At 48.2% G+C, this 143,713-nt stretch overlaps 2 protein-coding genes across 2 annotated transcripts; both read right to left on the reverse strand.

Moving 5' to 3' along the window:
• Positions 1 to 9,600: 9,600 nt before the first annotated feature.
• Positions 9,601 to 63,509, reverse strand: LOC147370225 (epididymis-specific alpha-mannosidase-like). Its single transcript, XM_086404700.1, has 19 exons — positions 63,372 to 63,509; positions 61,765 to 61,911; positions 59,157 to 59,262; positions 49,826 to 49,998; positions 49,349 to 49,437; positions 48,400 to 48,577; positions 42,043 to 42,241; positions 38,743 to 38,933; positions 27,422 to 27,560; positions 26,413 to 26,546; positions 22,643 to 22,926; positions 16,999 to 17,190; positions 16,247 to 16,499; positions 15,030 to 15,140; positions 14,760 to 14,952; positions 13,896 to 14,039; positions 11,603 to 11,715; positions 11,143 to 11,263; positions 9,601 to 9,838 (listed from the first exon to the last, which is right to left on the reverse strand). The coding sequence occupies exons 1-19, from the start codon at positions 63,507 to 63,509 to the stop codon at positions 9,741 to 9,743; spliced, it is 3,003 nt and encodes a 1,000-aa protein (XP_086260826.1). The 3' UTR covers positions 9,601 to 9,740.
• A 5,975-nt stretch (positions 63,510 to 69,484) lies between these two features.
• LOC147370226 (epididymis-specific alpha-mannosidase-like) lies at positions 69,485 to 112,811 on the reverse strand. The gene is made up of 19 exons (XM_086407349.1): positions 112,674 to 112,811; positions 111,110 to 111,256; positions 109,566 to 109,671; positions 89,821 to 89,993; positions 89,344 to 89,432; positions 88,570 to 88,747; positions 87,696 to 87,894; positions 86,642 to 86,832; positions 85,152 to 85,290; positions 82,683 to 82,816; positions 80,722 to 80,996; positions 79,831 to 80,022; positions 79,069 to 79,321; positions 77,846 to 77,956; positions 77,576 to 77,768; positions 73,057 to 73,194; positions 71,280 to 71,392; positions 70,816 to 70,936; positions 69,485 to 69,579 (listed from the first exon to the last, which is right to left on the reverse strand). Exons 1-19 carry the CDS (start codon positions 112,809 to 112,811, stop codon positions 69,485 to 69,487), a joined length of 2,985 nt encoding a protein of 994 aa, XP_086263475.1.
• Between the last annotated feature and the right edge of the window lie 30,902 nt (positions 112,812 to 143,713).

Raw genomic sequence — 143,713 nt, forward strand, 5'->3', positions numbered from 1 at the left:
ATTATTGATAAGTATGATCCCGTTGCCATTTACTTTGTTGTTTTGGGTTCTAGTTTATACACCTTTTCTGTGTTTCCTGTCTAGAGAAGATCCTTTAGCATTTGTTGAAGAGCTGGTTTGGTGGTGCTGAATTCTCTCAGCTTTTGCTTGTCTGTAAAGCTTTTGATTTCTCCTTCATATTTGAATGAGATTCTTGCTGGGTACAGTAATCTGGGCTGTAGGTTTTCCTCTTTCATCACTTTAAGTATGTTCTGCCATTCCCTCCTGGCCTGAAGAGTTTCTATTGAAAGATCAGCTGTTATCCTTATGAGAATCCCCTTGTGTATTATTTGTTGTTTTTCCCTTGCTGCTTTTAATATTGTGTGTGTGTGTGTGTGTGTGTGTGTGTTTGATCTTTGTTACTTTGATTAATATGTGTCTTGGGGTGTTTCATCTTGGGTTTATCCCGTTTGGGACTCTCTGAGTTTCTTGGACTTGGGTGGCTATTTCCTTCCCCATTTTAGGGAAGTTTTCAACTATTATCTCCTCAAGTATTTTCTCATGGCCTTTCTTTTGTCTTCTTCTTCTGGGACTCCTATGATTCGAATGTTGGGGCATTTGACATTGTCCCAGAGGTCTCTGAGATTGTTCTCATTTCTTTTAATTCTTTTTTTCTTTTTTCCTCTCTGCTTCATTTATTTCCACCATTCTGTCTTCCACCTCACTTATCCTAAGTTTTGCTTCAGTTATTCTACTGTTGGTTCCCTCCAGAGTATTTTTGATCTCATTTATTGTATTATTCATGATTGATTGACTCTTTTTTATTTCTTCTAGGTCCTTGTTAAACATTTACTGCATCTTCTCAACCCTGGTCTCCAGGGTATTTATCTGTAACTCCATTTCGTTTTCAAGATTTTGGATCATTTTTACTGTCATTATTCTGAATTCTTTTCAGGTAGACTCCCTATCTCCTCCTCTTTTGTTTGGTTTGGTGGGCGTTTATTGTGTTCCTTTACCTGCTGAGTATTTGTCTGCCTTTTCATCTTGTTATATTGCTGTGTATGGGGTGACCTTTCTGTATTCTGGCAGTTGGTGGTTCCTCTTTATTGTGGAGGTTCCTCCCTGTGGATGGGGTTAGACGGGTGGCTTGTCAAAGTTTCCTGGTTAGAGAAGCTTGCGTTGGTGTTCTGGTGGGTGGAGCTGGATTTCTTCTCTCTGGAGTGCAATGAAATGTCCAGTAGTGAGTTTTGAGATGCCTATGGGTTTGGTGTGACTTTGGGCAGCTTGTATATTAAAGCTCAGGGCTGTGTTCCTGTGTTGCTGGAGAATTTGTGTGGTATGTCTTGCTCTGGAACTTGTTGGCTCTTGGGTGGAGCTTCGTTTCAGTTTAGGTATGGAGACTTTCGGATGAGCTCTTATTGATTAATGTTCCCTGGTGTCAGGAGTTCTCTGGTGTTCTCAAGTTTGGGATTTAGGCCTCCGACCTCTGGTTTTCAGTCTTATTCTTACAGTAGCCTCAAGACTTCTCCATCCATACAGAACCAATGATAAAACATCTAGGTTAATGGTGAAAAGATTCTCCACAGTGAAGGAGACCCAGAAAGGTTTGCTGAGTTACATGGAGAAGATAAGAGGGAGGAGGGAGATAGGGATGACCAGGAGGAGAAGGGGGGGGGGGTGGTCAAAAGGAGAGAGACAGATCTAGCCAATAATCAGTTCCCAAAGTGTTCTCCATAGCCTGGAATAGCCGAAGAGATTCACAGAGTTGGGTAGAGAAGAGAAGGGGGAGGGGGGAGATAGAGGTGACCTAGAGGAGAAAAAGGAGAGTCAAAAGGGGGAGAGGGCAATCAAGCCAGTAATCACACTCCTAGGTAAAAATGGGTACTGAAGATTGGATTTTTAAAGGTAGAAAATTGATATCAAATACCAAAAAGCAAAGATTAAAAAGTTAGAGTAGAGGTTAGACTCTCAAAAATACAATATTAAAAAAAATCACAAAAATTATAAAAAATATATATGAAATTTGCTTTAAAAATAGGTTTTTTCTTGCAAGGTAACAGTAGGTTATAAAAATGAAAATTAAAGGAGTAATAAAGGACTTAAAAATAAAAAAATTAAAAATTAAAAAATTTATAATAGTAAAAATATATCTAGGAATTTCTCTGGAGCTGTTGTGGGCAGCGTTCGGTCAGTTCAGTTTCAGATAGTTCCTTGTTGCAGCTTATACTTCTCAAGGTCTATAGGCCCCTTCCAATGTAGTTGGTGCTAACTACAGGGTTTTAATCTGTTGTACCTGTCACTTCCAAAGTGGTTCCCTTTTGTTTATTTTGGCTTCTTCTGTTTGCAAGTCTCTTCAGTGTCTAATTTCTGCCCTGACACAAGGGGGTGAAGGTGGTCACTTATTTGGGCTCATTTGTTCAGTCGTGCTGTGGGGAGGGAGGAACACTGCAAACAAATGTCCCTGGCGTGTGTGGGGAGTGCTCGCAGTGTGCTCGCAGTGTTGGGGCCACACTGGGTTTGCCCCCGCTCACGGTGTGTGTGCTTTCCCAGTCAACACTGCTCAGGCTCCAGGTTGCTCTGCAGGGGAACTGTCTAAAGTGGGCTCTGGGTTGCGTGCACTTCCCAGGTCTAAGCCACTCAGGTTCAGGTTCTCGGGTACTCCACAAAGGCACAGACTTGGTTGGGGCTGCGTTTTGTGCCTTTCCCAGGTCCGAGCAACTCAGGTGACCAGGTACTTGGCGAGCGCACTCTCCCCAGGTGGGGTAGTGTGTCTTATCACCTCCCCGGTCACAGCCGCTCGGTTTCCGGGTGCGCAGCAGGAGCGCTGTCTCAGGTGTGCCATATGTCTCCTCTGGGGAGCTAACCTCTGACTGCGACCCTCCCGGTGGATGTCAACCATCCAGGATCGTAGGAAGACTTGGTTAGCAACTGGGAGCCTGCTCACAGTTTGGTAGAGGATGCCGTTTCTGGGGCCGAGATTGCCCCTTTCTGGCTCTGGCTGTAGGCTGCCTGCCTCTCTGCCTCCAGCGGGGGAAGGGCTGGTCCGCAGCTGGCTAGCTCTCCTCTGGTATTTGCTCAGTCCTTTGTTCTGTGAGCAGGCCCGGCAGTGCCTTAGTTTATAGCTTTTCATGAGAAAGTTCTCTCTCTTCTTTTCTCTCTCTCTGGCTATCCCACAGTTGAGGTTGCCCTGTATACCATCAACTGTAAGTCACAATATAAACTTACTCTGGAACCCTAGGCCCTCAAGGTTTGGGGAGCCTTCTCAAGTTGCATTCATTACTTTGTAGATAAGTGCATTTTGCTATATGAGCCCCCATATTTCATAAGATTTTCAAAGGATTCATGGACTTCCAAAACATATTTTAAAAAGCAATTGGAAGTGAAAATTATTATGAGAAATTTAACAAGTACAGAAAGAGGACAGCAGATCTGGCTAGTGTTGCTGGATGTTGCTGAATTTTTCAAAGCCCTGCCAATGATCAAAATAATGATTATTTGCTCAATAAAACCATATTTTCCTGTTCTCTTCTAAATGATAGTTCCACTGTATGTGAAGTTCAAGGGTAAGAGGGAAACAACATGGGTATATTCAAAATTGGTCCTAGTTCAAGTTTAGCATCTGGTAGGAAGAGCATTTTGTTCCTTTCATAATTTATCCCTTGTAGTTTTCCACTCATGGCTGCCTAGACTCTTAGAACATTAGAGCTGGCTGGATGTGTCCAGATCAGGTCACTTACCTCTTTAATTGTCCTCAGGGCATTCAGGCCCGGTCCTTTCCCTAAGCAGTGCAGCCCACGCCTCCTTGTTCAGCCCCCGCTTGCTGGTGGCAGATGCAAGTGTCTGGGTTACTTCTCCATTGGGAGTTGCCATTAGGCACATAATCTGTGGGGCTTTTTTTTTAAATTTTTCCTCCCAGTTATGTTGCCCTCTGAGATTCCAAAATTCCCTACAGACCCACTGGTGAGAGGATTTCCTGGTATTTGGAAACTTCTCTTCTTTAAAGACTCCCTCCCCGGATGGGTCTTCGTCCCTAACTCTTTTGTCTCTTTATCTTTTATCTTTTGTCCTATCTCCTTTTGAAGACAATGGGCTGCCTTTCTGGGTGCCTGATGTCCTCTGCCTGGTGGCCTTCTGGGTTCAGAAGTTGTTTTGTGGAATTTTCTCAAATGATCTTTGGATGAATTTGTGGGGGAGAAAGTGGTCTCCCCGTCCTATTCCTCTGCCATCTTAGGACCTCCCCCTCGAGGGTCACTCTTTTTTGCAGCACAGACTTCTCATTGCAGTGGCTTATCTTGTTGCCAAGCATGGACTTTAAAGAGGGAGGGCTTCAGGTGTTGTGGTGCACAGGCTTAGTTACTCTGAGGCATGAGGGATCTTCTTGGATCAAGGATTGAACTCATATCCCCTGCACTGGCAGGGGGATTCTCAACCACTGGGCCACCAGGGAAGTCATGAGACATCTCTTCTTAATCCAGCCCTCCCACTCCCCATTAGAGATAACCCCTTTTATGACTTTTGGTTATTTATTTATTTTGGCTTTTCTTTGGTTTATCAGCTATAAATGTAATCATAAATAATATGGTATAGTTTTTCTCCCATTTTTTAACTTTATATAAGTGAAATCATAATTATTTGTTTGTATCTTGCTTCTTTTACCAGTTTTATATATGAGACTCACCTGTGTTGACGTGGGTAGGTATGTGTGTGTGTGCGTGTGTGCTAAGTCGATTCAGTTGTGTCTGACTCTTTGTGACCCTTTGGACTCTAGCCCACAAGGCTCCTCTGTCCACGAGATTCTTCAGACAAGAACACTCGAGTGGGTTGCCATGCCCACCTCCAGGGGATCTTCCTGACTCAGGGATCCAACTCGAGTCTCATGTCTCCTGCACTGACAGAGGAGTTCTTTACCACTAGCGCCACCATGGTAGGGAGTGTTCTCTGGCAGTAGTTCTCAAATTTGATTGTGCATCAGAAAAATCTGTAGAATTTGTTGAAACACATATTTCTGGGCCCAAACCCTAGAGTTTTGGATTTATTTGATCTGGGGTAGGGTCTGATGGCGGAGAAGGCGATGGCACCCCACTCCAGTACTCTTGCCTGGAAAATCATGGACGGAGGAGCTTGGTAGGCTGCAGTCCATGGGGTCGCAAAGAGTTGGACACGACTGAGCGACTTCACTTTCACTTTTCACTTCATGCATTGGAGAAGGAAATGGCAACCCACTCCAGTGTTCTTGTGGAGAATCCCAGGGACGGCGAAGCCTGGTGGGCTGCCGTCTATGGGGTCACACAGAGTCGGACACGACTGAAGCGAGTTAGCAGCAGCAGCAGCAGCAGCAGCAGGGTCTGGTGGTTTGTATTTCTCACAGCTTCCCAGGCAATGCTGGTACTGCTGGTCTTGGGGTCACACTTTGAGACCAACTGAACACTTTCCTCATCTGGCTGTCAAGGGATCTTTGGGTTATTCACAATTTACAGCTGTCACAAACAATACCACAACTTGCTCAAAAGCAAGTGCCATGATCTGTTAGTCCCATCTGTTCCTGAAAAACAGGTCTTGGGCACATCTTGGAAATTTTCACTAGGCTCTCCCAGAACATTTTGGTGCTTGGAAATCTCTCCACACCCACAGCGACACAAACTATACCATGTAGGGTTGCAGTCCGTTGAATTGTATCTCCCCAGAGATTTGATGAAGCTCTAATGCTCTGTGTATGTGAACAGCACCTTATCTGGGAATAGAATCTTTGCAGATGTAATCGAGTTCAAATGAGGCCCTGATGGCACAGGGCGGGGCCCTAATCCGATATGACTGCTTTTATGTCCTTAAAAGAAGGGGGTGGGGCTCACAAAGGGAAGATGGCTATGTGAAAACAGGGGAAGAATGGGAAGTGACGGAAGAATTGCTGGGAGTCACCAGAAGCTGGAATTGGTGAGAAACAACCTTTCCCATGAGCCTCAGAGAATCTGGCCCTGTGGACACCATAATTTCAGACTCCTGGCCTCCAGAACTGTGATAGAATAAATCACCTTTTTTCTTTTTCTTTTCTTTTTTTTTTAAAAACCACCTAGTTTGTAGTACTCTGTCACTGCAGATAGTGATGCAGCCATGAAAACAAAAGACGCTTACTCCTTGGAAGGAAAGTTAGGACCAACACAGATAGCACATTCAAAAGCAGAGACATTACTTTGCCAACAAAGGTCCGTCTAGTCAAGGCTATGGTTTTTCCTGTGGTCATGTATGGATGTGAGAGTTGGACTGTGAAGAAAGCTGAGCGCCGAAGAATTGATGCTTTTGAACTGTGGTGTTGGAGAAGACTCTTGAGAGTCCCTTGGACTGCAAGGAGATCCAACCAGTCCATTCTGAAGGAGATCAGCCCTGGGATTTCTTTAGAAGGAATGATGCTAAAGCTGAAGCTCCAGTACTTTGGCTACGTCATGCGAAGAGTTGACTCATTGGAAAAGACTCTGATGCTGGGAGGGATTGGGGGCAGGAGGAGAAGGGGACGACAGAGGATGAGATGGCTGGATGGCATCACTGACTTGATGGAGGTGAGTCTGACTGAACTCTGGGAGTTGGTGATGGACAGGGAGGCCTGGTGTGCTGTGATTCATGGGGTTGCAAAGAGTCGGACATGACTGAGTGACTGAACTGAACTGAACTGAAGAAAACTAATGTGAGGGTGTTCTTGTCATGGAGCCAGGCCCTGTGGTCCCCCTCCCCACATGTCCTCTGTTTGCCTTTTGTATGTGGAAACAGTTAGCCAAAGTTTAATCACAGAAGTGAGAAAAAGCAGAAACAAATGAAGATAGTCCAATAAGACTAAATAATTATAGTTTTGTCATTAAGCAAAGCCAGGGACCTTTAGTTCCTTCTTAAGGACTTATATTCCAAGCCATATACTGTGAGCTTTCTCGTAGATATTAAAACCCCCATCGGGTGGAAGAAGGTAACTACCTGACCAGACTGTAGCTATGGCATAGGCGGCCACAGTTCCAAGAACTGGCCTCAAAGAAATGGAAACAAACCACTGCAAGAACTGAAGATTAACTGTGCTTAAAACAATCAAGCTGATGCTAATGAATGAATTTCAAGATGATGATCAGAGCTGACTGTGCTGTTTCTTCATGTAGCCCCTTCCCTCTGTCTATAAAAGCTTTTGCCCACTGATTGTCAGTGGCAGGGAGTCAGCCTTTGGACAGGCATCTGTCCTCCCCCTACCCCTCTGGTTGTGGGGCTCCAAAATAAAGCAAATTTTACTTTCCACCATCCTTGCTTCTTTACTGGCTTTTGAGCGTCGAGCAGGTGGACCTTTGCTTTTGGTTACACTCGGATTCACTTTTTCCTTCAACGATGTGTCAAGCACGTTTTTCTAAGCCAATTAGTGGGTCCCTCCCTGCAGGGTCCATCAGAGCCTGATGCTCAGAATACCCTCCCAGCTCTTCCCCTGGAGATTTGTCATGGGTATGAATAAGTTCAAGGCCCCTGTGTCCCTCTGGTGTCTGCCCTTCCTTGGTGATGCTTGGAGGGATTTGTTAACTAAATCCTCTAAAATTTATATAAGTAGAAACTGAGAATTGACTTTAGGTTAATAAGTAAATTTTACGATTTAACAGTTATTCTAAATTGATTATGAATTTACAGTGCTCCACACTTGCTCAGCTGTAGTTCTGAAACCTAAAAAGCTCTGAAAATGAAACATTGCTTTTTAACCTCTTTGCTGGTAAACATGGCCTGACGGATGTGAGGGCATTTGTAGCACTTATTCGTGCTACTTCCTGTGCATATCATATCCTCACTGTGTAAATGTTCATGTGACGTTGCCAGGGTCAACATAACAAAGTAACAGGGACTGGGTGGGCCAGTGAATATAATTTTGTTATCTCACAGTTTTGGAGGCTGGAAGTCCAAGACCAGACAGAGTTGGTTTCCTTCCGAGGCCTCTCTCCTGGATGTGTAGACGACCATCTTCTCACTGTGTCCTCACACGGTCATCCCTCTGTGCATCTGTGTCCCAGCCTCCTCTTCTCACAAGGACACCAGTCAGCCTGGATTGGGACCCACCCTAATATCTCACTGAAAGAGCTGACTCATTGGACAAAACCCTGATGCTGGGAAAGATTGAAGGCAAAAGGAGAAAGGGTGGCAGAGGATGAGATGATTGGACGGCATCACTGATTCAATGGACATGAACTTGGGCAAACTCCGGGAGATCGTGAAGGACAAGGAGACCTGGAGTGCTGCAGTCCATGGGGTCGCAAAGAGTTGGACATAATTTAGCAACTGAACAACAAAACAACAAGATAACTTCTTTTATGTTAATTGCCTCTTTAAAGACCATATCTCCAAGTATAACCACATTCTGAGGTGCTAGGGGTTAGGACTTCAGCATACAAATTTTGGGGAGACACATTTTGTAGCCTGTGATCATGGGTGCTGTCCTAAATCCACTGCTGGGTGCTCTGTGATACAGGACAGGTACTGTTTATCTCTTTCTAAGATCCGAAGAAGCTCTAGGATCTGGGACACCTGGCTGGTCCCAGACTCTGTGTGAGGACCTCTGTTGCACACAGATCCTGACAGCCTGTGGGCTGTGATCTGGTGTCATCCCTAGGTGCTCCTCCAAGGGCCCAGGTGAGGTGTCCTGTTAGAAGTGACCTGGTTAGATATCTCCTGAGAGCCCCCTACAATCCTGACATCCCCTGCACCCAGGAGTCTGGCTCCACCAACAGCCCAGATGGGAGTTTTGCGGGTTTTTTTGGAATGACCCCCAAAGGCTCTGCTTGGCCACCCCACCTCTTGCCATTCCAGGTCAAGGCAGCAAAAGATCAGAGGGCCCCTTGACCTCAGCCAGCTCCATGAGTGCTCATGGACATCACCCTTCCAAACACTTCACAATGCTGGAACTGGTTTAGCATCCATCCCAGCTGCCTGCCTCACCTCCCAGAGGATAGTGCCCAGTGGTCTGTCTTCTCAACCATCCTCCAACTTTTTCAAGACTCCTCTGGAAGAGGAGACTGGACGTACCTTCCTGCATGTAGCTGCTGTGTTTGCCTTGTTCTGTTTAGGGAAAGACATCCAGCCTGAGAGAGCATTGGAGCCACCACAAGAAGCCCTCTGCTGGGTGCCTGCATCACCCCGAATGGACTCCTCAATATGTCTGCCCCAGCTCAATGATAGATTTCCTGTCTGCATTTCTTTTTTGCAGGGAGTGCAGATGAAATTTTCCAGTGCAGGATGCGGGGGACCCTACAGGAAGAGGGGGCCTCAAGCTGTGTCTGTGAGGTGTTTATACAGTTCCAGCCAGGAATAACCTTTCCACAGCTTTCCCAACATAGAAACCATGGGCCATGAAGTCCTCTTGTCCCCACCATGCTGGCTCCTGGCACCTCAGGTCACTAGTCACACAGCAGGGTCACTGTTAACACTGGTGGACTTGCTGAGATCTGGCAAGGCTGCAGACATTTTGGTATCACTGGGGATTATTTCTTTCTGTCTTTGGGAGAACTTCCTGCCTTTGATTCTTGCAGGTGAAGCAGGAGTGTGAGTGTGTGTGAAGCTACTGTCTGTGATAGGAGAGGAGAGAGAGGGCTGGCTCCAGTGGGCAGGGGAAGACACAGGTCCTTAATGCAATTTTATTTAAGAAGTCAGAACACCCCCCATCCGTCCATTTCCTGCTGTTAGCCCTCCAGATTGGCAGCTTTCCCCTCATCCCTGTAGGCTGCTTTCCTGTGTCCTGGGACCAAGAATCTCCCAAGGGCTCACTGCTCTTGAAAGTGAATGAAGAACGTCCGGATCTCCTTCGGGTAGATGGTGACCTTGGGGCCTCTTGGCGGTGGTGAGGGCCGACTGGAGTTTCCTGGGAGCACAAAGAGTCAGTTCAGCATGGCCCCTGGACCACCTGCTTCTCCGGGGCCCCTCCTCTCAGCATCCCCCTTGCAACAGGGCTCCTGCTGTGTCTGTGGCTCCCACTGTGGTTACAGCCCTCAGCTGACCCCTCTCAACAGGACTTCACTGCCAGGGGCACTCTCTCATTTCTGGCCTCCTCTGAGGGACAGCACAGTGAAGGCATGTACAGGGGTCCTGGCCCCACTTGGCCTCATATCTCCATGGGTTGTGGCCCTGTATATGTATATAAGAGCCTTCTCACTGAGGCCACGAGGGGGCCCTGGTCCCTCTTGGCCTCCTATCCCATAGGGTGTGGAACTCAATTCCTAAGAGCTTTATCAGTGAGGTCATTAGTGGGCCCTGTCCTTGATCTCAGCGGACTCCACTGAGGGGTCACAGCCTGGGATTTAGGCTTCCTCCTTGGGTTGAAACACGCTCATCCATCCATCCTTCCATCCATGCATCAATCTATCCATCGAAACATTCACCATTTAATCATCCACCCATTCACCATCTACTCAACAATCCATCTTCTATCTTCTTTCCCTCCTTCCATCATTCCTTTCCTCATCCATCCATCCACCCATCCATTACCCATCCATCTTCTTTTCTTCCTTCATCTTTCCAACCATGTATCATCCAATCACCCACCTGTCCAGCATTCACTTACCTTCCACCCTTCTTTATATCCTTTTTACCCAACTAACCAGCCTTCTATTAATCTGTCAGTCAAGACTGACAAAGTGTCTACCTATGTAGCCAGACTATGCTGTGTGCAGTAGACAAAGAGGAGATAAATGGGTCAGAGCAAACTGAAGGAGAGGGGAGAGCAGAGGAGGCCCCGGATTCAGCCCTGGACCTGGAAGAGCCCCATTAGGAGATGCCCAGATAAAGGGGACAAGGGCCTTGCAGGTAGAGGGAGCAGCGCAGATAGAGTAGTAAGGCAGGCTGTGGTTTGCAGGAGCTGGCTGTGTGGCACAGTGCAACGCACAGCGGGGCAAATGTCAGAACCCGAGGGTATACTTGCAAGACGAGGCTCACCCAAGGCAGGGAGAGGGTGTGTGGTCTCGGACTCATGCACACACAGCCTACATACATAGTCTGTGTGATGACTCTCCTGAAGACTGTGAACCTTCTGTGGCGGATGCAGGCAGACCTAGACTTGGGGCAGGAGGGCACCACTTCAAGGTCACACAGGCCTTAGAGGAAGAGCTGGGGTCTGGCTGGGGGTCAGGCTGGCTACCCGGGGCGGGGTCAGGACCAGGGTGCCCGAACCTCTGTGGCCGTGAGGGTCCCGCGTGCTCCAGGTCCAGCGGTGCATCTCGCTCACGTCCCAGGTCCCTGTGAGTGAGCGCTCCTCCACGGACACCACGGAGCCCAGTCCCCGCAGCACAGACTGCAGGACAGAGCACAGGGAGGGCTGAGCACCCGGACCGCAGATCTGAGCAGAGAACCCGTCGAAGAAGGGCGGCCACACCAGGGCCCAGGGACAGGATCCCCCACATTCATTGTATTGCAAGTCCCTGCGGGAGGAGGGGCAGTCCCATTTTACAGATGAGGAACAGGCTGGAAGGAGCTGCTCCCAAGTGCTGAGATTGATCAGCACTCCCAGCAGGTGGCAGGCAGGTGGGGCCACCCCAGGAAACACACAGTCACCAAGGTTTGTCTCCCGAGGTGCCTCCTCCTGGGGCCTGACTCAGTGATGTCGGAGCGGGACACGGGAGGGGCAGGTGACCTGCAGGTTCACCGTCACAGGCCGAGACAGCACGGGGTCCTGGTCCACCTCATACAGGTGCTGGAGCCGCAGCAGGACACGGCGAAGGTCTGCCTTGGCCTCGTGCTCTCGGTCTTGGGGACAGAAGGAAGGTGGAATGAGGACACAGTCTTGGCCTGGCTCTTCACACTCTCACCTCCCTTTCACATCTTCACCGTCCCTCAGAGGCAGCTAACACAGCCCCACTTCGCAGATGAGCCAAACAAGGCTCAGAGAGGGGCAGGCACTTGCCCAGACACACAGCTGGTGTGCATAAAGAAGGAGGGGGAGGATCCACCCCAGGTGCAGCCAAAGCTACCGCCTCCACCACCCACGCTGAAGCCGGCGCTGATTCTTATTCACTGGTGGGGTCTTCACTGGGCTCGTCCTTTCACCTTCCAGTTCTCTGGAAGATTCTCTCTGGCTTGGCCACTGTGAAGCATGGTATGGCCTCGTAACCCTGAAGATGAGGTGCCATCTTCAGGATTGATGTGTCAGGTCACTGCCACCAAGACCTAGGAAATGTGTTGTAATACAGCTTCCACTTTCTGGGTCCTTGGTGACCAAATGAAAAGACCCATGCTGACAACCCCACAGAGCACAGGGACGAAGTGACCTGTGCTGTGTGAGGAGGACTGAGATCATGTGGGCTCCTTGTTACTGCAGCCTAAGAGGCCTGCAAAGTCTCTTGTTTCCATCAAGTGCTGAGATTAGGGACTGGAGCTCTAGAATCAGGGAAGGACTTCTCAGAGCAGAACACGAAGTTGACCAGGATAATGGTGATGAAGATGGTGATGTTGGTGATGAGGGCAGTGACGGTGATGCTGGTGATGGTCCTGATGCTGTGACGGTGGTGGTGATGGTGATGGTGATAATGTTGGTGATTGTGGTGATGGTAGTGATGGTGGTGATGATGTTGGTGATGGTGTGGTGATTGTGGTGATGGTGATGATGGTGATGATAATGTGGTGATGATGGTGGTGGTGACGCTGAGGTGATGATGGTGGTGATGGTGATTGTGGTCATGGTGGTGATGGTGATGGTCCTGATGGTGCGATGGTGGTGATGGTGATGGTGGTGATGGTGATGATGATGGTGATGGTGATGATGATGGTGATGGTGGTGATGGCGATTGTGGTGATGGTGGTGATGGTCCTGATGGTGATGGTGATGCTGATGGTGATTGTGGTGATGGTGATGATGGTGGTGATGACGGTGATGATGGTGTGGTGATGATGGTGATGGTGATGCTGATGGTGATGATGGCGGCAGTGGTGATTGTGGTGATGGTGGTAATGGTGATGGTCCTGATGGTGTGATGATGGTGATGGTGGTGATGGTGATTGTGGTGATGGCGATTGTGGTGATGGTGGTGATGGTGATGGTGGTGATGGTGATGGTGGTGATGGTGATTATGACTGTGATGGTGATGACAATAATGGTGAAGACAATGATAATGATGGCAATGATCATGCTGGTGGAGATTCCTCGAGGATTCAAGCATCATGAGAGGCAGCAGGCCTCACGCCATCCCCTGTGGCTCCCCTGATGCAGTCTCTACCGACGTCTCTCTAGGAGGGTGGACTTGCCCAGCCCAGCCCCCTTGGCCTCCTCTTTGGCACAAGCTGCCCCTGGAAGATGCGTTTTCAGTGCACTTAGCCTGACACACATAACAGTAGCAGAGGCTCTGTCACCCCAGGTGAGGCTCCCCCATCTCACCTTCTGTGACAAGTGGAGATGCTGTGTGTCAGTGTTAGAATTCTCATGTCTACAGACTTGAGCCACAGTTGGCAATGCCCCTCTATCAGGTACAAAGATGACCTCTGCCTTTTTCCACCTTCTCCTCATTTCACAGACACTTGGAGCGTGCCAGCCTTTGGTGGGTCTCATGGAGCAGGGGAGTGGCTGAGGCACAGCCAGTCCATCCTTTGAAAAGCATGGAGTTAAGGGAGCAGATAAGCTGCAGCAACCCCAATATGAATAATGGGTTCCTGGCAGTTGTTTCCTCCTCCAGGAAGCCCTCCCTGACCCCCTGCTGGGGGCTTCCTCTGTACACAGTCACAGCACCTGACGTCATCCAGACGCACCTTGTTTCTGCTTGCTGAGTGACCCGCCTCCCTGAGGCTTCAGATCCGTCTTTGGCCAGATAAGGGAACCAGGTGACCTCACAGAGCCTGGACGACTCTGAGGAGAGTCCTTTGTACGGTGAAGGGCTGGGGACATGGCTGACATGTGGAGGCAGGAGTGAGTCTGGACACCTGAACACCTGCCTCACCTTTCTGGAGAGTCCGCAGGTGCTTTGTGTGGTTCGAGCTGTACTTCCAGCCGGGGATGCTGAGGATCTGCAGGTGGACACTTGAGGGGAGTGTCACAGCCTCTTGCTTCCAAGAACCATTCCAACTGCCTCTGTGGGCAGTTTCTGCAAGGCAGATGGACAACAAGGAAAGGCTTTGGGCCAAATTCTCCTCTCTGCATTCTTAGCTCTCCACACTAAGGCCCCCATTTAATCTGATCTCTTTCCTTCAACCACACCACAGGCAGCCTGAAGCACCTGCTGGTGCAAATGCCCCAAAATGCCTTGAATCTCTAGTCCAGCCCTTTCAAAACTGCAGATGGGGAGACTGAGACCAGAGAGAAGATGCCATTTCTTCCATAAAATGCAGCGAGTTTACACAGAGACCTGCTCTGTGAACAATTCTGGGAAGCCAGCTTCTGTGCTGTCATCTATCGCTGCCTCTGCCCAGAGGGACCGAGCTCTCCTCTTCCAGGAGATGTTCTGCTCAACTCTGGGCTCCAGCTGGAGCTACCATCCCCTCACAGTTCCCAGGCCATGGGGATTGGTCAGTCTCGGGTCACATGATTTGATCAGGACCAGTCAGAAACTTTCTCTGGGATCTCTGCTCTTGAGAGAGGAGTTTCATTTCCTCATACTAGCCGTATGACCTTGAGCAAGTCATTGAAACCTCTTTAACCTCAGGATGCCCACGTTTACAAGGAGGGGCTTAGATCTGAGGTCCCTGGTCACTTCCTGCCCCACAGTAGCTCAGGTCCCTGCAGGCACCAGCTCAGCGCCAGTGCTAGACAGGTCGGCTCACCCGGGGCAGTGATGACAGGTGCACTGTGGGACCCCCCACCTCACCGTTCATCTCTCTGAGCATCACGACGGGCCGGTGCTGCAGCGCCAGCCCACTCCTCTGGCGCAGGCCACTGGTGAGTGTCCTGGGTCCCAGCAGGAGCCAGAACACTGGGTGGACGACCGAGGAGTCATTCAGTGTGACGTTATTGTCGAGGGCCCACTGGTCATTGTTCCACAGCCGCCGGTGGAGCATGACCTGCAGGGGACAACTGTCTGACCAGGCCTGCCTGGGCCCTGGGGTCCTGGAGAGTGACCAAAGGGGCCTCCTCCTACCTCCACCTGCCCGTTCCCTTGGCTGGAGATGCCGTGTGCCTGCTCAGACAGCAGCACCAGCCTGCTTGGTAAGTCCTCGATGGAAGCCATTTGCACCATGGGGTAGTAATTCTGTGGACACAAACATTGGCAGGCTGGTGGTAAGAGCAGAGGGCCAGGTCAGCCAGCAGGTCTGGGGTCTCCCTCTGGCCCCAGGCGGCCTCCTGCATGGGCACAGCAGCAGCCCAGGTTGGCACAGTAGTGATGGGAGGGGCTCTGACTTGTGAGATGAACACACTGGGATTCAATCCAGCTCCACTGCTTCCTGACCTTATGCCCTGGGGGACTCAGCCCAGCTAAGCCTTGGTTTCCCCATATATGAAATGTGCCCAAAAGGTCCCCCTGGTGGAGGGAGACAATAAGGCATCTGTGCCAGTCCAGCCAGGGATGGCCCCCAGCCAGGGGTTCCAAATAGAAAGGGCCTGGTGTCTGGGCTGGAAAGTGCTCATACAACTTTTTGTTCTGTTTGTTTGTTCTACTGGAGCAAGATGTCCTGGGCTGATTTCCCCAGACTCTCTGGAGCCCAGGTCACAATGGGTGAGGAACAGCTGCAGAGATGAAGGGACAGAGGTTCAAGGAAGACAGAGCAGGGAGGAACCACACCCATTCTCAGGGCTCCAGTGGAAGGAGCGAAAACTAACAGGGATGGAGGCTCAGGAGGTGGTCAGCACGGCACTGCCCCTGGATCATCCCAGGGCTCAGTGCACTTCTCTTCCCAGGAGAGTACCGAGGGCCAGGGACACCCAGGGACTCAGCCAAGGTCACGCTTTTGGAGGGCGAAGCCCTGGGAGCTGACTGATTTTGGAGTTCAGCCCCTGCTCAGCCCTCCCTGGCAGCCAGGCTGTGGCTCAGCTCAGAGCAGCAGAGGAGGGTCACACCCCATTCAGGCCTAGCCAGGTACCACATGCTTAATCCTCAAGCAGCCCCCAGTGGGTCACCCATTGACCGAGTAAGACCCACGGTGGACATAGGAAACCTCAAGGACACACCTCACACACGGCAGCCCCAGACTCTGAGACCACGTCTGAACATGCCTGGGCCACAGCCCCTAGGGGCGGACAAAGGGCAGTTGGGCTCTGGGAGATGCTCTAGACCTAAAGGGGCTCTCCTGCCTTCTGGAGAAAGGTCACCAGGACTGGATCTGTGGCTGCCACACCCCGGGACAGCTCAGGGTGTACCCGAGCGATGGTGTTCCACATGTTCTGCCGGTAGGGCCTGCGCTGCATCTGGTAGCCATTGTTGTCCGAGTGGAGGACCTGCCCCGTGTTCAGATCAGTGCTTGTCCTCAGGATGGCCTCACGGTTCAGCTCCAAGGGGCCCACCCGGTACTCCTGCTCTATGCGATGGCAGAGCAGCTCCCCGTCAGAGCTCTGGGGCCCGCGGGCCAGCCAGGAGTAGATGGCGAATGTGGGCTCATTGTCGTTCACCTCCCTGGAGGAGAAGCAGGAGAGGTAGGTCAAGACTTGGGAGCATTCTGGGTGCCCTGCCCTTCTTCTTTCTTCCTTCCTCTCCTTCCATTTCCCTTCCTCCATCCTTCCTGCCGCCAGGGGTACAGGGAGCCTGCTCAGGCAATAGAACAGGAGCAACCCAGTTCTCTGAAGGTTCTGGTTACCAAGTCATACCTGGGTGGCTCTGTCTGTCCTGCTAATGAAAACACAAGAACTGCTCTCATGTCTAGGTCACTGTCACTGTGGGCTCCTGTCCCGCCTCTAGACTTAGGTACCACCAAGGTGACACAGCACAGGCAAGCAGAGCAGGACTGCAGAGACTGGAGCAGCTCATGACTTCATCGAACTTCCATGGAGGAAGGACCATGTGCCAAGCCCAGGTCCAGGAGCTGGGTGTCTGAAGCATGATGGGCCCTCATTTCCCCATTCACCTGCCTGTGAGCACCTCCATGTGCTGAGCACAACCAGGGGGCCACCTTCACCTGTAGAAGTACTGCCGGATCTCAGTCACCAGCGGCCCCTCCACAATCTCCATCCTCACAGCCTCCCACGCTGGCTCTGCTCTACCACTGGGTGTGAACACATAATTATCTGAAATGGGGTCATGATTGGAATCACTCTTCACATGATACTCCATGAAACTCTGGGTCACCCGTACTGTTCGGTTACTCCGCCTGCACAGAAAGGAAAGAGAAAAGAGTGTCATCATCATGGCCATCTCATCCTCATTCTGGGACCCAGGCTGACAGAGCCTCTGGAGATGCCAGCCTGGGCCAAGGGGGGAACACAAACAACCTCCTAAGTGCACCAGTGACATGTGTGAGCTCACTTAGTGAAGCTCATGCACTTGGTTTGGATAAGAGCGGTATGGACCCACCAGAGCTCACATGACATCAGATCCTTTCCCTTTCCTGGTTGTTGCTGTTGTTCAGTTGCGAAGTCATGTCCGAATCTTCTGACCCCACACACTAAAGCACACAAGGTTTCCCTGTCCTTCACTATCTCCTGGAGTTTGCTCAAATTCATGTCCATTGAGTTGGTGATGCTATCTAACCATCTCACCCTCTGCTGCCCCCTTCTCCTTTTGCCTTCCATCTTTCCCAGCATCAAGATCTTTTCCAATTAATGGGCTCTTCCCATCACATGATCAAAGTATTTGAGCTTCAGCTTAAGCATCAGTCTTTCCAATGAATATCAATGGTTAATTTCCTTTCGGATTGACTAGTTTGATCTCCTTGCAGTCCAGTGAACCCTCAAGAATCTTCTGCAGTACCACACTTCAAAAACATCAATTTTTTGGCACTCAGTTTTCTTTATGGTTCAACTCTCAAACCCTCACATGACTACTGCGAAGACCAAAGCTTTAAGTATATGGATATTTGTTGGTAAAGTGGTATCTCCATTTTTTAATATACTGTGCAGATTTCACATAGCTTTTTTTTGCCATGGAACAAGGATCTTGAATTTCACGTTACGTCATGATCTGCTGCAGTAATTTGTGGAGCCCAAGAGAATAAAATCTGTCATTTTCTCCATTTTTCCTGTTTCTATTTGCCAAGACATGATGGGACCCGATGCCATAATCTTAGTGTTTTGAATGTTGAGTTTTAAGCCAACTTTTTCACTCTCCTTTTTCACCTTCATCAAGAGGCTCTTAGGTTCCTCCTTCACTTTCTGCCTTTAGAGTGGTATCATCTGCATATCTGAGATTGTTGATATTTCTCCTGGCAATCTAGATTCCCCCTTGTGATTCATTCAGCCTGGCATTTCACAGGATGCACTGTGCATATAAGTTAAATAGTCAAAGTGACACTATACAGCCATGAGGAACTCCTTCCCCAATTTTGAACCAGTTGGTTATTCCACATCCAGTTCTAACTCTTGCTTCTTGAGTTGTATACAGTTTTCTCATGAGATAGGTAAGGTGGTCTGCGGTTCCCATTTCTTTAAGAATTTTCCAGTTTCTTTTGATCCAAATCCAAGGCTTTAGTATAATTAGTGAAGCAGAAATAGATATTTTTCTGGAATTCCCTTGCTTTTTCCCTGATCCGACATATGTTGGGAATTTGACCTCTAGTTCCTGGAAGTTCTCAGTTCACATACCACTGAAGCCTAGCTTAAAGGATTTTGAATACATCCTTGCCAGCATGTGAAATGAGAGCAACTGTACATTAGTTGGAACATTTTCTGGCATTGCCCCTCTTTGGGACTGGAATGAAAGCTGATCTTTTACAGTCCTATGGCCACTGCTGAGTTTTTCAAATTTGCTAACATACTGAGTGCAGCACTATCACACATCATCTTTTAGGATTTTAAATCGATCAGCTGGAATTCCATCACCTTCACAAGGTTTGTTTGTAGTAATTCTTCCTAAGTTGAAAGAACTCTTACAACTGCACAATAAAGAACAGCCCAATTTTGAGATGGGCAAAGGATCTAAAAAGACATTTCACCAGAGAAGATGCACAAATGGCCAAGAGGCCCATGAATAGATGCTCAACATCTACAGTCCATAGGGTTGGAAATCAAAGCCACAGTGAGATAGCACATCACGTTCACTAGGGTAGCTATATGGACCAGGCAGTTAATACAAATGCAGGTGGGGTATGGGGAAATCAGACCCTCATAGTTTTGGATAAGATTGAAAAATGGTGCAGCTGGGTGGGACACAGTCCAACAACTTCTCAAAGTGTTAAACATAGAGTTTCCTGTGACCAAACAATTCCACTCCTAGGAAATGACCCAAGAGAAAGGAAAGCTTTTGTCAACACAAAATCTTGTACATGCATGTTCACAGTGGACTTATTCACAAAAGCCCCAGAATGAAAACCACCCACATGTCCATGAGGTGAGAACTGGATAAATGAACCCAGGAATATCTGTCAGTGAAATATAAATCAGCCCCCAAGAGGAACTGGGTCTCACTCCCACTGCAATGTGAATGAAACTTGGAAATATGATGCTGAGTGGAAGAGTCATCATGCAAAATGTCAGGCTGGATGAACCGCAAGCTGGAATCAAGATTGTCAGCAGAACAACAATCTGAGATGTGCAGATGAAAGTGAAAGTGGAAAGCCCTCAGTTGTGTCCGACTCTTGGCAACCTCATGTACTTTACAGTCCATGGGATTCTCCAGGCCAGAATCCTGGAGTGGGTAGTTTTTCCCTTCTCCGGGGGATCTTCCAATACCAGAGATTAAACCCAGGTCTCCTGCACTTCAGGTGGATTCTTTACCTGCTGAGCCACAAGGGAAGCCCAAGAACACTGGAGTGGGTAGCCTATTCCTTCGCCAGGGTATCTTCCCGACCTAGGAATTGAACTTGGGTCTCCTACATTGCAGGTGGATTCTTTACAAACTGACCTATCAGGGAAGCCCTACATGCAGATGATACCACTCTAATGGTGGAGAATGAAGATGAACTAAAGATCCTTTTGATAAGGGTGAAAGATGAGAGTGAAAAAGATGGCTTAAGTCTGAACATTCAAAAAACTAAGGTTATGGCATCTATTCTCATCACATCATGGCAAATATAAGAGAGAAAAATGGAAACAAAGACAGACTTAATTTCTACCTCCAAAATCACTGCAGATGGTGACTGCAGCCAAGAAATTTAAATACACTTGTTCCTTGGAAGGAAAGCTATGACAAACCTAGACAGCACACTAAAAAAGCAGAGATATCACTTTGCAGACAAAGGTCTGTATAGTCAAAGCTATGGTTTTTTCAGTAGTCATGCAAAGATGGGAGAAGTGGACCATAAAGCCATAGATCTGATGCTTTCAAATTGTGGTGCTTGGGAAGACTCTTGAGAGTCCCTTGGACTGCAAGAAGATCAAACCAGTCAATCCTAAGGGAAATCAACCCTGAATATGCATTGGAAGGACTGATGCTAAAGTTGAAGCTTCAATACGTTAGCCATCTGATGAGAAGAGCAGACTCATTGGAAAAGACTCTGATGCTGAGAAAGACTGAGGGCAGGAGGAGAAGGGGGTAACAGAGGATGAGATGGTTGGATGGCATCACTGACACAATGGACATGAATGTGAGTGAACTCCCGGAGGGAGTCGAGGACAGAGGAGCCTGGGGCACTGCAATTGATAGGGTCACAAAGTCAGACACGCTGTAGCGACAGAACAACAACCACCGTGTGAAGGATACCAGGCTCCAAAGGGCCCCGTAGGGTGTGATTCCATTGACTGAAATGTCTAAATTAAGCAAGTCCAGGAGATTCCACTAGCCAGGTAGCCCTGTGTGTGTGCTTAGTTGCTCAGTGGTGTCTGACTCTTTGCAACCCCATGGACTCTAGCCTGCCAGGCTCCTTTGTCCATGGGATTCTCCAGGCAAGATTACTGGCGTGGGTTGCCATGTCCTTCTTCAGGGGATCTTCCCAATCCAGGGACTGAACCCAGGTCTCTTGCATTGCAGCTGGATTCTTTACCACCTGAGCCAGCAGGGAAGCCAGGTCCCTGAGGGAGGTGAAAAGAGGACATGTGAGGATTCTCTCGGGGGTGATGTAACTGTCCTAACCTGAGTGTGGAGATGCCTGTACGACGCTGTGATCACAGGGAACAGCACAGACGTGTACAGTGTAAAGTGATGACCCAGACGGTATGTGCCTTTCAGCAACACCCTTGATGTATATAAAAGAACAAAGGCCCTCCTCCAGCAAAACTGCCCTGGGGTGGTCTGTGCACATGCTGGCTCCCTGCCTTAGGCCTTTGCATGTTCGGGTCCTTCCCAGGAACCACTGCCCCCTCCTCTGACCCACAGACTCCTTCCTGCCCTTCAAGGCCTCACACCTGGCTCCAGGGGCCTCATCCCTGCCACGCCCACTCTGCACCACCCTTTCTCAGTCCCCACAGCCTCCCCTCTCTGACTCTGCAGCAGGCACTGGTGGTTTCCCTACTGGGACGTGAAGTGGCACCATAAGGAACATGCTGTCCTCCCTGAGACAAAAGCACCTGAAGACACACAGGGTGAGGAAGGTGGACAGCAGGACGCGTGCTCTTCCCCTGGGGAGCACCATGTGGGGTCCTGGCTTAGGGATGGGGTACCTGAGGGAGGGAAGAATGGGGTGGCGAGACGGACCTGGCTGTTCAGGGGTGTTCCAGAAGGGGCATGGGGCCTGAGTGATGACAGAGCTCAAGCTGGCCTGCAGACTCCACCTTTCAAAGCATGACCCCTTGGAGGAGGGGGGGCAGTCACTCACAACCTACTGGGGTGACAGCCCATTTCTTCTGTTCCACCAGAGTCTCTGCAGTCAGCCCTGACTACGTGCCTCATGCCCTCTCAAGAAGGACCTGTGGGTTGACTGGAGGAGGGAGCCCTATTGAGGGGGTCCAGGTCTGTGCTTGCAGACTGCTGACAGATGACAGGGCTGAGCTGCAGGTGACACTCACCTCAGACTGATGTGCCCTGTCTTCCTCCCTTTCTCTGGCTGCCTCCTCCTTCTCTTTCCTTACCTCACTTTCTGCCCGGTGCCTGGACCCCCACCCCAGGTTCCTTGACCCTCTCCCTGGCAAACTTCTGTTCCTGTTAGGAGATCACATCAAGAAACAGAAGTGGGTGCGTTGGACAAAGAGCTGAAGAGGTGTCGAAACTGCCTATCGTGTGACCTCACCATGGACAGGGCTCTGGGGGCCTTTCCTGGGGCTCAGCTGCCCTCTCTGCTGCCAACGAATAGCGGGTGGTGAGTGAATAGTTCAGTGGATGGGTGGATGGATGGATGGATGATGCATGGATGGATGGATGATGGATGGAAACCAGGAAGGTTAGATGCATAGATAAGTGGTTGTGTGAGTGCATAGTGGATGGGACTGTGGGTGAATAGACGGATTTCATATGGCTCTCAGTTTTAAAAAGTTGATCTCATGATTAGTATGTTTTCCCGGGGTGTGTTAGGATATACCCCATTTTATGAGGATTAAAATTTTTGGAATGAACAAGTTCAAGAAAGGCTGTATGGACCTGGCTTAGATTCCCACAACTAGACTGGTTTCACTGCAGGGAGCTTCATCACCATCACACCCTCGCCCTGCAGCTGAGGAAATGGAGACCCAGGTGGGGCATCACCTGCCCAGGTCCAGGGTGCTCCTGGCCTCAGAGGCACAATGGCTGCACCTTACCTCTCCCAGATGCTGTGCATCAGGTTGGTGTCTGTGTCCAGGAACACGGTGTAGCAGTCATTCTCCACAAGCACCAGGTGGCAGCCCACTTGTCTGCCACGTCTCCTGAGTCTGGGTCCAAAATGCTGGGTGCTGGCCACAAAGGGTGCAGTCTCCCCAGTGGCCTTCTGGGAACTCCTGCTGGGCCGGATGCTGTAGTGCCGGTAACTGAGTCCTGGGATTGTGGTCAGCATGCGCAGGTCATAGGCAGAGGGCATCTCCTTTGAACTCTGGACCTGAAACGCCTGAGGGAAAAGATGAATGATGGATGTCAGGGATGGAAGATGCCTCAGTCCCCTTGGAAATCCTGGGCTTACACACCTGGTGGATGGGGTGCTTGCTCTGCACAGAGACAGTTGGGTCATTCAAAACTGGGCTGAGCTGGGCTCCCCTCCTGCATCCTCCCTGCTCAACCGGGTCCAAACTCTTCTCCCTCCTTCCTCTTTCTCCATCGGGGCTGCAAACCACCTGCCCTCTTCACACATTCCCTCCTGTTCCTGCCTCTGAGCCGTTGTTCATGCCATTCCCTTGACCTCTTTGAAGGGGGCTCCCTTGTCTCTTAATCCTCCAGTTTTCCCAAGGAGGGAGGTTTCCAGATTATCCTACAAGACTTTCTCCATCTTCATGTCATCTGATTCAGGGAAGGGAGTTGGATGAGGACAAGAGGTCTATGCAGGAGGTCCTTCACTTTCTAGGGAACATGTGTCATTTCTGAGTCCTGTGTGGAGGGTTTGGGGGATCTATGAAGAAACTCATGTTTCACTTCACAGTCTCCAGCACGGCCTTTCTCTGAGCTAAAGAAGACACCTGTTGCCACCTCACATCCCACACTTGTCCTGAAGGATTTCCTCCACCACAATTGTCATCTGTCACTCCTACACTTTCTTATTTTCTTCTTTCCTGCATCCCCCACTAGAATAGAAGCCCCATGAGAGCAGGGATTATTGTCTACATGATTATTAAAGTTTCTCCAGTGCCTAGAGTAACACCTGGCACATATTAGGTGTTCAGTAGGCTGTGGGGGAGGCCTTACAAATAGCTGTGAAAAGAAGAGAAGTGAAAAGCAAAGGAGAAAAGGAAAGATATAAACATCTGAATGCAGAGTTCCAAAGAATAGCAAGAAGAGGTAAGAAAGCCTTCTTCAACGATCAATGCAAAGAAATAGAGGAAAACAACAGAATGGAAAAGACTAGGGATCTCTTCAAGAAAATCAGAGATACCAAGGGAATATTTCATGCAAAGATGGACTCGATAAAGGACAGAAATGGTATGGACCTAACAGAAGCAGAAGATATTAAGAAGAGATGGCAAGAATACACAGAAGAACTGTACAAAAAAGATCTCCATGACCCAGATAATCACGATGGTGTGATCACTGACCTAGAGTCAGACATCCTGGAATGTGAAGTCAAGCGGGCCTTAGAAAGCATCACTACGAACAAAGCTAGTGGAGGTGATGGAATTCCAGTTGAGCTATTCCAAATCCTAAAAGATGATGCTGTCAAAGTGCTGCACTCAATATGCCAGCAAATTTGGAAAACTCAGCAGTGGCCACAGGACTGGGAAAGGTCAGTTTTCATTCCAATCCCAAAGAAAGGCAATGCCAAAGAAGGCTCAAACTACCGCACAATTACATTCATCTCACACACTAGTAAAGTAATGCTCAAAATTCTCCAAGCCAGGCTTCAGCAATATGTGAACCGTGAACTTCCTGATGTTCAAGCTAGTTTTAGAAAACGCAGAGGAACCAGAGATCAAATTGCCAACATCCGCTGGATCATGGAAAAAGCAAGAGAGTTCCAGAAAAACATCTATTTCTGCTTTATTGACTATGCCAAAGCCTTTGACTGTGTGGATCACAATCAACTGTGGAAATTCTGAAAGAAATGGGAATACCAGACCACTTGATCTGCCTCTTGAGAAATTTGTATGAAGGTCAGGAAGCAACAGTTAGAATTGGACACGGAACAACAGACTGGTTCCAAATAGGAAAAGGAGTTCGTCAAGGCTGTATCTTGTCACCCTGTTTATTTAACTTCTATGCAGAGTACATCATGAGAAACGCTGGGCTGGAAGAAACACAAACTGGAATCAAGATTGCCGGGAGAAATATCAATAACCTCAGATATGCAGATGACACCACCCTTATGGCAGAAAGTGAAGAGGAACTCAAAAGCTTCTTGATGAAAGTGAAAGTGGAGAGTGAAAAAGTTGGCTTAAAGCTCAACATTCAGAAAACGAAGATCATGACATCTGGTCCCACCACTTCCTTGGAAATAGATGGGGAAACAGTGGAAACAGTGTCAGACTTTATTTTTCTGGGCTCCAAAATCACTACAGATGGTGACTGCAGCCATGAAATTAAAAGATGCTTACTCCTTGGAGGGAAAGTTATGACCAACCTAGATAGCATATTCAAAAGCAGAGACATTACTTTGCCAACAAAGGTTCGTCTAGTCAAGGCTATGGTTTTTCCAGTGGTCATGTATGGATGTGAGAGTTGGACTGTGAAGAAGGCTGAGCGCCAAAGAATTGATGCTTTTGAACTGTGGTGTTGGAGAAGACTCTTGAGAGTCCCTTGGACTGCAAAGAGATCCAACCTGTCCATTCTGAAGGAGATCAGCCCTGGGATTTCTTTGGAAGGAATTATGCTAAAGCTGAAACTCCAGTACTTTGGCCACCTCATGCAAAGAGTTGACTCATTGGAAAACACTCTGATACTGGGAGGGATTGAGGGCAGGAGGAGAAGGGGACGACAGAGGATCAGATGAGTGGATGGCATCACTGACTCGATGGAGGTGAGTCTGAGTGAACTCCGGGAGGTGGTGATGGACAGGGAGGCCTGGCGTGCTGCGATTCATGGGGTTGCAAAGAATCGGACACGACTGAGCGACTGATCTGATCTGAGTATTTAAGAGCATTTAGACTTAGTGGGTGGTGCCTTTGGGTTGGAGGGGGATGTTATATATTGGATCTACTCATCCCAACACCCTCATGTCTCCCGACCCTGACATAGAGGAATCTTCCTCCTCTGTCTCAGCTAAGGATCACTGCCCTGCCTGCCAGGTCATCACCCCATGCCTTAACTGTCCGTTTCTGTGTCTGTTTCTTGAATCCCAGGATGGTTCCACAGTCCAGGGATGAGCACTCATCTGGGGCCAGGCTCAGAACAGACATTTGGCAGTGTTTCTGGAATGATGGACTGATGAAATTCCCTCTCTCACCTCTTCAAGAAAGGGCTGGCTTGGTAATAGTAGGGTCAGCTCTAGAACCAAGTCTAGCCCCAGGTCTGGGAAGGAGATGAGGAGGGACCACACAGGATGTGGATGTCATAGCTGGGGCCTGCCCCTACGACAGCACCTCCATAAATGCACAAATAGGACTATTTCTGGCTTCCCCATGAGAAGTAGAAATGTACACATATGTGTATATATATATATTCCCAATGAGGGGCTGGACTGTGGGTGGATGCCTCCCATGGAGCTGAAGATACCATGAGACCTTCCAGGGCAGGAAGAGTAGAGCAGACTTCTGGTCAACTCAGATGCCCAAAGCCTAGGGTCAGTCCCCTGGGTGGATCCACTGACCCTGATGGTGACTCACCCATAGGACACTGTCCTCACAGTGAGAGCAGCGTGTCACATGTTCCTTTTAGATGCCTACTTCTGGGGCCCCAGCCCAAAGCAGGGTCAGCAACAGGGCATGCACCATAGATGGGATGTCACCCTTACCTGTGCAGGGACAGGGCGGCCTGACTCGTCTGTGATGCTGACATTGGGGAAGTCCAGAGTCAGGGTGATGATGGTGGTGACTGTCCAGGCCAGCGGGTTGTAGACCACTGCAAAGTGGCCCCCAGGCTCCGGGCCTGCACACAGAGAACAGGCTCTACTGCTGTACCTGACCCACCCCTCACCCCGGTGCCCCTTGGAACAAGAGAAACTGAGGCAGGTGAGATGAGTTCTGCAGAGTCCAGGGGGAGGAACAAGCAGACACGTGGGGTCTGACGTCCAACTCCCTCCTAATCTGTTCAAGCTGGGTCTTGGTTCCCAGGAGGGGTGGGAGAGCATCCACCCAGAGATGAGGGTCCATGAGCTCCTCAGTCATCTCTTCCTGTCAGCCCACTTTACTGGTGCGGACACTGAGCTGCAGAAAGAAGGGTCAGCTGCCCAAGGTGACCCATGTTCTAAGGCAGTGTTCCAAAGCTTAAAAGCTTGGAAATGTACAGAAAATTCTCTGGAGCTTGAAGGGTCAAGGCCAATCACCAAGGTCAGCACTGGAGGTCTCTTTGGTATGAACCTGGATTCTCTTTCCACTCCATCCTCCACCAGATGTGCCCCAGGATAAGGTCGTGTCCGATGACTCCCGGATCCCTGAACACTGCACACACTGTCCAGTCCCTGGCCTCTGCCCAGGCAGCTCCCATGGCTGGATGCCTTTCTGGGGTCTCCACCTACACCTTGCTTGGGGAGTCAGTCGCCCTTCTGAGCTCATTGGAATAGCCAGCCCCACCAGGAACCGGAAGAACCCAGTTCTAAGTCCCTTACTGAGAAAGTCTTCCCCTCCCAACACCAGTCTGCATGGGCAGAGTTCCTGTGTGCTGCACCCCTGGTCTCCAGGGCCCTTCCAGACTCTGAAAGTGGGATGGGACTGCACACAGACACAGAGCAGAGGGCAGAGCTGGGCAGTACAACCGGGCAGACACCTGCCATGGCCCACTGTGCCCCCAGGGGCCTCGCTTACCTGAGTTTGCTGGAGACCTGTCCTGGGTGATGGAGGCCATCAGCTTGTGCACCCCTTGCATCCCGGTGCTCAGGTGCTCCACAAACATGTCACCAACCTTGCCGGCGTGAGTCCCGGTGATGGCATCGTGGTGCTGGACCTGGGCCCCCGCAGGAGCAGGACAGGAGTGGGGTCAGGCCAGCCTCTGCTCAGCACCTGCTGTCCTGACACCCACAGGGCCCTGACACCACTTCCCTCTCAGCAGGTGCTGCTGGAGAATTGGGGGTTCCTCCCACTTTACAGAAGAGGAAACTGAGGTCAGAGAGGTCGATGAACTTTCCCAAGTGTTTTTGACCTTGGGAAAACGCATAACTGTGTCCCTGACTCTGGACAGAAAACTGACTTCTGAAAAGGACCCTCCCCAGCTTCCCTCCATGACCCAGCCATCCCATAATGAGAGGGTAACAAGCAGGAAGGCCAGGGGTCTCCAAATGGAAGAGTGTCAAACATTTTTCTCTCTTAAGAGGCAGGAGGAAACAAACTAGTGTTATTTTTTTTTCCCTTTTCTATACAAATTTAAAAAGAGGTTTCTCTTAAAACTCTGTGTTGCCATAATGACACCTGGTTCCACCTGAACTTTTCTCCAACCTTGAGCTCACCAACGCATTTCCTTATGGAAGTGTTGGTCTTAAGCTGTGCTAACGTACAGTGTATTTCCCCAGACTCTGTCTTCAAGTCGGTTCCCCCTAAAGACTCAGGACCCACTTGACAAGCCAGTATGTTGTACTCATGCATTGCTCTCCTAATCTATGTTACCGAAACTGTGTCTGTGTATGACAGTCTGCCCTTCTTCAAGATTCACGTCAATCATTTCATGGCCCGGGATGACTCCCCTGGTGCTAATGTTATCTCAGTGAATCTTGTGGGTGAGGGGCCTGGTGCCATTCTCTGAGTTTTGAGACATTTCCTTTCTCTAATTAGCAGATTTCTAGTAGCTATGTAACACCCAGCTAAAGACTGGCAGGGGGATACTCTTTCTGCCCCCTTCTGATGTCTATGTCAGAAGCTTTCTCTATCTCTTTTATACTTTAATAAAACTTTATTACACAAAAGCTCTGAGTGATCAAGCCTCGTCTCTGGCCCTGGATTGAATTCTCCTCCAGAGGCCAAGAATCTGGTGTTTTTCATGGTTCAGCAACAACCTTTCAATAAGTGCTGATACCCTGCTCCAGAAAAGCCCCACACATGGCCTATTACTTGCCTGCACCACGTAGGGTTGGATGACCTCCTCTTCACAGAAGGGAAACTTGAGTCCCCGTGAGGTGAAGCCACATGGCCACCCCCTCTGATGGGTGCTAAAGTCAATCCCCTTCACCCCCGCGCAATGACTAGTCCTGCCAACAATTCTTTTTAGTGACTGAATGTCATGAGCAGCGTGGCCCATTTCTGACTACTGAAGAGACAAGTTGTAGGAGATCTTCGGTCTCAGTTTTCCCATCTGTACAGTGGGGACAAGTAAGATGCAGAGTTATGAACAACTTCCTTTGTGGCAGCACAGAGCCCAACAACCTATGTGTGTTTGGATATAGGGTTCTCATTTTCCAAGGAGGACATTAGAGCTCAGAGAGGGCAAGTCAATAGCCTGAGCTCAGAGATCTGGGCTGAGATTTGAGCCCAGCATTGGATTGTTGGACATCAGTGCTACTCCACTTTGCCCTTTTCTCTCTGGGGCAATCTGGCTGTATATCTTCCTTAACCGCAAGCTTGACCCAGGCAGGCCATGGTCCTAGCCTTGGGGCAGCTTCATCATGCATGTGTCTTGTGATCAAAGGCGACCTTTGTGTTCTCATCTATAAAGTGGACGTGTAGTTACCAGGGACTGGGAGTTGTGCTGACCTAGGTGAAGAGGAAAAGTTAAAATTTTACATAACGTCCTGCTCCTTCTGCCTCTGTAACTCAGCGTGCTCCTTGCAACGTCTGGATCATGTAGGTCATGTAGTCTCAGAAAGTGGGGACTCATAGTACTAGGAACTGGATCATATTTCACTCAGCCTTGTCTTGCTCTCTGCAATCGCCCAGCCCCCTGCAAATGCACTGATCATCACTGTCTGTGTATACAAACTGTAAGCCCCGTGCTTGGGGCTCACAGCTTGGAGTGTTAACTCCTCTGGAAAACCTGAGTTTCTCCAACTCTCCGAGTGTGGTGCTTGGTTTCTCGAGTACTGGTTTCTGCAACATTTCTGGAGGCCCCAGCAAGATTGCAACCATGCCACCTGAGCCACCAGACTGGTTGCTCAGCCGGGTCGGAGTGGAGGAGCCCCGAAAGGGACGAGGTGGCACACCACCTGGTGGTGTTCTGGGTTCTCTTTTGGACCAGCGTTCTGACTCTCCAGGTGGCTTAGCCCTGACCGGACTCATTGGAGGAATGGACCAACTCACCAGGAACGGCCACAGGATCAAGTAAGGCCCCGTGGCCAGTCCCCAGTCAGGCCCTACCCTAACGGGTAGAAGAGGAGACTGATCACCTCCTTGGAGATCCCAGGAAGGGAGCATCAGATAGGGAGACCTGGGGACTCAGGAAAAGGGAGGTACTGTGATGACCTCTTGAATTACTGTGTATACATGATTGCTGATTGAAGGAAGTGGAAGTGAGCTACACAGTCCTCGGACTACAGAGCCTGAGAGGATCCAAAACCTGCAGTTCTGTGATGACCTCATAAGGCTGAAAGGCAGGGCCAGTCTGTGGGGGATTTGATCTCTCCCTGCGAAGCTGGTCTGGGTCGGCAGTTTATACCAACCTGCCAATGTTCAGAGGCATCTTAAATCTCCCTCAAGAGAGCAGCCAAGAGGGTGAGACATGAATGTGAACGAGTGTGCAGCCTGATTCGCTTGCGCTTCTGGCTTGATTGTGTGGCTTCACGGCCGTCATGGCTATGGAGTCCGAGTAGGCCCTAACTTGTGGTTCCGTGGTGATCTCATGTGGTTCAAGGCGGTATCTGTTCTGAGGGACCCAGTCCCTCACTGCGAGACAGAACTGGATCAGGGGTATATACTGATCTGCCAATGCTAAGAGGCACCTAAGTTCCCCCCAGGGACGCAGGCAAGCAGTCACCTGAATGGTATTCTCTTTTGACGGGCCAGCCACCCTTGCTTGTCTTTGCACCACTGACTCAAGGCGGGATATACAGTGAGGGAGAAATTATTGGTTACTGGTTATTCTTCTGTTGACTGACTCCTTGAGCTGACAGGTAAGAGATGAGGTTTTCCTCAAAACCCTGCCAGGTAGATTATGCTTGTCAACATGGGTGGCAGTTCCTCTGAAGCAACAGTTTTAGACTGATAAAGAACTTTAAGAAGGGCTTTGCAGGAGATTAGTCAAGATGACCCCCAGGAAACTTAACTTATGTGAGCTCAGTTGGCCATCCTTTGATGTTGGATGGCTGCCAGAGGGCAATCCTGACCTTCCCACTGTCCAAGCAGTGAACCAGGTAGTCACTGGGACTCCAGGCTTCTCTGTCCATGGGATTTTCCAGGCAAGAGTACTGGAGTGGGTTGCCATTTCCTTCTCCAGGGGATCTTCCTGATCCAGGGATCAAACCCAGGTCTCCTGCATTGCAGGCAGACGCTTTACCTTCTGAGCCACCAAGGAAGCCCCCATACATAGACACCTGGCTTCTAATAGCACAGATCCTGCCCCCATGGGCAAGATTTTGCATGAACAGATAGGGACAGAGTAGGGTATTTGTTCCCCAACCAGAACTCAGAAAAAGAAAGAAGAGAAAAAATATATATTCCAGGGAGATCCAGTGGAAGACCCATGACTGCCCCTGCCATACCTTCCCCGGACTCCAGATGCCCCGGCACAGTCAGCGCCAGACCCATTGCCAGACAGTCCACCTCCCTCCACATCCCCCGCAGCACCTCATGAGCAAGACACCAGCCCTGAGCCAGTAGGGAAGCAGCTCCGCTCAGCCAAACAGTCTAACCAGCTGGCCACCGCCCATGAGACGCCACTGCAAGAAACTCAAGGTCCTCAACAAGTGGACGAGGCTCAGTCCAGCCTGGTCGCTCCCTCCTCTATCACCAGCCTTCAGCCCTACTGATCTCCTAAACTGGAAACACCATAACCCAGCGTACTCGGATAAACCACCAGCTATGATTGACCTCCTAGGGTCCATTTCCCACACCCATCAGCCTACATGGGATGACTGTCACCAGCCCCTTACGTCTCTCTTCACCGCTGAAGAAAGGTGATGCATCTCAACAGAAGCCCCCAAATGGCTCCGAGGACAAGTGTCCACAGAGGTCTTAGATGCAGAAGGATGGGCACAAGAAGTGATGCCAGAGATGAGGCCTGGTTGGGATTTCAATTTCAGAGGAGGATAAGAAACCCTGGGTTGCTACTGTGATGCCTTTCTACATGGATTTCAAGCAGGAGCCAAAAAGCCCACCAATATGTTCAAAATTACAACAACAGTCAAAAAAGGGAGATGACATTCCCACCAATTTCTATGAAAAACTGTGTGAAGCATTCCGGACATACAACCTGTTCATCCCTGAGACAATAGAGAATCAACCAATGATTAATGCTTCCTTTGTGGCTCAATCCTGTGCAGACACCCAACGAAAGCTCCAAAAGCCGGAAGGCTTCACTGGGATGAATCCCTCACATTTACTGGAGGTAGCAAATAAAGTCTTCGTGAACCTAGACCATGAAGCCCAATGAGAATCAGATAAATTAATGAAACAGAGAGCAGCCCTGCTAGCAGCATCATTGAGGAGCTCAGATCAAGTGAAACAGAATGTCCCCTTGTGGAAAGGGGAAACTAAGAAGAGACCACCTCTACACCACGACCAGTGCACCTATTGCAAGGACACTAGACACTGGATTGAGTGCCACCGTCACAGAGGGACATCTAAGGGTCAAAGAAGTTCGGTCAACCCAAAAAGAAAGGCACCAGCCTGAGCTGGCCGTCAAAAACCTTGTTGGCCTGGCTGGAGCAAAAGCAGACTAAAGAAGACTGGGCTCACTAATCCTGGGCCCTTGGGAGCCCCTGGTCACAGTGAAAGTAGGAAGCCAATCAATGACTTTTGTGGCAGATACTGGAGCTGAACACTTCATGGAAACCACACCTCTGGCTCCCCTCACAGGCCGAACAGCAACTACTGTTGGGGCCACAGGGACATGGCAGCCTGCTCATTGTGCAAGGCCCATTCGTGTCAGCTAGGGGGCCATCTGGTGACTCATGAATTTCTCTACTTACCTGAATGCCCCATTCCCTGGCTGGGTAGAGACTTACTGACAAACCTGGGGGCACAAATTACCTTTGCTCCTGGAAAGCATACGAGCCTCACTCTGGGGAGCCAATCAGCTCTGATGAAGGCCATGACTATGCCCAGGGAAGATGAATGGCGTCTCTGCTACTCACGGAGGGAAAAAATAAATCCCCCAAGCTTGCTAATAGAATTCTCTGATGTCTGGGCAGAGAAGGAGCCCCCAGGTTTGGCCACAAACCATGCCCCCATTGTAGTGGACCCGAGGCCAGGAGCCACTCCTGTTAGAAACAATATCCAGTACCTACGGGAGGCATGCCTGGGAATTTGGGACCACAGCCAGTGCCCACGAGATGCCGAGATCCTAATGGAATGTCAGTGTCCCCGGAACACCCCACTCTGACCAGTCAAAAAGGAGGGAATGACTACCGCCCCATCCAGGGCCTCTGTGGCATCAACAGTGTGGTGATCACCAACCATCCCGTGGTCCCAAATCTCAACATTCTCCTGAGTCTCTTACTCTCTCATGCAAGCTGGTTCACCTGCTTTGATCACAAGGATACATTCTTCTGGCTCTGGCTCTCACCAGCCTGCCAGCCAGCCCTTCTTTGCCTTTGAAAGGGAAGACCCACACACTGGGACGAAGGCACAGCTGACTTAGACCCGGCTGCCACAAGGCTTCAAAAACTCACCTGTTTGGTGAAGCCCTGGCTGAAGACCTTGCTGCCTTTCGCAGAGAAACTTTGAACTGCACACTACTCCAGTATGTGTATGTCCTGTTGCTAGCCAGTCCCACCCAGGGGATTGCTGGAGAGGCACCAAAGCCCTGTTGGCTTTTCTCTCCACCACAGGGTACAAGGTGTCATGGAAAAGGCTCAGATCTGTACACAGGAGGTCAAGTACCTGGGCTTTGTCATTTGAAAAGGGCATCAGGCACTGGGACAGGAGGGGAAGCAAGCCATCTGCTCACTACCTCGGCAGAACACCAAGAAAGAAGTCTGTGAGTTCCTCGGGGCTGGATTCTGCTGGATATGGATACTGAGTTTCTCTGAAATTGCCAAGCCTTTGTTGAAAGCCACAACAGAGTGGTAAGGATCCCCTGGAGTTGCACCCTTAACAGGAAAAGGCCTTCAAGGAGATAAAGAGACTCTAGACCACTGTTCCTGCATTAGGGCTGCCAAATGTGGCACAGGACTTTAACCTCTTTGTGCATGAGAAAAATCACACTGCAGCAGGGCTCCTCACACAAACAGTTAGGTCATGGCAGCGCCCGGCCATATACCTGTAAAAGCGACTGGATCCAGCGGCTGTGGGATGGCCACCATGCCTCCAGGCATTAGCTGCCACTGTGATTTTGGCCAGAGAAGCAGATAAGCTTACTCTAGGACAAAATATAAAAGCAAAGGTTCCCCAGGTTGTTACTGCCCTGATGAACAGCCAGGGCCATAAGTGGCTGACCAACTCCAGGATGATTTGCTATAAAGGACTGCTCTGGGAAAACAAACAGGTACAACTCGAGACTGTGCGGACGCTGAACTCCGCCACAGTTTTACCTGTGTAAGTGGGAACCCCCGACCATAACTATAAGGAGGTCATAGATGAAATTCGCTTGAGCAGGCTGGACCTGATGGACATCCCCCTCCAGAACCCAGAGCTGGAACTGCTCACTGACAAAGGCAGTTTCATCCAAGACGGGCAGCACAAAGCAGGCTCTGCCGTAACAACAGTTGACGAGAAAGTGCAGGCCGAGGCCTTGCCACAAGGGTGGTCAGCACAACAGGCTGAGCTACGGGCATTCACCCAGGCGCTAAGGCACACCAAAGGGAGACGAGTCAACACCTATACTGATACCAGGCATGCCTTGGATACTCTACGTGTACATGAAGCCATTTATAACGAAAGGGGACTATTGACAGGAGGGGGAAAGGAGATTAAAAACAAAAAAGAAATCCTTTAGTTGTTAGACGCAGTCTGGAAGCCTTTCCAAATAGCAGTCATCCATTGTAAAGGCCATCAGCGAGGAACTGATCCAATCAGCAAAGGAAATTGGTCAGCTGACCAGGCAGTCAGGGAGGCGGCGACCCAACCAATCCCCAAAGTCGACCCTGAGGCAACCTTTAAGGTCCTCTTGGCACCAGAATTGCCTCCATCCCCGAGATACACCAAGTAAGAAGACCAATGGGCTCTAAATGATGGAGGAATAAAAGCAAAGGAGGGCTGGTGGAAGCTCCCAGACCAAAAACTCACTGTCCCCAGCAGTCATGCAGTCCAGCTGGTAAAACAACATCATGAGACAACTCATTTAGGAAAAACTGTGCTGGAGAGCTTACTGAGCTGCTACTGTTTCAATTTTAAGCTCCCAACCCTGTGTGCCCAGATCAGTACTAGAGGTGTGACTTGTACACAAAACAACACCAGCCAAGGACCAAGACCTAACCCAGAGATGCAGACAGTTGGGACTCTGCCCTTTGAAGATCTAGAAGTGGACTTTACTGAAGTCAAGCGGTATAGGGGCTGTTAGTGTTTACTTGTGGCAGTCTGCACCTACTAGGGATGGGCTGAAGCCACCCCACACGCACTGGACAGACATGAGAAGTGTCCAAGGCCCTACTAAGAGACATAATCCCGAGATACGGGCTGCCTCGGTCCTTAGGGTCTGACAATGGGCCAGCTTTTGCGTCTGAGATAATGCAAACTTTATCCAGGACACTGGGTATCGAATGGAAGGGTCACACCACTTACAGGTCACAGAGCTCAGGGAAAGTTGAACGCATGAATGGCACCCTCAAGACTACATTAGCTAAACACTGTCAGGAGACTCATTTATCTTGGGTTGACATGTCACCGCTAGCCTTAGTCCGAGCCAGATGTATCTTGCAGTCCTCAGACAATTCTCTTCTTGAGATCTTATATGGGAAAATGCCCCCAGGGATAGGAAAACTCAAAGGAAACCCCCAACAACCAGCTGGCCTGGAGATGTACTGACACTTCCAGGCTCTGGGAAAAGTCTTCCACCGTATAGCCCAAGAAACCTTAGAAAGGACACCCATTTCTTTGGGCAATTGGATTCATCCTTATCAGCCCAAAGATGAGCTATGGGTTAAAGACTGGAAAAAGAACCACTTCCACAAGTTCAGACAGGCCCTCTCACTGTCGTCCTGGCAACACCTACTGCTGTTAAAGTTATAGACTTCATGCCTTGGATCCACCCCCAGAGTCAAGAAGGCAGTGGCTTCCTGTGACGAGGACATCTGGAAAGCAATTCAGGACTCGGAAAATCCCCTCAAGGTCTGGTTCCAAATACAGTGGCCCTCACCCACAAAGGGCGCTCGCTGAGCTCTGCTCTAGTCACTTCAGAAGCTGACCAATCAATGCAGAGCAGAAGTTTGAGGATTGTTCCAGCCACACTCCGATAGCTGACTGGTCATTCCCTGGCGGAAGACTGAGGATCTGGCTATCAAAATATCAATGGATTTTCATTGTCAACCTTGGTCTGTATCCCTGGTTGGAGTTATTGCTGTGTTCTTTGCTCCAGGACTAGCTTTGGTTGCACTCCAGGACTGGGATTTGGGTCCGAAGCTGCAGTTAGCTGTCTGTTACCTCACTGTAGCGGGAAGCCTCAGAGATCATGTCTCTTATGATCAATTCGCCCTACTAACTAAATCGCTCACAGTATAGCTGACCCCCTTCATGATAGGCTCAGTTGCTATAGCCATGACAGCCCAAAGACGGGGAGAAAACCTTTTGCTAGTGTTCAGTTATCTGTTATGTGCAGGTTGCTTTGCAATCTTTTCTGTCGCTTGCTGTAACAGATGGTGCCGTTCCTTACCCATCACGCACCGGTCAACATTACAGTCAACCCTTGGAAAACTGTGTCCTTAATCATCAGCGTGAACAATGTGTAGATAGCCAATCCTATAGGCTGGTCACCTACTGCCTTAACCATGTGACGTATATCCAGAGGCCTGGGCACCGAAAATGTTCTCCATTCATGCCCCCCACTGCTGCTACCTTTCCCCCACCAGGTGGTCCAAGCCCCAGGGGTATCCTGATGCCATGCCATTGTCATCATGCCCCCGTGCCTCCGTTTACCCCCAAACAGCACACAGATGCAATAAAAGAGAACAGGTGTCTGTCTACAAATAAATGGAAAAACCTACTGGACAGGAACAATAATGCAGACAGACACAATCACGGAGCAACTTTGCCCTGAACGCTCAGGCTCTGTCCTTTGGCAGCGTGACTCAGGTTACAGAGTTAACTCCCCTTTAAACCCGCATCTGTACCAGCTTCTCAGTGCAACCCATCGCCTTCTTAAAGACACCATCCCCCAGCTGGTCAGGGACTGCCGGCTTTGCTTATCCTACGGAGTGCCACGGCACTTAGGTACACCAGTACCACTGAACAACGCAACAGCCATGGGACCGCCTATATATTCACCCTTACAAGGGCCAGTCTTAAGGACAATTGAGCTAACTCAGAAGGCTCCAGAATGCTTTACAAATAATGCAGGAACTGAACCTGTAGACAAATTAGCCAGGGACCAATGTAATCAAACTTTAAAAGGTGAGTGGCTCACTCATCCTCCCACAAACACGATATGCTGCTGCCCTTATCAAGGCCTTTTCTTTGTGGGAAAGATGCTTACTTATGCCTACCAGTCAGTTGGATGCGTATCTGCATCTTAGCTTTCCTCACTCCGCCGATGAATATTGCCCCTAACAGCCAGACTCTCACCTTTGGCAGCAAAGACATGCTCAAAAAGGGCCATCCAGTTTATGCCTCTACTAGTTGGTCTGGAAATTACTCCTGGAATAGGTATGGGAATAGGAGGAATTGTTTCATCAACCTCCTCCTACCATACACTATCCAGGGACTTCACAGACCACTGAGAGAGCAGCCAAATCCTTAGTGGCTTTACAGGACCGAACAGATTCCCTGGCTAAGGTGGCTTTACAGAATAGGAGAGGACTAGACTTACTGACAGCTGAAAAGGGAGGCCTCTGCCTCTTCTTGAACAAAGACTGCTGCTTTTATGTAAACCAATCAGGAATAGTCAGGGACACGGCCTAATATCTAAGGGAATGAATGATGAAAAAGAGAGAGGAACTAGCAAATTCCTGGGGTCACTGGAACCACATATGGAGCTGGACATCGTGGGTCCGCCCTTAAGCCAGTCCTCTCTTCACGTTCTTTGTGCCGCTCTTGTTTGGTCCTTGTATTCTCAGTGCTATTACCCAGTTCATAACCTCTCGAACCGAATCCATAGTTACAATGGTAATCGCTCAATATACCCCCTAAACAAAGGGGAGCTTTGAATACCCTACCGAAACACGAGATGATGCTTTCTACAGGGAATGACAGAAGCATCAAGAGGGGGGAATGCAGAGGATAAGGTAAAGTTTTACATAACCCCCTGCTCCTTCTGCCTCTGTGATTCAGCTTGCTCCTTGCAAAGTCTGGATCACGCAGGTCACACCGTCTCAGAAAGTGGGGACTCACAATACTAGGAACTGGAGCTTATCTCACTCACCTTTGTCCTGCTCTTTGGAATCTCCCAGCCCCTGCAAACCCACAGAGTCATTCCTGTCCGTGTTTAAAAACTCGGTAACCCCTTTTTTGGGGATCCCAGCTTAGAGTGCCAACTCCTCCAGGCCTGCCAGCATAGTAAACCTGACTTCTCCAACTCTCTGAGTGTGGTGCTTGGTTTCTCAAGCACTGGTTTCTGCAACAAAGCTCAGAGAGGGGAACTCAGCAGCCTGAGGTCACAGAACTGAGCCCAGCCTTGGATTGTTGGATATCAGTGCTATTCCACTTTGCCCTTTCCCCTCTGGGTAATCTGGCTCTGAATCTCACTGAACCACAAGCTGAACCCTTGCAGGCCATGGTCCTAGCCTTGGGGCAGCTTCAACATGCACAGGTCTTGTGACCAAGGCAACCTAAGTATTCTCATCTGTAAAGTGGACCTGTAGTGACCAGGGACTTGGAGGTGTGCTGACCTAGGGAGGGAGAAGCACACAGCCCAGGAGGGTCCAATCCTGTCCTGTCTCTGAGAGGCATTGTGTTACCTCGGAGACGGCCCAGCGGAGCTGCTGGAGCTGCTGCAGGCCCCAGGCCGGGTCCAGGAACCGGTGGGGAGCCAACAGCACGTAGCGTGTGAACATGGACTCTCCAGCATACAGCAGAGCACTGGCTCGCCTTGCCAGCCCCTTGAGACCACTTCGGGAGGCGTAGAATCCGGTCCAAGCATGAAATATTTCTAGAAGCAAAAGGTCAGTAGTGGGTGTGAGGTCCTGCCCATGGAGGCCCCTGAGCCTCATCTGGGAAATGCTGAGGAAGATGAGGTCAGAGATAGACCTGCCTGGGTCCCCAGGGACACAGCCTACGTCAGGGGGGTGATCTCAGGGCTCCTGTCCCAGCCAGATCAGCAATGGTACAAGATTCCTGGATGGCTGGGCAGCTGGCAGGGACAGGCTGGGCTGGGGCAGGCCTGGAGAGGCCCGAGTGCTGAAGCACTGTGATGACAACAAGAATTCAGTGTGCACCTGAACCCTCGGTAGGGCCTGTGGGGAAAGGCCCTGAGTACCTCAGGGGAGGAGGGAGAGGGATGACGGCGAGGGCTGAGGGACCCAGGGGGAAGTGCTGGAGTGCTGGCAGCCCCTGTGTGCCTCTGGAGAAAAAGTGGGTCCCGGAAGGCATGCATTTCAGCAGTTCTCTCTGGATGCTCAGCAGGGAAGGATGGCAGCGGTGTGGGAGCTGTGAGAGCCCCGGAGCCACGGTCCTGACCCTGGACTAAGAGTGTGAGGCTGGTGGAATGGGCAAGAGTCTGAGCACCTTGGGGCTGGGATGTGTCTCAGCAGGTGGTTCAGGGTTCCCGAATGTTCACTCCTCCTGCCTCCTCCCCAGGCTGGGTTGTGCCTCCATTCTCTGTTCTTCCCTCAGAGGACCTTGGCTAGACAAGGAAGGGAAGCCAGGAGGACCTGGGAAAGGCTACAATCTGAGGGGGGAGACACAGGGACCCTCCACAGCTCCTCCCGGAAGCTGAGCACACAGGTCAGGCACTGGCTCACCACAGCCTCAGCTCTAAGCAGGGACCCAACTAGACAAAGCTACCAAGATAACCCTGTGCTCAGATCAGGACCAAGTCTCCTCCTTGAACTTTAGTCTCTGATTAAATAGTGCCTCTCTAGAGGGAGGCTAAGTAGCCACACCCACCTCGCTTTTCACTGGACCTTTCAGCATACACTCTTTCCTGCCTCCTGGTAACCACGCCCACATCCTCTATCCCCTCCCACCTCAAGTGTGACCACGCCCACACGGCAGTGTCACACCCACCTCAATTGGGACACCGCCCACATTCTGGTAGCCCCTCTCATCTACTCTAGGAGCCAGCCCTCCCCCAATCTGATGAGGTCCCAAGGGAAGTGTCCTGAGAGATATGTAGCTCCCCTTTCTCACCACTCAGGCAGAAGACCAAGGCCGGAGAGGCACTGCAAATCCAGATCTGGGGCAGTCAGGGTGGCACCCAGCCCAGAACCAGCCCTGCAGCTGGGGGCCCATCCTGTTGTCTCTTCGGAAGGAAAGGAAATGAGAAGGGAAGTGGTTGTATTTGAACTGCCATGTGGGATTCCCTCCAGTCCTCTGAGAACCCATGTCATGGATGACAAAACCAAGCCTCAGAGCGGTGACGTCATTTACCCAAAGCCACCCAGCCCGTGGGGGCAGGAGCTGTGATCTCAACCCAGGTGAGCATCTGAGTCACCGCCTGGGGCCAGCCCTGCTGAGACACTGTGCCTGCTAAATGGTGAGGGCGGGCAGGGCACAGGCCCTGGAGAGGCGCAGCTCAGGCACCCTGGTCCCCTGGAGGATGCTTAGCCAGTGGATGCTGCTGTGAGCCTGTGTCTCCTAACTGTCCATGGAGACAGACACTCACCTCACCTCTCCCTTCTAAAACGACCTGTCCTGCTGAGTGATCCCACCATGGACCTACAGCTGGGCAAACCTGCCTGGGAAGTAGGACCTGATCAGGGTCCCTGGGCAATCCTGGCTCATGGGGTCCTGGCCACAGTCTCCTCCCACGACCATACCCCTTAGCTCCTCTTTTTTTTTGGAAAAGGGGAGCAGGACAACAAGGATCCTTCAAGGATTCTGGCATTGTATGCAGTAAGAGTTTCAGATACTCAATAACTTAGCCAACGCCATCCCCCGCGGATGCCCTGAGCAAAGGCTGGACTGGGGTGTGGAGGGCGTTCTGCCTCCCCAGCTGTCAGTGGGAAGCTGTGTGTGCATAATTCCTGTCTGGCTTGCAGATAGCGGGGCTGGACCTTCTAAGGGGGTCCGCTTGGAGGTGGGTGGGGCTGGACCTGGAAGAGACGCTGATGCTGGGCTTCCTTCAGGGCAATCAGGCCCCGGGCTAGCTTCCTCAACACGGAGTGCCCACAGCATGTCCAGGATGGAGCCTGGCCTCCCAGGATGGAGATGCTGCTGTCAGTGTTAAAAGCTGCATCTGCTGAGCCCTGGCTCTGGCCCAGGCACTAGGCTAAGGGCTCTTCTCATCTCACTTCATTCTCACACTGGATGAGCTAACCAAGATGAACATCCCCCCTCTCCTGACACAGAGTGGTTCCACAGTGCACACAACCCAGCACAAGGCTCACTCCATGACCTTTCACTCTGAGCCTTGCTGGCCGCAGCCAAACCTGTCCTGGCCTCCAGGACACAGGCTTGTGGGAGACGTGGGCATTATTGTGCCCACTAATGACTCTGTGGCAATAGGTGAAAAGTGGGACCCTGAGGGGAAGAGGAGACACCCGATCTAGACTTAAGGTCAGGAAAGGCTTCCTGGAGGAGGTGACATGCATGCATGCATGCTCAGTCCTGTCCAACTCTGCGACCCCACGGACTGTAGCCCACCTCTGTCCATGGGATTTCCCAGGCAAGAATCCTGGAGTGGGTTGCCATTTCCTCCTCTGAGGGATCTTCCCTACCCAGGGATGCAACCTGCATCTCCTGTGTCTCCTGCATTGGCAGGTGGGTTCTTTACCACAAGCACCACCTGGGGATCAGAGGAGGTGACATTACAGGACAACTGGGACTTTGCAGGAAGAGGAGGTGGGCACGGGGCAGTCCTTCCGGCAGCACTGCAATAAAAGGCAGAGACGGGACCTGCTGCATGTGGACAGCGTGAGAGGCTCCGGGAGCTAGGAAGCGGGCAGAGTGTGGAGGGGGTCAGGAAGGAGGGTCAGGGCCTGTACCTCCCCCAGGGCCCCTAGCAGGCTCCAAGCAGAAGCCTGAGCAGGCACTGAGTTGGGGGCCCCTTTCCTCCCTGGCACCGAATCCCTCCCTGCTCCCCAACCAGCGGCTCCTACCTGAGGAATAAGGCAGGAAGTCTTGGTGGTCTCGGACCTTCCAGGAGAGCCGGTGCGCATGCACAGCCCGGAAGTAGTTGCCGAGCGAGGCGTACTTCATCCGGATGCCGTGCTTGTCTGTGAACTTGTTGACTTCCTCCATTACACGGTCCATGTTGGTGAATTGCAGTGAGGCGTTGAAGAACTGCCTGTCACATCCCTGCAGGCCCGGGGACAGAAGCAACGTCCTGTCCTTCTGGGTGCAGAGCCCAGCCTGCACGGGGAGAGCCCCTCTTACCCCCATGACCGCCCACACTCCCCGCGGCGGGCACGGATCCCGGGCCCTGTGCGGGCTGTGTCTGCCTCTCTGCCATGTTGAGGGTGATTCCCCAGCACTGGTTTGTCTTACAGCTGCAGGTTTGTACCCTTTCACAACATTCCCCCAATTCTGCACACTCTCCAGGGCCGCTTTTGGCTGCCAAAATCTGATCTCTTTCTGTATGAGACTGATTTTGTAAAATTCCACGTAAGTGAGATGATTTAGGTTTTGGTTTTCTGTGTCTGCCAGATTCCGTTTCCTGACAATTTCTTAAATCCCAGCACTGCTCTTAGGTATCAATAACCTTGATTATGATGAGATACTAAACAAGAATAAAAAACAGAATGGCTTGCTTGAATTTACTGACCTTAATCCCGTCCTCAGAAAGATGTCAAAGTAGAAAAACAGATAAATTCCTGGAAATACATAACCTGCCCAGTCTGAATTATGTGTAAATAGAAAGCCTGAACAAATGGATACTAGAACCAAACTGAACCAGGATCCAAATACTTCTCAAGAAAGCAAAGATCAACATTCAGCAGTGATGTCTATCGAATGTTGAAGAATTTATACAAATCCTTGTTCAATCAGTTCAATCACTCGGTTGTGTCCAACTTTTTGAGACCCCATGGACTGCAGCACACGAGGCTTCCCTGCCCATCACCAACTCCCAGAGTTTACTCAAACTCATGCCATCGAGTTGGTGATGCCATTCAACCATCTCCTCCTCTGTCATCCCCTTCTCCTCCTGCCTTCAAATTTTCCCAGCATGAAGGTCTTTTCCAATGAGTCAGGTCTTCGCATCAGGTGGCCAAAGTGTTGGAGTTTTAGCTTCAGGATCAGCCCTTCCAATGAATATTCAGGACTGATTTCCTTTACTATTGACTGGTTTGATCTCCTTGCAGTCCAAGGGAATCTCAAAAGTTGTCTCCAACACCACAGTTCAAAAGCATCAGTTCTTCGGTGCTCAGCCTTCTTTATGGTACAACTCTCATATCCATACATGACTACTGGAAAAACCATAGCTTCGACTAGATGAACCTTTGTTGGCAAAGGAATGTCTCTGCTTTTTAATATGCTTTCTAAGTTGGTGATAACTTTTCTCCCAAGAATCAAGCATCTTTTATTTTCATGGCTGCAGTCACCATCTGCAGTGATTTTGGAGCCCAATACAGTAAAGTCCTTCAGTGTTTCCATTGTTTCCCATCTCTTTGCCATGAAGTGATGGGACCAGATGCCATGATCTTAGTGTTTTGAATGTTGAGTTTTAAGCCAGCTTTTTCACTCTCCTCTTTCAGTTTCATCAAGAGGCTCCTCAATTCCTCACTTCTTCCATAAGGGTGGTGCCATCTGCATATCTGAAATTACTGATATTTCCCCCAGCAATCTTGATTCCAGCTTGTGCTTCATCCAGTCTGGCATTCTGCATGATGTACTCTTTATATAAGTTAAATGAGCAAGGTGGCAATATACAGCCTTGATTTACTCCTTTCCAAATTTGGAACCAGTCCATTGTTCCATGTCCAGTTCTAAATGTTGCTCTTGACCTGCATACACATTTCTCAGGAGGCAGGTAAGCGGGTCTGGTATTGCCATCAAGGATTCAGGAATACAGATCCTTGTTAGTCTCTTTTACAAACTAGAAGGGGACTGAAAGTTTTCAATATAATTTTACAACGCCAAGACTACCCTGACACCAAACCAGGCAAAGAAGCCTCAAGAAAAGAAAATTATAGCTGAATATATCCTAGGAACATAGATGCAAAAATCCTCAACAATATAATAACAAACAAAATCAACAATACTTGAAGACAATATTGCATCATCATAAAGCAGAATGCAAGGGATTTATTCCAGGAATGCAAGGATCAGTCAACATCCTCAAATCAACCAACGAGAAAATGTGAGATAAAGATTATATGATCATCTCAACAGATGCAGAAAAGGCATAAGACAAAATTCAAATTCCATTTGTGATAAAAATTCTCCTCAAAGTGGGTGTGGATGAAAATTACAACATAGTAGAGGCCATACATGACAAGCTGACAGCTAACACCAACTCAAGGAAGAAAAGGTAAAACTATTCCTGGGAGATCAGGAAAAAGATGAGGATGATCCCACTCACCACTTATTTAATGTGGTATTATAAATCAGAGCTGCAGCAATTAGTAGTGAAAAAGCATGGAAATCAGAACAGAAGAAATAAAATTCTCACTAATAGCTGCTGTAATGATGTCATAAAAATAGTGACTACAGAAAACCCTAGAGACAAATCTTAAAAATTTTTTTAATATCAATGTATTTATTTTAATTGGAGGCTAATTACTTTACAATATTGTATTGGTTTTGCCATACATTGACATGAATCCACCACAGGTGTACACGTGTTCCCCATCCTGAACCTCCCTCCCACCTCCCTTCCCATGCCATCCCTCTGGGTCATCCCAGTGCACCAGCCCTGAGGATTCTGTATCATGCATCGAACCTGGACTGGCAATTCATTTCACATATGATAATATACTGGTTTCAATGCCATTGTCCCATATCATCCCACCCTTGCTCTCTCCCATAGAGTCCAAAAGACTGTTCTATACATCTGTCTCTTTTGTTGTCTCACATATAGGGTCATCATTGCCATATTTCTAAATTCCATATATATGTGTTAGTATGCAGTATTGGTGTTTTTCTTTCTGGCTTACTTCACTCTGTATAATAGGCTCCAGTTTCATCCACCTCATTAGAACTGATTCAAATGCATTCTTTTTAATAGCTGAGTAATATTCCATTGTATATATGTACCATAGCTTTCTTATCCATTCATATGCCGATGAACATCTAGGTTGCTTCCATGTCTTGGCTATTGTAAACAGTGCTGCGATGAACACTGGGGTACACGTGTCCCTTTCAGTTATGGTTTCCTTGGTGTGTATGCCCAGTACTGGGATTGCTGGGTCATATGGCAGTTCTTGGAGAAGGAAATGGCAACCCACTCTAGTGTTCTTGCCTGGAGAATCCCAGGGACAGAGGAGCCTGGTAGGAGGCCGTCTATGGGGTCGCAGAGAGTCGGACATGACTGAAGCGACTTAGCAGCAGCAGCAGCAGCAGCATGGCAGTTCTATTTCCAGCTTTTAAGGAGTCTCCACACTGTTGTCCATAGTGGCCGTGCTGGTCTTAAATGAATAACAGCAGTAAAGTTGCAGGATAAAATATCAACAGACACAATCACCTGCTGATTAGTGTTTCCACATGCTAACAACAAACCATCAGAAAGAGAAATGAAGGAAACAGTCCTCTTGATAGTTACATGAAAAAGGCAAAATGCTTGGGGCTGGTGCACTGGCACGACCCAGAGGGATGGTACGGGGAGGGAGGAGGCAGGAGGGTTCAGGTTGGGGAACACGTGTATACCTGTGGCGGATTCATGTTGATATATGGCAAAACCAATACAATACTGTAAAGTTAAAAAATAAAAAAAAAATTAAAAAAAGGTAAAATGCCTAAGAATACATTTCACGGAGCAGGTGACAGCCTTGCACACTGAAAACTAGATGACACTGTGATGATCAAAATGGAGGAAGACACAAGTTAAGTGGGAAAATATTCTGAGCTCGTGACTGCAAGAGGAGGGCTGCGTTTTCCAAAGCAATCTAAAGATTCAAGGCAAAACCTTTTAAAATTCCAATGATGTTTTTCACACAAATAGAACAACCAATCCTGAAATTTATGGGAACCACAAAGACCATGAGTGGTCAGAGCAATCTTTAGTAAGAACAAAACTAGAAGCATCGTACACCCTGATTTCAGAGTTCACTGCAAAGTCATAGCAATCTAAATAGTAGACAATAAAAGATACAGATAGATCAATGGGATAGAATAGAGAGCTCAGGAACAAAGCCATGTGTGTATGGTAATTACACTAAAGCAAAGGGCAAGAATATAAACTGGGAAAGGACGTCTTCTACCAGAAATGGTCTTATGAAAACTGCACATCCTCAGGTGTAGAATGAGGTTGGACCACTGCCTGACACTGTACTCAAACAGTAAGTCAAGCTAATTGAAGACTTGATTGTAACTCCTGGAACTATAAGGGCTTCCAGAAGAAAACATACACTGTAAATTCCTCATCATCAATCTTGATGATGAGTTTTTGGATTTGACATCACATGGAAAAGGAACACAGAGAATAATAAGACTACATCAAACTAAAAGCTTCTGCACAGCAAAGAAACTTCATAAATAAAGACAGCCTATGAAATGGACTTCCCTGGTGGCTCAGATGGTAAAGCGTCTGCCTACAATGCAGGAGACCTGGGTTCGATCCCTGGGTTGGCAAGATCCCCAGGAGAAGGAAATGGCAATCCACTCTAGTACTATTGCCTGGAAAATCCCATGGACAGAGGAGTCTGGTAGGCTACAGTCCATGGGGTCACAAAGAGTCGGACACGACTGAGCGACTTCACTTTCACTTCCATGAAATGAAACATTTGCAAGTCATAAATCTGGAAAGGCATAATACACAATATATAAAAAGAACACATATAGATCAGTAGTAATGATGAAAACGATCCAGGTAAAAAATAGGCAGAGGTCCTGAATAGATATTTGTCTGAGAAGACATGAAGATGCCAACAGACACAGGAAAAGATGCTGAACAAATCGAAACCACACAGAGGTACCACCTCACACCTGTTACGACGGCTATTGTCTAAGTGAAAAGAAACAACAAATGTACATCAGGATAAGGAGAAATGTAAACATTCACGCACTTTTGATTTAAAAGTAAATTGTTCCAGCAATTATGGAAAGCAGTGTGGAGGTTCCTCGAAAAACGAATGATAGAGCTGCCACGTGATTCAGTCTCCCCGCTTCTCTGTATTTATTCAAAGAGAACAAAAACACTAACTTGGAAGGACTTCTGCAACCCTATGTTCACTGCAGCTGTATTTATAATCGGCAAGAAATATGGAATCAACCTACATGTGCATCAGTGGACGACGAGATCAAGAAAATGTTATATATGTACACAGTATTATTCACCATAAAAAGAGGAAATCCTGCCGTTTGCAAGAGCATGGATGAAACTTCAGGGCACTATGCTCAGGAAACCAGTCAGACAGAGAAAGATGAAATACTATATGGTCTCAGGTATACGTGAATGAAAGGAAAACAGAAAGTATGTGGAAAATAGCTTCATGTATGGAGAGAACATATGGGTAGATCCAAAGACAGGGGCTGCAGGGTAGGCTAAATGCTTGACAGAGGTCAGAAGTTATGTTTCCATCTGAAAAACACGTCATGAGGACGTAACGTGCAGCATGCTGAGTGCGGGAGCGTGCACACGTGCGTTCTCGCTCGGGAGCTTTTCTGACGGCTCTGAGCACAAATTCCACTTTCTTAGCTGCCCTGCTAAGCACCTATGTGGCCTCAGGGAGATTCCCTAACCTCTCTGGCTCTCAGTCCCTTATGAGTAGACAGGACACCATAGGGCCTGCCCCTATGCCCAGTGGGCAGAGGAAATGGAGGATACACATGCATCCCATAGAACGGGGTGCTCCCTACAGTTTAGCAGTGACGACATAACATCAGGCACTGTCCCCTGGGGTGTCTTTCCCACTTGACCTCAGATCCAGCCTATGGAGCAGGTCCTGTCATCATCCCCATTTCACAGATGAGGAAAGTGAGGCTCAGAGTGTTCCCAGTCCCACAGCCCCTGAGTAGGAAGCCAGGATTCAGGCCGAAGCCTCTGCTCCCAGCATTGAGAAGGAGAAAGGAGGGGAGAGCTGGGGAGAGGCTGGAGCCTGCGTGGGGCAGGGGCTGCATTGGAGGCAGAGGTTGTTGGGGTGATCCAGGGTGGGGTGAGGAGCTGGTAGACTGGGTGAGGACTCGGGGTGCAGGGAAGGAGGACTGAGCCGGAGCTGGGATGGCCCACTGTCTGGATGGACACTGGCCTGATTAGAACAGGACACACCATCCTGGGGTGGACCCGGCTGCTGGGGTGGGACACATGAGAGCAGCCCTTGTGCAGAGTTGAGCGATCAGGGCCAGGGACCCCCACTTACCCAGGGCCAGAGGATGTGTGGTGTCCGGAACCAGGTGGCTCGAGCCAACACGTTGTTCACCAGGAGATTGGTAAAGCTTGGGATGGTGTCCTCAGTGACAGGGATTTCCATGAAGGGGTACAGGCCATTCTTGGGTGGACCTGGGAAGACTGGGTCGCCATCCCAGTAAAATCCCTCACTGAGAGAGAAACAAGTGTTAGGGACCAGCCCTGAGAAGGGCAGCAGCCCGAGACCTAGGAGGTCGGGAAGACTCAGCAAGGCCAGAGCAACTATGCCTGCAGACCTGGCTCGGGGCCTCTGTCTCCCATCAGAGGGCAGAGGGCGGTGGTGGGCAGATGAGAGCTGAGTGGACAGAAGGCATCACCTTTCAGCCCTGCAGGACCTTGGGCACGTGACCCTACAAGCCCATATTTTTTCAGCTGTTCCGTGGAGCCCACAACCTCTGGGCCCCACTTCCTTCACGTGGATCAGGAGCAATTCATGCGATCACTCATTCTTTAGGTCATCCTTGTGCCCTTCAGTTCTGATTCCAAGAACCCCGAGCAGGGCTGGGACCAGAATGAGGCAACTGAGATACTTGCCTTCACACAAAACTGCGCACTTGTAAAAATCTCAGTAACAATTTAATGAGATTTTCACACTTTTCAAATAAAAAAAAAAAAAAGCAAAAAACATCGTGATGAACAGAATCACAAAATTCTATATAAAGACAGAGCAGTATTACAAAATCCTCAGACCCAGGGAGACTGAGGACACGGAGGCCTTGGTGCTGCCTTCTGAGCCCAGTGCAGCTGCCCTACAGCTGCTACTGCGCATGTCCAGGCCTCAGTTGTTCTTTCTGTAAGATGGGTGCTCAGTGCGTGCCCTCAGGGCTGGCCATGAGGGGCGTGCCTGAGGTGGTCCTCAGGGAGGGAGCTGGGATGGGGGCTGGCCCGAGGCAGGTGCTCACGAGCAGTAGCCAAACTGGTCCAGGACGTGTGTGAAGATTTCCTGTTGTGCCGACAGGGATCTGGACCCTCGCCACACGAACTGCAGCTGCTGCAAACCCAGAGGGAAGGGAGTGAGGGCACAGGGGTGACACGGCTGCCAGCTCCCCCCCAGGCCCCGCCTGAGTCTCCTCGCCGCCCCCGTTGCTCTCAGGGGTTCAGGTCAAGATCCTCCTCTGCTGCCCCCTCCTCAAGATTCGCCCTGACCTCCCAAAGCCACAGGAGGCGGAGGAATCGGCCCTCCAGATGGTGCCTGTCTGCACCTTCATCTGACCCTCCTCAGGGCAGGACTCTCTGTCAGGACCTGCCATCCAGGCTGTCTGTAACTCGGCTTGAATGCCTGCAGACACCGGGAGCTCATCACTATTACTAAAGGTACTGCTGCTTTTTTCAGTTCTGATGGTGAGAAAGTGGCTGAGTAGATGCGGCTCACCACTCACCCGGTTATCCTGCATGGCCTCCTTCAGGTCGTAGTCGATCCTGGAGATGACGTGGGCATTGAAGCCCGCCAGGGCAAAGAGGGTGGGGGTCGTGGAGGATGCACCAAACGGGTCCACCTGCCAGGAGAACTGTGGCCGGACCCCAAATGTTTCATAGAGAAAGCCGTGTCCTTCTGCAAAGAGACAGCCAGGCGGTTGGACTTGGGGTGGGCTCTGAGAACTCAGGGACCAGTGGGAGCAGCAGAGGAGGTGCAGGAAGCAGAGGAGACCAAGGAGGAGCAGCTGGAGAAGAGGCGGAAGACTTGGGGATGGGGGGTCTGAGATGGGGGTTCAGCAATCTGTGAAGGGCACACCCTGTCCCCATATCATCTGCCTGAGGAGGGCAGGTCTGATGTCCCCTAATTCCACACTCAGAATCCTCACTTCAGTCAGGGAATATTGACCCAGACCCAAGGGATGACTTAGCACTGGTCCCACAGGTCATGGAAAGATCACCCACCTCTGCCTGATTCTTGTTTTCTCCACCTCTGTGGGAACTAGAAGTGGGCATGCAAATAGTTATAGCTGAAAAGATGTATGGGCTTAACTGGCTTGAGTTTCAGGGCAAGAATTCACACATTTTCTATTTTAAGAAGATTCAGCAAGCAATGTCCCCTTGTACCCCTTTTCTTTCCTGATGACTGGAGCTGTAGCAGCCATTCTGTGATCATGTGGGAGAGGATATGAGAATATGAGAAACATCAGTGGGCTGCAGAATCCGTCCCTAAATCCTCCCCCTTCTTTGTAAGGAAGCAGTAAATATCTTAATGACAGCTCAGTGTACCTCAGGTTTTTTCAACACTGTTAGAAAATCTTCCTGAGGTCCAGATGAACAGGTGATTAATGCATAAAACAATTAATCTTTGCCCAACATATACTCTCCCCTCTGCCTTTTAGGAACAGAACCACACAGCCCCTCCTAATTAGGACAGGGTAATAGACTCCCGGCAGGAGCCTGCATTCCCCTGCCTCCTGAGGATGACAGACCACGTGATGAGGTTCTGAACAGTGGATGTGCCCAGAAGTGATGAAGGTAGTTCAGGGTCACCTTTTCGAGGATGCACTGCCCTCTTCCCTTCATTCCCCTCCCCTTCCCAACTGAGATGATATTCCAGGGGGGTGAGGCACCTTCAGCCATGCAAGGAAGACAGGGACACCCTGTGGGGTGGCAGAGCAAAACACACCAGCTACTGGAAGCCTCATTACTCTGTGGAGCAGTGACCCCTGATGGCCCAGAACAGCCCTCAGTGTAGACTCCATGCCCCACCCCCTCGCTGAGAGAAGTAACCTTCCCTCTTGCTTGAGTCACTGTCACTCAGTCACCTTCTTGCAGCTGAACCAGCGTCCTAATGAGCACAAAGACCAGGTCAAGACCTCCCTGCCCAGTAATGGAGGGCGGGGCAAGAGTGCAGGGGCCAAGGTGCCCGAGAGGCCAAGGGGACACTGGAATTGTGGTCTCCGCCTCAGCTGGAGAGACCTGCTTCCTTCCTCCTCAGGAGAATGTTAAGCAGTTTTTAACTCTGCTGAGGAGGAGTCAGAGAGAAGCAGGGAGGTGGAACAGAGGGGCACCCAGGAGACAGGGGATTACTGGTATTGGGAGGGGGAGGGGGTGGGCACAGGCCGAGAGCTGGGGCAGGAATAACCAGGACAGCAGGGTCCTCTCAGGACTGCCCCAGGCGTGTCCTTCCCTCTTGGGGACATTTGCTTCTGTCACTGCAGTTATGGGAGCCCCAGCCCCCATGTGACCTGAGCTGGGCTCCCTCTCAGAGGATGGGGTCACTGGGGGCACCCTTTTGTGTCCCACCTCTCTTCCAGGCCTCTGCTGAGAATCCCAGCTGAGAAGTGTCACCTCAGGGAGAGGATGAGCTCGCATCCCCAGGGCCTGATGCCCACACTCAGCTCGTCCTGTCCTCTGAGCTGCTGGGAAAACCGCCATTCCCCCATTGAGATATTCTATCTAAAACTAAGTCTCGAGAGTGTTTATCAAGACCTAGGAGAATGAAAACACAGTGACTCAAAACCTATGGGATGCAGTAAAAGCAGTGCTAAAAGGGAGGTTTATACCAATACAAGCCTACCTCAAGAAACAAGAGAACCATCAAATACACAATCTAACTTTGCACTAAAGCAACAGAAAAGAAGAACAAAACCCCCCCAAAGTTAGTAGAAGGAAAGAAATCATAAACATCAGAGCAGATAAATGAAAAAAAAAAAAAGAAATAGACAATAGGAAAGATCAATACAACAAAAATCTGATTCTTGGAGAAGCTAAACAAAATTGATAAATCATTAGCCAGACTTATCAAAAATAATAGAAAGATTCAAATCAATAAAATTGAAAATGAAAAATTAGTTATATCAGACAACACAGAAATACAAAAGATCATAAGAGACTACTATGAGGAAATATATGCCAATAAAATGGATAACATGGAAGAAATGTACACATTCTTAGAAAAATACTCCTTTCCAAAACTGAACCAGAAAGAAATAGAAAATATGAACAGGCCAGTCACAAGCACAGATTCCCAAAACTGTATTCACAAAATTTTCCAACAGAGAAACACCCAGGGCAAGAGAACTTCACAGGCGAATTCTGTCAAAAGTTTTGAAAACAGCTGTTACCTATCCTGCTCAAACTCTTCCAGAAAATTGCACAGGAAAAAATCATCCCAGTTCATTATACATGGCCACCATCACCCGGATAACAAAACCAGACAAAGATGGCACAAAAAAGAAACTTACATGCCAATATCACTGGTGAAAATAGATGTAAAAATACTCAACAAAATTCTAGCCAACTGAATCGAACAACACATTAAAAAGATCATACTTCATGATGAAGTAGACTTTATCTCAGGGGTGCAAGGATTCTCCAATATACAGAATATCACCATCACACAAGAGACAAATCAATCAATATGACATGCCATCTTAACAAAATGAAAGATAAAAGCCACGTGGTCATCTCAGTAGATTAAGAGAAAGCTTTTGACAAAATTCTACACTTATTTATTATAACTCTTCAGACAGTAGACATACAAGGAGCACACCTAACACAATAAAGGACTTACACGACAAAGCCAGAGCAAGCACTGTTCTCAACAGTGAGAAACGGAAAGCATTTCCTCTAAGATGAGGAATAAGACAAGGGAGAAGGCAATGGCAAGCCACTCCAGTACTCTTGCATAGAAAATCCCATGGATGGAGGAGTCTGGTGGGCTGCATTCCATGGGGTCTCTACTAGTCAGTCGCGACTGAGCGACTTCACTTTCACTTTTCACTTTCACGCAATGGAGAAGGAAATGGAAACCCACTCCAGTGTTCTTGCCTGGAGAATCCCAGGGACGGGGGAGCCTGGTGGGCTGCTGTTTATGGGGTCGCACAGAGTCGGACACGACTGAAGCGACTTAGCAGCAGCAGCCCACTCTTGCCACTATTATTCAACATAGTTTGGGAAGTCTTAGCTACAGCAATCAGAGAAGAAGAAAAAAAAAAGAATCCAGACAGGAAAAGAAGTAAAATTCTCACAGTTTGCTGTTAACACGATAATATACAGAGAAAACTCTAAAGATGCCACCAGAAAATTACTAGAGGGAATCAGTGAATGTAGTAAAGCTCAGTTCAGTTCAGTTCAGTCGTTCAGTTGTGTCTGACTCTTTGCGACCCCATGAATCGCAGCACGCCAGGCCTCCCTGTCCATCAACTCCCAGAGTTCACCCAGACTCACGTCCATCGAGTCAGTGATGCCATCCAGCCATCTCATCCTCTGTCATCCCCTTCTCCTCCTGCCCCCAATCCCTCCCAGCATCAGAGTCTTTTCCAATGAGTCAACTCTTCGCATGAGGTGGCCAAAGTACTGGAGTTTCAGCTTTAGTATCATTCCTTCCAAAAAACACCCAGGGCTGATCTCCTTTAGAATGGACTGGTTGGATCTCCTTGCAGTCCAAGGGACTCTCAAGAGTCTTCTCCAACACCACAGTTCAAAAGCATTAATTCTTTGGTGCTCAGCTTTCTTCACAGTCCAACTCTCACATCCATACATGACCACTGGAAAAACCATAGCCTTGACTAGACAGACCTGCGGGGAGCGAGCTCCGCCTCTGGCAAAGGTCATGAGGAAGGAGGCTTGGCATACGCAAAGGCGGGATCAAGCCTCAGGAGTCTCCCTGGAAATTCTCGAGCAATCTACCCCCAAAACCAGAGTCTGCCTACTTTCTGTTTTGTGCTTTCACCTACACTTCTGACTTTACGGGGGGCTGTCCCCCACTACCTCTCTGAAAAAAGAGTTAGCTTATAGCTCCAGTTAATAATTCCTGGGTGTGACAGTGTTTCAACCTACAAACTCCCTTGGAAGTCCTCTAGCCTGCCTGAATAGGTTCTTCCGGCCACATGTGATTGCTCAGAGCCTCCAAACTGTGAGAGGCATGAGATGTTCTAAACTGTCTAAATACAGATTCCTTTGAGCAGTCAAAAGATTGATTAGAAATTGTATTGGTGAAGGGATTTTCACTTGTTGGGCCAATGTTTGCTGCTAAGTCTCCATATCCCTTACCTGCTGTGTCCCTGGCAGTGTATTGATTAATATAATTGGTTTAAATAGTAGCTTTAATGTTTGTAACCTGGGACCCTTGAATTAATTCTTTTTCTTGTTATAGCCCACCACACCTTTGCTCTGTAGGAATGCAACTTTATCTAATGCTTTTTGGAGGCTGGCGCCTGACTTTAGAATAATCACCTTTAGAGAAAAAGGCCTCCGGGCCAGAAGATGATGCAAATCACCTAAACTTTTGCATATGATAAGTTTGCAGGAAGAAAGCCTGGCTTACTGCATGACTCTACCCCTTCCCCCATTATCCTCTATGCATAACTTAAGGTATAAAAACTACTTTGGAAAATAAAGTGCGGGCCTTGTTCACCGAAACTTGGTCTCACCATGTCGTTCTTTCTCTTACCTTCTGGCTGAATTATTCAGCCTCTTTTCTACACTGAATTTCCTCACTGAGCTATCCTTATTTCAGCCTCTTTTCTCCACTGAATTTTCCTACTGAGCTATCCTCATTCTATTACTCTTTATATCCTTAATTAACGTTTAATTAAGCAATTGTTTCCTGATCTTCGCCGACGCCGTCCCCGCTTCGAATTCCCTGGATCAGCCGGGGCTGGTCCCCGGCACAGACCTTTGTTGGCAAAGTAATGTCTCTGCTTTTGAATATGCTATCTAGGTTGGTCATAACTTTCCTTCCAAGGAGTAAGTGTCTTTTAATTGCATGGCTGCAGTCACCATCTGCAGTGATTTTGGAGCCCCAATAAGCAGGGTGACAGTATACACCCTTGATGTACTATTTTTCCTATTTGGAACCAGTCTGTTGTTCCATGTCCAGTTCTAACTCTTGCTTCCTGACCTGCATATAGGTTTCTCAAGAGGCACATCAGGTGGTCTGGTATTCCCATCTCTTTCAGAATTTTCCACAGTTTCTTGTGATCCACATAGTCAAAGGCTTTGGCATAGTCAATAAAGCAGAAATAGATGTTTTTCTGGAACTCTCTTGCTTTTTCCATGATCCAGCGTATGTTGGCAATTTGATCTCTGGTTCCTCTGCCTTAAAACCAGCTTGAACATCTGGAAGTTCACAGTTCATGTATTGCTGAATCCTGGCTTGGAGAATCTTGAGCATTACTTTACTAGCGTGTGAGATGAGTGCAATTGTATGGTAGTTTAAACATTCTTTGGCATTGCCTTTCTTTGGGATTGGAATGAAAACTGACCTTTCCCAGTCCTGTGGCCACTGCTGAGTTTTCCAAATTTGCTGGCATATTGAGTGCAGCACTTTGACAGCATCATCTTTTAGGATTTGGAATAGCTCAACTGGAATTCCATCACCTCCACTAGCTTTGTTCATAGTGATGCTTTCTAAGGCCCACTTGACTTCACATTCCAGGATGTCTGGCTCTAGGTCAGTGATCACACCATCGTGATTATCTTGGTCATGAAGATCTTTTTTGTACAGTTCTTCTGTGTGTTCTTGCCACCTCTGCTTAATATCTTCTGCTTCTGTTAGGTCCATGCCATTTCTGTCCTTTATCGAGCCCATCTTTGCATGAAATGTTCCCTTGGTATCTCTAATTTTCTTGAAGAGATCTCTAGTCTTTCCCATTCTGTTGTTTTCTTCTATTTCTTTGCATTGATCACTGAAGAAGGCTTTCTTATCTCTTCTTGCTATTCTTTGGAACTCTGCATTCAGATACTTATATCTTTCCTTTTCTCCTTTGCTTTTCACTTCTCTTCTTTTCACAGCTATCTGTAAGGCCTCCCCAGACAGCCATTTTGCTTTTTTTGCATTTCTTTTCCATGGGGATGGTCTTGATCCCTGTCTCCTGTATAGTGTCATGAACCTCAGTCCATAGTTCATCAGGCACTCTGTCTATCAGATCTAGTCCCTTAAATCTATTTCTCAGTTCCACTGTATAATCATAAGGGATTTGATTTAGGTCATACCTGAATGATCTAGTGGTTTTCCCTACTTTCTTCAATTTAAGTCTGAATTTGGCAATAAGGAGCTCATGATCTGAGCCACAGTCAGCTCCTGGTCTTGTTTTTGCTGACTGTATAGAGCTTCTCCATCTTTGGCTACAAAGAATATAATCAATCTGATTTTGGTGTTGCCAAATTTGCCTGTTACTCCAGGTGTTTCTTGACTTCCTACTTTTGCATTCCAGTCCCCTATAATGAAAAGGACATCTTTTTTGGGTGTTAGTTCTAAAAGGTCTTGTAGGTCTTCATAGAACCGTTCAACTTCAGCTTCTTCAGCGTTACTGGTTGGGGCACAGACTTGGATTACTGTGATATTGAATGGTTTGCCTTGGAAATGAATAAAGATCATTCTGTCATTTTTGAGATTGCATCCAAGTACTGCATTTCAGACTATTTTTGACCATGGTGGCTTCTCCATTTCTTCTAAGGGATTCCTGCCCGCAGTAGTAGATGTAATGGTCATCTGAGTTAAATTCACCCATTTCAGTCCATTTTAGTTCGCTGATTCCTAGAATGTCGACGTTCACTCTTGCCATCTCCTGTTTGACCACTTCAAATTTGCCTTGATTCATGGACCTGACATTCCAGGTTCCTATGCAATATTGCTCTTTACGGCATTGGACCTTGCTTCTATCACCAGTCACATCCACAGCTGGGTATTGTTTTTGCTTTGGCTCTATTCCTTCATTCTTTCTGGAGTTGTTTCTCCACTGATCTCCAGTAGCATATTGGCCACTTAGTGATTGGGGAGTTCCTCTTTCAGTATCCCATCCTTTTGCCTTTTCATACTGTTCATAGTAAAGTTACAGGATATAAAAGTAATAAACTGAAATCCCTTGAACTCCTATACCCTAATAATGAAAGGCACATTGTACTCCTAATGTTCACTGTAGGATGATTTGCAATAGCTAGGATATGGAAGCAGCCTAGATATCTGTTGACATGGATAAAGAAGTTGTGATACATATATGCAATGGAATATTACTCAGCCATAAAACGGAACACATTTGGAGGAAAGGAAACCCCAATGCCATTGTGATGTCCTACACACAGTGCCTCTTTAGTGGAGTGAGAATGGGTAGAGCTCAGCACACACTGCAGTCAATCCTGGCTCATCCACTGACTCTTTGTCCTTCTTGTATTCTCTATTCTGCTTGTATTCTCTATTCTATACTCTATTCTGCAAAGGAGCCTGAGAGCCATGATGCCCCTGCACACCCTGCCTTTACTGGTGAGTGAGGTGATATGTTATGACCAACCTAGATAGCATATTCAAAAGCAGAGACATTACTTTGCCAACAAAGGTCCATCTAGTCAAGGCTATGGTTTTTCCAGTGGTCATGTATGGATGTGAGAGTTGGACTGTAAAGAAGGCTGAGCACCGAAGAACTGATGCTTTTGCACTGTGGTGTTGGAGAAGACTCTTGAGAGTCCCTTGGATTGCAAGGAGATCCAACCAGTCCATTCTGAAGATCAGCCCTGGGATTTCTTTGGAGGGAATGATGCTAAAGCTGAAACTCCAGTACTTTGGCCACCTCATGCGAAGAGTTGACTCATTGGAAAAGACTCTGATGCTGGGAGGGATTGTGGGCAGGAGGAGAAGGGGATGACAGAGGATGAGGTGGCTGGATGGCATCACTGACTCGATGGAGGTGAGTCTGAGTGAACTCTGGGAGTTGGTGATGGACAGGGAGGCCTGGCATGCTGCGATTCATGGGGTCGCAAAGAGTCGGACACGACTGAGCGGCTGAACTGAACTGAGGTGATATGTGTAGAGAACACTTGTTAAATGGAGAGGAATGTGCCCACTAGTTGCCATGTGAGTGGTGGTGCAGGGGATGGTGGTGATAATGGTGGTGCTGATGGTGGTGATAATGGTGGTGATAATGGTGGTGCTGATGGTGGTGCTGATGGTGGTGATGATGGCGGTGCTGATGGTGGTGATAATGGTGGTGCTGATGGTCGCAGTGACACTGGTGTTGGAGGTGGTGCAGGTGTGGATGGTGATGGTGGTGGGAATGGTTGTGATGGTGATCGTGTTGAAGGTGCTGGTGTTAGAAGTGATACAATGATGTGCTGAGCTGTTAGTGGTGGTGATGGTGCTAGTGCTGGTGGGTGAGGTGATGGCAGAGATGGCATCTGGCCTTTACTGATCATTTACTAGGGACCCACACACTGTACACTATGTGCTCTGTTGGAATTATCCCAATTTAATCCCGATAACCTGATGCTGGGAGGGATTGAGGGCAGGAAGAGAAGGGGACGACAGAGGATGAGATGGTTGGATGGCATCACCGACTCAGTGGACATGGGTTTGGGTGGACTCTGGGAGTTGGTGATGGAGAGGGAGGCCTGGTGTGCTGTGGTTCATGGGGTCACAAAGAGTCGGACATGACTGAGCAACTGAACTGAACTGAAAGGAATCTCCATAACACCACTTTGAGGTAGACCTTCCATCACTACTGAGCACTTTCACAGAGGAGGGAACCGAGCCCTAATGAGGCTGCATCACATGCCAGGGTCACAGTGTTGGGAGTTAGCAGAGTCAGGAGTCAGCCAGGCTGGCTTGTCTAGAATCCACACCCTCATCCCCTGCACTCAGGCACAGACATGGACATGGTGCCAGCAGTCACAGTGCTGACTGGTCACAGTCTCCTGCTGAGAGGGGAAGATGGAGCCTAGGACCAGGGCTCAGACACCCAGTCCCAGCCCCACAGGAGGCCACAGGGACCCTGATCTGGGGAAGGGTAATCAAACCTGTGAGCTGGAGGATCTGGTCATCAAAGTGGGTCACGGCCTCGTCATGCATGACCTGGCCTCCGAGGACAAATTCCAGGCGACCTGTGGCCACAAGCTGGCGGACCTTGGGATAGTGGGCAGAGAGAAAAGGCCAGGTTACACCTTCCAGGCTGAGCCAGTTGTAGTTTCTGGGCACATGCCTATAACATCTCATGGTCCTTCCTTCAAACTCTACAGCCTCATTTATTCTGCAAAAGCAGAACACTGTCTGTCCTGGTCAGCACTGCGTCCAGCTCCGAGAACAGCACCTGTCCCTGGCTGCTGCTTCATCAGGCATATACACAGATACATATGTTCACAGCTTTCGCTTTTGAATGATGCCAAGATTATGGAAAACTTGCAGGAACTGTACCAAAAAACTCCCATAAATCCTTCTCCAGATTATCTCATTGCTAATATTTTTTACCTCTTTCTGTTAACACTCTCCCATGTCATTACACACAGTATGGTTTTTCTAAACCATTTGAAAGTACAAGTTATCAACTCTATGCCTTTATCTGAATAGTTTAGGTCATTTTTGAAAGAAAAAGATAATTACAACTGCTATATAATGATCAAAACTCAGGCTATTTCACATTAATAACGTGTGCATGCATTCATGTTTAGTTTCTCAGTAATGTCCAACTCTTTGCGACTCCATGGGCTGTGCCCCACTGGGCTCCTCTGTCCATGGGATTCTCCAAGCAAGAATACTGGAGTTTATCCTCTAATTTCCAACACTTTCTGAGTATTTCTGTTTCATAATTTTTATGGTTTCAGGCTGGTACGTTTGTAGAATGCTCTTCCAATTGCATTTGTCACATGTCTGTCTAACAGATATTTTAGAACACAGGAATGAAGGAAATTTCCTGGGGCTTCAGTGTGTAGGATGCACTTTCAGTGCTGAGGATGTGACTCTGATCCCTTCTTGGGCTTCCCTGGTGTCTCAGATGGTGGGGAATCTGCCTACAGTGCAGGAGACTCAGGTTTGATCCCTGTGTTGGGAAGACCCCCTGGAGAAGTGAATGGCTATCCACTCCAATATTCTTATTGGAAAATTCCATGTAGAGAGAAGACTGGCAGGATGCAGTCCATGGGATTGGAAGCAGTTGGACACGACTGAGTTACTTTCCTTTTTACTTTAACTAGGGAGCTAACAACCCACAGACCTCATGGTGCAAACAATAAAGTATATCCATGAAAGAAGGGAAGAATGGGAGCATGAATACAGTCAGAGACCGTGCCACTGAGCACACCATGCTCTTGGTAGACTGCGGCTTGGATCTGATCTGAAAGTACTGTCTTTGCAGATCGTTCATTGAGAAATGTGGAACGACACCTACTGTGTACTGTTTCAAATGCGCACCTGCTTCATATTGGGCCCCATCCAGGAACTGGGATTCAGCCCAAACAAATCACGGAAAATTGCTAGTTTCCAGGGACATATTATTGAATTTCCTGTCTAGGTCTTAGCCAGCACACCTAACTGTGAGAGTAAGAGTAAGAGTAAGTGATTTGGGTCTGGGCGTGTCCGTGTAAAGAAGGAAAAACTGCCCAGTGGACACCAGAGAGCAAGGCTCTGATTCACAATACTGACCCAGAATCCATCTGTCAGGTATAAGCTGTGTGACCTTGAGCCAGATGCCTGCCCTCTCTGAACCTGGACCAGCTCTGTGCAGTAGGATAAGGGTCCTCACCGTGCAGGCCGTGGGGAGGAGTCAGTAGAGTAACCTGTACAAACCTGAGCCCAGCACCTGGCCCGCGGCAGAGCCCATCAGATGGGAGGCTCGTTCTCTCGGCTCCACAGGCTGCAGGGTCACATCCCCTCTGTGGATCTGGTGGACACCGGCTTCACCATCTGAGCTCTCTGCCTTGAGCAGGTGGCTGAGCCTCTGACTTCCACCGTCAGCGACTGCTCTGAGGGCAGGTGATGCCTGGAGGGGACCACGCCCCAAGCACCCTAGGTGCTTACATCCTGGGCACATTCTGGGCACAGCCTCTCTGAAGAGGGAGGTCACTCCTGCTTCCAGATGTGGGACCTGCAGCTGCAGAGCCAGCCCCACCTGTGACTATATGGGGATCGGGGGAGGACCTGGCCCCAGGCTGCCCCTCCAAGGACCAGGGCCTCTGACCCCCTGTGACACGGAGTTAATCAGCCCCAGAGGTAAATCCACAGGGATTCCTGCACCCCTGGCTGGTCCTGGGCTCTGGTGCCCATGAGGGCACCATGAGATCCACAAATGAAGTCAGAAGGTGTGCACACAGGTCACCCCAGAGTGCCCAGTGTCAGAGGTGACCCCATTCACACCAGCTGAGTGCCTGGCTGGGCTGCCAGAGCCGCAATTATTCAGGAGAAACCAGAAAGGCAGGATCAAACACGAACCTGTCCCCTGGGTGTGGGGCTGACCGCAAACCTGTACTAAATGGGCCCTGGGCACAGCCTCGCCGGGTTGTGGCCTCCTGGTTTATGCAGCCCTGCCCTGGCCTCATGGAGCGCAACCCAGGAGCTTCCTGAAGGGTCGTCCCTGGGACCCCGAGGGCATCTGCTCTCATCTTCCTGGTGAGGACCCCCTGAGGGCAGCATTACCTGGCCTTTCTGCTTGTCCGAGGCGACGCCATCCCACCACAGCCGGAAATATTCCTGTTCCACAGCAATGAACCTGCGCTTCTTCTCAAGGGTTAGTTCCTCCACCACGGAGTTGTAGACGTTGGCAACATAAGCCTGCATGTTCTCCTGGGGTGGGGAGGGGGAGAGACCATCACTCCAGACCCGTGGGGGAAACCAGAGGGCATGGACCAGGGACCAACGAGGAACGTCCAGGGAGACACAGTGTCCAGGGGCCACTGGCACTCCCCACAAGCCTGTCCAGGCCCTGCAGTTGGGTCCCCCTCCTCCTCAAACAAGGGAGCCTGGTATCCACTCTGTGATGGACACACGGTGAGCCCTGCACTGAGAGAAGGACCCGGGCAGACAACCTTTGATGGGAGCCTTCCCCTGAGGAGAGTCATGAGGAGACAGACACTCTACATGACAGAGGATCGTGCCAGTCCAGCCAAGTCCACGGGCCAGCCCAGAGGGGCGTGCTGACCACTCCTGCCTTGGAGGACAGACCAGTCGACAACGGGGCCCTGGGAGTGAGATCCAGGGACCCTGATGGGCCTTCTTGGGATGAAATGATGGGGAAGTGTGTGTCAAGAGCTGAGGCTGAGAGGAGCTGACAGCTCGAGCATCTCTCTGGATCTATCTCCCACTGCACACTGAGGCTGGGAGTCCCCAGAATGGAGCTCTGTCTGCTCCCATCTGGGTCAGGCTGCTCACTGTGGTTCCCAGAGATGCTGATAAAGGAATGCAAGGAGCCTTGGGCAGGGGGTGAGGGGGCAAGGCAGCGATGTATGCTGACTTGGGCAGCACCCCACCCCAGGCCTCAGTGTCCCATCTCTAAACTGGGGGTGACAAGCATGCTTCCCCACACATCAGCAGTTCCACATGCAGGTGGAACCACCCACAGAGGCTGCCCAGTGACCTGAGACCAGACTCAACCCTCAGCCTCAGGGCCTCTTGCTGCCTGACTCCCTTTAAAATGAGTGACTCGCTTACTAACGTTTCACGGAAAGTATTGTATCCATGATCACAGAGTGGTCCTATTCATTTATTTCCTTCCTCCTCCCAGAAAAGAGCTTGTGTAGGCCTGGGTAATCATTTCAGTTACCTGCCCCAGAAACTTATGGAAATCAGTCCTGACCTCTTTTCCTCTGCCCTGGTTCATTCGTTCACTCCAGGAATATTTGAGGACACCTTCCACCCATTGCAGCCGGGGACGCATTCTCACCCCTGCCCAGAGCAGCCCATGTTTTTGCTCATCGTGTCCGACTCTTTGAGGCCCCATCGACTGTATCCCGCCAGGCTCCTCTGTCCATGGAATTCTCCAGGCAAGAACACTGGTGTGGGTTGCCATTGCATTCTCCAGGGGAACTTCCTGACCCAGGGATCAAAGCTGGGTCTCCGTCACTGTAGGCAGATTCTTTACCATCTGAGCCACCAGGAAAGCCCTCAGCCAGTCCATAGCTGAGTAGTGATGGCGTCCAGGCTGAGACTCCTTATGGCACAAACCCATTACATGAACCCACTCTGGAGTCCAGATGGAAAAAGGACCGCAGCTTCAAGAGGTGTGTGGGGTCACTCGGGCCACCTACCTGTATGGTGTGCAGCCAGCCCACATCCATGTGGCTGTGGGGAACCACGAAGACTCTTAGTTGGGGCTCAGGCTGAGCCCACGGGGGCCACATCAGGCCCAACTGCAGGAGCAGAGGCAGCCAGCCCCGCGGCTCCATCTCCTCGGCCAGCTCAGGGGCTGGAGGACGTCTGCCTGCCTGCAGGGCCCAGCCTCCTGCCAGCTGACTGGGCCACCACCCTTGGTGGATGCAGTGGGAAGGAAACCAGAGTGACACCCACACAGATGCTGTCACCTGAGCAGTGCAGGCAGGTGGCACTCGCTCACTGCCCAGCAGCACTCTGCTCCCATCTGCGGTGTCCTGACCATGCACCTTTAGACAAACCCCAAATACCACCTCCCCTGGGGGGACTGCCAGCTTCCCTCTGGCCAGGCCTGGCTCTCCTCACCCCAGTCCTCATGCCTTTCCCTTAGGCCTCTCCCAGTGGTATTTCCCACTGGGCATCTTACCCATCCCTGCCCCCAACCCACTGGTCTGGCTCCTTGACACTGCCCTGCAAAACGTAACACTCAGTGTGGGGCCTGCCACCACCAGGAGGCCCACCGTGATACACTCTCCTTCACATGAAACCCCAGACTGAGCCTGGCAATAGCAATTGTAATCTCTTTTTTAAGGAGAAAAATGGGCTTTCATAAATAGGACCCGACTACTTGAGGTTGCAGTGCCAAAGAATGCTCAAACTACTGCACAATTGCACTCATCTCACACGCTAGTAAAGTAATGCTCAAAATTCTCCAAGCCAGGCTTCAGCAATACGTGAACCATGAACTTCCAGATGTTCAAGTTAGTTTTAGCAAAGGCAGAGGAACCAGAGATCAAATTGCCAACATCCACTGGATCATGGAAAAAGCAAGAGAGTTCCAGAAAAACATCTATTTCTGCTTTATTGACTATGCCAAAGCCTTTGACTATGTGGATCACAATAAACTGTGGAAAATTCTGAAAGAGATGGGAATACCAGACCACCTGATCCACCTCTTGAGAAATCTGTATGTAGGTCAGGAAGCAACAGTTAGAATTGGACATGGAACAACAGACTGGTTCCAAATAGGAAAAGGAGTTCGTCAAGGCTGTATATTGTCACCCTGCTTACTTAACTTCTATGCAGAATACATCATGAGAAATGCTGGGCTGGAAGAAGCACAAGCTGGAATCAAGATTGCTGGGAGAAATATCAATAACCTCAGATAAGCAGATGATACCACCCTTATGGCAGAAAGTGAAGAGGAACTCAAAAGCCTCTTGATGAAAGTGAAAGTGGAGAGTGAAAAAGTTGGCTTAAAGCTCAATATTCAGAAAACTAAGATCATGGTATCTGGTCCCATCACTTCATGGGAAATAGATGGGGAACCAGCAGAAACATTGTCAGACTTCATTTTTCTGGGCTCCAAAATCACTGCAGATGGTGATTGCAGCCATGAAATTAAAAGACTCTTACTCCTTGGAAGGAAAATTATGACCAACCTAGATAGTATATTCAAAAGCAGAGACATTACTTTGCCAACAAAGGTCTGTCTAGTCAAGGCTATGGTTTTTCCAATGGTCATGTATGGATGTCAGAGTTGGACTGTGAAAGCTGAGTGCCAAAGAACTGATGCTTTTGAACTTTGGTGTTGGAGAAGATGCTTGAGAGTCCCTTAGACTACAAAGAGATCCAACCAGTCCATTCTGAAGGAGATCAGTCCTGGGTGTTCATTGGAAGGAATGATGCTAAAGCTGAAACCCCAATACTTTGGCCACCTCATGCGAAGAGTTGACTCATTGGAAAACACTCTGATGCTGGGAGGGATTGGGGGCAGGAGGAGAAGGGGATGACAGAGGATGAGATGGCTGCATGGCATCACCGACTTGATGGACATGAGTTTGGGTGAACTCCGGGAGTTGGTGATGGATGGGGAGGCCTGGCGTGCTGCAATTCATGGGGTCGCAAAGAGTTGGACACGACTGAGCGACTGAACTGAACTGAACCCCAGGTTGCACAACTAGTGGAGGAGCAAGAAGGCCTGAAACTCAAAATTAAGTCTGGATCAGGGCTGGTGACCTTGGCAAGAAGACTAAGCTCTCTGGGTCTCGGCAGCCCACCTGTAAAATGGGACGCCCTTAGAGGAGCTGGGCCCTGAGGGAATGCACGCGAGATGACAACACAGGGCCTCCTTCCTGGAGGACGGTGGGCGCGGTGATGCACCTGCAGGGGCCAGAGTGTTGCCTAGGGGTCTCTGTACCCTCGCTCAGGAGCAAGGGAGTGGGCTCTTCTGTCTGACACCCAAATGCCTGAGTGGCTCTTAATATCACTGCCAGACCTGAGACTCACTCTCCCTTCTGGCCACCTTTTCCTCTCCTCCAGCATACACATCTGGAGAACACGGTCTCCAAGCAGGTCTCCATCCTCTCTCTCCCATCCCCTCCCTGGTACCCACCTGACCTGACCTGACCTGACCTGCACCTTCCTCCCATGGAGGGTCTTAAACAGCAGACATGTATTATCTCACAGATCTGGAGACCAGAAGACTCCCAGAGAGTTAGGGCAGCTTCTGTAAGAGCCTCGAGGCTGGCTGTCCTTCACTGGTGGCTTGCTAAACCGCTTTAGTCAAGTCCAATTCTTGGGGACCCTATAGACTCCAGTCCTCTGTCCATGGGACTCTCCAGACAAGAACACTGGAGTGTGTTGCCACGCCCTCTTTAGGGTATCTATCCAACCCAGGGATCTAACTTGAATCGTTTATATCCCTGGCATTGGCAGGCAGGTTCTTAACCAGTAGGTGGCTCAGATGGTAAAGAATCCGCCTGCAAGCCAGGAGACCTGGGTTCAATCCCTGGATAGGGAAGATCCCCTCGAGAAGGGAATGGCTACTCACTCCAGTATTCTTGTCTTGAGAATTCCATGGACAGGGGAGCCTGGTGGGCTACCGTCCTGTGGATCACAAAGAGTCAGACATGACTGAGTGACTAACACACTTCAAGAGAAGGTAGCATTTCCTTGCAGAGACAGGCTACAGCACAGGAGCGGTTCTTTCTGGTCAGGCTCTGTCATGCCCAGTGGTCCAGAGGAAGAGGCTACTGAGGTTCTGGGACACGTGACCTTGGTTCCTGGCAGCAAAGTGCTGTCAAGTAAAAGGGCCCACACACATGTGTTCAGCGCCAACGAGATGCACCATGAACTGCACCATGAACGCTGAGCCCGGGCACCATGAGAACACATGGTCTTGGCAGGACCCCGCAGCGGTGCCAGCTTGTCCCCAGTGTCACACGTGGGCACGTGGCCTGTGACCTCTTCCTGATCTGAGCCATAGTGAATCGTGAGAGCGTGAAGCGTGCCTTGTGCTGGGTGTTCCAGAGAAGGAACAGCCCGACCCTACTCTGTGCTGCGTGGGAGTCCGCACGATGGACCCACCAGCACCACTTCCGTGTGTTCCTGGGGACATGTCGCTGTCTGTCCTCTAGGGCGTGTGACCAGCCTGGGGGCTCAGGATGCCCTCATGGGCAGACTGCCTGGGCTGCACCCAGTGCCAAGCGCTCCCCACAGCAGCAGGGCCTGGCATCCTCTAGCTCCAGCCTTCCATAGCTCCCGTGTCTGCCCTCTGGGAGCCTGACCCGAAGCCTGCACCTGGGCCCTCCAGCACATGTCCCCCCTGCCTTTCTGGCCTCACCTCCCACCCACTCTTCTGCTCAGTCCACCCTGAAGCTGCTGGAAGGCCCACTACCCCCCATCCTCACGACCCTTTTCCTCTGCTGAGTCCTGGCCTCTGCTCCTGGCCTGAAAGGAGCGCCGTCCACCCATCACCACAGCTGCAGGGTCAGGGCCTCCCTACAGGTCGAGCCCTTTCCCAGGTCAGGGCCTTTGAGGTGCTGCTCCCTCTGCTGGGAAGCATCTTCCCCCACTTCCTGTCTGGCAGGGTGCTATTCCTCCTTTATGTCTTTTCATCTGTGAGAGATTTTCTCTGGGCCTTGGATCCTGCCTCCATAGCATTTACTGATGAATATCTTTCTGTATTAACCTGTGTGTTTGGTCCACATGAGTCCATTATGTCCTTTGCTGGATCACCTCCAGGAACAAAGCAGGACCTCCTGATCTTTTGAGGGAAAGAACTCAGGGATGTAACTGTCATGGACATGGCTGTCCCCCTTCTACCATGGACGACATGGGTGATACCCACAGCACAGCATATAAAGCTCAGCTCAGCAGCTCCTCCCAACTCCACCTCCACCTACTGTGTGGGCGAGTCCCTCCCCCCTGGAGCAGGACCCTGCACACCTCCTGACAGCCTGACTCAGAGCCCCGGGCTCCTGACCTGGACAGTGGGCACTCGTAGGTCTGTCCATAGGGTGGTTTGGATACTAAGCTGTTGGAGATGTAAGTGCCCCCCCAGTGCCTGACCACAGAGATAACTCTCCTCATACACAGCAGGTCCACCCCACCCCAGGCTGCAAGGCTGCCCTGCACCCCATTCTCAAGTTTCCATCAGTTAACAGCCACTGAACCCTGACTCTGTGCCAGGCTCTGTGCTGGAGGTGAGGGGCAAGAGTTGTGCTGCCCCCAGGATGTCCTTGTGGGGAGACAGGACTTGGCTGTGGTGGCTCTGCCCACAGGAGAATCTGCTCTGGTGGTCTGGACGTGCTTGGAGGACCCTGGAGGGCTTCCTCCGGGAGGGGTGGAGGGCACAGGGTGCTGGGGAGATGGCTGGTCCTGGGCCATGGTGTGGGAGGAAAGCCAGGGCAAGGCTGGGTCTTGTAGGCTCTTTCTCTCTCTCTGCTCTGGCTTCCTCTCTTATAACTCCACCTGTTCCCTCTCCCTGGCCATCTCTCCTCTAATCTCGCTCTGGGGCTGGGAGATGGGTAGGCAGTGTATTCAAGTCCATCCACTCCTGCAGTTTAGGGTCTTTAGTGTCCAGAGGGCAGGTTATTGTTCCGCGTTGGGTGAGGCAGCTGGAATCAGAAGGTCAGTCCTCCATTCATGTCAAGATCACACGGGGAGCAGCTCTATTTTCCTCCTTGGAGCTGGCTTCCAGGGCTTTGTCCAGCTCTATAGGGCATCCCTGGGGAGCAGGGGAGTTCAGACAGCTCTGCCCCCAACAGAGGGCATTTGGGGGCTGGGGAGAAGGAAAAGTTTCTCAGGGCAGAGTCAAACATCCACAGTTTGAGAACCTTCCTCTCTACCCATTCCCGTTCAGCTTGTCTTGCATAAAATGGGCTTCATACCAAGGCAGGCAACCCCAGTGCAGAACCCGGGCACAGAGGACACAGCTGCACGGCATTGACACACTTTCATATGGTCATCTGCTCCTGCCATCTCTTCTTCTCCCCTTCCTGTGCCAACCCTTCTGAGGGTACCCACCAGCTCCAGACCCCCTCCGTGTCCTGCTCTGTCTCATAATGGTCACCAGAAGCACAGAGTCCTGAGGCGGCTGCTGTTCGTGGTCCTGAAATTATGACACCAGTGGGATCTTTAATATTAATAATCCTTACACTGGGTTTTCTGTGTTTCACTTGCTACATGATTTCCTTCCATCTTTCAGTGGCCTGAGCTGTAGGAACTTCCTGTAGGGCAGGTGCGCCCAGGGGCCAGGGCAAGAGTATGAGATTGGACACAGAGCTTGGCATCACACATCCGGGTCAGTAGGCCAGTGCTGTAGCTCCCTCCCGTATATCTTAGGCATATCCCTCCACAGCAGGGGCATCTCCACCCTGTAATGAGCCCATGAAGGTGCCCAGGACACAGCAGGGCCAGTGTTAACACTGGGGGACTTGCTGAGATCTGGCAGGATGCAGGCAGATGCATCTTGGTATCCCTGTGGATTATTCCTTCTATCTTTGGGAGAACTTCGTGGCTTTGACTCTTGCAAGTGAAGCCTGAGTGTGAGCATGTGTGAAGCTACTGTCTGTGATAGGAGAGGGGAGAGAGGGCTGGCTCCAGTGGGCAGGGGAAGACACAGGTCCTTAATGCAGTTTTATTTAAGAAGTCAGAACACCCCCCATCCATCCATTTCCTGCCGTTAGCCCTCCAGATTGGCAGCTTTCCCCTCATCCCTGTAGGCTGCTTTCCTGTGTCTTGGGACCAAGAATCTGCCAAGGGCTCACTACTCTTGAAAGTGAATGAAGAACGTCCGGATCTCCTTCGGGTAGATGGTGACCTCAGGGCCTCCTGGCGGTGGCGAGGGCCTACTGGAGTTGCCTGGGAGCAGAGAGGGTCAGTCCAGCATGGCCTCTGGACCACCTGCTTCCCCAGGTCCCCTCCTCCCAGCATCCCCCTGGCAACACGGCTCCTGTTGCGTCTGTGGCTCCCACTGTGGATGCAGCCCTCAGCTGACCCCTCTTGACAGGACTGCACTGCCGGAGGGCCTCTCATTTCTGGCCTCCCCTGAGGACACAGCACATTCAAGGCATGTACTGGGGGCTCTGGGCCTGCTTGGTCTTGTTTCTCCATGGGTTGTGGCCCTGCATGTGTGCATAAGAGCCTTCTCACTGAGGCCATGAGGGGGCCCTGCCCTTGATCTCAATAGGCTGTCCTTAGACACACCCTGGGGTTTAGGCTTCCTCCTGGGATGAAACTTGCTCCTGCATCCATCCCTCCATCCCTCCCTCCATCCACCATCCACCACACACTCTTCCATCCTTTCATACGGCCTCCATCCTGCATCCTCCTATCCATCTGTTCAACCTCCATCTACACAACAGTCCATGTTCCATCCATTTTCCCTCCTTTCATTCATCCTTCACGCATTCTCTTTCCTTCCTTCCTTCCTTCCTCTTTCCATCCATCCATCACTCAACCATTGACCTGTCCATCATCCATCCACTTTTTTTCCTTCCTTCCATCTTTTTTTCTATCAAACCAGCCCTTTATCCATCTGTCTATCATACATTGACTAAGTGCCTACCTATGCAGCCAGACTATGCTGTGTACAGTAGACAAAAAAGGAGATAAATGGGACAGAGCAAAGTGAGGGAGAGGGGAGAGCAAGGGAGGCTCCTGACTCAGCCCTGGACCTGGGGCACGAGTCAGGGGAGGCCCAGATAAAGGGGCAATGGCTTTCCAGGCAGAAGGAACAGCAGAGGCAAACATTCCCAGGCAAGAAGCAGTCTGTGTGTGTGCACATAATGCACAGCAGGGCAACCGTCAGAACACCTGGGGGTGCACCTAAAGTTTGGGGCTCACTCAAGGCCGCAGAGGGTTGTGGTCTTGAACACACAAGTGCATGCACACACACACACACAACCTGTCTGGAGCTCTGGCACGTGGAGACTGACCTGAAGCCTAGAGTATAACCTTCTGTGGCTGATTCAGGAAGACTGAGACCCAGAGAAGGACGGCCAGCTCCAGGTCACACAGGCCTTAGGGGCAGAGCTGGAGTCTGTCTGGGGGTCAGCCTGGTTACCCGAGGCGGGGTCAGGACCAGGGTGCCCGAACCTCTGTGGCCGTGAGGGTCCTGTGAGCTCCAGGTCCAGCGGCGCATCTCGCTCACGTCCCAGGTCCCTGTGAGTGAGCGCTCCTCCACGGACACCACGGAGCCCAGTCCCCGCAGCACAGACTGCAGGACAGAGCACAGGAAGGGCTGAGCACCCGGACCGCAGATCTGAGCAGAGAACCTGACGAAGAAGGGCGGCCACACCAGGGCCCAGGGACAGGATCCCCCACATTCATTGTAGCGCAAGTCCCCATGGGAGGAGGGGCAGTCCCATTTTACAGATGAGGAACTGAGGCTGGGAGGAGCTGATCCCCCAGGGCTGGCTGGATCAGCACTCCCAGCAGGTGGCAGGCAGGTGGGGCCGCCCCAGCAAACACCCAGGCACCAGGGTTTGTCTCCCAAGGGTGCCTCCTCCTGGGAGCCTGACTCAGTGATGTCGGAGCGGGACACGGGAGGGGCAGGTGACCTGCAGGTTCACCATCACAGGCCGAGACAGCACGGGGTCCTGGTCCACCTCATACAGGTGCTGGAGCCGCAGCAGGACACGGCGGAGGTCTGCCTTGGCCTCGTGCTCTCGGTCTTGGGGACAGAAGGAAGGTGGAATGAGGACACAGTCTCGGCCTGGCTCTTCACACTCTCACCTCCCTTTCACATCTTCACCCTCCCTCGGAGGCAGCTAACACAGCCCCACTTCGCAGATGAGCCAAACAAGGCTCAGAGAGGGGCAGGCACTTGCCCAGACACACAGCTGGTGTGCATAAATAAGGAGGGGGAGGATCCACCCCAGGCGCAGCCAAAGCTACTGCCCCCCACCGCCCACACTGGGGCCGTTGCTGAAGTCTGGAAAGTCTTCATTCTTATTCACTGGTGAGGTTCTCCTTGGGCCTGTCCCTCCAGCCTCCTGTTCTCTGGAAGATTCTCCCTGCCCTTCCCCTGTGAAGGGGAGTGTGGCCTTGTAACCCTGAAGATGAGTCACCATTGCAAAGGTAATGTGTCAGGTCATGCCGCCAAGACCTAGGAAACGTGTCATAATAGAGCCTCCATCTCTGGACGTTGGAGAACGAATAAGAAGGGCCACCCTGCTGATCCCACAGAGCAAGGGGTCGAAATGAACCGTGCTGTGTGAGGACAGAGAGCGTGTGGGCTCCTTGTTACTGCAGCATAAGAGGTCTGCAAAGTCTCTTGTCTCCATTCAGGTGATGGGTTTAGGGACTGGAGCTCGAGAATCAGGGAAGGATTTCTGCCACTGGAAAATGATGCTGGAGATGATGGCAATGGTGATGCAGGTGATGATGATACGGGGGTTGTTTGTTCCTGGGGAGGCAGGCGGCCCTCCTGCCATCCCCAGTGCTCCCCTCGCTCAGCTTCTTACTCACTCCCTGGGAAGAGGGTCTTGCTTGGCCCAGCCTGTGTCTCCTTTACTTCATTCAGTACAAGCAGCCTCTAGGAGGTGCTTTCTCAGTGGCTTGGCCATACACACACACACACACACACACACACACACACACACGTTGGAGCCAAATGACTCTACTGCTGCTGGGAACCCCGTCCACCCCATCAGATGTGTCAGGTGGGCAGTGGTGCAGGGATGCTGGAGGTCAGGGTCAGGAAGCCACGTGGCTGCAGGCGTGAGCCATTCTTTCAAAGATCCAGTTTATCAGGCATAAAGATAACATCTGGCCTTGACTTCTTTCTGTTCTGGGCTGTCGGGCTGTCTGTCTGGGCTGACATTTATATGGGAACATCCGAAGCCCTGAGTGCGGCTTTGGGGACACAGCAGTGGCTGGGGCACAGAACTGCTCAGAGCCTAAAGGGGCAGGTAAGGGGTACAGCACCTATTCATTTCTAGAAGGTGTTGCCTCCACCAGGAAGCCCTCAGTGATGCCCAGCTGGGACCTTCCTCAGATCACTGTCATTGCTCTCTGATGAACTGCCTGCTTCCCTCTGTAGACAGAGGCCCCCCAAGCCCAGGGATGTTTCCTGTGTCATCCATGGCTCTATCCGCAGTGCCTGACATTAGAATCATTTTTCAAGGTATGAACAGAACCTCATCAAAGTCATGCCTGAGCCCAAAATACAGGCAGGACAACGGTGTATGAGGCTCCAGGAGAAGACCCTGGAAGAAGCAGAACCTCACAGAGCCTGGAGGACTCTGAGGAGAGCCCCTCTGTTCAGTGATGGGCTGGAGGACCGGGCTGACATGTGGAGGCAGGAGTGAGTCTGGACATCTGAACACCTGCCACCTTTCTGGAGAGTCTGCAGGTGCTCTGTGTGGTTTGAGCTGTACTTCCAGCCGGGGATGCTGAGGATCTGCAGGTGGACACTTGGTGGCAACGTCACAGCCTCTTGCTGCCTGGAGCCTGAGCCACGCAGGGCAATCTCTGAAAGGCAGATGGACAACAAGGAGAGGCTTTGGGCCAAACTCTCCTCGTGACACTCACAGCTCGCCACACTAAGTCCCCCACTTCATCTGATCTCACTCCCTCCCACCTGTGGCCCACATGGCAGGCAGCCTGAAGCACCTGTTGGTGCAAAAGCCCCAGCCTGCCTTGAAACTCTGGTCCAACCAGTTCAAACTGCAGACTGGGAGATGGGCCAAGAGAGAAGACGCCATTTTTTCCAGAACTTGCAGGGAGTTCACACAGAGACCTGCTCTGTGAACAAGGTCTCAGATGCCAGCTCCCGTGCTGTCATCTGTCGCTGCCTCTGCCCAGAGGGACTCAGCCCATCTCTCCCAGGAGATGCTTTGTTCAACTCTGGGCTCCAGCTGGAGCCGCCATCTCTTTACAGTTCCCAGGACTCAGTGATTGGTCAGGCTTGGGTCACGTGATTCGATCAGGGCCAATCAGAGCCCTTCCTGGGATTTTGGCCCTTGACACAGGCATCTCAGTTCCTTTGGTCCCAGAGCTGTTCACAGTCACCTCCCAGACAAGAGGAGAAACAAGGTCTGCAGACAGTGACGCTCAGGTAACGGAAAGAGAGGGTGGACAGCGCATGAAGGGCCCAGCACCCGAGGAAGCAATACACGCTACCCTTCCCTCAGGTGCGTCTGCCCCAGAATAAAGGCTCCTCTGGCTCCGTCTCACACCTTTGGTTTCTGTCTGTACAGGTGGAAGAGCCCAGGGCTGAGCCTGGGATGGAGCTGACCACAGCCATGGACGGGACCGTGGATGGAGCTGGCCACAGCCATGGACGGGACCGTGGATGGAGCTGGCCACAGCCATGGACGGGACCGTGGATGGAGCTGACCACAGCCATGGACGGGACCGTGGATGGAGCTGACCACAGCCATGGACGGGACCGTGGATGGAGCTGGCCACAGCCATGGACGGGACCGTGGATGGAGCTGGCCACAGCCATGGACGGGACCGTGGATGGAGCTGGCCACAGCCATGGACGGGACCGTGGATGGAGCTGGCCACAGCCATGGACGGGACCGTGGATGGAGCTGGCCACAGCCATGGACGGGACCGTGGATGGAGCTGGCCACAGCCATGGACGGGACCGTGGATGGAGCTGGCCACAGCCATGGACGGGACCGTGGATGGAGCTGGCCACAGCCATGGACGGGACCGTGGATGGAGCTGGCCACAGCCATGGACGGGACCGTGGATGGAGCTGGCCACAGCCATGGACGGGACCGTGGATGGAGCTGGCCACAGCCATGGACGGGACCGTGGATGGAGCTGGCCACAGCCATGGACGGGACCGTGGATGGAGCTGGCCACAGCCATGGACGGGACCGTGGATGGAGCTGGCCACAGCCATGGACGGGACCGTGGATGGAGCTGGCCACAGCCATGGACGGGACCGTGGATGGAGCTGGCCACAGCCATGGACGGGACCGTGGATGGAGCTGGCCACAGCCATGGACGGGACCGTGGATGGAGCTGGCCACAGCCATGGACGGGACCGTGGATGGAGCTGGCCACAGCCATGGACGGGACCGTGGATGGAGCTGGCCACAGCCATGGACGGGACCGTGGATGGAGCTGGCCACAGCCATGGACGGGACCGTGGATGGAGCTGGCCACAGCCATGGACGGGACCGTGGATGGAGCTGGCCACAGCCATGGACGGGACCGTGGATGGAGCTGGCCACAGCCATGGACGGGACCGTGGATGGAGCTGGCCACAGCCATGGACGGGACCGTGGATGGAGCTGGCCACAGCCATGGACGGGACCGTGGATGGAGCTGGCCACAGCCATGGACGGGACCGTGGATGGAGCTGGCCACAGCCATGGACGGGACCGTGGATGGAGCTGGCCACAGCCATGGACGGGACCGTGGATGGAGCTGGCCACAGCCATGGACGGGACCGTGGATGGAGCTGACCACAGCCATGGAGCTTTCTCACCACGGCAACATCCTCTTTGCTGCCAGGAAGGAACCACTGACTGCCACAGGAGCAATCCCAGCCCAGCTGGCCAAACCCGTCTCTCTCCTCGGAATCTGCCCCTGGACACAGGCATGGCTGGGCCGGCAGCTCCTGACAGTCCCAAAAGAGATGGACATGACCACCTGCTCCCAAGAGGCCCAGAGCTACCCTGTCTCCCTCCTGCCCCAGCCTCTTGTCCAGCTCATCCTTCCATTCCACTTGCTTCCCCACGTGCGGCTCAAGTACCTGCCACTTCAGTCTCTTTACTTCCAAACAAGAGAACATCAACTGTTATCTCTTAAAGTTGATCACTGTACACCACCCGGTCTGGGGTTGCAAACTCCACCAAACGTACAGACATCAGGTCTCTCGTGGCCTCTAATTCCCCTTCACCCTGAAGTTGGATCCCCTGACTTGTTCCCCAGCAGAGCCCCTGAGAAGTCCTTCAGGACGAGAGCTGGGTCAAGCGCAGGAGCAGTCTGCAGCGTGCCAGGCACTCAGCGAATGCTCAGTGAGCACCTCAGCTACCACCCGCCTTCTTCTAATGCCTTGCGGAAGTCTAGCCTAAATCTCAAACAGGGAAAACCTAAAATCACGCCCTCATCAGAAGTTCTGCAAGTGATGAGAAATAGGAAACAGGTTAAGGATTACAGGCAACATTTGGAGTCAATGTGGGTTTGACTCCATCCACTGAAATAAGTCAAATATTGTAATAAAGCCAGACAGGAGTATCTTGGTTTCATAGTGCATATAAAACTTATGTTTACACTTTACTATAATCTATTGTGTGCAGTAGCATTATGTCTAAGAGAAACAGTTTATATATACATTAGATTTTAAAAGCTTTCTTGTTAAAAAAAAAAGTTACCTCAGGTGAGACTTCAGTGATTAGCAATCTTTCTGCAAGAACAATGACAAAGATCACTAATCCTGTGGCAATTATAGTAATAATGAAAAATATTTGAATACTGTGGGAAATAGCAAAATGTGATACATTGGTGTGAACTGAGCAAATGCTGTTGAACGAGCAGTGCAGATGAACGTGCTGCATGCAAGATGCAGCAAACCTTCAATTTGTAAACAATGCAGTATCTTCAATACTCAAAAAAAAAAAAAAGAAAAGCAATGCATATATGTTGAGGTATGCCTGTAGAGAGAATGACAAATACACACTTTGTGTTTATGTCTATAAAATTTGAAAGATTCTCTATAGTAGCATCTTCAAATACTTTCAAATGCACTCATTGTTTAAACTATTTCATGTTCAACTATTTAGCTATGCTACCCAACTGTAGTGAAGGAAATTTATAGAAGCTTCAGGAGAGGCAACTCATAAAACTTACAGATCAGGACATAGAATAGAATCACCCTCACTTGGTGACAATGCACTTAATTCAGATAAAGCCGGTCTCTTAAATGCTGAGCAACCAGACCTGAATGGTAACATATATCATAGGAAGAAGTAGAAAGTGTCCTCATAGAAGGAAATAGAGGAGATTGAGGGAACAGAGGTAAGGAGGGCATTGCAGTAAGTCCCAGCTGTGAACCTACTAGCTGTATGACCTGGAATGAGTCACTGAAACTCTGTGCACCTCAGGTTGCCCACATTTAAAATGAGGGGCCTGGATGTGAGGACTCTGGTCCCTTCCTACCCCGAAGTAGCCCAGATCCTAGCAGGTACTGGTAGGATAAGGTACTAGGTAGAGATAAGCGGTCCAGGGTCCTGGAGGAGAAGAATGGACAAACTTTTTTTTTTCTACATTTCTTTGTCTTAGACCCAAAAGATGTTTTTACTTAAACTGTGAGGTGTTATGACAGCAATCTTTAAGACTGACTTTCTTTAAGCCCAGAGCTAATGATTACACAACAAAACAACTCATCTTGCTCAAGAGTATGTTTTTCCTTAAACTCTATACTCATGATTATACAATAAAAAAGTATCGTGCTCCAGGACATGTTTCTCCTTCTTAAGAAGTACCTTCTGACTAATCTTATCTTAAGACTTACTTGTGGCAGTCAGTCTGGTAAGACCTGTCTCTTGTTGGTTCTAACCTTGTTCATTTAAGATGTCGCTTGTGGGAGTGGGTCTGGTAAAAATGTATAAAGGCTTGATATGACTACCAGGTGGGGTTCTGCCCCTCCGCCTTCTGACGTCTACCTCAGAGGCTTTCTCTGTCATTTTTCAGTGTAATGAAGCTTCAGCTACACAAAAGGTCTGAGTGATCAAGCATGGGCCCTGATCCCAAAGCTAAATCTTCTTCAGAGATCACAAATCAACATCATTCACCATTGGCTACCAATACGAGCTCAGCCCCATCCCTGGGAAGGTGGGCTCCCCTGGGGGCAGTGATGGCGGGTGAAGTGAAAGGACCCCCACCTCACCGTTCATCTTTCTGAGCATCACGATGGGCCGGTGCTGCAGCGCCAGCCCGCTCCTCTGGCGCAGGCCACTGATGAGGGCCCTGGAGCCCAGCAGGAGCCAGAACACTGGGTGGGCGACCGAGGTGTCATTCAGTGTGAGGTCAACAGCGATGTTTCCCGGATTGTTGTTCACCAGCCGGCGGTGGAGCATGACCTGCAGGGGACAACTGTCTGACCGGGCCTGCCTGGGCCCTGGGGTCCCCAAGAGTGACCAGCGGGGCCTCCTCCTACCTCCATCTGCCCGTTCCTTTGGCTGGAGACACCGTGCGCCTGATCGGACAGCAGCACCAGCCTGCTTCGTCTGTCCTGGATGAAGGCTGATTGCACCATGGGGTAGTAATTCTGCAGACAGAAACATTGGCAGGCTGGTGGTGGGGGCAGTGGGCCAGGTCAGCCAGCAGGTCGGGGATCTCCCTCTGGCCCTAGGCAGCCTCCTGCATGGGCACAGCAGCAGCCCAGGGTGGCACAGTACTGATGGGAGGGGCTCTGACTTGTGAGATGAACACACTGGGATTCAATCCAGCTCCACTGCTTCCTGACCTTATGCCCTGGGGGCCCAGCCTGCCCAAGCCTCAGTTTCCCCATATGTGAAATGTGCCCAAAAGGTCCCCCTGGTGCAGGGAGACAATGAGGCATTTGTGCCAGTCCAGCCTGAGATGGCCCCCAGCCAGGGGTTCCCAAATAGAGAGAGGTTGGTGTCTGGGTTGGAAAACACTCGCACAGCCCTGCCCTTTCCTGTTTTGGAGGAAGATGTCCGGGGCTGGTAGCCCCGGACCCTCTGGAGCCCAGGGCACAGTGTGTGAAGACCAGCTGTAGAGATGAACTGACAGAAGCTCAAGGAAGACAGAGCAGGGAGGAGACACACCCCCTTCTCCGGGTCCCTCTGGAAGAAGAGACAACTGACTAGAGGAAGGCTCAGGAGGCACCCAGCGCTGTGCTGCCCCTGATCATCCCAGGCCTCAGCACAGCTCAGGGGGAGGTCGCTCTCTTCCCAGGAGAGCACCGAGGCCCAGGGACACCCAGGGACTCGCCCAAGGTCATGCCTCCGGAGGGTGAGACCCTGGGAGCTGATTGATTTTGGAGTTCAGCCCCTAATCCGCTCTCCCTGGAAGACAGGCTGAGGCACTGCTCTGAGCAGCCAAGGAGGGTCACACCCCGTTCAGGCCTAGACAGGCACCACGTGCTTAATCCTCAAGCAACCTCCAGTCGGTCATCCATCTGACCGAGCAGGACCTGTGGTGCACATAAGGGACCTCAGGGACACAGCTCATCCACGGTGGCCCCAGAGCTCTGACACCTGGTTTGAACAAGCCTGGCCACAGGCCCTAGGGGCAGACTCAGGGCAGCGGGGCTCTGGAGACGCTCTGGACCTAAGGGAACTCTCCTGCTTTCTGGAAAATGGCCATCAAGATTGGGTCTACAGCAGCCACACTCCAGGACAGCTCAGGGCATACCCGAGCGATGGTGTTGTTCTTGTAGTTCCTGTACGGCCTGCGCTGCATCTGGTAGCTGTTGTTGTCCGAGTAGAGGACCCGCCCTGTGTTCAGCTTGGTGCTTGTCCTCAGGATGGCCTCGCGGTTCAGCTCCAAGGGGCCCACCCGGTACTCCTGCTCTATGTGATGGCAGAGCAGCTCCCCGTCAGAGCCCTGGGATCCATGGGCCAGCCGGGAGTAGATGGTGAACGTGGGCTCACTGTCGTTCACCTCCCTGGAGGAGAAGCAGGAGAGGTAGGGCAAGCCTGGGGAGCCTTCTGGATGCCCCGCCCTTCTCGTTTCTTCCTTCCTCTCCTTCTGTTTCCCTCCCTCCATCCTTCCTGCAGCCAGCGGGGTGGGGAGACTGCTTGGGCAATAGAACAGGAGGGATCCGGTTCCCTGAAGGTTCTGGGCACCCAGCGATGCCTGGGGGCTCTGTCTGTCCTGCTAATGAAAACACAAGAACTGCTCTCCTGCGTTTTCACTGTCACCATGGGCTCCTGTCCCGCCTCTAGACTTAGGTACCACCAAGGTGACACAGCGCAGGCAAGCAGAGCAGGACTGCAGAGACTGGACTGCAGAGTGGACCAGCTCATGACTTCATCGAACTTCCATGGAGGAAGGACTGTGTGCCAAGCCCAGGTCCAGGAGCTGGGTGTCTGAAGCATGACAGGCCCTCATTTCCCCATTCATCTGCCTGTGAGCACCTCCATGTGCTGAGCACAACCAGGGGGCCGCCCTCACCTGTAGAAGTACTGCCGGATCTCAGTCACCAGCAGCCCCTCCACGATCTCCATCATCACAGCTTCCCACGCTGGCTCTGCTGTACCACTGGGTGTGAACACATAATTGTCTGAAACGGGGCCTTGCCAGACATCACTATTTGCGTGATACTCCATGAACTGCTGGGTCACATATACCTTTCGGTTACTCTGCCTGCAAACAGAGGAAAGAGAAAGCCGTGTCATCATGACAGAAAACATGTCATCCTCATGCTGGAACCAGGCTCACAGAGGCTCCATGGAGATGCCAGCCAGGAGCCAGGGATGAACAGAGACCCTTCAACAGGACTAAAGTGGTCTATCTGTACAACAGAATATTATTGAGTCTGCAAGAAGAATGAGGGGTCTCATTGACCCTTCAACGTGCCTGAAAGTTGGAAACATGACAAGAATTGAAAGAAGGGAGCCTGCCAAGGACCCCATATGGTATAATCTCATTGCATGATACGTCAGTGTAGGCCAGTCTTGAGAGACAGAAAGGAGGTTCGAGTCACCAGGGCTTGATCAAGGTGAAAGATGTGTGGGTCCTGAGCCATGATGGAGCCTAAGTCCACAGTGCTGACTGCACCTTTCCCAGCCTGACCAGGGAGACTCAGAACGTTCTGGGGCTGCACCCCATTTCTGCTGCTCCCCACACTCTCCCCCTGACCACCTCTGCTGGATCCTGTAGGTCCTGGCTGCTTCTGTGTCCTGGCCTAGACTCACACACTTAGGAATAGAGCTCGATGCACTACAGGGAGCTTCACCATCACACCCTTGCCCTTGGCTGAGGAAATGGAGATCCAAGTAGGGCATTACATGCCCAGGTCCCAGGGTCCTCCTGGCCTCAGAGGCAGCAATGACTGCACCTCACCTCTCCCAGATACTGTGCATCAGGTTGGTGTCCAGGTCCAGGAAGACGATGTAGCAGTCATTTTTCACAGGCACCAGGCTCCCGCCCACCTGCCCACCGTATCTCCTGAGTCGGCCTCCAAACTGCGTGGTTATGGCCACAAAGGGCTCAGGCTCCCCCGTTTCCTCCTGGGAACTCCTGCTGGGCCGGATGCTGTAGTGCCGGTAACTGAGTCCCGGGATCGTGGTCAGCACGTGCAGGTCATAGGCAGAGGGCATCTCCTTCGAGCACTGGACCTGCAAGACCCGAAGGGCGGGATGAATGATGGATGTCAGGGATGGAAGGTGCCTCAGTCTCCTCGGAAATCCTGGGCTTACACACCTGGTGGATGGAGTGCTTGCTTGACACAGAGACAGCTGGTCATCCAACACTGGGCTGAGCTGGGCTCCCCTCCTGCACCCTCCCTGATCAACTGGATCCAATCTCCTCTCCCTTCTTCCTCCTTCTCTACTGGGGCTGCAAACCACCTGCCCTCCTCCCACACTCCCTCCTGTTCCTGCCTCTGAGACTGCTCACAGTGTTCCACCTCTTTAGAGGGGGTTCCCTTGTCTCTTAATCCTCTGATTTTTCCAAGGAGGGAGGTTTCCAGGTCACCCTGCAAGCTTTTCTCTAGCTGCACGTCATCTGATTCAGGGAAGGGAATTGGATGAGGACACTGGGTCCATGCAGGAGGTTCTTCAGTCTCTAGGGAGCAAGTGTCATTTCTGGGTCTTGTGGGAGGGTTTGGGGGGCTATGAGCAATCCCATGTGGCTCCTTGCAGGCTCCAGCCTGGCCTTTCTCTGAACTAAAAGAGATACCCATCCGCACCCCACACCCCTAACCTGTCCTGATCTTTTCCTCCAGCACAATTGTCATGTCACTCCTATGCTTTCTGATTTTCTTCTTGCCTGGATCCCCCACTGGAATAGGAGCCCCCCGAATGCAGGAACTTTTGTCTACTTGGTTATTAAAGTTCCTCCAGTGCCTAGAGTAACGCCTGACACATACTAGGTGTTCAGTAGTATTTAAGAAAGAGCATTTCGGCTTGGTGGGTGGTGCCTTTGGGTGGGGAAGGGAGATGTTCCATGTTGGGTCTACTCCACCCAACACCCTTCCCTCCCCTGACCCTGACACAGAGGAATCTTCCTCATCTGTTTCAGCTAAGGATCACTGCCCTGGCTGCCTGGTCATTACCCCAGGCCTTAACTGTCCATTTCTGTATCTGCTCCTTGAATCCCAGGATGGCTCCCGAGTCCAGGGATGAGCACTCATCTGGGACCAAGCCCAGCACAGGCTTTCAGGAGTGTTTGCTGAGTGGCTGACTAATGGCATTACTCGATCCAGCTCCCCAAGGAAGGGCTGGCTTGGTAACAGGAGGGTCACCTCTATAATCAAGTCTAGCTCCAGGTCTGGGAAGGAGATGAGCAGGGACCACACAGGATGTGGGTGTCATAGCTGGGGCCTGCCCCTACGACAGCACCTCCATAAAGATGAACAGTGAAGACTATTGCTGGCTTCCGCATGGGAAGTAGAAATTTATACAGGGTCATATATACTTATACACCAAGTCACCTCAGTGTTGTCTGACTCTTGGTGACCCCATGGACTGTAGCCCACCAGGCTCTCTGCCCATGGGATTCTCCAGTCAAGAGTACTGGAGTGGGTTACCATGCGCTCATGCAGTGGATATTCCCAACCAGGTATCGAACCCGTGTTTCTTGTGGCTCTGCATTACAGGCGGATTCTGGTCAACTCAGATACGCAAAGGGAAGGGTCAGTCCACTGGGTGGATCCACTGACCCTGATGGTGACTCACCCTTAGGACACTCCTCACAGTCAGGGCAGCGTGTCACATCTTCCCCTTAGATGCCCACTTCTGGGGGCCCCATGCAGAGCAAGGGCAGCAACAGGGCATGCACCACAGATGGGATGTGCCCCTTACCTGTGCAGGCACAGGGAGGCCTGACTCGTCTGTGATGCTGACTTTGGGGAAGTCCACAGTCAGGGTGATGATGGTGGTGACCGTCCAAGCCAGTGGGTTGTAGACCACTGCAAAGTGTCCCCCAGGCTCTGGGCCTGCATACAGAGAACAGGATCTACTGCTGTACCTGACCCAACCTTCACCCCTGGTGCCCCTCGGAACAAGAGAATCTGAGGCAGGTGAGACGAGCTCTGCAGAGGCCCAGGGGAAGGACAGACAGACACATGGGCTCTGATGTCCAACCCCTCCTCATCTGTTCAAGCTGGGTCCTGATTCCCAGGCGGGATGGGGGAGCATGCCCTAGAGATGAGGGTCCTTGAGCTCCTCACTCATCTCTACTGTTCAGCAGCGTTACTGGTGAGAAGACTGAGGTCTAGAGCCAAGGCTTAGGTGTCCAAGGTGACCCACGCCCTATGGCCTGGCGCCAAAGCTGGAGAGCTGGCAATGTACAGACAATTCTCTGGAGCTTGGAGGGTCAAAGTCAGTCACCAAGGTCAGCAGTGGAGCCCTTTTTGGTATGAACCTGGACTCTCTTTCTGCTCTACCCCCAACCCCAGGTGACCATCTATGACCACGTCCAATGACTCCCAGATCCGTGAACACTGCACACACTGTCCAGTCCCTGGCCTCTGCCCATGCAGTTCCCATGGCTGGATGTCTTTCTGGGGTCTCCACCTGCCCTTTCCTTGGGGAGCTGCCCCTGTGAGCTCATGGGAATGGCTGGACTCACCAGACACTGGAAGGACCCCGTTCTACTTCCCTTTCTATGTCCGTCATCCCCTCCCGACCCCAGTCCCTGTGGACAGGATTCCAGTCTGCTGCACTCCTGTGTCTGCCCCTTCCAGTGTCTGAAGGTAAGATGGAACTGTACTCAGACACAGAGAAGAGGGCAGAGCTGGGCAGGTGAGGGGTGAGGCAGAGTGGGGAGAGCACAGTAAGAGAGAGCAGGGTGAGTGTGGATCCTGGGAGGGTGGGCGGGCCACATGCTCCTGCAGGGAAGACACCTATCTCTGATTGCCCAGGATTTGCAGGGGTGAATCCCCTCAGCTCCAGGCAAAAAGGGTGACCACTCATCCTCTACCTGTGAAGCCCACAATGTCAAAAGAACGCATACATCCTGTCTGCAGAGGTGGGCAGCACAGGGGTTATGGGTACCATTCCTGCCTGTGTGATCCTGGGCAGCTCAGGGGTATGGGGAGCATTCCTACCTGTGTGACCCTGGGCAGCTCAGGGGTGTGGGGACCGTCCTCCCTGTGTGACCCTGGGCAGCTCAGGGGTGTGGGGACCATCCTCCCTGTGTGACCCTGGGCAGCTCAGGGGTGTGGGGACCATCCTCCCTGTGTGACCCTGGGCAGCTCCATGATCTCTGTTCCATGTGTGCCCTCAGCTATGAAGGGAGGACAGTAACACTCCAGCTTTCAGGATGTGTGAGGTTTTACACTGAATTGTGCAAGCAGTGTGCTTGGCAACATCCACACTGCATTACCATTTTTTCCTGCCTCTAGTTGGAGGCAAGAATTAGGCCTTCCTCAGTCACAGAGAGGAAACGGCTCAGTGAAGTGAAGTCACCTGCCCAAATCAGATGAGATCAGATCAGTCGCTCAGTCGTGTCCGACTCTTTGCGGCCCCATGAATCACAGTGCGCCAGGCCTCCCTGTCCATCAGTATCTCCCAGAGTCCACTCAAACTCACGTCCATCGAGTCAGTGATACCATCCAGCCATCTCATCCTCTGTCGTCCCCTTCTCCTCCTGCCCCCAATCCCTCCCAGCATCAGAGTCTCTTCCAATGAGTCAACTCTTTGCATGACATGGCCAAAGTACTGGAGTTTCAGCTTTAACATCATTCCTTCCAAAGAAATCCCAGGGCTGATCTCCTTCAGAATGGACTGGTTGGATCTCCTTGCAGTCCAAGGGACTCTCAAGAGTCTTCTCCAACACCACAGTTCAAAAGCATTAATTGTTCGGCGCTCAGCCTTCTTCACAGTCCAACTCTCACAGCCATACATGACCACAGGAAAAATCATAGCCTTGACTAGACGAACCTTTGTTGGCAAAATAATGTCTCTGCTTTTGAATATGCTATCTAGATTGGTCATAACTTTCCTTCCAAGGAGTAAGCATCTTTTAATTTCATGGCTGCAGTCACCATCTGCCATGATTTGGAGCCCAGAAAAATAAAGTCTGATACTGTTTCCACTGTTTCCCCATCTATTTCCCATAAAAGATGGGACCGGTTGCCATGATCTTCGTTTTCTGAATGTTGAGCTTTAAGCCAACTGCCCAGCTTATGCCAAAATGAGAGCCTCCCCTGGACGGGACTCAAGTTTGAAGCTCAGGTGTCCTAGCCCGTCCCCTGACCCTCAGGCTCTCTTCCCAGACTGGGGCGGACACCTGCCATGGCCCACTGTGCCCCCAGGGGCCTCGCTTACCTGAGTGCGCTGGAGACCTGTCCTGGATGTTGGAGGCCATCAGCTTGTGCACCCCTTGCATCCCGGTGCTCAGATGCTCCACAAACATGTCACCCACATTTGGGACATGAGTTCCGGTGATGGCATCATGGTGCTGGACCTGGATCCCCACAGGAGCAGGACAAGAGTGGGGTCAGGCCAGCCTCTGCTCAGCACCTGCTGTCCTGATGCCCACAGGGGCCTGACTCCGCTTCCCTCTCAGTAGGTGCTGCTGGAGAATTGGGGATTCCTCCCTCTTTGCTGCTGCTGTGTCTCTTTAGTCGTGTCTGACTCTGTGTGACCCTGTAAACGGCAGCCCACCAGGCTCCCCCGTCCCTGGGATTCTCCAGGCAAGGACACTGGAGTGGGTTGCCATTTCCTTCTCCAGTGCATGAAAGTGAAAAGTGAAAGTGAAGTCGCTCAGTCGTGTCCGACTCTAGCGACCCCATGGGCTGCAGCCTACCAGGCTCCTCCATCCATGGGATTTTCTAGGCAAAAGTACTGGAGTGGGGTGCCATTGCCTTCTCCATCCTCCCAATTTACAGAAGAGGAATCTGAGGCTAGAGCGGCTGATGATCTTGTCCAAGTGTTGTTGACCTTGGGAAAACACATAGCTGTGTCCCTGATGCTGGACAGAAACAGACTTCTGGAAAGGACCCTGCCCAGCTACCCTCTGTGACCCTGTCATCCCATAAGTGCTGATAACCTGCTCCAGACAAGCCCCACACATGGCCTGGTACTCATCTGCACCATGTAGGATGGATGGTCTCCTCTTCCCAGAAGGGAAACTTGAGTCCCCATGAGGTGAAGCCACGTGTCTGCCCACCCTGATGGATGCTAAAGTCAATCCCATCACACCCCGCACAATGACTGGTCCTGCCAGCGATTCCCTTTAGTGAGTATGAATCTCATGGGCCGTGTGGCCCATTTCTGACTGGAGAGGAGACAAGTTATAGGAGATCTTGGGTCTCAGTTTCCTTCCTGCACAGTGGGGAAAAAGAAAGATGGAGATTCATGAACAACTTCCTTTGTGTCGGCCACAGAGCCCACCAGCATACGTGTATTATCACATTCAACTGTCCCATTAGTGTCCTGAGTGAGCATGTAGTTCTCATTTTTCAAGGAGGAAATTAGAGCTCAGAGAGGGAAATCCTGAGCTCATAGAGCTGAGCTGAGATTTGAATCCAGCCAGGATTGTTGGACACCAGTGCTGCTCCACTTTGCCCTTCCTGCTCTGGGACAGTCTGGCTTTAAATCTTACTGAACCACAGCTGGACCCTGGCAGGCCATGGTCCTCGCCTTGGGGCAGCTTCATCATGCATGGTCTTGTGACCAAAGGCGACCTCAGTGTTCTCATCTGTAAAAGAGTCCTGTAGTGACGAGGGACAGGGAAGTGTGCTGACCTAGGGAGGGAGAAACACACAGCCCCGGAATAGCCAATCCTGTCCTGTCTCTGGGAGGCATTGTGTTACCTCGGAGACTGCCCAGCGGAGCTGCTGAAGCTGCTGCAGGCCCCAGGCCGGGTCCAGGTATGGGTGGGGAGCCGACAGCACGTAGTGCGTGAACATGGACTCCCCAGCATACAGCAGACTGCTGGCTCGCCTCGCCAGTGCCTTGAGCCCACTTCGGGAGGCATAGAATCCAGTCCAGGCATGATGCATGTCTAGGAGGGAAAGGCCAGGAGTCGGTGGGAGGGCCTGCCCTTAGAGGCCCCTGAACCCCACTTGGGAAATGCTGAGGAAGAATAGATCAGCATGGATCTGCCTGGGTCCCCAGGGACACAGCTTAGGCCAGCAGGTGATCTCAGGGTTCCTGGTCCAGCCAGATCAGCAAAGGTATGAGATCCCTGGAAGGCCTGGGCAGCTGGCAGGGTCAGGCTGGGCTGGGGCAGGACTGGAGAGGCCCAAGTGCTGAAGGACTGTGACGAGGAAAGAATCCCAGTGAGCACCTGGGCCCCTGGGATGGCCTGTGGGGAGGGGCCCTGGAGGACTTCAGAGGAGGATGTAGAGGGATGAGGGCCCAGAAGTCAGGACACAGAATGGAAGGGCTGGAGTGCTGGCTGCCCCGTGTGCCTCTGAGGAAAATCAGGGTCTGGAGAGGCATGCCTTCCACCAGGTCCCTCTGGTTGTCCATGGGGGCAGGCCGGCAGAGCCGTTGGGAGCTGAGATCCCTGAAACCACTCTCCTCACCCTGGACACCAAGGTGATGGCGTGACGAAGTCCCCAAGGGGCATGACCAACCCCCGCCAGTGCCCCGCTGGGAACCATGGCTGCCTCTGGACATCACTCAAGCCTCTCTTGTGAAAGAAAGGAACCGGCAAAGGAACAGTGGACAGCACTGAGCTCGCCTGTATCTGTCCCCACACTAGGCAATCCACGTTAGGCAGGTGGGTGAGGTAGGGCTGTCTGTGCACCAGTGGCCCTGTGGGCTCCACTGGCAGAGCTGAGGAGACTGGGAAACCACATGCCACTGCTTTGGTGACATCTCCCTTGCACCGAATCCCCCTCTACCCCCAGAGGCTCCTACCCGACGAATAGGGCAGGAAGTCGCGGTGGTCTCGGACCTGCCAGGCGACTTGGTCAGAGTGCACAGCCCAGAAGTAGTCGCCGAGCGTGGCATACTCCACTGAGAAACCGAACTCCGATGTGTGACTATTGATGTAATCCATTAAAATGTCCATGTTGGCGAATTGCAGTGAGGCGTTGAAGAACTGCCTGTCACATCCCTGCAGCCAGGGGACAGAAGCAATGCCCAGCCCTTCTGGGTGCAGAGCCCAGCCTGCACAGGGATAGCATCTCTTCATCTGCACGACCGCCCCGCTCTCCCCATGGTGGACTGAAGCCTCCGCGGGGCTCACTAGCTCTCTCCTCTGGGAGCACAGCAGGTGCTCCGCCCAGTTTAGCTGCGACAACTATGTTGACTGGTGTCCAGCACTGTCCCGTGAGGGTGCCTTTCATGATAAGACAGATTCAGCCAATGCAGCAGGTCCTGTCATCACGCCCATTTCACAATTCAGGAAAGTGAGGCTCAGAGGGTCCCAAGTCTCACAGCCCCTGAGTAGGGAGCCAGGATTCAGGCCGAGGGCTCTGCTCCCAGCATTGAGAAGGGGAAAGGAGGGGAGAGCTGGGGAGGAGCTGGAGCCTGTGTAAAGGAGGGGCTGCCTTGGAGGCGGAGACTGTGGGGATGATCCAGGGAGGGGGGAGAAGCTGGTAGACTGGGTGAGGACTCAGGGTGCAGGGAAGGAGGACTGAGCCAGGGCTGGGTGACCCATTGCCTAGATGGACACTGGAATGGTTAGAGGTGGACACACAATCCTGGCTGGAGCCAAGTGCTGGGGTCAGACCGAAGAGAGCAGTACCTGCACAGAGTTGAGGAACCAGGGCCAGGGACCCTAACTTACCCAGGGCCAGAGGACGTGTGGTGTCCGGAACCAGGTGGCTCGAGTAAACACATTATTCACCAGGAGAATGGTAAAGTTTGTGATGCTGTCCTCCGTGACAGGGGTTTGCATTTGGAGGTACATGTCTTCCAGGGATGTACCTGGGAAGATGGCTTCACCATCCCAGTTAAATCCCTCACTAAGAGAGAGAGGAGCATTAGGGGGTCCTGCCCTGAACATGGCAGCAGCACCAGGTCGGGGAGGCGGGCAGGGCTCAGGCAGGCCAGAGCATCGAGGCCGCTGTCTCCCGTCAGGGGGTGGACAGTGCGGTGGTGGGTAGATGAGAGCTTTGTGGACAGAAGATGCCCCGTATGAGCCCTGTGGGCACTTGGGCACCTCACCCTGATCCTACAGAGCACCCAGAACTTGCTAGTGAGTCCCCCTTCCTTCATCTCTCAGCTGCTACTTCATCCCACCTCCCCTACTCATGGGGGCTCAGCCCCCACCCATGGCCTCCCAGGAACAGAGGGCAGAGGGGACTGGACCCACGGCCTCCCTCCAGACAACCCACAGGAGGGCTGGTGCCAGAATTTGGAAGTCTTGACTCAATCGCCTGAGCCACTCCAGCTGCCCTACAGCTGCTACCGCGGGACCTTGGCTGGAGGTCCAGGCCTCAGTTATTCTTTCTGTAAGATGGGTGCTCAGTGCGTGTCCTCAGGGCCGGCCATGAGGGGCGTGGCTGAGGTGGTCCAGGGAGGGTGCTGGGACAGGGACTGGCCCGAGGCAGGTGCTCACGAGCAGTAGCCAAACTGGTCCAGGACGTGTGTGAAGATTTCCTGCTGTGCCGACAGGGATCTGGACCCTCGCCACACGAACTGCAGCTGCTGCAAACCCGGAGGGAATGGAGTGAGGGCACAGGGGCGACACCGCTGCCGGCTCCCCCCCAGGCCCCACCTGAGTCTCCTCGCCGCCCCCGCCGCTCTCACGGGTTCAGGTCAATATCCCCCTCTGCTGCCCCCTCCTCAAGATTCGCCCTGACCTCCCAAAGCCACAAGAGGCAGAGGAATCAGCCCTCCAGATGGTGCCTGTCTGCACCTTCATCTGACCCTCCTCAGGGCAGGACTCTCTGTCAGGACCTGCCATCCAGGCTGTCTGTAACTCGGCTTGAATGCCTGCAGACACCGGGAGCTCGTCACTATTACTAAAGGTACAGCTGCTTTTTTCAGTTCTGATGGTGAGAAAGTGGATGAGTAGATGCGGCTCACCACTCACCCGGTTATCCTGCATGGCCTCCTTCAGGTCGTAGTCGATCCTGGAGATGACGTGGGCATTGAAGCCCGCCGGGGCAAAGAGGGTGGGGGTCGTGGAGGATGCACCAAACGGGTCCACCTGCCAGGAGATCTGCGGCCGGACCCCAAATATTTCATAGAGAAACCCATGTCCTTCTGCAAAGAGATAAGTTTCCTCACTCCCTCAGGGCCCCGTGCCCTTCTCCAGGGCTGGGATGCCACCTAATAGGCAAGGAGGGGTTGTGAAATAGATGCTAATATTAGGACTTCTTCCCAGAATCATTGGTCTAGTCACATCTTAATGCATGATTTAAAAGCCACCCCATAGGAGCAGAAATCAGGGTGACTGCGGAAAGTCCCATATTTGATATGCCATTGATTCCAGTTCCCCAAGGGTTTTCCCCCAATATAATCTAATCTCTGGCCAACCCCCCACCACCTCCTGGGTATGCATATACTGGCCTGGTTACACTCAGATAGGATATCTTGGCTGATGTTCGCCCTTTATGACTCACTGCTTCTACTGCAGACAGGACGGTACTCAGGAAGGCACACAGGCATGTGAATGATGGATGCTCCCCTGGAGCCCTGGCTTGGGGAACATTCTGGGAAACTCCTCTGCTCCACCCCGGGTGGCGTCAGAGAAGAGGGCCCATAAACACAGGCTTTGGTGGTGTGGGACCACAGCAGCCTGGGATCCTATCAGGTCTGCCCCTTCTGCGTCTCCACCCCACCTCAGTGGTAGAACCGAGAGGGATGAGGGAGATGCCTGCGTCGGTGAGGGACTGACAAAGTCTGACCAGGGAAGGAACGCTTTGGTGGAGAGTCTGTGTACAGCCCCATCTAGAGCAGGGAAGGACGCATCTGATGGAAAAACCATGGTTGTGGTTGTCACTTTTTCTCTCTTAACAGATGGGAGCCAGCAGTTCCAGAACAACTCCTTTAAAATGTTTTTTGTTTTTTGTTTTTTGATGCTGGGAGAAGTTTGATCCTCAGAAGTTAGGAAGACAAGCCTGATCTTCTTCTGGGATACTGAATGGTCATGGTTTCCTGTGAGAGATAGGGAATCCTGGCCATTTGAAGTGTCTCTTAACTACGATACTGTTTTACAAGTAGACCGGTTCTGAAGAAAACAAGAGAAATGGGTACAAGTGCCATCTGTCTTGCTCTTAATCTGTCTGTGAGACATTCCAGACTTGTGTCCTAAGGATACAGATTTGGGTGTGAAACCTACAGCTCCCTCCTGTTCTCTTACTTTGCCTCTGTATCTGAGGCTCCCAAATGAACAGGCTGAGAATCAGGGCAGGGTTCTAGGAGGGGTTGCCTCAGTCTCAGTAGACTATTTAGAGGATCCAAAAGGTACGTGGAAGGCTTTATGGGACTAACTTTACCTTATGACCTTATTTGGCGAGATGTAGCACATGTTTTGGGACAGACACTGACTCCTGACTCAAGAGCTTGAGTTTTGGGGGAAGCTACTACTTTTGGCAAAGAATGGCTTAAGTAAGGAGAAAGTGGGAACACGAAATAGCCCTCCTCCCTACTTGGAGCCAAGCAGTTCCCATAACAGACTCCCTCTGCTGATGTATTCTTGCAGGACTCAAGCGAGTGCTCACTGACTTTTAAATATGGTAAGTTGGCTGAGATAGAACAGGGAGAGAAGGAAACTTCTGGTAAATTCCTAGATAATTATGGGAGGCTCTCTACATGTTCACTGATGTTGACCCTGAAAGTTCAGATGGAGAAATGGTCCTAAAAAATAGATTCCTCACTCAGTCAGCTTCAGATATCTGCCATAAGTTACTAAAACAGGCGTTTGGACAAAATCAGTCTTTAGAAAAACTGTTGCAGCTGGCTCAGACAGTATGTTATGGCAGAGAAGATGAGGAGGAAAATAGGAAAAAATAACCAGTCAGAAGACTGATGCCCCAACAATGGCTGTTAGACCTGCTCTGAAACAGCCTGAGCAAAATGCCCAGAGGGATCCAGGTAAAAAGGGATGGGCTTGCTATTACTGTGGAAAGGAGAGGCATCTCAAGCGGGATTGCCCTCAGGCATCTAAGCTGCCTTTGGCTCCATGTCTAGTCTGCAAAGGAATATACTGGAGAAGAGACTTCCCTCTGAGTTGTAAGCCCCAGGGGTCATACTCTCAAGATAATTGTGACTGAAGGTGCCTTGGGTCCCCACACAAGCTCCCCTCCTAATTACACCTGAGGAACTCCAGGTATTAATAACTGTGAAGGGCCAATCCATCCATTTCTTTTGGAAACTGAGGGAAATTTCTCTGTGGTCACTGAAGACCTTGGTCCGCTTTCCTCCCAGTCCACTTCTGTAATGGGACTGTCAGGACGAGACATATGCTGTAATTTCAGTCATCCTTTAAGCTGTGACTGGGACTCTGTGCTGTTTTCTCACAAGTTTCGATCATGCTGAAGTCTCCCTCACCCCTTCTGGGGAGGGAAATACTGAACAACTATAGGCCTCTGTTTTCATGCATATGGAGCTTTCTCTTTCTCTCCCATTGGTTGAACAAAATGTAAATCTCAAAGTGTGGGCTGATGCAAAAACTGTGTGTTGAGCATGAAATGCTATTCCTGTCTTTATCAAGCTCAAAGACCCTCACCCATTTCCACATCAAAAACAGTGCCCATCAAAGCCCAAATTTAAGGAAGGTTAAAGCCAATCATTAAAAATGTAAAGGAATAAGGACTATTAATTCTCTATAACAGTCCATACAACACTCCTATTTTAGGAGTAAAAAACTCAAATGATAAATGAAGACTTCTTTAGTTCAATTCAGTCGCTCAGTCATGTCCAACTCTTTGCGACACCATGAACCACAGCACGCCAGGCCTCCCTGTCCATTACCAACTCGCAGAGTCCACTCAAACCCATGTCCATCGAGTCGGTGATGCTATCCAACCATCTCATCCTCTGTTGACCCCTTCTCCTCCTGCCCTCAATCTTCCCAGCATCAGGGTCTTTTCAAATGAGTCAGCTCTTCACATCAGGCCACCAAAGGATTGGAGTTTCAGCTTTAGCATCAGTCCTTCCAGTGAACACCCAGGACTGATCTCCTTTAGGATGGACTGGTTGGCTCTCCTTGCAGTCCAAGGGACATTCAAGAGTCTTCTCCAACACCACAGTTCAAAAGCATCCATTCTTCCATGCTCAGCTTTCTTTATAGTCCAACTCTCACATCTATACATGACTGCTGGAAAAACCATAGCCTTGACTAGACGGACCTTTGTTGGCAAAGTAATGTCTCTGCTTTTGAATATGCTATCTAGGTTGGTCATAACTCTCCTTCCAAGGAGTAAGCATCTTTTAATTTCATGGCTGCAATCACCATCTGCAGTGATTTTGGAGCCCCCAAACATGAAGTCTGACACTGTCTCCACTGTTTCCCCATCTATTTCCCATGAAGTGATGGGACCGGATGCCATGATCTTCGTTTTCTTAATGTTGAGCTTTAAGCCAACTTTTTCACTCTCCTTTTTCACTTTAATCAAGAGACTCTTTAGTTCTTCTTCAGTTTCTGCCATAAAGGTGGTGTCATCTGCACATCTGAGGTTATTGATATTTCTCCCGGCAATCTTGATTCCAGCTTGTGCTTTTTCCAGCCCAGCATTTCTCCTGATGTACTCTGCGTAGAAGTTAAATAAGCAGGGTGACAATATACAGCCTTGATGTACTCCTTTTCCTATTTGACTTCTTCAAGATATACAAATAGTAAGTGCCTAATCCTTATACTTTATTGTCTAAAACTGCTGAAAGAGAAAATATTTTTCAGTCACTGATTTGAATGATACTTTCTAGAGTTAAACCTATATTAATCATCCCGTACCTATGACTTTAAGACAAGAGAGGGTTTTTAGGAATCACAGGTTACTACCCCATTTGGATTCTTGGTTATGCAGAACTTGACTGGCCTTTATATTAACTTATAACTGAGACTCAGCAGGTCCAAACTGACAAGCTGGTTTGGTCCCCAGAAACTCAAAAGGCTTTTAAGACTCTAAACTGCTCTCTGGCAGGCTCCCGCTTTGAGCTTACCCACAGGATCAGAGTTTAGTTTGTTTGTTACTGAAAAAAAGGCTACGGCTACATTGCTTAAAGGATAATTGACGCTATTGTTTTTCTAATGCCTAAAGCTCCTAAGCTTATTAGTAGACAAAATCTTATTGTACTGATTTCTCATGATGTAAGTGAGATCTTAAACTCTCAAACTCAGAGTGACAATGGCTCCATCTTTAAAACTGCTGTAACTCAAAGTGTGTCAAAAGCTCTAGGAATAGAATATCACTTACACTGTTCCTGGAGACCCCAATCTTCAGAAAAAGTTGGAAAGGCTAATGACATTATTAAGAGGCATCTGTGTAGGAAACTCAGGAAACATGAGACAGTTGGTTTAATGTTCTCCCTGTAGCTTTAACGATGGCTTGAACTCCCCCTAAGAAGAAGGACCTGTCTCTATGACAGACTGTTTTTGTGCACAGATATTGTCATAGATCCTGAAGCCTTAAAATTAACTATGTGACTCAGCTTTCAACTTTTCAACCTCCTCATTAATTGAGGGCTTCCCACGGTGGGTTTCTCTGCTTCAAGGAAAAGACTTTCTTCAACTCTTCTTCATCTGATGACATCAAAAAATTCTAAGAAGGACTGATATAACATATTGTACCTTAACTGTGGACATAATGTAACTTTTCATTTTGATTATGTTTTAACTTGGTTTAACGCCTATTTTGCCTTATTTCTGTAACTGTCAAACGGGGGTTGTTTCTAAGTGTCTGAAAGCTGAGGGGGGTCCAACTTTTTGCATTCCCTTGGACTGCTCATATCAGGCTTCTCTGTCTCTCACTGTCTCCCAGAGTTTGCTCAAACTCATGTCCATTGAGCTGGTGGTGCTGTCCAATATCACATCCTCTGTTGCCCTCTTCTCCTCCTGCCCTCAATCTTTCCCAGTACCAGGGTCTTTTCCAATGAGTTGGCTCTTCGCATCAGGTGGCCAAAGCACTGGAGTTTCAGCTTCAGCATCAGTCCTCCCAAAGAACATTCAGGGTTGATTTCCTTTAGGCTTGACTGGTTTCATCTTGCTGTCCAAGGGACTCGCAAGAGTCTTCTCCAAAGCCACAGTTCGAAAGCACAAATTCTTCAGCCTTCAGCCCTTTTTAATTCCCTCAGCCATACATGACTACTGGAAAACCATAGCTTTGGCTATATGGACTTTTGTCGGCAATGTGATGTCTCTGATTCTTAATATTCTGTCTACTTGTCATAGCTTTTATTCCAAGAAGCAAGTGTCTTTTAATTTCATGGTTGCAGTCACCTTCAGCAGTGATTTTGGAGCCGAAGAAAATAATCTGTCACTCTTTTCCATTGTTTCCCCATCTATTTGCCATGAAGTGTTGGGACTAAATGCCATGATCTTAATTTTTGGTATGTTGAGTTTTAGGCCAGCTTTTTCACTCTCCTCTTTCATTTTCATCAAGAGGCTCTTTAGTTCCTCTTCACTTTCTGCCCTAAGGGTGGTGTCATCTGTATATCAAGGTTACTGATATTTCTCCCTGCAATCTTGATTCCAGCCTGTGCTTCTCCAGTCTGGTATTTTTCATGATGCATTCTGCATATGAATTAAATAAGCAGGGTGTCAATATACAGCCTTGGTGTACTCCTTTGTCAGTTTGAAACCAGTTTGTTGTTCCATGTCTGGTTCTAACGGTTGCTTCTTGACCTACGTAGAGGTTTCTCAGGAGGCAGGTAAGGTGATCTGGTATTCCCATCTCTTGAAGAGTTTTCTATTTCCTATGATCCATACAGTCAAAAGACTTAGCATAATCCGTGAGGCAGATGTAGGTGTTTTTCTGGAATTCTCTTGCTGTTTGTATGATCCAATGGATGTTGGCAATTTGATCTCCAGTTCCTCTGCCTTTTCTAAATCCAGGTTGAATACCTGGAAGTTATCGGTTCATGTACTATTGAAGTCTAGCTTGAAGGATATTGAACGTTATATTGCTAGCATGTGGAATTAGAGCAACTGATGGTAGTTTCAACTTTCTTTGGCATTACCCCTATTTGGGATTGGAATAAAAGCTGACCCTTTCCAGTCTTGTGGCCATTGCTGTATTTTCCAAATGTGCTGGTCTATTGAGTCAGCACTTTAACAGCATCATCTTCTAGGATTTTAAATAGATCAGCCAGAATTCCACCACCTCTACTAGCTTTGTTTATACTATGTTTCCTAAGGCCCATTTGACTTCACAATGCAGGCTGTCTGGCTCTAGGTGAGTGACCACACCATCGTGATTATCCAGGCCATCAAGACTTTTTTTCTCCAGTTCCTTTGTGTATTCTTGCCACATCTTCTTTAATCTCCTCTATACCCCTGTTAGTTCCTTATCATTTCTTTCCTTTATGTGCCCATCTTTTTGCATGAAATGTTCCCTTGGTATCTCCAATTTTCTTGAAGAGACCTCTAGTCTTTTCGATTCTGCGGTTTTCCTCTATTTCTTTGCTTAAGAAACCTTTCTTGTATCTCTCCTTGCTATACTTTGGAACTCTGCATTCAGAAGGACATATCTTTCCATGACCTCTGCATTCAGATGGGCATATTTTTCCATTTCTCTTTTGCCTTTCACTTCTCTTCTTTCCTAATCTATTTGTAAGACCTCCTCAGGCAACCATTTTCTGTGGTGCATCTCTTTTTCTTGAGGATGGTTTTTGTAACTACCACCTGTACAATGCTATATATTGAGCCTGAAGGATGGGTACAATCACAATATAATGAAATGCCATCCCTGTGGGGTAAGATTCTCCACAAACTGGGGAACAGTAATACCAAAGAAGTCCTCCCACTTCTGTGAAGGTTCTCAAACACATGTCATGCTTCTCAGCCTGGGGAACCAACAAAGGGCCTGGGAATCCCCAGGAAATCTGACCTTGAAGGCCAGCGGCATCTGATTATCAGACTTCCACAGAAATAGGGGGAACAGATACTCCAGTCTTGGAGGACAGAAACAAAATCTTGCACACACCAAGACCTCCAAGAAAGGAGCAGTAACCCTCCAGGATGCTGAACCAAACTACCTTCTAATGTTGGAGGGTCTGCTGAGGAGGCCTGGGTCAGCCAGGGTTCACCTTGGAGACAGAAGCACTGAGAGCCACAGTCCTGGAAGGTCCCCCTTGCTGTAAATGCTCTTGGAGGTTGCCATTAACCCTACCATAGACCCTGTAGACCGCAGTGCTTGTTCACCTCAGGCCAAACAACTATCAGGAAGGGAGTGCAACCCCACTCATCAGCAAATAATTGGATTAAAGCTTTACTGAGCAATGATCTGCCCCCCGGAGCAAGATCCAGTTTTCCCCACTGTCAGTCCCTGCCATCGGGCACCTTACCCAAGCCTCTTGGCCTCTTTAATCAGAGGACAGACAGAAAAAGCAAAAAGAGCCACAGTTCCACAGTGGCTAGAACAAAAACCACATTACAGAAAGTTAATTAGGATGAAAAGTCAGAAAGATATGTCCCAGAATAAGGGACAAGATAAAACCCCAGAAAGACAACTAAATGAAGTGGAGATAGGCATCCTTCCAGAAAAAGAATTCAGAATAACGATAGTGAAGATGATGCAGGATCTTGGGGGAATAATGGAGAAGAGGCAAGAAATGTTTTCCAAAGACCTGGAAGAACTAAAGAACAAACAGCAATGAATAATACACTAGAATAATCGCAGAATAACTGAGGAAAAAGAATGGAAAAATGACCTGGAGGATGGGATGGTGGAAATAACTGCCACAGAACAGAATATAGAAAAATGAATGAAAAGAAATGAAGGCAAACTAAGACACCTCTGGGACATCATTAAATGCACCAAAATTTGCATTATAGGGGTCCCAGAAAGAGATAAGAGAGAGTCCCAGGAAGGATAAACCCAAAGAGGAGCACCAAGATACACAGTAATCAAACTGACAAAAATTAAAGACAAATATAAAATATTAAAAGCAACAAGGGAAAAACGACAAACAACATGCCAGGGAACTCCCATCAGGCTATCTGCTGATTTCTCAACAGAAACTCTGCAAGCCAGAAGGGAATGGAATGATACATTTAAAGTGGTGAACGGGAAGAAACTACAACCAAGACTACTCTACCAGCAAGACTCTCCTTCAGATTTGATGGAGAAATTGAAAGCTTTCCAGACAAGCAAAAGTGAAGAGAATTCAGCACCATCAAACCAGCTGTTTTGTGTGTGTGTGTGTGTGTGTGTTTTTATTGGAGGCTAATTACTTTACAATATTGCAGTGGTTTTGCCATACATTCATATGAATCAGCCATGGGTGTACATGTGTTCCCCATCCTGAGCCCCCCCACCACCTCCCTCCCTATCCCATTCCTCTGGGTCATCCCGGTGCACCAGCCCTGAGCACCCTGTCTCATGCATCAAACCTGGACTGGCGATCTGTTTCACACATGATAATATACATGTTTCAGTGCTATTCTCTCAAATCATCCCAGCCTTGCCTTCTCGTACAGAGTCCAAAAGAGTGTTCTATACACCTGCATCTCTTTTGTTGTCTCGCATATAGGGTTGTCGTTACCATCTTTCTAAATTCCATATATAAGTGTTAGTATATGGTATTATTGTTTTTCTTTCTGACTAACTTCACTCTGTATAATAGGCTCGTTTCATCCACCTCATTAGAACTAATTCAAATGTATTCTTTATAATGGCTGAGTACTACTCCGTTGTGTATATGTACCACAGCTTTCTTATCCATTTGTCTGCTGATGGACATCTAGGTTGCTTCCATGTTCTGGCTATTATAAACAGTGCTGCGATGAACATTGGGGTACACATGTCTCTTTCAATTCTGGTTTTCTCGGTGTGTATGCCCAGCAGTAGGATTGCTGGGTCGTATGGCAGTTCTATTTCCAGTTTTTTTCTTGTACAAGTGGTTGACCAGTTTTCCCAGCACCACTTGTTAAAGAGATTGTCTTTTCTCCATTGTATATTTTTGCTTCCTTTGTCGAAGATAAGGTGTCCATAGGTGCATGGATTTATCTCTGGGCTTTCTATTTTGTTCCATTGATCTATGTTTCTGTCTTTGTGCCAGTACCATACTGTCTTGGTGACTGTAGCTTTGTAGTTTAGCCTGAAGTTAGGCAGGTTGTTTCCTCCAGTTCTATTCTTCTTTCTCAAGATTGCTTTGGCTATTCGAGCTTTTTTGTATTTCCATACATATTGTGAAATTTATTGTTCTAGTTCTCTGAAAAATACTGTTGGTAGCTTGATAGAGATTGCATTTAATCTATAGATTGCTTTGGGTAGTATACTCATTTTCACTATATTGATTCTTCCAATCCATGAACATGGTATATTTCATCATCTATTTGTGCCATCTTTGATTTCTTTCACCAGTGTTTTATAGTTTTCTATATATAGATCTTTTGTTTGTTTAGGTAGATATATTCCTAAGTATTTTATTCTTTTCACTGCAATGGTGAATGGAGTACTTTCCTTAATTTCTCTTTCTGTTTTCTCATTGTTAGTGAATAGGAATGCAAGGGATTTCTGTGTGTTGATTTTATATCCTGCAACTTTACAATATTCATTGATTAACTCTAGTAATTTTCTGGTGGAGTCTTTTGGGTTTTCTATGTAGAGGATCATGTCATCTGTAAACAGTGAGAGGTTTACTTCTTCTTTTCCAATTTGGATTCTTTTTATTTCTTTGTCTGCTCTGATTGCTGTGGCCAAAACTTCCAAAACTATGTTGAATAGTACTGGTGAGAGTGGGCACCCTTGTCTTGTTCCTGATTTTAAGGGAAATGCTTTCAATTTTTCACCATTGAGGATAATGTTTGCTGTGGGTTTGTCATATATAGCTCTTATTATGTTGAGGTATGTTCCTTCTATTCCTGCTTTCTGGAGGGTTTTTAAGCATAAGTGGATGTTGAATTTTGTCAAAGGCTTTCTCTGCATCTATTGAGATAATCATATGGGTTTTATCTTTCAATTTGTTAATGTGGTGTATTACGTTGATTTATTTGTGGATATTGAGGAATCCTTGCATCCCTGGGATAAAGCTCACTTGGTCATGATGTATGATCTTTTTAATGTGTTGTTGGATTCTGTTTGCTAGAATTTTGTTAAGGATTTTTGCATCTATGTTCATCAGTGATATTGGCCTGTAGTTTTCTTTTTTTGTGGCATCGTTGTCTGGTTTTGGTATTAGGGTGATGGTGGCCTCAAAGAATGAGTTTGGAAGTTTACCTTCCTCTGCAATTTTCTGGAAGAGTTTCAGTGGGATAGGTGTTAGCTCTTCTCTAAATGTTTGATAGAATTCAGCTGTGAAGCCGTCTGGTCCTGGGCTTTGGTTTGCTGGACGATTTCTGATTACAGTTTCGATTTCTATGCTTGTGACGGGTCTGTTAAGATTTTCTCTTTCTTCCTGGTTCAGTTTTGGAAAGTTGTACTTTTCTAAGAATTTGTCCATTTCTTCGAAGTTGTCCATTTTATTGTCATATAGTTGCTGATAGTAGTCTCTTAGGATCCTTTGTATTTCTGTGTTGTCTGTTGTGATCTCTCCATTTTCATTTCTAATTTTGTTGATTTGATTCTTCTCCCTTTGTTTCGTGATGAGTCTGGCTAATGGTTTGTCAATTTTATTCTCTCAAAAGCCAGCTTTTGGCTTTGTTGATTTTTGCTATGGTCTCTTTTGTTTCTTTTGCATTTATTTCTGCCCTAATTTTTAAGATTTCTTTGCCTCTACTAACCCTGGGGTTTTTCATTTCTTCCTTTTCTAGTTGCTTTAGGCATAGAGTTATTTACACCTAAAGCAACTTTTGCTTAGGTTATTTATTTGATTTTTTTCTTGTTTCTTGAGGTAAGCCTGTATTGCTTTGAACCTTCCCCATAGCACTGCTTTTACAGTGTCCCATAGGTTTCGGGTTGTTGTGTTTTCATTTTCCTTCGTTTCTATGCATATTTTGATTTCTTTTTTATTTCTTCTGTGATTTGTTGGTTATTCAGCAGCGTGTTGTTCAGCCTCCATATGTTGTAATTTTAATAGTTTTTCTCCTGTAATTGACATCTAATCTTACTGCATTGTGGTCAGAAAAGATGCTTGGAATGATTTCAATTTTTTTTTAATTTACCAAGACTAGATTTATGGCCCAGGATGTGATCTATCCTGCAGAAGGTTCCATGTGCACTTGAGAAAAAGGTAAAATTTGTTGTTTTGGGGTGAAATGTCCTATAGATATCAATTAAGTCTAACTGATCCATTGTATCATTTAAAGTTTTTGTTTCCTTGTTAATTTTCTGTTTAGTTGATCTATGCATAGGCATTAGTGAGGTCTTAAAGTCTCCCACTCCTGTTGTGTTATTGTTAATTTCCCCCTTCATACTTGTTAGCATTTGCCTTACATATTGCAGTGCTCCTATGTTGGGTGCATATATATTTATAATTGTTATAAATTCCTCTTGGATTAATCCTTTGATCATTATGTAGTGTCCTTTGTCTCTTTTCACAGCCTTTATTTTAAAGTCTATTTTATCTGATATGAGTATTGCTACTTCTCCTTTCTTTTAGTCTCTGTTTGCATGGAATATCTTTTTCCAGCCCTTCACTTTCCATCTGTATGTGTCCTTTGTTTTGAGGTGGGTCTCTTCTGGACAACATATATAGGGGTCTTCTTTTTGTATCCATTCAGCCAGTCTTTGTCTTTTGGTTGGGTCATTCAACCCATTTACATTTAAGGTAATTATTGATAAGTATGATCCCATTGCCATTTACTTTGTTGTTTTGGGTTCGAATTAAACACCCTTTCTGTGTTTCCTGTCTAGAGAAGATCCTTTAGCATTTGTTGGAGAGCTCAACAAAACCAGCTTTACAGCAAATGCCAAAGGAACTTCTCTAGCCAGGAAACACAAGAGAAGAAAAAGATCTACAGAAAATAATCCCAAAACAATTAAGAAAATGGTAATTGGATCAAACATATTGATAATCACCTCAAATGTAAATGCATGAAAACCTCCACTTACAAGGTCAGTCTGCTTAACCCACGCAAATAATTTGTTCCTATTTTATATTGTTAGGTTAAACATGTTCCCATAATCGTTTGTAATTGTAATTATCTTTTATTTTCTCTCTGGCTATTGATTGTGAAAACTGATAAGATCTTTTACCTTTGTGATTATGTAACTATTACTCAATACCATTGTGTCATGATTACTCAACAGAAAAATTATAGAACTCTATATCACCAAAACTACCATTTAATAGAAAAACCTGTAATCACTTTTTAAACTGCAGATATGTATCAGAATTTCCTGGAATCTCTTTTTTAAATACAAACGACCAGGTATTGCTTTTTTTCCTCCAGAGCTCCAGATACGTTTCTAATGAACCACAATAGTTAAAAAACAACTAGACTATATGATGATCTTTTAGTTTTTTGTGTGGTTTTTTTTTGCAGAATCTTTTTTATTTTTATTTAATTTTTTTTAATTTAAATTTATTTATTTTAATTGGAGGCTAATTACTTTACAATATTGTATTGGTTTTCCCACACATCAACATGAATCCACCATGGGTGTACACGTGCTCCCCATCCTGAACCCCCCTCCCACCTCCTTCCCTGTACCATCCCTCTGGGTCATCCCAGTGCACCAGCCCCAAGCATCCTGTATCCTGCATCGAACCTGGACTGGTGATCTTTTAGTTTTATCTAGTTTGTTTCACTTTTGCTATTTAATATTCAGTGCTTTCACTTCGTTTAGTTTTTGTTTTCCAATTTCTGCATCTCTTTTTTTGTTCTTTTTCACCCCTTCTTCAATTGTAGTAGCAATGCTTTTGTGTGTGTGTGTATATATATATAATATGCATAACATATACTTATATATCTTAGAATATTTATGAATTTCTGCCTAAATAAAAAATGCATGACATTTTGATTTCAGTTGTTTGACTAAGGATGAATAGAATGCTAGATTTTTAATTAAAAAACAGGTATGCAACAAACAAGAAAGGTGTACTGTACAGCACAGGGAAGTTTATTTAATGCCTCATAATAACCTATAATAGAAAACATTTCAAAAATAATATGTGTGTATGTACACCTGCATCAATTGCTCTGCACCTAAAACCCTATAAGTCACCCGCACCTCAATAATATACATAATAAGAAACAGTAAGGAACTTTTTAAAAAGAATGCGACCATCACCTACTGGCAGCGTGATTCATATAAGTTTCAGCAGCATTTCTGCCTCATATTCAACTTCCAAGAATGGGTTTTGTAAGTCTCCCCATCTCCAGGACTGCGACCAGGACTGAAGGAAGGAAGTGTATGCCTTGTTTTTAGAACAGGAGGTCATCATGAGATGAAGTCAGGGCCCATCCTCTGAGGGTCCCAGGAGCCTGATGGTGTTGGAAATGGAGCCTCAGAGAATATCCTGGGGAGGATCAAGAGGTCCACAGCCCTTCCTGCCCCAGTGACGGGAACCTATCTTAGCTTAGATTCTGGCTCCTCTGGTCTGCCTTTCAGGGTCAGCTGTGCGGTGTTTAAGAAGGTGAGCATGGTGGTCTGAGACCAGAGATGAGGAATGATGATTCTGTAGGTACCCGGAGGAAGACAGCTCAGTGCCCTTTCCCTCCCTCTATGCCCACCAGCCCTGGCTGGTCAAATCCTGGACTGAGCTCTGGGGACCCAGATAAGAATCAGACACCGGTCACTGCCAGAAGCAAACTGTAGGTCACAGTGAAGAGGGGAGGTACTCAAGCACTGTGGCCCCAGTGGAAGGTTCCTGGACATGAGACTCCCTAGGTGAGTCTGACTGGAAACAACAGGAAACTTTGTTCTGAACCACAGGAGGCCTTGTCTTAGGGGCAGATCTGGGAAGCAGGAAGCAGAAGGAACAGGAGGAAAGCAGGAGGTGAGGCCTGAGGCTGCATTTTGCAGACAGGGGAGTTTCTATGGTAAAACATAAAGATTCCCATGAGCTTATCACTTCCATCTAGAAATAAGGCAGTAGAAACTCAGAAGGAAGGAAGCACCGATTAAAGAGTTGAGAGGAGAGACGAGGTAAGAAAATCCAAAGAGAGAGCCCAGTGCCATCGTGATGTCCTGCACAGGGTCCGACTTCAGTGGAGTGACAGTGGGCTAGCGCCCAGCCCACACTGCAGTCAACCGGGTTCTCCCACTGACACTCTGCCCTCCTGTAGCTTCAGTCTTAGTGTCTCTTCTGCGAAAGAGACTGCGAGCCTGATGCCCTCTGGACACCCTGCCTTCCGGGGTGAGTGAAGTGATGCCTGTGAAAAACACCTGTTAAGCAGAGGAGAACGTGCCCTTCATGGCAGTATGTGTGGTGATGGAGGTTGTGAAGGTGATGGTGGTGCGACAGTGGTGGTGTTAGTAATGCATATGGAAGAGGCGATGGTGGTGATATGGTGGTATTGATGAGAGCTATGTTGGTGTGATGGCTGTGATGCCAGTGGTTGTGGTGTTGACAGGGATAATGATGATGCAAATGGAGTTGGTGGTGATGATGGTGGTAGTGAGGATGGTAGAGGTGGTGGTAACGTTTGTCATTTTCCTGTTAGGCTGTTGGCATGGATGATGGCGGTTGTGCAGTAGGTGGTAGAGTTAGCCCTGGAGGTTTTGGTGGTGGTGCTGGAAGTGGTGGTGCGGGAAGCGGTTGGGGTGTTAGAGGTCACCATGAAGGTGATAGTGCTAAAATAGAAATCATTCCAAGCATCTTTTCTGACCACAATGCAGTAAGATTAGATCTCAATTACAGGAGAAAAACTATTAAAAATTCCAACATATGGAGGCTGAACAACACGCTGCTGAATAACCAACAAATCACAGAAGAAATAAAAAAAGAAATCAAAATTTGCATAGAAACGAATGAAAATGAGAACACAACAACCCAAAACCTGTGGGACACTGTAAAAGCAGTCCTAAGGGGAAAGTTCATAGCAACACAGGCACACCTCAAGAAACAAGAAAAAAGTCAAATAAATAACCTAACTCAACACCTAAAGCAACTAGAAAAGGAAGAAATGAAGAACCCCAGGGTTAGTAGAAGGAAAGAAATCTTAAAAATTAGAGCAGAAATAAATGCAAAAGAAACAAAAGAGACCATAGCAAAAATCAACAAAGCCAAAAGCTGGTTCTTTGAAAGGATAAATAAAATTGACAAACCATTAGCCAGACTCATCAAGAAACAAAGGGAGAAAAATCAAATCAATAAAATTAGAAATGAAAATGGAGAGATCACAACAGACAACACAGAAATACAAAGGATCATAAGAGACTACTATCAACAATCATATGCCAATAAAATGGACAACGTGGAAGAAATGGACAAATTCTTAGAAAAGTACAACTTTCCAAAACTCGACCAGGAAGAAATAGAAAATCCTAACAGACCCATCACAAGCACAGAAATTGAAACTGTAATCAAAAATCTTCCAGCAAACAAAAGCCCAGGTCCAGATGGCTTCACAGCTGAATTCTACCAAAAATTTAGAGAAGAGCTAACACCTATCCTGCTCAAACTCTTCCAGAAAATTGCAGAGGAAGGTAAACTTCCAAACTCATTCTATGAGGCCACCATCACCCTAATACCAAAACCTGACAAAGATCCCACAAAAAAAGAAAACTACAGGCCAATATCACTGATGAACATAGATGCAAAAATCCTTAACAAAATTCTAGCAATCAGAATCCAACAACACATTAAAAAGATCATACACCATGACCAAGTGGGCTTTATCCCAGGGATGCAAGGATTCTTCAATATCTGCAAATCAATCAATGTAATACACCACATTAACAAATTGAAAGATAAAAACCATATGATTATCTCAATAGATGCAGAGAAAGCCTTTGACAAAATTCAACATCCATTTATGATAAAAAACTCTCCAGAAAGCAGGAATAGAAGGAACATACCTCAACATAATAAAAGCTATATATGACACCCACAGCAAACATTATCCTCAGTGGTGAAAAATTGAAAGCATTTCCTCTAAAGTCAGGAACAAGACAAGGGTGCCCACTTTCACCAGTACTATTCAACATAGTTTTGGAAGTTTTGGCCACAGCAATCAGAGCAGAAAAAGAAATAAAAGGAATCCGAATTGGAAAAGAAGAAGTAAACCTCTCACTGTTTACAGATGACATGATCCTCTACATAGAAAACCCTAAAGACTCCACCAGAAAACTACTAGAACTAATCAATGACTATAGTAAAGTTGCAGGATATAAAATCAACACACAGAAATCCCTTGCATTCCTACACACTAATAATGAGAAAACAGAAAGAGAAATTAAGGAAACAATTCCATTCACGATTGCAATGGAAAGAATAAAACACTTAGGAATATATCTACCTAAAGAAACTAAAGATCTATATATAGAAAACTATAAAACACTGGTGAAAGAAATCAAAGAGGACACTAATAGATGGAGAAATATACCATGTTCATGGATTGAAAGAATCAATATAGTGAAAATGAGTATACTACCCAAAGCAATTTATAGATTCAATGCAATCCCTATCAAGCTACCAACGGTATTCTTTACAGAGCTAGAACAAATAATTTCCCAATTTGTATGGAAAAACAAAAAACCTCAAATAGCCAAAGCGATCTTGAGAAAGAAGAATGGAACTGGAGGAATCAACCTACCTGACTTCAGGCTCTAGTACAAAGCCACAGTTATCAAGACAGTATGGTACTGGCACAAAGACAGAAATATAGATCAATGGAACAAAATAGAAAGCCCAGAGATAAATCCACGCACATATGGACACCTTATCTTTGACAAAGGAGGCAAGAATATACGATGGATTAAAGACAATCTCTTTAACAAGTGGTGCTGGGAAATCTGGTCAACCACTTGTAAAAGAATGAAACTAGAACACTTTCTAACACCATACACAAAAATAAACTCAAAATGGATTAAAGATCTAAACATAAGACCAGAAACTATAAAACTCCTAGAGGAGAACATAGGCAAAACACTCTCTGACATACATCACAGCAGGATCCTCTATGACCCACCTCCCAGAATATTGGAAATAAAAAAAAAATAAACAAATGGGACCTAATTAACCTTAAAAGCTTCTGCACATCAAAGGAAACTATTAGCAAGGTGAAAAGACAGCCTTCAGAATGGGAGAAAATAATAGCAAATGAAGCAACTGACAAACAACTAATCTCAAAAATATATAAGCAACTCCTACAGCTCAACTCCAGAAAAATAGATGACCCAATCAAAAAATGGGCCAAAGAACTAAATAGACATTTCTCCAAAGAAGACATACAGATGGCTAACAAACACATGAAAAGATGCTCAACATCACTCATTATCAGAGAAATGCAAATCAAAACCACTATGAGGTACCATTTCACACCAGTCAGAATGGCTGCGATCCAAAAGTCTACAAGTAATAAATGCTGGAGAGGGTGTGGAGAAAAGGGAACCCTCTTACACTGTTGGTGGGAATGCAAACTAGTACAGCCACTATGGAGAACAGTGTGGAGATTCCTTAAAAAACTGGAAATAGAACTGCCTTATGATCCAGCAATCCCACTGCTGGGCACACACACTGAGGAAACCAGAAGGGAAAGAGACACATGTACCCCAATGTTCATCGCAGCACTGTTTATAATAGCCAGGACATGGAAGCAACCTAGATGTCCATCAGCAGATGAATGGATAAGAAAGCTGTGGTACATATACACAATGGAGTATTACTCAGCCATTAAAAAGAATACATTTGAATCAGTTCTAAAGAGGTGGATGAAACTGGAGCCTATTATACAGAGTGAAGTAAGCCAGAAAGAAAAACACCAATACAGTATACTAACGCATATATATGGAATTTAGAAAGATGGTAACAATAACCCTGTGTATGAGACAGCAAAAGAGACACTGATGTATAGAACAGTCTTATGGACTCTGTGGGAGAGGGAGAGGGTGGGAAGATTTGGGAGAATGGCATTGAAACATGTAAAATATCATGTATGAAACGAGTTGACAGTCCAGGTTCAATGCATGATACTGCATGCTTGGGGCTAGTGCACGGGGACGACCCAGAGGGATGGTATGGGGAGGGAGGAGGGAGGAGGGTTCAGGATGGGGAACACATGTATACCTGTGGCGAATTCATTTTGATATTTGGCAAAACTAATACAATTTTGTAAAGTTTAAAAATTAAAAAAAAAAATGAAGGTGACAGTGCTGGTTGTGGTGTTGACAGGGATAATGATGATGCGAGTGGAGTTGGTGGTGATGATGGTGGTAGTGAGGATGGTAGAGGCGGTGGTAACGTTTGTCAGTTTCTGTTAGGCTGTTGGCACGGATGATGGCAGTTGTGCAGTAGGTGGTAGAGTTAGCCCTGGAGGTTTTGGTGGTGGTGCTGGAAGTGGTGGTGCGGGAAGCGGTTGGGGTGTTAGAGGTCACCATGAAGGTGATATTGCTGGTGATCCAGGTCCTGCTTGTGGTGGTGGAGACGGTGCTGCTGGTGGCAGGGGGCTAATGTTAGCGGTAGACGAGCGGCTGTTGGTTTTTGGGGTGGTGAAGGTGATGAGATTTGGATGGTAGTAGAGGTGTTGGTGTTGTGATGGTGTGGATGTAACAGTTGAGAGAGTGGTTGTATGCACTGGTGTTAGAAGGGGTATTGAATTGGAGGTGAAATGAGAAATGGGGAAATGGGAAATGAATACATTTTCAATAGATTTCCCATATTTTTCTACATTTGCTTCCTTTTGTCCCCTTCTCTACAAGAATGGTGTTTAAAATAATTAACACACTTTTAATTTTGATGGTGGTCGGAATGCGAATAGTGGTGGGCAATGTGGTGGTTTTGGAAGAGGTGCATGATGGGTAGGTTGTGGTAATGGTGGTAATTTTGGTGTTGGTTGGGGGTGTTGGTGTTAGAAGCGATGCAGTGATGGGCTGAGGTGTTAGTGGTGATGGTGGTGGTGCTGGAGGATTCACTACGACTTGGAGGCGGTAGTACTGAAGGTGGTACAGGCGCAGATACAGGTGACATTGGTGATGGTGGTGATGGTGATGGCGCTCATGTTGGAGGTGCTGGTGCTATAAATTACACAATGATGTGCCAAGATGTTAGTGGTGGTGATGGTGGTGTTGGGCATTCATGACAGACTTGGAAGTGGTGTTGTTGGAGGTGGTACAGGTGCGGGTGTGGATGGTGGCAGTTGTAATGGTGGTGATGGCAGTGGTGCTGGAGGTGTTGGTATGGTTGAACAGTTGGTGGGTGAGGTGATGGCAGAGATGGCATCTGACCCTTATTGATCATTGACTAGAGACCCACATGCTGTACTCAATGTGATCTATTTGAATTATTTCTATTTAAACTTTATAACACCCCTTTGAGATAGATCATACATCATTATCAAATATTTTTATACAGGAGGCAACTGAGGCTTATTGAGGCTGCATCCTTGCCCAGGGTCACAGGGTTGGGAGTTAGCAGAGTCAGGAACCAGCCAGGCTGGCTCGTCTAGAATCCACACCCTTATCCTCTGTACTCGGGCACACATGGACATGGCGCCAGTAATCAGTGTTGACTGGGCACAGTCTCCTGCTGAAAGGGGAAGACAGAGCTCAGGACCAGGGCTCAGACACCCAGTCCCAGACTCGCAGGAGGCCACAGGGACTCTGGTCTGGAGAAGAATAATCAAACCTGTGAGCTGGAGGATCTGGTCATCAATGTGGGTCACGGCCTCATCGTGCATGACCTGGCCTCCGAGGACAAACTCTAGGCGACCTTCAGCCACAAGCTGGTGGACCTTGGCATGATGGGCAGAGAGAAACGCCACGTTACACCTCCCAGGCTAAACCGTTTTTGTTTGCTGGTCTCATGTCTACTGCATCCTTCAGACTCCTGAAGGATGAAGGTCCTTCCTTCAGGCTCCTCAGCCTCACTTCTGCAAATATCAGGACACTGTCTGTCCTGGTCAGCCCTGTGTCCAGCTATCAGAACAGCGCCTGGCCATGGCTAATGCTTCATCAGGCATATATACAGGTACATATGTTCACAACTTTTGTTTTGAAATAATTTCAAGGTTATGAAAGTGTTGCAAGGATTGTAAAAAACACTCCCCTCCCATAAATCTTTCCACCGATTGTTGTTTTTCAGTTGATCAGTCATCTCTGACCCTTTGTAACCCCATGGACTGAAGCACTCCAGGCTTCCCTGTCATTCACTATCTCCCAGAATTGGCTCAATTGGATGTCCACTGAGTTGGTGATGCCATCTAAGCTCCTTATCCTCTGTCATCCCCTTCTCCTCCTGCCTTCAATCTTACCCCGCATGAAGGTCTTTTCCAATGAGTTGGCTCTTCTTATCAGGTAGCCAAAGAACTAGAGTTTCAGCTTCCCCCAGTTATCTCTCTGTTAATATTGTTTACCCATTTCCTTAACACTATTTATTTATTTTAATCCAAGATATGGTTTACTTAAACCAATTGAAAATAAATGTTAGCAGCTTCATGTATTTTTTTTTTTTTACTTTACAATATTGTATTGGTTTTGCCATGGGTGTACACGTGTTCCCAATCCTGAACCCCCTCCCACCTCCCTCCCCAGAGTTCACTAACTGTTGAGCAAGAAGATCATTATAGCTCTTATATAACTAACTAAATTGGGAATTTAACATTAATCATGCTCTGAGTGAATTCACATGCAGCTGAAGAGGCTAGCCCCATCCTGTGATGACATGGAGATGGGGAGAGGACCTGGCCCCAGACTGCCCCTCCAAGGACCATGGCCTCTGACCCCCTGTGATACAGAATTAATCAGAAAGTAAATCCACAGGGACTCCTGCACCCCTGGATGGTCACTGGCTCCAGTGTCCATGGGAGCCACGCAGATTCATAATGGAAGTCAGAGGGTGTGGACACAGGCTCACCCTGATGTGCCCAGGGTCAAAGGTGACCCCATTCACACCAGCTGAGTGTCCAGCTGGGCTGCCAGAGCTGCAACTTTTCAGGAGGAACCAGAAAGGCAGGATCAAACACAAACCTGTCCCCTGGGCATGGGGCTGACCACACACCTGTACTAAATGGGCCCTGGGCACAGCTCAGCGCAGTTGGGGCCTCCTGGTCTATGCAGCCTAGACCTGGTCACACAGAGCACAACCCAGGAGCTTCCTGAAGGGTCATCCCCGGGACCCCCAGGGCATCTGCTCTCAGCTGCCTGGTGAGGACACCCTGAGGGCACCATTACCTGGCCTTTCTGCCTGTCCGAGGCGACGCCGTCCCACCACAGCCTGAAATATTCCTGCTCCACGGCGATGAACCTGCGTTTCTTCTCAAGGGTCAGCTCCTCCACCACGGAGTTGTAGACGCTGGTGACATAAGCCTGCATGTTCTCCTGGGGTGGGGAGGGGGAGAGACCGTCACTCCACACCCGTGGGGGAAACCAGAGAGCGTGGACCAGGAACCGAGGAGGAACTTCCAGGGAGACATGGTGTCCGGGGGCCACTGGCGCTCCCACCAAGCCTGTCCAGGCCCTGCAATCGGCTCTCCCTGATCCTCAAACAAGGGATCCCAGCATCCACTCTGTGATGGACACACAGTGAGCCTTGCACTGAGAGAAGGACTCCTTAGATGGGAGCCTGCCCCTGAGGAGTCATGAGGAGACAGACACTCTACGTGACAGAGGGATGTGCCAGCCCAGCCAAGGCCCGGGCTAGCCCAGTGGGGTGTGCTAACCACTCCTGCCTTAGATCAGAGACCAATTGACAACAGGGCCCAAGGAGTGAGGTCCAGGGACCCTGATGGGCCTTCTTGGGATGAAATGGTGGGGAAGTGTGTGTCAAGGGCAGAGTCATCTTCTGGATCTATCTCCTCCCCAGAGGCTGGGAGCCCCCAGAATGGAGCTGAGCATGCTCCCATCTGGGTCAGGCTGGCTCACCGTGGTGCCCAGAGATACTGATAAAGGAACGCAAGGAGCCCTGGGAGGGGGTTAGCTAGCAAGATGGCAATGTCTACTGACTTGGGCAGCACCCCACCCCGGGCCTCAGTGTCCCTTCTCTAAACTGGAGTGACGAGCATGCCTCCCCACATGTCAGCAGTTCCACACGCAGGCGGGTGACCACCCACAGAGGCTGCCCAGTGAGCTAGGACCAGACTCAACACTCAGCCTCAGGGCCTCTTGCTGCCCAACTCCCTTTAAAATGAGCGACTCAGTTATTAACATCTCATGGAAAGTATTGTATCCACGATCACAGAGTGGTCCTATTCATTTATTTCCTTCCTCCTTCCAGAAAGAGCTTGTGCAGGCCTGGGTAATCATTTCAGTTACCTGCACCAGAAACTTATGGAAATCAGTCTTTCCCTCTTTTCCTCTGCCCTGGTTCATTCGTTCACTCAATGGAATTTCGAAGGACACCTTCCACACATTGCGGCTGGGGACACATTCTCACCCCTGCCCACAGCCAGTCTGCCTTAGTTACTCTGTCGTGTCCAAATCTTTGTGACCCCATGGACTATAGCCCACCACACTCCTCTGTCCTTGGGATTCTCCAGGCAAGAATACTGATGTGGGTTACCATTTCCTTCTCCAGGGGATCTTCCTGACCCAGGGGATCTGGGTCTCCTGTATTGTAGGCAGATTCTTTACTATTTTAGCCACCAGGGCAGCCGACATCCAGTCCATAGCCAAGTACAGGTGGGCCCAAGGCCAAGTTCCCTGATGGCAGAGACCCAGGACACAAACCCACTCTGGAGTCCAGATGGAAAAAGGACCACAGCTTCAAGAGGTGTGTGGGGTCACTCGGGCCACCTACCTGTACGGTGTGCAGCCAGCCCACGTCCATGTGGCTGTGGGGAACCACGAATATCCTTAGTTCGGGCTCAGGCTGAGCCCGCGGGGGCCACATCAGGCCCAGCTGCAGGAGAAGAGGCAGCCAGCTCTGCAGCTCCATCTCCTCAGCCAGCTCAGGGGCTGGAGGACGTCTGCCTGCCTGCAGGGCCCAGCCTCCTGCCAGATGACTGGGCCACCGCCCTTTGGTGGATGCAGTGGGAAGGAAACCAGAGTGACACCCACACAGATGCGGTCACCTGAGCAGTGCAGGCAGGTGGCACTCGCTCACTGCCCAGCAGCACTCTGCTCCCATCTGCGGTGTCCTGACCATCCACCTTTAGACAAACCCCAAATACGCCTCCCCTGGGGGACTGCCAGCTTCCCTCTGGCCAGGCCTGGATCTCCTCACCCCAGTCCTCATGCCTTTCCCTTAGGCCTCTCCCAGTGTTTCCCACTGGGCATCTTGCCCATCCCTTTCCCCAGCCCACTGGACTGACTCCTTTACACCGCCCTGCAAATCATAACTCTCAGGGTGGGGTCTGCCACCACCAGGAAGCCTGCCCTGATACACTCTCCTTCACATGAAGCCCCAGTCTGAGCCTTGCAATAGGAATTGTAGTTGCTCTTTTAAGGAGGAAAGTTGGCTTTCACAAATAGGACCTGACAACCCGAGTTTGCACAGCTAGTGTAGGAGCAGAAGGCCTGAAATTTTCAGAATTAGGTCTGGATCAGGGATAGCGACCGTGGCAAGATGCCTAAGCTGTCTGCATCTCAGCAGTCCATCTGTAAAATGGGGTGCCCATAGATGTGCTGGGGACCCGAGAGGGAATGCACAGGAGATGACAACAGCAGTGTCTCCTTCCTGGAGGATGCCTGGCACATGGTGCAGCCTGCAGGGGTCAGAGTGTTGCCTGGGGATCTCTAACCCTGACTCAGGAGCAGGGGTCTTGGAGTGGGCTCCTCTCTCTGACCTCCAAATGCCTGAGTGGCTCTTTGTATCGCTGCCAGACCTGTGACTCACTCTCCCTTCTGGCCACCTTGTCCACTCCCCCAGCAAATACAACTGGAGAGCACGGTCTCCAAGCAGGTCTCCATCCTCTCTCTCCCATCCCGTCCGTCGTATGCACCTGACCTGACTTGATCTTGACTTCCTCCTATTGAGTACAGGACCTGCGTCTTCTCCCTTTGTAGCTGGTGAACTTGTGACTGTCTAGGAACCAACAGAATGGAGAAAAGATGGCCTGTGTGACTTGGAGGCTGTCAGAAGTGGCAAGACACAGTTTGCCTTGGTCCCTGGTGTGCTCGTGTGTGGATCCCGGCGCGCCCGGCTATGGGGAGCCCTAACCAGGCCCTGTGGAAGGAGACGCGCAGCAGCCCTAGGAGCCCTGCAGAGAGAGGGGCAGGCCAGCCCTGCTGCTCTAGCCCCTGCCCCGTGCACCTGTGCTCACTTGGGGATGTCTTCCATGTCCCACAGGTGTCTACTCTCATCCCTCCACCAGGCCTGTGCATTAGCTGTTCTTGTCATAGATGATGGGGGATGTGGAAGATGCTCATGTCCCTCCCTGCCATCCATCTCCTTTCACCTCCAGTGGGCACCTGTGCTGGTATGATGCTGACCTGGTGCTACCCAGAGCCTCTTTCCTGAGGGCCTGACCCTTGGTCAGCATCCCTTCCTGAGCCACAGCACCTGCTTGTCCATTCAGCATCCAGATGAGGCAGAGAAGACCAGAGATGCCCATGTGAGCTCCAAACCAAGTCTTCTTGGCCTCCTTGTGCTCAGCTGGCCTGATCTACCTCCTCACATGGTCTGGGTCAGTTTTCCTCGCTACACTGCTGAATCTTTTCTACTGGCCTTTTGGCAGGAATAACCCATAGTGACCAGGCCAGCAGGAACTTCTCCCATGGTGGAAGCACCCCCACTTTGAATGCCCAGACCTCTGAACTGGCAGTGTCCAGAGTCATGTATATGAGGTTCCAGTTCCCAAGTAGGTCCCTGGGAGTGATGACAATGGGCCCCACCTGTTTCCTTCCCACATATTCTACCCGCTCAGATCACCAGGCTCTGGTCACTGGTTTGGGGTGTACATGCCTCCTAGAGGGCAGTGCCCCAGCGTCACAGGTGCCATCTCCAAGCTCCTGCTCAGCAGAACCTCCAACTGGTTGCTCCATTCCTCTCTCAGGTCGGCAGTTCACAATTGGAGTGTAGTCACCATGGTTGTGTACCCACTGCCACACCTCCTTACTCGATGGCATGCCTTGACCCGCGGTCATTATGTCCTCTCCCGGATTGCTAGCCCTGGAGGAACCAGGCATCACATCAGGATACTCAAGCAGCCTTGGAAGAGGTCACTTTGTTGTTCAGTTGCTCAGTCATGTCCAACTCTTTGTGACCCCATGGACTGCAGCACACCAGGCTTTCCTGTCCTTCTCTATCTCCCCCAGTTTCCTCAAACTGATGTCCATTGACTCAGTGATGCCATCCATCCATCTCAGCCTCTATTGTCCCCTTCTCCTTCCACCTTCAATCTTTCCCAGCATCAGCGTCTTTTCCAATGAGTCAGCTCTTCGCATCAGGTGGCCAAAGTATTGGAGCTTCAGCTTCATCATCAGTCCTTCCAGTGAGTATTCAGGACTGATTTCCTTTAGGATTGACTGCTTTGATCTCCTCTGGCACCACAGTTCAGAAGCATCCATTTTTTGGCACTCAGCCAATTTTATGGTCCAACTGTCACATCTGGTCATGCCTCCAGGTAAAACCATGGCTTTAACTATATGGACGTTTATTGGCAAAAGTGATGTCTCTGCTTTTTGTTACACTGTCTAAGTTTATTATAGCTTTATTTTCAAAGGAGCGAGTGCCTTCTAATTTTGTGGCTATAGTCACTGTCCACAGTGGTTCTGGAGCCCAAGAAAATGAAATTGGTCACTGTTTGCATTGTTTCCCCATCTTTTTGCCATGAAGTGAAGGGGCCAGATATGATAATCTTAGTTTTTTGAATGTTGAGTTTTAAGCCAGCTTTTTCACTCTTCTCTTTCATCTTCGTCAAGAGACTCTTTGGTTCCTCTTCTCTTCCTGCCATTATAGTGGTATCACCTGCATACCTGAGATTGTTTACATGTCTCCTGGCGCTCTTGATTCCAGCTTGTGCTTCATCCAGCCTGGTATTTTGTAAGAGGCTACTAGAGAGCAATATGGGGTCCTCCCAACAGCCTGCACTGATCTGCCCCCAGCTGCAGGCACCTGGTCTCCCCTTTCTGCATCTTATCACTTCGAATGCCACCAGGGACCCGCAATGGCACCCCTCCATCCGCCCTAACCTGAAGGGCCAGCCCCATCTCTGAGCTTGTTGGTGGTACTAGTGTTTGGGTTAAGGACATCCTCTGGGCCTCCTGACCTTACCAGACAGCTCCATCCAGCCCATTCCTACATCTCTGCATCTTTACTCTTTCCTCCTCCGTGTGCCATGGCAGAACTGGCATCTCAGTGTGGGTCAACACTGCACACCTTCAGAGCATCTCTGCAGCCTGTTAGTCTGTCTCCTGCTGTTAAATCCTTTGTGAGTGGCACATAGTCTGTTTAAACTGCCATAACAGTGTTCCAGAGATGGGACATAAACAGCAGACATGTATTTTCTCACAGCTCTGGAGGATGGAAGGGCCCTGGGGAGGTGGGGGATTAGAGCAGCTTTTGTGACAGCCTCAGGGGCTTTCTGTCCTTCATGGGCAGGTGTCATTTCCCTGCAGGGACAGGCTATAGGGCAGGAGCCCTATCTTTGGGACTGGCTCTGTTATGCCCAGTAGCCTAGCAGAAGAGACTACTTGAGGTTCTAGGACCCGTGACCTTGGTTCCTGGCAGCAAATTGTTGTTAAGCAAAAGAGCCGATGCACATGTGTTCAGGTCCAATGAGATGCACCATGAACTCCACGCTGAACCCGAGCACCGTGAGAAGAATGCAGGGTGCTGGCAGTGCCATCTTGTCCCCTGTGTCAAAGGTGGGCATGCAGCCTGTGACCGCTTCCTGATCTGGGCCATAGCAGCTCATGAGAGCGTGAAGCATGACTTGTGCTGGGTGTTCCAGAGAAGGAACAGCCCGACCCTACTCTGTGCTGCATGGGAGTCTGCACGATGGACCCTCCAGCACCACTTCCATGTGTTCTTGGGGACATGTCACTGTCTGTCCTCTAGGGCGTGTGACCAGCCTGGGGGTTCAGGATGCCCTGATGGGCAGACTGCCTGGGCTGCACCCAGTGCCAAGATCCACCCCACAGCAGCAGGGCCCAGCATCCTCTAGCTTCAGCCTTCCTTAGCTCCCGTGTCTGCCCTCAGGGAGCCTGACCCAAAGCCTGAACCTGGGCCCTCCAGCACATGTCTCCCCTGCCTTTCTGGCCTCACCTCCCACCCACTCTTCTGCTCAGTCCACCCTGAAGCTGCTGGACGCTCCACTGCCTCACAACCCTTTTCCTCTGCTGTGTCCTGGCCTCTGTGCTCTTGGCCTGGAAGGAGCCCTGTCCTCCCAGCACCATAGCTGCAGGGTCAGGGCTTGAGCCCTTTCCCAGCTCAGGCCCTTTGACGTGCTTCTCCCTCTGCTGGGAAGCATCTTCCCCCACTTCCTGTCTGGCAGGGTGCTATTCCTCCTTTATGTCTTTTCACGTGTGAGAGACTTTCTCTGGGCCTCCCATCTCACCTCCATGGCATTTACTGAAGAATATTATTCTGTATTAACCTGTGTGCTTGGTCCACACCCTCCTCACCCACCAGACAGGCTCATGGGTCCATTATGTCCTTTGCTGGATCAGCTCCAGGAACAAAGCAGGACCTCTTGATCTTTTGAGGGAAAGAACTCAGGGATGTAACTGTCATGGACATGGCTGTCCCCCTTCTACCATGGACGACATGGGTGATACCCACAGCACAGCATATAAAGCTCAGCTCAGCAGCTCCTCCCAACTCCACCTCCACCTGCTGTGTGAGCGAGTCCCTCCCCCCTGGAGCAGGACCCTGCACACCTCCTGACAGCCTGACTCAGAGCCCCGGGCTCCTGACCTGGACAGTGGGCACTCGTAGGTCTGTCCATAGGGTGGTTTGGATACTAAGCTGTTGGAGATGTAAGTGCCCCCCCAGTGCCTGACCACAGAGATAACTCTCCTCATACACAGCAGGTCCACCCCACCCCAGGCTGCAAGGCTGCCCTGCACCCCATTCTCAAGTTTCCATCAGTTAACAGCCACTGAACCCTGACTCTGTGCCAGGCTCTGTGCTGGAGGTGAGGGGCAGGAGTTGTGCTGCCCCCAGGATGTCCTTGTGGGGAGACAGGACTTGGCCGTGGTGGCTCTGCCCACAGGAGAATCTGCTCTGGTGGTCTGGATGTGCTTGGAGGACCCTGGAGGGCTTCCTGGAGGAGGTTTGGAGGGCACAGGGTGCTGGGGAGATGGCTGGTCCTGGGCCATTGTGTTGGAGGAGAGCCTGGGCGAGGCTGGGTCTTGCAGGCTCTTTCTGTCCCTGTGCTCCTCCTTCCTCGCTTTTCATAGCTGAAGCTGGCCAACTGCTTTGCCCATCTCCTCTTTACTTCTTTACTGAGGCTGGAGGAGGGGCAGGAAAGGTATTCAAGTCCATCCACTCCTGCACATTAGGTACATTTGTGTCTTGAATGATAGACTTTTGCTGTCATGTTAAATGAAGTAGCTGGGAACAGGCGGGGTTCAGTCCACCACGTGCCTTCAGGATCACTCTGAGGTACCTCTATTTTCCCTCCTCTTACTTGCCTTCCTAATCCTTGCTGCACTTTATAGATTATGCCAAAATTATGGTGGGGAGAACTGTAACCCCATCCCCAGCAGGCATTATGTTTGGATGGGAACAGTCAGTTTGAGTTCTGGTTTGGCCAGCTACTCTGTCTTTCTCTCTCCTCACCTCAGTGACTTCTCCATGAGATGGGAATAATAAATAGGCAGGTGATACAGTAACTGAGTGTTGGAGAGGTGGCCACAGTGACTACTTGGCAGAGCACTGTCATCTGGGACCCAAGGCTCCATCCTCCCCATCATCTTGTGACCAAACCCTGGGGTTGTCCTCTGACGGGTGCCCCGTGCTCCCCATCCCCTGCTTGGAGCAGAGTCACATGCAGGAAGTGGAGTTCAAGGGAGAGGGGCATGCCATGTGGGTGGGGGAGGAGATACAGGAGTAGGTTGGGAAGAGCTTTCTCCACCCTTCAAAGTTTCTTTCAGCTGGTCTAATAGTCAAATAGACATGAGACAGATTAAGAGGAGGAAAATAATTTCAGACATCAGGAACCCCGCATACTTCAGAAGTTCAATGACAGTAGGTAAAATAAGGTATACATGTCCCTCTGAGCCAGGGGACTGGAAAGAGGCCTGGGGCTTCAAAGGGAGATATTCAAGACAATTGGAAGAAGAACAAGTGTTTGTTAATGAGATGTGTGACGTGCCATACAGATGGGTCACTCAGATAAAATTTATCTCTGGCAGTGATTCTCATTCTGAGAAACACCACCCGCCACCACCCACCACTCCACCCCATCCCACAATTTAAATTCTTCCAGGTAGTTAAGTGAGGGGTATAAGTGTCTCTTGCCTACAGGGTCTTGATAGCTTTTAGCTCAAAATAATCCACATGCAAAGTGGCACATCTTGTGGAGGCTTGTTCTGATCACCTTCAGTCTAGCCTTTGAAAATTCTCCAAGAAATTCACAGTCCAGAAGTTGAATTGGTAGATGCTTCATCTTATTGAGCCAGTCTCTTAGTCCCCAGAATAGTTCAGTTCAGTCAAATGGCTGTGTGATTTCAAGAGGTGGTGATGAAGGCAGGCTCCCAAAGGTAGAACTGTGGTACAAGTAATCAGGTACTTAATAAGAGACATTTCTGTGGAAGGGCTTCCCCGATGGCTCAGTGGGCAAGTAATCGATCTGCATTTCTGGAGACACAGGAGATGTGAGATTGGTCCCTGGGTAGGGAAGATCCCCTAGAGGAGGAAATGGCAACCCAATCCAGTATTTTTGCCTGAAAAATCCCATGGACAGAGGAGCTCGGCAGGCTACAGTCCATGGGGTAGCAAAGAGTCATAACGACTGAGTAACTAAGCATTTCTGTGGAAACAAACGGGAAACAATACTGACTGGAGCTAATTATAATCCTGGTTTCTGAGTTTTGAAGAAAACCAGCCAAGATTTCTAGATGTCCAGCTCAAAGGACATTCAGATGGAGTGAAGACATGGAGACAATGACATATTGATAGGCTTTGTTAATTTGTAATTGGAATGTCTCCAGTCATCTTTCTGAGCAGCCACACAGCAGCAGGCAAAAAGATTGCCCACACATGAACCACTATGCTGATCTCTAGGAAGTTTACATCAATTTGTGCAACATTACCTTGGACCGCTTTTAAAAAGGTCAGTTTTAGTTCTCAGTGATTCTAGATCAGAAAAGTAGGAGAAAACATCCAAAATGTTAGTTTGGAGTGTTTGTGCTCAGTCACCCAGTCATGTCTGACACTTTGTGACCTTATGAAAACTAAGATCATGGCATCCGGTCCCATCACTTCATGGGAAATAGATGGGGAAACAGTGGAAACAGTGGCTGACTTTATTTTGGGGGGCTTCAAAATCACTGCAGGTGGTGACTGCAGCCATGAAATTAAGACGCTTATTCCTTGGAAGGAAAGTTATTACCAACCTAGACAGCATATTCAAAAGCAGAGACATTACTTTGCCAACAAAGGTCTGTCTAGTCAAGGCTATGGTTTTTCCAGTGGTCATGTATGGATGTGAGAGTTGGACTGTAAAGAAAGCTGAGCATTGAAGAATTGATGCTTTTGAACTGTGGTGTTGGAGAAGACTCTTGAGAGTCCCTTGGACTGCAAGGAGAGCCAACCAGTCCATCCTAAAGGAGATCAGTCCTGGGTGTTCATTGTAAGGACTGATGCTAAAGCTGAAACTCCAGTACTTTGGCCACCTGATGCGAAGAGCTGACTCATTTGAAAAGACCGTGATGCTGGGAAAGATTGAAGGCAGGAGGAGAAGAGGACGACAGAGGATGAGACGGTTGGATGGCATCACCGACTCAATGGACATGGGTTTGGGTGGACTCTGGGAGTTGGTGATGGACAGGGAGGCCTGGCGTGCTGTGGTTCATGGGATTGCAAAGAGTTGGACACGACTGAGCGACTGAACTGAACTGAACTGTAGCATACCAGGCTCCTCTGTCCATGGAATTCTTCAGGCAAGAGTACTGGAGTGGATTCAACCTCCTACTCCAGGGGATCTTCCTGAAGCAGGGATCAAACTTCCATCTCTTGCATCTCCTGTATTGACAAGAGGATTCTTTACCACTAGAGCCACCTGGGAAGTCCTAGTTCTTAATGACTCCATGTCAGAAAGGTGGGAGAAGAATTCAAAATTTTAGTTTGAAGAGTTGTCTCCAAATAGGAGGAAACTAGAATTCATGATCCAGTCGAGTTTAGTGGTGGAAAACAAAATGCTAAAAGACTGTGCACAGCATTTAAATGTAATAGCCACAAATGTTTATTACTAAAATGTAATTTTTCTCTCTAGAAGCAGCCCCTTTTAACCAAAGATAGCCAAATTAAGACTAATTTGTTGGCAAGATAAGTCTAAATTCAGTAAATTTGTCCTCTTTATTTACATAATTGCAGCAAGAAAGGGCTTCACAAGTGGCTCAGTGGTAAAAGAATCTCCATGCAATGCCACAGCCACAGGAGATGTGGGTTTGATCCATGGGTTGGGAAGATCTGCTGGAGGAGAGCATGGCAACCCACTCCAGTATTCTTGCCTGGAGAATCCCATGGACAGAGGAGCCTGGTGGGCTACAGTTCATGGGGTTGCAAAGAGTTGGATGCAACTGAAGTGACTTACACACAACAGGAGTAGTGAAAGATCATATATATGTATGTGGGTGCTCAATTCAGTTCAGTTGCTCAGTCGTGTCTGACTCTTTGTAAATGCAAGAATTGCTGCACGCCAGGCCTCCCTGTCCATCACCAGCTCCCGGAGTTCACTCAAACTCACGTCCATTGAGTTGGTGATGCCATCCAACCATCTCATCCTCTGTTGTCCCCTTCTCCTCCTGCCCCCAATCCCTCCCAGCATCAGAGTCTTTTCCAGTGAGTCAACTCTTCGCATGAGGTGGCCAAAGTACTGGAGTTTCAGCTTTAGCATCAGTCCTTACAAAGAACACCCAGGACTGATCTCCTTTAGAATGGACTGGTTGGATCTCCTTGCAGTCCAAGGGACTCTCAAGAGTCTTCTCCAACACCACAGTTCAAAAGCATCAATTCTTTGGCGCTCAGCTTTCTTCACAGTCCAACTCTCGCATCCATACATGACCACTGGAAAAACCATAACCTTGACTAGACAGACCTTTGTTGGCAAAGTAATGTCTCTGCTTTTGAATATGCTATCTAGGTTGGTCATAACTTTCCTTCCAAGGAGTAAGTGTCTTTTAATTTCATGGCTGCAATCACCATCTGCAGTGATTTTGGAGCCCCAAAAATAAAGTCTGACACTGTTTCCACTGTTTCCCCATCTATGTCCAATTCTTTGTGACCCCATGGACTATAGCATACAAAGCTCCTTGTTCCATGGATTTTTACAGGCAAGAATACTGGAGTGGGTTGCCATTTATTCCTCCAGGGATTTTTCCCATTCAGGGATTAGACCCGCATCCCATATGTCTCCTGTATCAGCCGGCAGATTCTTTACCAGTGAGCCACCTGGAAATATCATATAGGCTCTTTTAAATCTGCTTTGCTGAAACTTTTTCATAAGGAGTCTCAGATTGAACTTTTAAAAGCCTCTGGCTGCCAGGAAGCCAAGCCAAAGAATTACCATCAGGCTCATCTTCAATGCCTAAAGATATGAGGAAATTGCTCTCTTCTTGAGGTCGCCTAAATATCCTGAGGTTCCTGCAGCCACCAAGAAGTGACCTTCCCTACTCATCTGATAAAGCCACTGAGAAACCTATAGGCAAAGGACTAGTTTATTTTTTCAAGGACATTTATGGTCCCATAACATCAGTCAGTTCCTTAAAGTTGTCTATTCATATCTGAATTTATAAACATTTTCAAATTGGGTATTCCAACCAGTGTTGGCACTACAAAAAATGTTTTCAATTATGTTCTGTTATAAACAAAATTGAATCTTATAGAAATTATGCAAATACTTATATTGGCACAAAAATAAGAATACTCACTAAGAGTTTCCAAATTTTGAAAGGATCAGGTAGGGAGAATAAGATGAATGTTTCAGTTCTTCCTACAAAGTGAGAAGGTACCAAATTACTTTAAGCCATATTTAGCTTAAAAGGAACAGTTTCCTTATATCTAGAAAAAATATTAGAGAACCAGCATAAGAAGTCATAAAAATGATAGTCATCCTCATTGAATCATTTAGTCTCCTGTAATTGATTCTTGCTGATATTTTGCTAAAATTTTATTGGAGTATAGTTGATTTACAAAGTTGTGCTAGTTTCTGCTATACAGCAGATGAATCAGTTATATATATATATATATATATATATATTTGCACATATATATGTATACACACACATATATCCAGTGTTTTTAGATTCTCTTCCCATGTAAGTCATTACAGAATATTGAGCAGAGCTCTCTATGCTATACAGTAAGTCATCTATTTTACATACAGTAGTGTGCATGTGCCAATTCCAATCTCCCAATTCACCCTGGTTCCCTCTTTCCCCCTTGGGAATCATCAGTTTACTTTCTACATCTGTGATTCTATTTCTGTTTTGTAAACAAGTTAGTTTGTGCCATTTTTAGATTACACACATGTGGTACCATATGGCGCTGCCCTTCTCTGACTGACTTCACTCAGTATGGCACTCTCTAGGTCCATCCATGTTGCTGCAAATGCCATTGTTTTCTCTTTTTATGGCCAAGCGATATTCCATTGTATGTAGGTACCACATCTTCTTTATCTATTCCTTTGTTGATGAATATATAACAGGTTGGTTCCATGTCCCTGTTATTGTAAATAATTCTGAAATGAACATTATAGTGTATATAGCTTTTCAAATGATATATTTTTCTGGTGTGGCTCAGCTAGTAAAGAATCTGCCTGTAATGTAAGAAACCTGGGTTTGATCTCTGGGTTGGGAAGATCCCCTGGAGAAGGGAAGGGCTACCCACTCCAGGATTCTGACCTGGAGAAGTCCATGGACGTATAGTTCATGGGGTGGCAAAGAGCTGGACACGACTGAATGACTTTCACTTTCACTGGATATATCAGGAGTGGGATTGCTGGGTCACATGGGAGCTCTATTTTAAAATTTGTAAGGAACCTTCTTATTGTTCTTCATAGTGGTTGTACCAATTTACATTTCCACCAAGAGTATAGGAGGGTACCTTTTCCTCCACATCCTCTCCAGAATTTATTGTTTGTAGATTTTTTGATGATCACCATTCTTACCACTGTGAGGTGATATCTCAGTTTTGATTTCAGTTCAGTTCAGTTCAGTCACTCAGTCGTGTCTGACTCTTTGCGACCCCAGAACTGCAGCATGACAGGCCTCTCTGTCCATCACCAACTCCCGGAGTCCACCCAAACCCATGTCCACTGAGTCAGTGATGCCATCCAACCATCTCATCCTCTGTCGTCCTCTTCTCCTCCTGCCTTCAATCTTCCCCAGCATCAGGGTCTTTTCAAATGAGTCAGCTCTTCACATCAGGTGGCCAAAGTATTGGAGTTTTAGCCTCAACATCAGTCCTTCCAATGAACACCCAGGACTCATCTCCTTTAGGATGGACTGGTTGGCTCTCCTTGCAGTCCAAGGGACTCTCAAGAGTCTTCTCCAACACCACAGTTCAAAAGCATCAATTCTTCTTCACCCAGCTTTCTTTACAGTTCAACTCTCACATCCATACATTACTATGGAAAAACCATAGCTTTGACTAGATGGACCTTTGTTGACAAAAGCTATTGAATATGCTGTCTAGGTTGGTCATAACTTTCCTTCCAAGGAGCAAGTGTCTTTTAATTTCATGCAATCACAATCTTCAGTGATTTTTGAGCTCCACCAAAATAAAGTCTGACACTGTTTCCACTGTTTGCCCATCTATTTCCCATGTGATGGGACAAGATGCCATGATCTTCGTTTTCCAAATGTTGAGCTTTAAGCCAACTTTTTCACTCTCCTCTTTCACTTTCATCAAGAAGCTCTTTAGTTCTTCTTCACTTTCTGCCATAAGAGTGGTGTCATCTGCATATCTGAGGTTATTGATATTTCTCCCGGCAATCTTGATTCCAGCTTGTGCTTCCTCTCATGATGTACTCTGCATAGAAGTTAAATAAGCAGGGTGACAATATACAGCCTTGACGTACTCCTTTTCCTATTTGCAACCAGTTTGTTGTTCCATGTCCAGTTCTAACTGTTGCTTCCTGACCTGCATACAAGTTTCTCAAGAGGCAGGTCAGGTGGTCTGGTATTCCCATCTCTTTCAGAATTTTCCACAGTTTCTTGTGATGCACACAGTCAAAGGCTTTGGCATAGTCAATAAAGCAGAAATAGATGTTTTTCTGGAACTCTCTTGCTTTTTTGATGATGCAGCAAATGTTGGCAATTTGCTCTTTGATTCCTCTGCCTTTTCTAAAACCAGCTTGAACATCTGGAAGTTCACGGTTCACGTATTGCTGAAGCCTGGCTTAGAGAATTTTGAGCATTACTTTACTAGTGTGTGAGATGAGTGCAATTGTGTGGCATTCTTTGGCATTGCCTTTCTTTGGGATTGGAATGAAAACTGACTTTTCCCAGTTCTGTGGCCACTGCTGCATTTTCCACATTTGCTGGCATACTGAGTCCAGCACTTTCACAGCATCATCTTTTAGGATTTGAAATAGCTCAACTGGAATTCCAGAAAAACATCTATTTCTGCTTTATTGACTATGCCAAAGCCTTTGACTGTGTGCATCACAAGAAACTGTGGAAAATTCTGAAAGAGATGGGAATACCAGACCACCTGACCTGCCTCTTGAGAAACCTGTATGCAGGTCAGGAAGCAACACTTAGAACTGGACATGGAACAACAGACTGGTTGCAAATAGGAAAAGGAGTACGTCAAGGCTGTATATTGTCACCCTGCTTATTTAACTTCTATGCAGAGTACATCATGAGAAATGCTGGGCTGGAAGAAGCACAAGCTGGAATCAAGATTGCCGGGAGAAATATCAATAACCTCAGATATGCAGATGACACCACTCTTATGGCAAAAAGTGAAGAGGAACTAAAAAGCCTCTAAACTAAAAGTGAAGAAGTTGGCTTAAAGCTCAACATTCAGAAAACAAAAATCATGGCATCTGGTCCCATCACTTCATGGGAAACAGATGGGGAAACGGTGGAAACAGTGTCAGACTTCATTTTGGCAGGGGGTGGGGGGGGGCTCCAAAATCACTGCAAATGGTGACTGCAGCCATGAAATTAAAAGATGCTTACTCCTTGGAAGGAAAGTTATGACCAACCTAGATAGTATATTCAAAAGCAGAGACATTACTTTGCCAGCAAAGGTCCGTCTAGTTAAGGCTATGGTTTTTCCAGTGGTCAGGTATGGATGCGAGGGTTGGACTGTGAAGAAAGCTGAGCGCCAAAGAATTGATGCTTTTGAACTGTGGTGTTGGAGAAGACTCTTGAGAGTCCCTTGGACTGCAAGGAGATCCAACCAGTCCATTCTGAAGGAGATCAGCCCTGGGATTTCTTTGGAAGGACTGATGCTAAAGCTGAAACTCCAGTACTTTGGCCACCTTATGTGAAGAGTTGACTCATTGGAAAAGACTCTGATGCTGGGAAGGATTGGGGGCAGGAGGAAAAGGGGATGACAAAGGATGAGATGGCTGGATGGCATCACCGACTCGATGGATGTGAGTCTGAGTGAACTCCGGGAGTTGGTGATGGACAGGGAGGCCTGGCATGCTGCGATTCATGGGGTTGCAAAGAGTTGGACACGACTGAGCAACTGAACTGAACTGGAATTCCATCATCTCCACTAGCTTTGTTCGTAGTTATACTTCCTAAGGCTCACTTGACTTCACAGTCCAGGATGTCTGGCTCTAGGTGAGTGATCACACCGTCGTGATTATCTGGGTCGTGAAGATGTTTTTGGTATAGTTTTCTGTGTATTCTTGCCACCTCTCCTTAATATTTTCTGCTTCTGTTAGGTCCATACCATTTCTGTCCTTTATTGATCACACCTTTGCATGAAATATTCCTTGGTATCTCTCATATTTTGAAGAGATCTCTAGTCTTTCCTATTCTATTGTTTTCCTCTATTTGTTTGCATTGATTGCTGAGTAAGGCTTTCTTATCTCTCTTTGCTATTCTTTGGAACTCTGCATTCAAATGGGTATATATTTTCTTTTCTCCTTTGCTTTTGAGTCCTTTCTTTTCACAGCTATTTGTAAGGCCTCCCCAAACAGCCATTTGATTTTCATTTCTCTAATGATTAGTCACAATGGTGTGATCACTGACCTAGAGCCAGACATCCTGGAATGGGAAGTCAAGTGGGCCTTAGAAAGCATCACTACGAACAAAGCTAGTGGAGGTGATGGAATTCCAGTTGAGCTCTTTCAAATTCTGAAAGATGATGCTGTGAAAATGCTGCACTCAATATGCCAGGAAATGTGGAAAACTCAGCAGTGGCCACAGGACTGGAAAAGGTCAGTTTTCATTCCAATCCCAAAGAAAGGCAATGCCAAAGAATGTTCAAACTACCACACAATTGCACTCATCTCACATGCTAGTAAAGTAATGCTCAAAATTCTCCAAGCCAGGCTTCAGCTATACGTGAACCGTGAACTTCCAGATGTTCAAGCTGGTTTTAGAAAAGGCAGAGGAACCAGAGATCAAATTGCCAACATCCACTGGATCATGGAAAAAGCAAGAGAGTTCCAGAAAAACATCTATTTCTGCTTTATTGACTATGCCAAAGCCTTTGACTGTGTGCATCACAAGAAACTGTGGAAAATTCTGAAAGAGATGGGAATACCAGACCACCTGACCTGCCTCTTGAGAAACCTGTATGCAGGTCAGGAAGCAACACTTAGAACTGGACATGGAACAACAGACTGGTTCCAAATAGGAAAAGGAGTACGTCAAGGCTGTATATTGTCACCCTGCTTATTTAACTTCTATGCAGAGTACATCATGAGAAATGCTGGCCTGGAAGAAGCACAAGCTGGAATCAAGATTGCCGGGAGAAATATCAATAACCTCAGATATGCAGATGATACCACCCTTATGGCAGAAAGTGAAGAGGAACTAAAAAGCCTCTAAACTAAAAGTGAAGAAGTTGGCTTAAAACTCAACATTCAGAAAATGAAGATCATGGCATCTGGTCCCATTACTTCATGGGAAATAGATGGGGAAACAGTGGAAACAGTGTCAGACTTTATTTGCAGCGGGGGGGGGGGGGGGGCTCCAAAATCACTGCAGATGGTGATTGCAGCCATGAAATTAAAAGATGCTTACTCCTTGGAAGGAAAGTTATGACCAACCTAGATAGCATATTCAAAAGGAAAGTTATGACCAACCTAGATAGCATATTCAAAAGCAGAGACATTACTTTGCCAACAAAGAGCCGTCTAGTCAAGGCTATGGTTTTTCCTGTGGTCAGGTATGGATGTGAGAGTTGGACTGTGAAGAAGGCTGAGCGCCAAAGAATTGATGCTTTGAACTGTCGTGTTGGAGAAGACTCTTGAAAGTCCTTTGGACTGCAAGGAGATCCAACCAGTCCATTCTAAAGGAGATCAGCCCTGGGATTTCTTTGGAAGGAATGATGCTAAAGCTGAAACTCCAAGTACTTTGGCCACCTCATGGGAAGAGTTGACTCATTGGAAAAGACTCTGATGCTGGGAGGGATTGAGGGCAGAGGAAAAGGGGACAAAAAGAGGATGAGATGGCTGGATGGCATCACTGACTCAATGGACGTGAGTCTGAGTGAACTCTGGGAGTTGGTGATGGACAGGGAGGCCTGGCGTGCTGCGATTCATGGGGTCGCAAAGAGTTGGACACGACTGAGCAACTGAACTGAACTGAATGATTAGTGATTTTGAGCATCTTTCTCATGTGGTTTTAAACCATCTGTATGTTGTCTTTTTTTTTTTTTTTTTTATATTTACCCTCCTCCCTCCCAACCTCCCCATACCATCCCCCTGGGCCTTCCCAGCGCACCAGCCCCAAGCATCCAGCATCGTGCACTGAACCTGGACTGGCATCTCGTTTCATACATGACATTTCACATGTTTCAATGACATCCTCCCAAATCTTCCCACCCTCTCCCACAGAGTCCATAAGACTGTTCTATACATCAGTGTCTCTTTTGCTGTCTCGTACACAGGGTTATCGTTACCATCTTTCTAAATTCCATATACATGCGTTAGTATACTGTATTTATGTTTTTCCTTCTGGCTTACTTCACTCTGTATAATAGTCTCCAGTTTCATCCACCTCATTAGAACTGATTCAAATGTATTCTTTTTAATGGCTGAGTAATACTCCATTGTGTATATGTACCACAGCTTTCTTATCCATTCATCTGCTGATGGACATCTAGGTTGCTTCCATGTCCTGGCTATTATAAACAGTGCTGCGATGAACATTGGGGTACACGTGTCTCTTTCCCTTCTGGTTTCCTCAGTGTGTATGCCCAGCAGTGGGATTGCTGGATCATAAGGCAGTTCTATTTCCAGTTTTTTAAGGAATCTCCACACTGTTCTCCATAGTGGCTGTACTAATTTGCATTCCCACCAACAGTGTAAGAGGGTTCCCTTTTCTCCACACCCTCTCCAGCATTTATTATTTGTAGACTTTTGGATCGCAGCCATTCTGACTAGTGTGAAATGGTACCTCATAGTGGTTTTGATTTGCATTTCTCTGATAAAGAGTGATGTTGAACATCTTTTCAAGTGTTTGTTAGCCATCTGTATGTCTTCTTTGGAGAAATGTCTATTTAGATCTTTGGCCCATTTTTTGATTGGGTCATTTATTTTTCTGGAGTTGAGCTGTAGGAGTTGCTTGTATATTTTTGAGATTAGTTGTTTGTCGGTTGCTTCATTTGCTATTATTTTCTCCCATTCTGAAGGCTGTCTTTTCACCTTGCTAATAGTTTCCTTTGATGTGCAGAAGCTTTTAAGTTTAATTAGGTCCCATTTGTTTATTTTTGCTTTTATTTCCAATATTCTGGGAGGTGGGTCATAGAGGATCCTGCTGTGATGTATGTCAGAGAGTGTTTTGCCTATGTTCTCCTCTAGGAGTTTTATAGTTTCTGGTCTTATGTTGAGATCTTTAATCCATTTTGAGTTTATTTTTGTATATGGTGTTAGAAAGTGTTCTAGTTTCATTCTTTTACAAGTGGTTGACCAGATTTCCCAGCACCACTTGTTAAAGAGATTGTCTTTAATCCACTGTATATTCTTGCCTCCTTTGTCAAAGATAAGGTGTCCATATGTGCGTGGATTTATCTCTGGGCTTTCTATTTTGTTCCATTGATCTATATTTCTGTCTTTGTGCCAGTACCATACTGTCTTGATAACTGTGGCTTTGTAGTAGAGCCTGAAGTCAGGTAGGTTGATTCCTCCAGTTCCATTTTTCTTTCTCAAGATCGCTTTGGCTATTCGAGGTTTTTTGTATTTCCATACAAATTGTGAAATTATTTGTTCTAGCTCTGTGAAGAATACTGTTGGTAGCTTGATAGGGATTGCATTGAATCTATAAATTGCTTTGGGTAGTATACTCATTTTCACTATATTGATTCTTCCAATCCATGACCATGGTATATTTCTCCATCTATTAGTGTCCTCTTTGATTTCTTTCACCAGTGTTTTATAGTTTTCTATATATAGGTCTTTAGTTTCTTTAGGTAGATATATTCCTAAGTATTTTATTCTCTTCGTTGCAATGGTGAATGGAATTGTTTCCTTAATTTCTCTTTCTGTTTTCTCATTATTAGTGTATAGGAATGCAAGGGATTTCTGTGTGTTGATTTTATATCCTGCAACTTTACTATAATCATTGATTAGTTCTAGTAATTTTCTGGTGGAGTCTTTAGGGTTTTCTATGTAGAGGATCATGTCATCTGCAAATAGTGAGAGTTTTACTTCTTCTTTTCCAATTTGGATTCCTTTTATTTCTTTTTCTGCTCTGATTGCTGTAGCCAAAACTTCCAAAACTATATTGAATAGTAATGGTGAAAGTGGGCACCCTTGTTTTGTTCCTGACTTTAGAGGAAATGCTTTCAATTTTTCACCATTGAGGATAATGTTTGCTGTGGGTTTGTCATATATAGCTTTTATTATGTTGAGGTATGTTCCTTCTATTCCTGCTTTCTGGAGAGTTTTTATCATAAATGGGTGTTGAATTTTGTCAAAGGCTTTCTCTGCATCTATTGAGATAATCATATGGTTTTTGTTTTTCAATTTGTTAATGTGGTGTATTACATTGATTGATTTGCGGATATTGAAGAATCCTTGCATCCCTGGGATAAAGCCCACTTGGTCATGGTGTATGATCTTTTTAATGTGTTGTTGGATTCTGATTGCTAGAATTTTGTTTAGGATTTTTGCATCTATGTTCATCAGTGATATTAGCCTATAGTTTTCTTTTTTTGTGGCATCTTTGTCAGGTTTTGGTATTAGGGTGATGGTGGCCTCATAGAATGAGTTTGGAAGTTTACCTTCCTCTGCAATTTTCTGGAAGAGTTTGAGCAGGATAGGTGTTAGCTCTTCTCTAAATTTTTGGTAGAATTCAGCTGTGAAGCCGTCTGGACCTGGGCTTTTGTTTGATGGAAGATTTTTGATTACAGTTTCAATTTCCATGCTTGTGATGGGTCTGTTAAGGTTTTCTATTTCTTCCTGGTCGAGTTTTGGAAAGTTGTACTTTTCTAAGAATTTGTCCATTTCTTCCTCGTTGTCCATTTTATTGGCATATAATTGTTGATAATAGTCTCTTATGATCCTTTGTATTTCTATGTTGTCTGTTGTGATCTCTCCAGTGTCATTTCTAATTTTATTGATTTGATTTTTCTCCCTTTGTTTCTTGATGAGTCTGGCTAATGGTTTGTCAATTTTATTTATCCTTTCAAAGAACCAGCTTTTGGCTTTGTTGATTTTTGCTATGGTCTCTTTTGTTTCTTTTGCATTTATTTCTGCTCTAATTTTTAAGATTTCTTTCCTTCTACTAACCCTGGGGTTCTTCATTTCTTCCTTTTCTAGTTGTTTGAGGTGTAGAGTTAGGTTATTTATTTGACTTTTTTCTTGTTTCTTGAGGTGTGCCTGTATTGCTATGAACTTTCCCCTTAGGACTGCTTTTACTGTGTCCCACAGGTTTTGGGTTGTTGTGTTTTCATTTTCATTCGTTTCTATGCAAATTTTGATTTCTTTTTTGATTTCTTCTGTGATTTGTTGGTTATTCAGCAGCGTGTTATTCAGCCTCCATATGTTGGAATTTTTAATAGTTTTTCTCCTGTAATTGAGATCTAATCTTACTGCATTGTGGTCAGAAAAGATGCTTGGAATGATTTCTATTTTTTTGAATTTACCAAGGCTAGCTTTATGGCCCAGGATGTGATCTATCCTGGAGAAGGTTCCATGTGCGCTTGAGAAAAAGGTGAAATTCATTGTTTTGGGATGAAATGTCCTATAGATATCAATTAGGTCTAACTGGTCTATTGTATTGTTTAAAGTTTGTGTTTCCTTATTAATTTTCTGTTTAGTTGATCTATCCATAGGTGTGAGTGGGGTATTAAAGTCTCCCACTATTATTGTGTTATTGTTAATTTCTCCTTTCATACTTGTTAGCATTTGTCTTACATACTGCGGTGCTCCCGTGTTGGGTGCATATATATTTATAATTGTTATATCTTCTTCTTGGATTGATCCTTTGATCATTATGTAGTGACCTTCTTTGTCTCTTTTCACAGCCTTTGTTTTAAAGTCTATTTTATCTGATATGAGTATTGCTACTCCTGCTTTCTTTTGGTCCCTATTTGCATGGAAAATCTTTTTCCAGCCCTTCACTTTCAGTCTGTATGTGTCCCCTGTTTTGAGGTGGGTCTCCTGTAGACAACATATGTAGGGGTCTTGTTTTTGTATCCATTCAGCCAGTCTTTGTCTTTTGGTTGGGGCATTCAACCCATTTACGTTTAAGGTAATTACTGATAAGTATGATCCCGTTGCCATTTACTTTATTGTTTGGGGTTCGAATTTATACACCATTTTTGTGTTTCCTGTCTAGAGAATATCCTTTAGTATTTGTTGTAGAGCTGGTTTGGTGGTGCAGAATTCTCTCAGCTTTTGCTTATCTGAGAAGCTTTTGATTTCTCCTTCATACTTGAATGAAATCCTTGCTGGGTACAATAATCTGGGCTGTAGGTTATTTTCTTTCATCATTTTAAGTATGTCTTGCCATTCCCTCCTGGCTTGAAGAGTTTCTATTGAAAGATCAGCTGTTATCCTTATGGGAATTCCCTTGTGTGTTATTTGTTGTTTTTCCCTTGCTGCTTTTAATATTTGTTCTTTGTGTTTGATCTTTGTTAATTTGAGTAATATGTGTCTTGGGGTGTTTCGCCTTGGGTTTATCCTGTTTGGGATTCTCTGGGTTTCTTGGACTTGGGTGATTATTTCCTTCCCCAGTTTAGGGAAGTTTTCAACTATTATCTCCTCAAGTATTTTCTCATGGTCTTTCTTTTTGTCTTCTTCTTCTGGAACCCCTATGATTCGAATGTTGTAGCGTTTAATATTGTCCTGGAGGTCTCTGAGATTGTCCTCATTTCTTTTAATTCGTTTTTCTTTTATTCTCTCTGATTCATTTATTTCTACCATTCTATCTTCTAATTCACTAATCCTATCTTCTGCCTCTGTTATTCTACTATTTGTTGCCTCCAGAGTGTTTTTAATTTCATTTATTGCATTATTCATTGTATATTGACTCTTTTTTATTTCTTCTAGGTCCTTGTTAAACCTTTCTTGCATCTTCTCAATCCTTGTCTCCAAGCTATTTATCTGTGATTCCATTTTAATTTCTAGATTTTGGATCAATTTCACTATCATTATTCGGAATTCTTTATCAGGTAGATTCCCTATCTCTTCCTCTTTTGTTTGGTTTGGTGGGCATTTATCCTGTTCCTTTATCTGCTGGCTATTCCTCTGTCTCTTCATCTTGTTTAAATTGCTGAGTATGGGGTGTCCTTTCTGTATTCTGGCAGTTTGTGGAGTTCTCTTTATTGTGGCTATTCCTCACTGTGTGTGGGTTTGTACAGGTGGCTTGTCAAGGTTTCCTGGTTAGGGAAGCTTGTGTCAGTGTTCTGATGGGTGGAACTGTATTTCTTCTCTTTGTTCAGTCGCGCTGTGGGGAGGGAGGGAGGGATGCTGCAAGCAAATAACACTGGCGTGCGCTCGCAGTGCCTCAGCCACACTGGGTCTGCCCCCGCTCACTGCGCGTGTAGCCTCCCTGCCCACACTGCTCGGGCTCTAGGTTGTTCCGCCGGGAACAATCCAAGGCTGGCCCTGGGTTGCATGTACCTCCCAGGTCCAAGCCGCTCAGGTTCAGGCACTCGGATAGTCCTCAGAGGCGCAGACTCAGTTGGGCCTGAGTATTGTGCTCTTCCCAGGTCCGAGCAGCTCAAGTGATGAGGTGTTTGGCGAGCGCCGATGCTGCGACTTATCGCCTCCCCGCCACTCGGTTATCTGGGCGCAAAACCGGCGCACCTTCTTAGGCAGATGTTAACCGTCCAGACCCCCAAGAAGTTTTAGTTAGCAAAGAAGCCTGCTTACAGTTTTATAGATAATGTCTCTCTGGGGCTGCGATTGCCCCCTTCCGGCTCTGGCTGCCTATCACCGGAGGGGGAAGGTCTGCAGCCGGCTATCTCTGTTCAATTCTTTGTTCCGTGCACGGGCCTGGCGGTCTTAGGTTGGGGCTGGCTTTTTGCGTAGTAGATATCCCACAGTCTGGTTTGTTAGCCCAAATTATTTCGCTCAGATAGTGCTCAGGGTATTCAGGCCAGATTCTTACTCTAAGCGATGCAGCCCGCGCTGCGCCTCCCTGCCCAGCCCCCGCTTGTTAATGGCGCCTGCAGGCGTCTGCGCTGCTTCTCCACTGGGGGAGTTACCGTAGGACTCGCAATCTTCGAGTTTTAATTGTTTATTTATTTTTTCTTCCTGTTATGTTGCCCTCTGTGCTTCCAAAGCTCGGCACAGAATCGGCAGTGAGAAGGTTTCCTGGTGTTTGGAAACTTCTCTCTTTTCAAGACTCCCTTCCCGGGACGGAGCTCCGTCCCTCCCTCTTTTGTCTCTTTTTTTGTCTTTTATATTTTTTCCTACCTCCTTTCGAAGAGTTGGATTGCTTTTCTGGGTGCCTGATGTCCTCTGCCGGCATTCAGAAGTTGTTTTGTGGAATTTACTCGACGTTTAAATGCTCTTTTGATGAATTTGTGGGGGAGAAAGTGTTCTCCCTGTCCTACTCCTCCGCCATCTTGGCTCCTCCCCCTTCCTGTATGTTGTCTTTGGAGAAATGTCTGTTTAGGTCTTCCACAAAGTTTCTGATTGGGGCTTTTTTTTTTTTAATTGATAGGGAGATGCATGAGATATTTGTGTATTTTGAAGATTAAACCCTTGTTTGTTGTATATGTTGCAAATATTTTCTCTCATTCTGAGGGTGTCTTTTCATTTTGCTTATGGCTTCCTTTGCTGTGCAAAAGCATTTAAGTTTGATTAAGCCCCGTTTGTTTATTTTTGTTTTTATTTTTATTATTCTAGGAGGTGGACCAAAAAAGATCGTGCTGTGATTTATGTCAGAGAGTGTTCTGCTTATGTTTTCCTCTAAGAGTTTTATAACATTTGGCTTTACACCCAGGTCTTTAATCCATTTTGAGTTTATTTCTGTGTAGGGTGTTAGGGTGTGTTCTCATTTCTTTGATTTACATATAGCTGTCCAGTTTCCCCAGCACCACGTACTAAAGGACTGTTTTTTCTCTGGTGAATACTCTTGTTTTGTTTGTTATGGATTAGGTGACTAGGGTGCAGGGGTTTATGTCTGGACTCTCTATCGTCTTCCACTGATCTATACTTCTTTTTGTGCATTCATACCATACTTTCTTAATTAATGTAGCTTAGAAGTGTGGTCTGAAGTTGGAGAGCCTGAGTTTTCCAGTCCATTTTTCTTTCTCAAGGTTGATCATGCTATTTGGTATCTCTTTTTGTCTCCATACAAATTGTAAAGTGTTTTATTCTAATTCTGTGAAAAATGCTATTGGTTTTGATAGGGAATACATTGAATCTGTAGATTACTTTGGTTGTATAGTCTTTTTGAAGATATTGATTCTTCCAATCTCAGAATATGAGATATCTGCCCATCTGTTTGTGCCATCTTTGATTTTCTTCATCAATTATTCCTGGGATAAATCTCCCTTGCACGTGGCATATGATCCTTTTAATGTGTTGTTGGATTCAGTTTGTTAGTATTTTGTTGAGGATATTTGTATCTATTTTCATCAGTGATATTGGCTTATATTTTTGTGTGTGTGTGGTCTTTTTGTCTGGTTTTTGTATCAGGGTGATTGTGGCCTCACACAACGAGAGGAGTGTTCCTTTTGCAAGTTTTCGGAATAGTTTGAGAAGGATAGATGCTAACTCTTCTCTAATTGTTTGATAGAATTCACTTATGAAGCCATCTAGTCCTGGACTTTTGTTTGTTGTGTGAAATGAAATATTTCCTGCCATATCAGTGGGCAAGAAATGTCACAGCCATCGGCAATTTTGGGCCTCCAAATGTGAATGAGGGCTCCCCAAGTGGAAAACAATGCCTGCGATCCAACAGACACTGCCATCCTGGTTTCTGAGGGATTCAGGGGATTACAAGCAGCAGCCATCCACCATGAAGGTCACTCCTTTCAGTGAACAAGGTATTAAGGGTGGGAACAATCAATCAGTCAAGGATTTGGCCCTGGAGGTGCATATGAAAGGAACGAATTCAGTGTCTGGAGGCTTGCGTGTTCCCATACATGGAAGAAAGATAAGTTTCTTAGCTTGGTGTCTGGTTTTCCTTCCTCAACAATAATCTTTCATGCTCATACTGCCTTCTCCCTTTGTTGCACACTTGTATATAGCCTGAATCCCTCTCCTGATTCCTTGTAACAGTTTTCTCAGGGCTAATAAGATGATGCCTCCCTGGATCAGAGTCCTTAACATTCCCACCAAATAAAATAAGTCTCTATTTTCAGGTTATGACTAATTTTTTAGTCAACAGTTGGGAATTTTTTTAGTCACAATTTCAATTTCAGTACTTGTGATTGATCTGTTCATATTTTCATGTTTTTCTGGCTCACTCTTGGGAAGTTGTACTTTTCTAAGCATTTATCCATCTCTTCTAGGTTGCCCGTTTTACATCCATATAGCTGCCCATAGTAGTCTCATGATCCTTGGGATTCCTGTGGTATCAGTTGCAACTTCCCCTTTTTCATTTCTAAATTTATTGACTTGGATCCTCTCCTTTTTCTTCCTAATGGGTCTGGCTGTAGGTTTATCAGTTTGGTTTATCTTCTCAAAGAACCAGTTTTTACTTTCATTGATCTTTGCTATTGTTTTCTTCATCTCTATTTCGTTTATTCTTGCTCTGTTCTTTATGATTTCCTCCTCTCTACTAACTTCAGTTTTGTTTTTTCTTTCTCTAGTTGCTCTAAGTGTAAGGTTAGGTTGTTTATTTACATTTTTTGTTGTTGTTTGTTTCCTGAGGTAAGACTGTGTTACTATAAACTTTCCTCTCAGAATTACTTTTGCTGTGTCCCATAGGTTTTGAATCATTTTGTTTTCACTGTTATTTGTCTCTAGGTACCTTTTTTATTTCTCTGATTTCTTCATTGATCAATTGGTTGTCTAGTAACATATCGTTTAGCCTCCAAGTGTTCATGTGTTTTTACAGTTTTTCCCTCCGTATAACTGATTTCTCATAGTGATGTGGTTCAGAAAAGATGCTTGATATGATTTCAATATTCTTAAATTTGCCGAGTCATAACTCGTGGCCCAAGGTGTGATCTAGCCTGGAGAATGTTCCATGTACGCTTCAGAAGAAAGTATATTTCTGCTGCCTTTGGATGGACTATCCTGTAGATATAAAATCAATCTGATCTAATAAGTCATTTAAGGCTTGTGTTTCCTTATCAATTTTTGGTCTGGATGATCTATCCATTAGTGTGAGTAGGGTGTTACAACATCCCAGTTGTATTGTGTTACTGTTGATTTCCCCTTTGATAGCAGTTAGTATTTGCCTTATTTATTGAGGTGCCTTTATGTTGGGTCCGTATATATTTACAATTGTTATATTTCCTTCCTGGATTGATCCTTTGATCCTTGTGTAGTATCCTCTCTTGTCTCTTGTAATCATCTTTATTTTAAAGTCTATTTTTTTCTGATATGAGTATTACTATTCCAGCTTTCTTTGATTTCCTTTTGCATGGACTTTCATCTGCAATCTCACTGTTCCTCTGAGTCCCCTCCCAGGCGTTGGTCTTGACCACGTCACCTTTTTTACCCTTTCTTATTCAATTATATGTGTATCTTATGTGTGTATCTTTCTTATAGGATTGATTATATAGGAATTCTTCTGTCAGTTTCCAGTTAAGTTTTTAGTGAGAATTGTTCCATATGTGCATATATTTTTGGTATGTTCAGGGGAGCAGGTGAGTATCACATGCTTTAACTCCACCATCTTGATCTTCTCCCTTACCACCAATAAGAAAGCCACAAAAATATAATCTAAGAAAGTTTTAGCATGACTTATTTGACAATCTCCCCTATATAACTTATCATGTGAAATAAGGCTAATTCATGTAATATCTTTCTTTACATAAAGAGAGCAAAAATCTTCTGAGATGTTTCGGGGACCTCTGAAAAGTCTCCAAATAAACTTGAGGTCAAAAGGATTTCATATATAATTTGATTTACGATAGCTTGTCAAAAAAAAAAAAAAAATCAAAAGGCTTGGATATTTGATTAACTAGGATGACAGATCATTATGAAACAATACTTAACCACCTATTTGACCAAAGTGACAATAAAAAAATTTCAAAGAAAAATACAAAAGGTTACATAGTTGTGAGCAAAGCTTAGCTCTCTTAATATTAGGAAGACTACCCCACCCCAGTACTCTTGCCTGGAAAATCCCATGGATAGAGGAGCCTGGAAGGCTGCAGTCCATGGGGTCGCTGAGGGTCGGACACGACTGAACGACTTCACTTTCACTTTTCACTTTCATGCATTGGAGAAGAAATGGCAACCCATTCCAGTGTTCTTCCCTGGATAATCCCAGGGGCGGGGGAGCCCGGTGGGCTGCCGTCTATGGGGTCACACAGAGTCGGACACGACTGAAGTGACTTAGCAGCAGCAGCAGCAGCAGTTTTCTGAAACTGTCAAAGACCTGATAAAGGCAAAATTATTTTGATGAAACACAACATCTTTGTTTTCTAAGTGGATTACTTAAAAGGGGGAAAAATCTTTCAGGATCATTTCAGGAGCAGTCGAACAGTCCATAAAACTTTTATGCTTTTAATAGATGAAAGTAAAAAAGAAATAAAGTTTCATTTTTACCTAAGTATACTATTAATATTAAAGCTTAATTTCATAAACTTTATAGTAAATTCACTTAATTTTAGCCAGCTTGACCACTCATAGTGAGTTTCTTACCCCCTACTCTGCGTGCTGTGATCTCTCCTTTTCTGTTTCATCCTGAGACAGATACTTGCAGGGGGAGGAGGGGCTTTTGTTTGTTTTTATTTTTAGCAAAAGCACATCTCCATATCTCATAACTTTTCTTAGCCAAGGACACATCCTTCTTTCCTTGCAGAGTTGTTTCTCCTGTTATTTCCAGTAGTCCTAACCAAATACATTAGTTAGAATTCTGAACTTTTAGAAACCTCCTCCTTATTTAACTTATATGCAGAGTACATCATGAGAAATGCTGGGCTGGAAGAAACACAAGCTGGAATCAAGATTGCCGGGAGAAATATCAATAACCTCAGATATGCAGATGACACCACCCTTATGGCAGAAAGTGAAGAGGAACTAAAAAGCCTCTTGATGAAAGTGAAAGTGGAGAGTGAAACAGTTGGCTTAAAGCTCAACATTCAGAAAACGAAGATCATGGCATCCGGTCCCATCACTTCATGGGAAATAGATGGGGAAACAGTGGAAATGGTGTCAGACTTTATTTTTGGGGGCTCCAAAATCACTGCAGATGGTGACTGCAGCCATGAAATTAAAAGATGCTTACTCCTTGGAAGGAAAGTTATGACCAACCTAGATAGCATATTCAAAAGCAGAGACATTACTTTGCCAACAAAGATCCATCTAGTCAAGGCTATGGTTTTTCCTGTGGTCATGTGTGGATGTGAGAGTTGGACTGTGAAGAAGGCTGAGTGCCGAAGAATTGATGCTTTTGAACTGTGGTGTTGGAGAAGACTCTTGAGAGTCCCTTGGACTGCAAGGAGATCCAACCTGTCCATTCTGAAGGAGATCAGCCCTAGGATTTCTTTGGAAGGAATGATGCTAAAGCTGAAACTCCAGTACTTTGGCCACCTCATGTGAAGAATTGACTCATTGGAAAAGACTCTGATGCTGGGAGGGATTGGGGGCAAGAGGAGAAGGGGACGACAGATGATGTGATGGCTGGATGGCATCACTGACTCGATGGACGTGAGTCTGAGTGAACTCTGGGAGTTGGTGATGGACAGGGAGGCCTGGCGTGCTGCGATTCATGGGGTCGCAAAGAGTCAGACACGACTGAGCGACTGAACTGAACTGAAAATCTAATAAAAACTAAGAAGTAGGCATATGAACTGTCTGTCATACCAGAATTAATTAGATTAACAAATTTACAAATACATTTTATAATATCTAGAAATATGTGCCCTTCAACTACATTATTCTCAATCTCCATTTTTTTTCCTTCTAGATACATAGTTCTATTTTAACTTACGAGAGGTGGCCTAAAACAATTTCTACCAGGTTCTGAATATCAGCTGTGCTCATGAGTTTAGTCAGATCAGTTGCCTCTCATCTTATTTTCTGCTTTTTAAATATATTTAGTCACTAATCTGAAGAAGTTGTCCATTTACAGGAACTTGAGGATCCTGGTTTTAAGAAATTCTTTAACTACAGCCTATAGTTTGGCCTTTGACCAAGGAGTTAAAGATGCCTTAAAGGATCATCTGTAGCCTCAGGTGGTCTTATTTTAAAAGTTAACTGTAAAGAAAAAAAATGTTGACTGCTATTTCAGTACTACAAGGATCAAGCTATCCACCAGTGGTGCACCTGAGGAGAACTCAGGATGGAAAATGGGGAAGCCTTCTGTGCCCTGGATCTTCTGTAATTGGTGACAGTGCTAAGTATTACTTGGCGGTGGATAAACTAACTTTGAGGAGCAGGTTTTCCTTGGATTTAACTTCAAGAAAAGATCCCTGGGTTACCCTGGAATTTACAGGGATTAACATGTAATTAAAATGTAAATTAAAATTTACAAGGATTAAAGTTACAGGGATTTTTGCTCAGTTGAGAGACACTGGGGTAGTTTGGATTCAGTGAGTAAATAGGAGGCTGAGATGATGTCTTTCCCATATTCAGCTACTTTAATAGAAATTGTTGGAAAAATTTATAGCTACCAAATGAGAGCTTCCAGCTTCAAAGAAATGAAACAAATCTTCCAACTGGTGACAGCTTTCTCAGGCAGCCAAGAAACCTGTGGGAGTGTTGGAGGCAAGTCCACATACTGGGTAGTGGTCCCATAGAGAAACTCACTTCTTAGTTTACAATTTGCTTGTGCAGATAATAGCTTATAGTGAACGGCACCACCAGATTTGTGGTCTCTGAAAGAGAAGATTTAACTCTGGAACCAAAGATAGTCACTCAGAGCTTTGTGTGCAAAGTTTTACTTAAAGTGACAGGACAGAGAAAGCTTCTGACATAGACATCATAAGGGGATAGAAAGAGTACCCGCCTCACTAGTTTAAGCAGGACCTTATATACTTCTCCGGAGAAGGCAATGGCGCCCTACTCCAGTACTCTTGCCTGGAAAATCCCATGGATGGAGGAGCCTGGAAGGCTGCAGTCCATGGGGTCGCTAAGAGATGGACACAACTGAGCGACTTCACTTTCACTTTTCACTTTCATGCATTGGAGAAGGAAATGGCAGCCTACTCCAGTGTTCTTGCCTGGAGAATCCCAGGGACGGGGGAACCTGCTAGGCTGCAGTCTATGGGGTCGCACAGAGTCGGACACGACTGAAGTGACTTAGCCTAGCCTAGCCTATATACTTCTCAACTTGCTGCTGGGGATTGATAAAAAGAATGCTCAAGGTTGTAAGAGTTCCACCAGAGCCTTTCCCAAGGCATACATCCTGAGATAACTTTGGCACAGGATTGGCCAGGGAGAACGGGTTCTGGGCAATGTCTCTGGGCAAGATATACTGTTGCTGTGCAATCAGGGGTACCAGTCTTGAGAAACAGGTTCCCAGGCAAAATTTGTTACAATTATAGTTGTTAACATAGAACCTAAGAAAAGCATTTCCATGAGTAAGACCTTGTGCTCTGTGATCAATAGTTCCGGACCCAAAGAAAGGCCAGTTCTCAGGCAAGATACATTATTGAACAAGGATTAAGGAAAGCATGAGAGAGAATGTTCATCTCCACCTTAAAGGATCTGCCTGCCTAAGCTTTAACTCTTTCACAGGGACCCACAGAAAAAGCTGGACACCCAATCCTCTCAACATTCACAGTGGTTTTAGACCGCAGGAGGGAGAAACTAGAAAAGTAGAAGAGTGGAACAACTCTAGGGTGACCCCAAGAGGAGTTATGCTCACAAACAGCACCTCGGCCCATCACTCAGCTCTCAGTATGATTCTATCCTTACTAGTCAACTTTAAAATGGGAAACAAACCTTTCAAATCATAAAGAAGAGGGATGACAGGTTGCCAGCCTTCAGCTTACACCCCAGCCCAGGGTTTATACAGGTACGGAACTTATACTTGCGAGTACTCACTTAATTGAGAACTCACCCAAGATGGAGCTCTGTTGATACTCCAAAGCACATTTTGAAATTTGTGTATGCAGTTAGAGAAAGTTGTCTCGATAAAATATCTTCTCAGAATTCTGACCTTAAAGGAACAAAAGCCCTTCTGGGAGGCACTTGAATTTATCTCCCTGTGCCTTTGAGATATATATGTTCTACTTGAACTGCTAGGCGTCCTGTTTCTATTTTGAGAGCTTGGTCTCTGCAATCCAGAATGTACACATAATATGGGGTACAGCTTTCACCCAGTTAGACAAATTGGGTTTCCAAGTAGTCTCTTGGCTGTGTCAGCTCTCAGGGAAATTTGTCATAGGGGGTCCCATTCTATGAAGGCCTGTGTCATCTCAACCTTCACTGCATCTGCTAAGCAATGAAGGCCTTTACTTTCTTAGGCTGTTTTCTAGAGCTTGTGAAGGCAATATACTTTGCACTCTCTTGTAGGAACACCTCTTGCCTCTAATTGGTTTGAATTGCTATTGAGATAGGATTTGTCAATGGCAGATGATGGATCCTTAAATGGAATAAATTTCTAAATCAGTAAATTTTTAGAACACTCTCATTGTAAACAGGCCAGAAAGGCGGGGGGATGAGTCCTAGAGAGTCTGAGGTGCAGGCTGAGGGTCAGTTCCCAGAGGGCAGACACAGGAGCTGTGGAAGGTTAGAGGCAAGAGGATGCTGGGTCCCTGCTGCTGTGGGGAGGCACTTGGCACTAGAGGCAGCTCCAGGCAGTCTGCTCATCAAGACAAGTTTGAACTCCTCAAGACAGTTCACTTAGCAAAGAGGACAGAGAATGCTAATGCCACAAAGAATACGAGAATGGTGCTCGTGTGTCCACTCCACAAACTCCCACGCAGCACAAAGTAGGGTTGGGCTGTTCTTTGTCTAGAACACCCAGCAAAAGTCATGCTTCATACTCTCACAGGCTGCTATGCCC

Source organism: Bos grunniens, chromosome 6 (assembly GCF_055505025.1).
Source record: "Bos grunniens cultivar Pamir isolate PY7600 chromosome 6, Bosgru_T2T1.0, whole genome shotgun sequence".
Classification (NCBI taxonomy): Eukaryota; Metazoa; Chordata; class Mammalia; order Artiodactyla; family Bovidae; genus Bos; species Bos grunniens.

Coding starts and splice junctions, on each gene's coding strand:
- LOC147370226 (XM_086407349.1), bottom strand. CDS start 112,811: ATGGAGCTGCAGAGCTGGCTGCCTCTTCTCCTGCAGCTGGGCCTGATG. Junction 111,257..112,673: donor GCTGGCTGCACACCGTACAG/GTAGGTGGCCCG, acceptor TCCCCACCCCAG/GAGAACATGCAGGCTTATGT. Junction 109,672..111,109: donor CGGACAGGCAGAAAGGCCAG/GTAATGGTGCCC, acceptor CATCATGCCAAG/GTCCACCAGCTTGTGGCTGA.
- LOC147370225 (XM_086404700.1), bottom strand. CDS start 63,509: ATGGAGCCGCGGGGCTGGCTGCCTCTGCTCCTGCAGTTGGGCCTGATG. Junction 61,912..63,371: donor GCTGGCTGCACACCATACAG/GTAGGTGGCCCG, acceptor TCCCCACCCCAG/GAGAACATGCAGGCTTATGT. Junction 59,263..61,764: donor CGGACAAGCAGAAAGGCCAG/GTAATGCTGCCC, acceptor CACTATCCCAAG/GTCCGCCAGCTTGTGGCCAC.